This window comes from Mustela putorius, unplaced genomic scaffold (genome assembly GCF_011764305.1).
Source record: "Mustela putorius furo isolate JIRA1106 unplaced genomic scaffold, ASM1176430v1.1 tig00003870_pilon_pilon_pilon, whole genome shotgun sequence".
NCBI lineage: Eukaryota > Metazoa > Chordata > Mammalia > Carnivora > Mustelidae > Mustela > Mustela putorius.
Genome location: NW_025422022.1, coordinates 5,474,213 through 5,618,391, shown reverse-complemented (window position 1 = coordinate 5,618,391; position 144,179 = coordinate 5,474,213). Strand labels below are relative to the sequence as shown.

The window sequence follows — 144,179 nt, the reverse complement described above, 5'->3', positions numbered from 1 at the left end:
GATTTGGACCTTAGGTTCCTAGCACTACTTCCTTCAGTCTGGCCTGGAATGGCTCCCAGGCCATTCCTTACACCAGTCCCTGCTTTTCCCCAAGGAAAAGCAGGGACTGGTGTAAGGAAAAGAGAAGGGAAAGAAATGCCTTCTTCTGTCTCTAGGTACAACGAGGCAGGCACAGCTAGACCCGGGGCTCCTTAATCATGAAGCAGGCATTTCTGGAAATGACCCCAGCTCTTTCTGACACGGGAGTAACCCTTCATGAGTGATTGCTTCTCAGTGCTAACATTGCTCTGAAAAAGGGCAGCTTCCAAAAAGCCCTTGCCTAACCAGGAGTTCATATGTGAATCATGGCCCAGCTCAAGTTACCTGAAGATACACATAGGGCCAGTCTTGGGTTTTGTGTGGCAGCCACTCACGTGAGAGGACCTCAGCAGTTCTAGTCAAGCAAGCACAAACTCCCCAAACTTCCCTGTATCCCACCAGAGGCTTCAAGTTAGGCTTCATTGGTTCGATATGAGGCTTTGTCTGTTCCGCTCAGGCTTAAATGCCATATTCGAGGGTAACTTTGTTAGCCTAACATTTTGGCCCAAAATTAGCCTAATGTTTAGCCTGTCTTCCCCACCTAGAATCGTGGAGCTGGAAGTGTTCTAGAAATATCCCTCGCCTCGTTCAACCCTTCCATCGTACAAATGAGGACCCTGGAGCCCAAAGAGGAGACACGATTCACCTCACATCTACCCCAGGACAAACTGGTAATGAAGCCAGCATCAGCCCCGTGGCCCCTTATTCCCTCTCCAAGGCTGTGGAAGTCTTGGCTTCGGTGTAAATAAATTTAATGAGGTATTTCCTAAGAGCAGAGTGAGAGAAATGGCAAGAAGGTGGGTATTGGATTCTTGAAGTAGGTGGAGGCGCAGAGAGAAAATGAGTAGACCCAATTCACAAATTTTGCCTCGGGCTACACCTTTATACATTTAATATATGATAATAATAATAATAGATCCACTCATTCCTTCTTTTCTTCCGAGGGACTAAATTCGCCGGTTCTTTTTGATGGTCAGATAGGAACGATATTTGAGGGCAATGACATTCCATATACATTATGCCCTTGACGTCCCAGGGTGCATCTTCCTTGAGGGTTCTAATTCTTTAGCCGGCTTCTCGTCTACTCCTGGTTCTCACACCAATGACTTACACCCAAGAGTGTATATCTATTATAATTGCTACCTAAAGAGAATAAGAATTACAGATAAGTAATTTTCTTTTTCTAATCTAACCCCCTGGAGGCATTTCAGCAGCTAATACGGGTGATGACAGGCATTTCTGCTATAATTTATACAATTTCATTTTTCTTAATCATGAATTTTAGTTCTCTTACGTCACCTGCTTGAAATGGAAGCAGGCCTTTTTTTTTTTTTTTTTTTTTTTTAGTCACTGCTCATGCATTTGTAGTCTCTCTTGCAAAGTGCTTAAAATGTCCACACAATTATGAGAAATGCGGATTAGCCTCTTCTCCGAAAGAGCTTGCCTCCAATTGCCTATAAATCCTTTCAAAAAACCAGAAAACATGGATTTAGGTGCTTCAGTGGGACACCACCATTTGAGTATTTAAGAAAGCATGTGAAAAGTTACTAAGTGGATCTCACAGTCCATTTATAAATAGTTATTTGCCTTGGCAGAGAAATTGGTGATGAAGAATGTATATTTAAAATAATCTGTATAGTACAAAATGGAAGAGAATTTAGGCCATACCTGGGGTGGGTTTGCCTCGTTCATTTTTGTGGTTTTCATATCTAACACAATGCTTGATTCATGGAAAGATGTAGGTAAATATTCACCCATTGCGTTTAATATAACTAAGGGGTTATTAAATAGTGTAGTATCCTGGTCACACCCCTAACCTCCCTGCCATTCCTTCAAAGCCAATTCAGTTCAGCCAGATCTGAGGAATCCAAAACAAACTAGTGTTCTCCAACCAAGAGAGTCTAGACATTCTGATATAGTCCAGGATCATCTGGAATTTAGAATTGTTGGTGGCAACACCATTAACAGGTCATGTGACCGGTTTAGTAGATCAGCAAACAGGATTTCACTGGTGTAGCATGCAATGGTATAGAATGGAATGGAACACAGTACACCTCACATGCTAAGAGGAAATACTGATCCTGTAAAACTTTTTCAATTCCATGAGGTGCCTGGGTGACTCCATCAGCTGAGCAGCCAACTCCTAGTTTTGGCTCAGGTCATGGTCTCAGGGTCCTGGGATGGAGCCCCACATCAAGCTCCACACTCAACGAGTCCACTGGAGATTCTCTCCCTCTGTCCCTCTCCACCCCCTACTCATGTGGACACACATACTCTGTCTCTCTCTGTCTCTCTCTCTCTCTAAAAATAAATAAATAAATAAATAGATAAATCTTCAAAATAAAATAAATAAATAAAAATTTTATTTTCCTGTATACAAGGAAGTTAGGTTATGTTGTAAGATGTATTTCTTCCTGTGGTTCAAAAGCAGTTTGAAGGCTACTATAGGGGGTGTGTAATTGGTTCAGTCTGTTAAGTGTCTGCCTTCAGCTCAGCTCATGATCCCAGGGACCTGGAATTGATCCCCACATCAGGCTCCCTGCTTAGCAGAGAGCCTGCTTTTCCCTCTCCTCTCCGTTCATGCTCTCTCACTATCTCTGTGTCTCTCTCTCAAATAAATAAATAAGATTTTTAAAAAGATAAAAAAAAAAGAAGTAAGGAAGCTACTGTAGTAGGTTAACTAGAGACTTCCAAAAAGATATGTCCACATCCTCACCCCTAGAACCTGTAAATATTATTTGAGAAAATGGTCTTTGCAAATGTAATTAAGGCAAGGACCTCAAGATGAGGAGATCATTCTAGATTATGCAAGTGGGCCCCCAAATCTAATGGCCAATGTCCTTATGAGAGAAAGGATAAGGGAAATTTGAGACAGAATGAAGAGGAAGCAATGTGGCTGTGCAGGCAGAGATTGCAGGATGAGTCCACAAGTCCAAAGACACCAGGAGCCACTGGCAGAGGAAGGAATAGACCTTTCTTAGAGCCTCAGGAAGGAACACAGCCTTGCCTGCACATTGTTCCAGACTCCTGGCCTCTGGAACTGTGATAGAATAGATTTCCATTGTTCTAAGTTCCCCAGTTAGTGGCGGTTTGTTACAGCAGCCACAGGAGACTAATACAGTCCTAAAGACAATCTTCAGCCTATTCCTTTCTGAAAAAGAAATTTTATTGAGCTTAACTTTCAGTAGGCATTTTTTAAATTTTCCTAATATAAATTTATAATAATAGCTATGCTTCTTCAAACAGAAATAATGGATTAGAAAAATCACTATTTTAAACTTCTCCCTAGTTACTAGAGCCAGCCAAAAAGGGGAACTTGGCAAGAATGAGGAAAGATGGCTCATTCAATAACAATAAAATTTTCAATTCTTCCTATATTTTTTCCAAGATTGGCCAAAAGAAATGTTGTTTCTAGAAATGTCCCCATATCAGTCACCATAGGGCATGTTGACCCATTGCTGGTCTTACCCATAGGCCTTTGCAATTGTAAGATATCTAAGCTGTATATCATATACTTTAATTAGAACATGATAAAATGGAATCATAAGTGTTTATAACTAACCCATTTTCCTATTTGCATGAGCAGTAATTAGTGTTATGAATTACCAAGTACCTGTCATAGTTTTAAGTTCCTGGCTTTCTTTGGCTCTTCTCCAGCTTTACATGAGGACTTCAATGTGCATCATTTCAAGACCAGCACCTATGTGAAAAAAGATGCAACACAGTCCAGATCTCATTCATTCACTTAGTAATCATCATCTTCCCCATTTTCATGTAGCGACTCATTGCACTAGTTTTAAAAAAACCTAGCATAATGCTTCACACATAGTAGTCATTCAATAAATATATCTACCCTAATTGAATTATCTATTCTGAGAACATAGTGAAAACTAGATGGTAGGGGTCATTGCCCAGTGGTGTGTGATGGCGGTGGGAAATAGATGAAGACATAAAATGAATTATGGCAAAAACTATCAACTAGCCCATTGCATTTCTGACCAGCATGACTTTTTACCTTATATCGGAAAAAAAAAAAAAAATCAAGACCCACAACATTTTCAAACTGCCATAGGCCTCCTTTAATAATATGCCAGTTAAAGTTCAAACCTCTCACCAACCATAACCCCACCATTGCCCAGAAAACCACATCAAATAGAATTCACAAGAGACTCTTGAGCCTGGCAAAGACAAACCACCCTTCATCAAGAACATGTTGGTATTCATGAATTGCTTTCTCCATACTCATGTCTCTGTCTGTAAAGGTGATTTGTGCCTGTTGGGATGGTTGTAAGAAATGAAATGAGAAAACCTTAGGAGTGGACTGAGACAAAGAGAAGAGATGCCTGGGAACATTCAAGGAACTGCCAGAGTTGGTGCAGTCAGGATGTTCAAGAGAAGCCTACCTCCCCAGATGGCAGAATTGAGTGGAGACATTTTTTTTTATTAATATTCTTTCAGTTTTTAGGCAAATAGCAAGAGATAGAACAGTACAACATTGTAGAAATAGAGAGTCCTGGATTTGAAGATCATCTCCCTGTTTAATTCTGACCTTGAACAGATGAATTAATAAAATCTTTAAGCCTCAGTTTTCCTTTCTGCGAATTTAAGATAACACCAGATTCAGGTGGTTATAATTACTCATTGAACCAATGTCTATAATGCGCTTAGCATGGTAATTGAGACACCTAATTAAGCTTTACATGTTTTAGATGCAACCCTATTCTTAGCTTCCCTGGGTTCACTTAACCAGTAGAATCTAGGGAAAGGTATATTATTAACTTTTCTTTAGACACAAAGTAGCATATTTCTTCATTGAGTATAAAACTAATAAACTGTACTTTCTCCAGCCCAGCCTACACACCCCCCACAAGCTTTCTAAGCAAAGAGCTCTAATGCTGCCTCTCTTCTTCTCAAAACATCCCCAGAAACTCCCCACCTGCTGTTTCATTAGAATTTCGTTCAAGACAGCATGGACACATAGGACAAATGTATGCTTAGGAGTCCATCAGAACTGGGCTTACATGCTAGTCCTGCCACTTAGGGAGAGGTGACCTCTAGCAAATTCCTTAATTTCTCTATGCCTCAGATTCCCCATCTGTAGAAAAGGAACAATAATACTTTACAAAAGGAAAAATAACACTTATCAGGGGACAGTTGGTCTAGAGACTAAAAATTATGACATCCTCAAAATGATATATCAGTACCTAGTACAAAGTAAGCACTAATTTTAATAATTACTGGAAAATAAACTATTTTCCAGCTTTGTTCCACATATCCCATCCTTCCATCCCATATTCCATTCAAAATGGAGGTTCCCCTTTAATGCCTGTATTCCCTCTCTTTGGCTTTGCCTACACACAGCATTCTGCCTGGAGTGCTGTGGTCCCAAGCCCTCAGTATTTAAATCTTGCCTATTCTTCAAAACTCAAGTTAGGGACACCTGGGTGGCTCAGTCAGTTTAGTGTCTGACTTGGTTTTGGTCCAGGTCCTGATCTCAGGGTCCTGAGATCAATCCCCACTTCTGATGACTCAGCACCCAGCACAGAGTCTGCTTGTCCCTCTCCCTCTGCTCCTTCCCCCCACCACACACAAATACACTCTCTCAATCTCATAAATAAAAAAGACTTTAAAAAAAAAAAAACAAACCCTCAAGTTAAACACTATCCCTCCCACAAACCCTTATTTTTGCCCAGAAGAGATAACTGCCTCTCTGAGTTTCCTGGACCATTGTCTTTGGCCTTTTTGCAACCCTTCCATTGCGTTTATAGTTATTGCTCTAAGTTTTATCCCCTCCAAAAAAGTACTCTCCCTAAGGGCACAGTCGTCTTCTGCATCTTTTTCCTTACAGACCTGACATAGCTTAATTGCTCAAAGAATATTTGTTGAATGAGTGAATCAATAACAAATTATGTTCATTCAAAGAAAAATTATATGAAACATAGGTATCTAAGTTCAATTAACAAATAAGAAATTTATTTTTTATTATGTTATGTTAGCCACCATACCATACATCATTAGTTTTTGATGTAGTGTTCCATGATTCATAAATAAGAAATTTAAATGAACTATCTGCACTAAATTGAAGATTCTGTCTTTCGTTTTACACTGTATGTGCACATAAAAGAAACTACATATGTTTACAAGCAAGCTTAAGAAGATTCCCAATGCCTGCCTTAAATAGTTCATTTTTATGGTTTCCCATTTCTTGTAAAAAGCAAATGGGGAATGATGTCACCAAGATGGCAACATAGATTGTTTCTGACTTCACCCCTTCTCACGAGAAAAACAACTACCAACTATTCAGTAACAAGATACCAGTGAGAAAATTCTAGAACAAAGCGAAGCACCCTTGCACCATAAAGACCAAGAAAGACTGCATCAGAAGAGTAAGAGAAGCAGTGGGCCACATTGCTCCTCCCCCAGGCCAGTACAGCACCACAGAGGGAGGTCTCTCCTGAGCCTCCAGTTCTTCTGGTAGGAAAAGACAACCTAGGGGAGACAACTAGACCCCCAGAATTGTGGGTCACTTTGTGGGAGCTTCCCTCCGCTCTGATCTCACACCATAGGGACTGCAGGGGAATCTGTGTGGCTCAACCACTGGGAATCTGAGTATGATGGAGAACGGAGGAGGGGCTTGCAACAACCAGCACAGGGATCTTAGCAGAGCTAGTTCATACCTGCAGTGCCCAAGTAGTAATCCCAACCAGCAGTTTTGTTCATCTGCAGAACCAAGTCAAGAAGGCACTCTGGCCAGGGAACACAGTGGGGTGCAGATCTGCCTGATCTGGAGTTTGTTGGCCCTAGACCCTAGTTTGCCTATGCCCAGGCAAGGAGCTATGTCACAATCCCTCTGCAGAGAGTGCCTTCTGCCACATTTGACCAGAAAGTCTGGAGAAAACTCCTGGAAGATGTCAAAACATACTGATACCAAAAGACATCAAAACACGAAAAACACAACAGGATAAGAAATAAGGAACAAGAATCTACAAAACAAATAAAACAATTAACAAAATGGCAATAGTACATACTTATATGTCAATAATTACTTTAAAAGTAAACAGATTTAACTATTCAATCAAAAGACATAAAATGGCTAAATGGATTAAAAAACAAAACAAAAAGAAAAACCATGATCCAACAATATGCATACAAAAGATTTGGTTGCCTACGAAAGATTCACCTTAGCCTTGAAGACACATAAAAACTAACAGTGAAGGGATAGAAAAAGACACTCCAAGCAAAGGGTAACCAAAAAAAGCAGGAGTAGGTAGCTACCTTAGTTATATCAAACTTTAAAACTAAAAATGGTAAAAAGAAGCAAAGTCACTATGTAATGATAAAAAAGTCAATATATCAAGATTTCAAAATTGATAATATTTATGCACCCAGCAACAGATCATCTAGATGTATAAAGCAAAATCTAACAGAGCCAAAAGGAGAAATAAATAGTAACACAATAATATTTGGGGACTTTAATACTCCACTCAACAATAGATAGGTAATCCAGACAGAGAATCAATAAGGAAACAGTGGATCTGAGCAACAATATAGATCAAATGAACCTAACAGACATATACAGGGCATTTATCTAACAAAAGCAGAATACACATTCTTCTCAAGTACACATGGAACATTTTCTCTGATAAACCATATGTTTAGGCCACAAAACAAGTTTTAGCTAACTCAAGAAGATTGAAATCATACCAAGTATGTTCTCTGACAACATGGCATGAAACTACATATCAATAACAAGAGGAAAACTGAATAATTCATGAACACATGAAAATTATACAACACTCTCCAAACAACCAATGGATCAAAGAAGAAATTAAAGGGGAAATTAAAAAGTTTCTTAACACTACCGAAAACCAGGGTTTGTAGGATACAACAGAAGTAGCTCCAAGATGAAAGTTCATAGCACTAAACACCTACATGCAGAAACAAGAAAGGTCCCAAATAAACAACCTAACTCTATGCCTTAAGGAACTGAGAAAAGAGGAAATTGAGCCCAAAATAATCAGAAGAGGGGCGCCTGGGTGGCTCAGTGGGTTGGGCCTCTGCCTTCAGCTCAGGTCATGATCTCGGAGTCCCGGGATCAAGTCCCGCATCGGGCTCTCTCTGCTCGGCAGGGAGCCTGCTTCCTCCACTCTCTCTCTCTGCCCACTTGATTTCTCTCTGTCAAATAAATAAATAAAATCTTTAAAAAAAATAATCAGAAGAAAGAAAATAATAAAGATTAGAACAGAAATAAGTGAAGTAGAGAAAAGAAAAACAATAGAAAGCTTAGCCAAACTAAGAGCTGTTTCTTGGAAAAGACAAACAAAACTGGCAAACCCTTAGCTAGACTAAATAGAGAAAACAGGAAAAAGACCAAATCAACAAAATTATAAGTGAAGAATGAGACATTACAACTGATACCACCAATATCCAAATGATTATAGAAGGCTACTATGAACAACTATATGTCGATAAACTAGACAACCTAGAAGAAATGGAAAAAAAATTGGAAACATACACCTTACCAAGACTAAATCAGGAAGAAATTTTAAAAATGCATACACCAGTTATTGGTAAAGAGATTGGATCATGAACCAAAAATCTCCCAAAGTAAAAAGGCCCAGAACCAGAGGTCTTTACTGATGAATTTATAAAACATTTAAAGAATTAATGCTAATCCTCAAACTCTCCAAAACCTGAAGAGGAAAAAACAACCCCAAACCCATTCGATAAGGCCAGCATTACCCTGATACCAAAATCAAAGAAAAACACGACTAGAAAAACAAAACAAAGCAAAAACTACTGCAGGCTAAACTTTGCAATGATATAGATACAAATTTTCCCAATAAAATACTAACAAACTGTACTCAGAAGCATGATAAAATGATCAGTCACCATGATCAAGTGGAATTTATCCCTGGCGTGCAAGAGTGATTCAATATACACAAATCAATCAATGTGCTACATCAAATTAATACAATAAAAGAACCATATGATCATCTCAATAGAGGCAGATTAAGCACTTGACAAAATTCACTATTCATTCATGATAAAAAATATTTTAAATCAAAAATAGAAGGAATATATCTTAACATAATAAAGGCCATTTATGACATGCCCATAGTTACATCATACTCAGTGGTGAAAGGTCAAAAGCATTTTTTCTAAGATCAAGAATAAGACAAGAATGTCCACTCTCACTACTCCTATTCAACATAGTATTAGAAATCCTGGATAGAACAATCAGGAAAGGAAGAAATAAAAGATATCAGAATCAGAAATAAAAAAGTAAACATCTCTATTTTTGGATGACATGCTTTTATATATAGAAAATCCTTAAGACTCGATCAAAAAATCTGTTGGATCCAATCAGTCAATACAGGAAGTAGAGTAAAGCAGCAGGATTCAAAATTGGCATACAAAAACCAGCATTTCTATACATTTACAACAAATTTTCTGAAAAAAAAAAAAAAGAAATCAGTCCCATTTATAATGGCATTAAAAACCATAAAATACTTAGTAATAAATGTAACTAGGAAGGTGAAAGATCTCTATTCCAAAAACTACAAGACATTGATGAAAGAAACTGTAGAAGATACAAATAAATGGAAAGGTATCTGGTGTTCCTGGATTAGAAGAATTAATAGTGTTAAAATGTCAACACTACCAAATGTCAGCACTTCCAAAAGCCATCTATAGATCCAGTGTAATTTCTATCTAGTTCTATTAGCATTTTTTGCAAAAGTAGAGAAAAAAAAAACACTCCTAAAACTTATATGGAACCACAAAAGACCCCAAATAGGAAAAAAAAAAAAAGTCCTGAGAAAGAAGAACAAGGCAGGAGCCATCACAATTCCTGATTTCAAGCTACACTATAAAACTATAGTCATCAGAACAAATGGTATTGGCCTAAAGATGAACAGATCAATGGAACATAACTGAAGCCCAGAAATAAACCCATACATATATAGTCAACAAATATTTGACAAGGGATCCAGGAATATTCAATGGAGTAAAGGCAGTCTCTACAATAAATAGTTGGGATAATGATTCACATGTAAAAGAATGAAACTATACCCCTATCTTGTGTCACCCTCAAAAGTTAACTCAAAATGGGGCACCTGGGTGGCTCAGTGGGTTAAGCCTCTGCCTTCGTTCGGTTCAGGTCGTGATCTCAGGGTCCTGGGATCGAGCCCCGCGTCGGGCTCTCTGCTCAGCAGGGAGCCTGCTTCCCCCTTCTCTCTCTCTGCCTGCCTCTCTGCCTACTTATGATCTCTGTCAAACAAATAAATATAATATTTTAAAAAAAAAAGTTAACTCAAAATGCAATAAAGATTTAAATGGTGGAGGGATGAGAAATTAGGGGAAGTTGGCCAAAAGATATGACCTTCCAGTTATAGATAAATAATTACCAGAAATGTACAAGATGAGAGCTAACACTGATATATGATATACACGGAAGTTAAGAGAGTAAATTCTAAGAGTTCTCATCACAAGGAGAAATTTCTTCTTTTCCTTTCTTCTTTCTTCTTTCTTTTTTTTTTTTCTCTATCTGTATGGGAAGATAGATGTTAGCTGAACTTACTGCAGCAATCACTTCACAATATATGCAAATCAAACAAATGTGCTGTATCCCTTATACTTATGTAGTGATGTATATCAATTATTTCTCGATAAAACTAGGGAAGAAGTAAATGAATTTAATTATGTTACTTTATAGCATTTGACAGCTTTGGGGCTTTGTGTAAGAGAAATCAAAGCAGTCAGTTATTTCATTAGTTCAATGGTGGAAATGTCAAAATTCCACCTGTCTTGTATACATTAGTGTATTTAACTCGATTTTTCTCTTTTAATTTGCTTAGGGGCCACATAAATGACACCTCAAACACAATTGAAATATTCAGTTTCCTGAAAATTCATCTCTATAGATTCTTTAAGTTTTGTTTTACTTAAATTTTTAAAAAATCTTTAACAGTAAAAAAAAAATACTAATAAATGTGAATTTTTTAAGTTGTAAACAGAAAATAATACTTTTCCTTTAGGACAACCAAAGGTCAAGAAACTCAGCCCCTGAGCAAATTTAACACTATAAACAGTAGAAATGCAAGTCCTACCATTGTGTAATTGGAACAAACTTTTTCCACCCCGTTGTATTGTCCTGAGTATGAAAGGTAAACTCTCTACTCAGAACAAAGCAAAGAATCAGTCTTTATTTGCAAGGTCAACACCATCTTACACTTTCACCCCACCTTGTATATTTTATCTCTGACAAGAGGCCTTAGGAGCCCACAGGTCCCAGTCCTAGTGCATTATTACTTGGCTATCACTTTGCTCAAGATTTAGAGATGACTGGGGCGCCTGGGTGGCTCAGTGGGTTAAGCCGCTGCCTTCAGCTCAGGTCATGATCTCAGGGTCCTGGGATCAAGCCCCACATTGGGCTCTTTGCTCAGCAGGGAGCCTGCTTCCTCCTCTCTCTCTCTCTCTCTCTGCCTGCCTCTCTGTCTACTTGTGATCTCTCTCTGTCAAATAAATAAATAAAATCTTTAAAAAAAAAAGATTTAGAGATGACTCATTGATACAGAATCACAAAAGTGTGAGATTTTGATATAAATATGATATTTTTTCATCTATTTTGATTCATTTGTCCTGCTGATAGGAAGGCTGTCACTGTGTAATGATACAAACACCACCAGCGTGAAATCTAATCCTGTCGTATTCCACAGCCTCTAACAAATCCTTCTTCATGACGGTGCCTCTCTTTTCAAATGCAAAGCACAATATTTCTGCCACCTTCTAAGAACATTTTGAAAGCTGATTTTTAAAAAATGTACAGCATTTAGGAAAAAAGTGCTTTGTTTTACTGGCAAACCTCTGAGTTAATGGTCCATATCATTATATTAATACTGTTCTCCCAAATGTTAGAATGCATCCAAATCTCTCTTTGTGATCAAAGTGTTTTCTGCTGAACCCATTTAATGACAATGTAGAAGATGATCTGACATGATAGAATACAGGATGAGACTGTATCAAGTCTGACCTTGTCACTGGACCTTATCATTCACTGCCATTAAATTGTGAAAGAAGAGAGTGACACCAGCAAGATGGCAAACAAGGAAACTCCAGGCCCTTGCTCACCCATGGAAAAGAAAAACAAAAAATAAAGACAGACTCAAATAACTTAAGAGAAAAACTAGTTAAAGTTATATCCACTAAGTAAATATTCAGTCTATATTCAAAATAATAGGATATCTGATAATGTTTTATTCTCCCCTGACCCACATTATGCCCAGAGCTGCACAATCAGAAAGAAGGAGCAGAATAGAATAGAACTTACTGGCAACATGTCTGTTGGCTACCAGGGGATAGGTTTCTCTCTTGCTAGAATTACATTTTTCTGATTCTGTATTAATAGGTTGCCTCTCAATCCTCAAAGAAAAGCCCAGAAATGAATGGCTTCACTAATGAAGTCTACCAAACACTTAAAGAATTAACACCAATCCTTCTCAAAATCTTTTTTAAAAAATCAAAGAGAAAAAATATACTTAAAAAACTCATTCTCTGAGGCCAACATTACTCTGATACCAAATCCAGACAAAGACACTAAAAGAAAAGAAAACAGGCTAATACCCCTAATGAATTTTGATATAGAAATCCTAGCAAACAGAATACTAGCAAATAGAATTGAAGAGCACATTAGAAGAACTATACATCATGAACAAACTGGATATGGTCCTGCAATGCAAGGATGGTTCAACATATGAAAATCAATTAATGGAACATGCAACATTTGCAAAATGAAGGAAAAAACCCACATGATCATATCACTTCATGCAGGAAAAACATTTGACAAAATTCAACACTCTTTCATGATAAAAACACTCAACAAACTAGGAACAAAGGGAAACTATGTCAACACAATAAAGGACATATATAAAAAAATCTGTAGTTAATATCATACTCAGTGGTGAAACACTGAAGGCTTTTCCTCTAATATCAGGAACAAGACAAAGATGCTCATTTTTGTCACATCTATTCAACATAGTACTCAAAGTCCTACCCAGAGCAATTAGGCAAGAACAAGATATAAAAGGCACCCAAACTGGAAAAGAAGTAAAAACATTTTTTCTAATACATAGAAAATCATAAACCCCACCCAAAAAATCCATAAAATATTAAAATAAATGAATTCAGCAAAATTGCAAGGCACAAAAAGTTGTCTTTATACACTACCAGTGAAGAATCCAAAAAGGAAATTAAGAAAACAATTCCATTCACAATAGCACTGAAAAGAATAAAATATTTAAGAATAAACTTAACCCGGGTGCCTGGGTGGCTCAGCGGGTTAGGCCTCTGCCTTCGGCTCAGGTCATGATCTCAGGGTCCTGGAATCAACCCCCACAGCAGACTCTCTGCTCAGCATGGAGCCTGCTTCTCCCCTCTCTCTCTGCCTGCCTCTCTGCCTACTTGTGATCTCTGTCTGTCAAATAAATAAATAAGATCTTTTTTAAAAAGAGAGAGAGAATGAACTTAACCTAGGAGGCCAAAGACTTATACCCTGGATACCACAAAACATTGCTAAAAGAAATGAAATAGAAACAAATAAATAGAAAAACAATTTGTGTTCAAGAACTGAAAGTCTAAATATTGTGAAGATGTCTCTACTACCCAAAGTGATCTATAAATTCAATACAATTTTCATCAAAATCCTAATGATTTTTGTTTTGCAGAAATAGAAAATGTCATTCTAAATTTCATATGGAATTTCTTGGGACCCCTCCAAATGGACCAAATAATATTGAAAAAGAAGAACAAAGTTGGAAGTATCACATTTCTTGATTTCAAACGTTATTACAAAATTTTACTAGTCAAGAGGCACCAGGGTGGTACAGTCAATTAAGTGTCTGAGTCTTGATTTTGCTCAGGTTGTGATCTCAGGGTCATGAGATCCAGGCGTATATCAAGCTCTGTGAATAGAGAGTCTGCTTCTCTCCCTCTCACTTTGCCCCTGCTTCTCTCTCTCAAATAGATAAATAAAACTTTCAAAAAGAAAATTACACTAGTCAAAAACAGTGTGTGGTACCAATATAAGACATATATAGGCCAATGGAATAAAAAGCCCATTCATAAATCCTTACATATACGGTCAAATGATTTTTGACAAGGGAGTCAAGACCTTGCAATGGAAAAATGACTTTTTTTTTCAACAAATGATGCTGGGAAAACTGGATATCCACAGCAAAAGAATCAAGTTGGACTCTTACATCATACACAAAAATTAACTCAAAATCAACCAAAGGCCTAAACTAACAGCCAAAACTATAAAACACTTAGAAGAAAACAGATGAATGCCTTCATAATGTTGGATATCGCAATGATTTCTTGGATATGACACTGGAAGTGCAGAAACAAAGGTAAAAGTAGGTTAACTGAGCTTCATCAGAATTTTAAAACTTTTGTATATCAAAGGACATAATCAACAGAGTGAAAAGGCAACCTATGGATTAGGAGAAAATATTTACAAACTGTATATCTAATAAGGGATTAATATCTAGAATATGTAAAGATCTTCTACAACTCAATAATAATAATAAAAAAAAAAAAAACTCAACTGAAAAATGGGAAAGGGCTTGAATGGACATTTCTCCAAGGAAGATATACAAATGGCCAATGAGCACATAAAAAATGTTCAACTTCACAAGCACTAGAGAAATGCAAATCAAAATTGCAATGAGATACCTCTTAATATTCATTTGGATGTTTATTATGTATTGTTTTTAAAATCTTAAAATAACAACTGTTCATTAGCCCTTGGGGAGATTCAAATCAAAACCACATTGAAATATCACCTTACACCAGTTAGAATGGCCCAAATCAACAAGACAGTAAACAACAAGTGTTGGAGAGGATGTGGAGAAAGGGGAACCCTCTTACACTGTTGGTGGGAATGCAAGTTGGTGCAGCCACTTTGGAAAACAGTGCAGAGATTCCTTAAGAAATTAAAAATAGAGCTTCCCTGTGATCCTGAAATTGTACTACTGGGTATTTACCCCACAGATACAGATGTAGTGAAAAGAAGGGCCATCTGTACCCCCAGTGTTCATAGCAACAATGACTACAGTCGCCAAACTGGAAAGAACCAAGATGCCCTTCAACAGACAAATGGATGAAGAAGATATGCTCCATATAAACAATGGAGTATTATGTTTCCATCAGAAAGGATGAATATCCAACTTTTGTAGCAACATGGGTGGGACCGGAAGAGATTATGCTGAGTGAAATAAGTCAAGCAGAGAGACTCAATTATCATATGGTTTCACTTATTTGTGGAGCATAAGGAATAACACAGAAGAAAATGCAAGATGGAGAGGAGAAGTGAGTGGGGGAAATAGGAGGGGGAGACAAACCATGAGAGACTGTGGACTCTGAGAAACCAACTGAGGGTTTTGGAGGGGAAAGGGAGTGGGGAGTTGGGTATTAAGGAGGGTATATATTGCATGGGGCACTGGGTATGGTGCATAAACAATGAATTCTGGAACACTGAAAATAAATTTAATTTAATTTAATTTAATTTAATTTAATTTAATTTAAAAAATAACAAATGTTGGTGAGGATGTAGAAAAAATGGAAATTTGTGCATTGCTGATGGAAATGTAAAATGGCACAATTGGTGTGGAAAATGGTGTGGTGTTTCCTCAAAAAATCAAATGTAGAATTAGCATATAATCCAGCAATTTCACTTCTGAGTATACACCCAAAAGAAATGAAAGCGGGTATGTATACACCTATGTTCATAGTATCATTACTCATAGTGGCCAAAAGTTTGACACAACCCAAGTGCCTCTCAACAGTTGAGTGGATAAACAAAACATACATACAATGGAATATGATGCAGCCCTAAAAAGGACATTCTGACACAGGCTACAACATGGATGAACCTTGAAGACATTATGCTCAGTGAAACAAGCTAGACACAAAGGGACAAATACTGTATGATTCCCTGATTTGAGAATCCTAAAGTAGTCAAATCATAGAGACAGAGTAGAAGGGGGTTGGCTGGAGGGTATGGGGGCAAACAGTATGGGCAGTTACAGTTTAATGGGTGCAGAGTTTCAGTTTGGGAAGATGAAAACATTCCATGAATGAATGGTGGTAATGGTTCCACAAGGTGAATGTCACATGACATCCCCAAACTATATGCTTGGAAATGGTTAAAGTAAAAAAAATAAATAAATAAAAAATAAATAATAATTTAAAAACTGCATCCTTTGCACATTATCAAAAATACTAAATGTGTGATATTAACTGACGAAAGAAAGTTTGTGTTCTAAATATGAAAAACTCCTCAAAAGATGAATGGATATAGCTTATCCTACACACAATGGTGTGTACCATTCCTGGCTGACAGTATCTTGCCAAGTTCAAGCAATGGTCAGACCTCCATGTTTCGTATCTCCTTCCTTCTTTTCTCCTGTTTTCAAACATCATTTACTAATATTGCCCTGGAGCAAAAAAAAAAAAAAAAAAAAAAAAAAAAAAAACCTCTACCCTTAAGAGCTAGTTAGCATTGAATTATTAAGATCAGAGTGAATTTGCAGAAAGTGTAATTCTGTAATCAATTGGGATCATGGGAATTCAGCCCATAAACAGTCAAAATTGGCAGACCATTCTGCAAAGAAAAGATAGATCCAAGTTTTAAAGAATGTGATGGTAAAGGAGCAGCATGTGGGAGTTTGGAAGGTTATAGAAATGGTTTTCATGTGCTTATGGTTGCACAAATCTCAGCCTTTGTTAAAATTTATACAACAGAAAGGAGTCAATATAAATGTTTTCTGACAGCATAAATTCCTGCGTTTAGTTTAATCCTTTCTGTGTTTTGCAATTTCTCCCAGTCATAGAATCCGCATCCTAGGCCTCTCCACTGGCCACGAGAGCATTCTTTTACTTCTAGAGGATAAGCGAGAATAGTTAATAAGCACCCTCAATACTACACAAACACTCCACGATCTCTTGAAGAAATCGAAAGAAAGTTAATCTGAATTAAGCATACAGTATGACATTCTACTCCTGGTCTCTCCTAGTTCCTGATCTCTCTGAAGCATCAGTGTGTACCCCATAAATATCAGCCAACATCTCCCTGTTCCAGAATATGCCTCTTGTCAGCTCTCCTTAGGATGTAATCAGACCTACATTTAATATACTTGTAACAATAGCAAAGTGCCTCCGGGATATGATGTGAAAAGTATAAGTCAGAAATCATTTTTGCTTTATTTATTACGCTGTCATTTACTGTCATGTGGTAAAGGCCAAAGAATCTAATTCCCTTCGCTACTAGGATTCCAGCAGCTGTCTCTATGCAGATTTCATATTGGACCGGTGTTTAACCGGGCTTGCATTGTTACCTGATGCCGCTGATCTTGTCTTCCCACTGCCTGGTTCTTACACTGGGAAAAGTGAATTCAGCCGGAGTCATCTCGCTATACCTCGTCATCTCTTCTGGAGTCTGCCTGAGACAAAACTGAAATATAGTATTTTTATGTGAGTATATTTTTAGCCATGCCCTTCATTATATGCATTTTTAAACTTTGCCATATCATTCAGATGTTGGCAGGAGTGCCATGCCAGACCACACTGAGGGAAAGGGAAAAATTGCTAATACTGACTCTGTGTTTAAAATTTTGATATTTTGGGGCGCCTGGGTGGTTTAGTCAGTGAAGCATCTGCCTTCAGCTCAGGTCATGATCCCAAGGTCGTGGGATCCAGCCCCTCATTGGGGCTCCCTGCTCTCCCTCTGTGCTTTTTCTCAAATAAAAATATAAAATCTTTAAAAAAATAAATAAATAAAATAAAATTCTGAGATTTTGTTCATCATGGCTTTCTTACATTAGTTTTAATTTTTTTAAAAAATATTGCCTCGGAATGCTCCTTACCTTCCTTGTTCAGTTGTTGGCAGCCAAGGAGAATGCCTTGCTCCCCTCCTGGTCCCAGATGGCAGTACAAAAACTTTAAGTGGAAAGTCATAGAATTTTCTTTTTTTTTTTTAAGGGTTTATTTATTTATTTGTCAGACGGAGATCACAAGTTGGCAGAGAAGCAGGCAGAGAGAGAGGGAGAAGCAGGCTCCCAGCTGAGCAGAGAGCCCGATGCAGGCCTTGATCCCAGGACCCTGGGATCATGACCTGAGCCGAAGCAGAGGCTTTAACCCACTGAGCCACCCAGGTGCCCTAGTCACAGAATTTTCTTAAGAAAAAATGCAAAAGACTGAGAAACATAGCTTCTTGATCGGCCATTCAGAATTCTGTTTTACCAACTGTATTCATTTCCTAGGGCTGCCATTAAAAGAACTACAAACCAAGTGGCTTAAAACACCATAAATTTATTTTCTTATGACTATGGAGGCCAGAAGTTTGAAATTAAGATGTCTTCGGGGCCCATTCCTCTAAAAACTTTCTAGAGAGACTCCCTCCTTGTCTCTTGACAGCTTCAAGTGGTGGCGGGAACCCTTTGTCTTTCCCTGGCTTGCAACTACATCACTCCGTGTGTCGCCTCTCCCACCACAGGGCCATCTCTCTATGTGTCTTCATGTCATCTTACAAGGACACCAGAGGTATTGGACTAAGGTGCCATCGTCCTCCAGTCTGACCTCATCTTAACTAATTACATCTGCAATGACCTTATTTCCGAATGAGGTCTGCTTCTGAGGTACTGGATGTTAGGACTTCCACATGTCTTCTTGGAAGACACAACTCAGCCCATAACTCCCACCAACACAGCTGATAATTCTTATGTAACTGTTGTTCAACCCACTAGCACATGAAGTTGCTTGGTGGGATTTGTGTGGGGTGTGGCAGTGTGTTAGTGGCCAGAGAAGGTCTCCTCAGCTGCCTGATGGTCCCACTCTGTTTCCTCAATCACCAAATACACTCCCTTCACACCCCCTCCTGCTCCCCTTTTTCTCCTCTCCCCCTCTGCTCCTACCTGCTGCCTGTTACCACCCAGCCTCATTCACTCTGTTCTGACCCGCAGCCCAACTCCCTAATGTCTTCTCTCTTCCCAGGGCCGCACAGGTGCAGAGCCTATAGCCTAAATAGTCCATGATTCTCTGCCCAGCTGCTTCCTGCTCTCATTCAATTGACCTGAGTCTCCTACTCAACTCAGGTACCTAAACTTTGCTCGAGCTGGGTTGGACAGACCTCATGTGAGGTCATTCTCGTGCATGCTATCTACTTTCTAATGACTTCTTTTCCTCACTGCAGGGGGAGAGTCTCCCCAACTCCTCATATGAGCCCCCATCAGACTCAAGATTCCGTGAGGGTTAGGGGGAGCAGGAAAAGAGAGAGAGCTAAGCTTTAGAAATGCAACATTTGTCTATCAGCCCCTCGCACTGGTTTTTCTATTCTTGGACGGCCACCACCTAAAAGCAGTAAACCATTTGTTTAATCACTTTGCTTTTCCTCGACTGCTAGTAATGAAATGCTGCCCTCTCTAAAATAATTTCCTGACTATTTGCTAAGATTCATCTCTGACATTTCATTAAATATGATCATTTAACTGTACAAGTACAAATGCATTTTTAATTTAGCTTACTGCAGATATTACAGATGTGGGGAAATGAATTCGTATTGCTCTAGGACAAATATATCATTCACATATGCATGCGACAAAAGAACAAATTATTAAAAATTACTGAAACTTCCATGAAGATTTATATTTAACTTTTCCATTTTCAATCTCCATGTCATTGTGAAAACATATAGCATGTCACTTTGTCAGCCATGATTCTATGAAGAATGTGGGAGGGATTCCATATGGATCTTGATCAATAGCCTGCATCTCTCTCCTTGACACAGTGTGGCTTTAAAAGAGATGGGGACCAGTTTCAAGGGTGAAGTGATGAGGTTAGCACTAAAGCAGTGGGTTGGTTGCCTTCCCTGAAAAAGAAAACAGCAAGAGGAAGTGTGTCTCCTGTCCCATGGACTGTAAATCCAACCTCATACATGCTAAAGGAAAGTACTCAAAATGTAAACTGACATGCTTGGGGTGCATGGCTGGCTCAATCCGTAGTCTCACGCAACTCTTGATCTCAGAGTTGTGGGTTCAAGTTCCAAATCCGACTTAAAAAAAAAAAAAAAGTGAACTGACATTCTTTTTTTTTTTTTAAGATTTTATTTATTTGACAGACAGAGATCACAAGTAGGCAGAGAGGAAGGCAGAGAGAGAGAGGAAGCTGGCTCCCTGCTGAGCAGAGAGCCCGATGCGGGACTCGATCCCAGGACCCTGAGATCATGACCTGAACCAGAGGCAGAGGCTTTAAACCACTGAGCCACCCAGGCACCCCTGAACTGACATTCTTGAATGTCTTCTTGGTGTCTCTTGTCACTGGGCTCAAAACTGACCAATGGAAAGCGCAGGTTGGGTTTTTTAGCTTTGAGCTACAAAATCTAGCACTTACTAGTCATGAGCTAACAATTATCCTACAGGGTGTCAAGTTCCCACAGTACTTTTGTTACTGTGGAAAGAAAGAAGCTTATTTTCAAAAATCATTATGGCATATTTTAGACAGAGGATGAAAGCAAAATAATAGAGGTTTGAGGCAGAAGAAAATTCTTTCCAAGGTGGGAGTTAGAAGCTTATCATTTCCAGATATCAAAAAGCTAAAGGGACTTAAATAATCCTTCACACTTAAGACACCAACAAATGAGAAATAGCTTCCAAGTCATCTACAAATTTCAAGATTTGAGGTTGGGAAGGGACCTTTGAGATCATGTAAATTGTGCCTGACTTGGTTGTTTTATAAATAACAACAATGAGGCTCAAATCATTTGCATGGACACACGAGAAGGGGTTGGTCAAACCCACATGAAAAGCCGGGGCTCTCAATTCCTAGTCAGCACATGATTTTCAAGGAATTCCCAAAGTCCATACAGGCAGGGAATGGAAGCCCCACTTTGTTTATGAGGACAGAAAACTCTAAAATCAAAGGACCAGTATTCAGCTGAGTGATCAGCCCTCAACTAAGTGACCTGTGGCTCACCCACCCACATTGGCAGGGGTAAGAAGAGTTGTGTGATAACAGGGAGTTAGAAGAATTTGCCTCCTCAGCCTAGTGAAAAAAACCTAATCTCATAGACCTCCCAATGCCCAGTTTAGTACTTTGTTAGTTGTTGCCTGTGATTGTTAAGTTTATGTGTCAGTTTGACTTTGTGTATCAACCACGCCATTCTGGGTATGTCTATAAGTGTTTTTCTGGATAGGATTAACATTTGCATAAGTAGACTAAGTAAAGCAATTTCCTTTCCCTAATGTGGGTGGGCCTTATCCAATCAGTTGAAGGTCTGACAAGACCCAAAGGGCTGACCTTCCCTGGAGTGATAGAGAATTCCTCCCATCTGACTGTCTTTGAACCAGGACATTGTTTATTCCCTGCCTTCAGACTAAAACTGAAACAGCAGCCCTTCTGTCAGGTTCTGTAACATTAGCTCTCCTGAGTCTCCAGCTTGCCAACTGTAGACCTTGGGGTTTATCAGCCTCTATAATCACATGAGCCAATTTCATACAATAAATCTCTTTCTCCATATGTATGCATCCTATTGATTTTGTTTCTTTGGAGAACCCTGCTATAATATCCCTGGCATCTTTCTTTTTTAGAGAGAGAAAGAGAGAGACAATGCAAGTGAGGTCGGTGGGGGGGTGGGCCGAGGGAGAGGGATTTTTAAGCAGGCTCTATGCTCAGGGCTCAATGCGGAGCCCCATGGGGGTCAATCTCATGACCCTGAGATCATGACATGAGCCAAAAATCAAGAGTCAGCTGCTTAACCGCCTGAGCCATCCAGGCATCCTTCCCTGGCACCTTTCAATCTCACACGATCTATTTATAATTTTTTTGTTTTAATTTCCAATACTCCATTCAGAAGAAACTTCAACTCAGGCAAACACTGTAGCAACCCAATACCCCAAAGAGTTTGCAGAAATACAAAAACTTGCATACCAGGGCTCTTAGATTATAGTTCTAAAATGGCTGCCATGTAAATATCACATGTAAAAATTCTGTGTGACTATGAGAAGACTGTCATTCTCCTGCCTCTGTTGAGGGTGAAAGTGATCAACCCAATCATCTTCTTTTGCCAACGGAGGGGGTTTTGCAATATCACAATGAGTGATCACACTACCTGTAAGATTACTGGTACTGTTTCAATCACTCACATTCGATTTTGTTTTTCCTCTCTTCTAATGAACAAAGTATCTTTCTCCCTCACCAAGCTGTGAAGAAGGATGTTTCCAGGCACAGTGTGTTAAAACACAAGTTCTCTGACTTTTAGTGGTACCATAGGATCCCCTTGTTATGTGATAAAGCACTTAGACCCGCCAGTAAGACCCTTAATTCACACGCTCCAGACTTGTACAATACCACCATTCACAAGTGTTATTTTTCTGCTTCTGTTACAAGTGATGGCATTGAATGAGACTGTGTGCCTGTGAGGGCTTTTCTCATCACCAACGAGGAGGAACGAGGGGCGTAGAAGCAACCCAAAGTGATAAAGTTGAAGTGAGATAATCCTTGACAAAGATTTTTCTTAACACAGGAACAACTGTGTCAGTTTTCCAAAGCTGAACCGCAATCTGCTAATTCAAACAGATTTTTGCCTGTGATGTGTCCAAACATGAAAAGAAGAAGTCTGTCTCTTTGAGACTGAGCAAACAGCTGGACCCAAGATAGAAGTGAACAACTCTCTTGCCATAAGTATTTGTTTTCAGATACTCACAGCATGTAAGGTGCCTGCTGAGTGTCGCATGCATAATAGTAAGGACTTGTATGTGTATGTAATGTAAGAAGCCTGGTGGCAGTCTCTTTTGTCTTTGGTGAGAACAATAGCATTGTTTCCATTACTTATAATATGCACAACGAAACTGAATTCTCTGCTTGCACAAACAGAAATTTTCCTTTTTATGATGAGCGGTAAGGAAGGAGCTGCGGTATTCTCATGGAGGTGGGAATAAGAGAAATGATCCGCTCACCTGAAAAGAGACACAGCTGGAGCCCCCTACAGAGGTAACCAAAGGGGAAGTACCAGTAGGCTTATCTTGACTGCATTTCCATCTTCTTTCCCTAAGAATTTGGAGTGCCAAGCAAAGCCGTAAATGGGACGGACAGCTTAACCCCATCACCAACCCCATTCAGCAGCTCAGCATCCCAACCCTGATGCAGTTTGGTCCAGAATGGCCACATCTCTTCCATTTGATCCCATACCTATCTTGACTGTTACAGATTTCTACTCATTTGCCAGTCACGCCTCTGGTGCCCTCTCTCTGTTCCAAGTTTGATGTTCAAATTTGCTACCCACAACCCCAGCACTTTGAATCTGACCTCTTCTGTCCCCGTATCATGAACTGATAAGACTGATGATGACCCCACTGTTGAGAATCCACTCTCCCACCTGAGTACTGCGCTTGCTGGTAGCTCCTTTTAGAAATGAGTCACCCTTTGGACGCATGTGGGTGGTCACACAGTAGAGGGCGGTGGGCTCTTAGAAGATAGAAATTGAGCTTCCTATTCAAACATAAATCCACACTAGGTTCCCCACCCATTTAAGCAGGTCATCCCAACCTGGAAAATATACAACTTCAGCAAAGTTCATCTCCATAGGCCCAGCCTCCCTCTTGCGTGCTCCGATTCATCCTCCAAAACCCTTCCTCTCCCCATCCTCTTGCAGGCATCAAGACCCATTGCCTTTCTGCAGATCCCACAACTTTCTATCAGCTTCCACTTTCAAGAAAGGATGCACTATCAATTCCTCGCACCCCAGTGTGAAATCAAGTTGTGTTGCCCCTAAAGGTCAATTATTGGGCACCCAGGAAGTGCACTGTTCTGCCAAGTAAGGGAAGCAGTGGGTGGAGAAGAGACTACACCTGCTCGGAATCCAGAAACCTGAACAGAAGCTCAGCCACACTAATCAGTTCTGCAGCTTTGCCTTCGAGAACTCAGTGTCCTCACATTTTGAACAAGAGCACTGGCCCAGCACAATATCCAAGAGATCTGTCCTTTTGTGTCCCTATGGACTTACCTCTGCACAGTCCTTTATACTTTTCAACATATTTTCACTTACTTATTCAACATATATTATCTTATCCTTAGCTTCAAAACAGTCTGTGGGTTAGATTGGGAAGGTATTAGCAGTATCTCCCATTTTATAGGTGGGAACTTTAAGACTCATTATTAAATGGCTTCTACTAGGTAATGTCTCCAAAGGGATTCATTGTGTCATTAGAATTCATGCATAAAAAGAATAAATAATAATAATAAGTAACATCTGTTTTGTAAGGCAGTGAAATACTGTGGGAATTCAGAATAACCACCCTACACTTCCAAATGCCAAATATCACGAGGAACAGCTTTAGTTGAAAAAAATGCTTCCCAAGGGAGGGACAGTCTGGGCGACACCAGATTGGGAAAGCAGGTTTCAGTAAATGATAGTGATCCAAAAAGGTATTTGTGGCAAGGAAAACAACATGAGCAACTTCTAACGAGTAATTATCATTTTCCTAGATCTATACTTGGCAGAGGATCTTCCTTTCAATTCTACCGGGAAACATGTTGATTTTAGAAAGGATAGAAGTAATTAAAAGTCTATTTCTGGACCATAAATAAGAGAAGTTCCCACTGAGTTCTAGAGTAAGGTGGCACTTAAAAGAAATAGAAATCAGGAGGAGAGAACATTTTCACTGACCCAGATCAGATCAAGTCAAAACCTTGCCACGTATCAAGGGCCACTTTTGATCACCAAAGAAATGATCACCAAAGAAATCCCCAAATTGCTATGACGCTGTCCAGCATCAGACAAAGGAAATAATTTCACTTTCATAAAAATTCCCCAAATAATTTTAATAAAGCTATCAGTGTGGCCATCAAGAGAGACATCTGTTCTCTTTTTCCAAAGCAGTCCCTAAACTAATGCCTCCCACCTCTTCCCTAAGTCTCTCTCTCCAACAAATTAGAGGAGGGGGTAAAAGCATTCTCCTGGCCACCCCCAACCTCCCCCTCACCCCGCACCTCACTCTGGGTGAAGCACACAGCAGTTGCAGTTTTCCTTCACTCCTTATCCGTAAAAAAAAAAAAAAAGTCTTACATGTAAAGACAATGTTTCAATTATTTCTGCAATCTAAGCTCTTGCTTACTCTTTATTCAAAATAAATTTTATTAGCCTATGTATGAATCAGTTGCCTTGAATTGCATGACAGAGAGGCAGGACTGTGCATTTAATTAGATGTTTATGGCATTCCTAGTGCTACTGCACATACATGCAAGTACCTAGCGGCCGTGCAGACACGGACAACGCTGGTGGAGATGATGTTAGGGAGGAGGAGGAGGACAAAGGGGCTCACAATGATTAATGATAAGTCTTCCTCTTCGCCAGCTTCTGCATCCAATACAAACCATTTTTCCATGGCTTTCGAATTTCTTTCATCCTTGGTGACACCAGGTTTCACTAAAAGGCTTTCACCTGCCCTTCAGGATGATTTGGGGGGATGAAAGAAAATGAGAAGGTGTTCATAACTCAGAAGAACTCTTGCTTCATCACCTGGGAACGCCACAATAAAACATGTCAAGTGGGACGAAGGAGAAATTGCAGAAGAGAAATAAATCAGAAGAAGCCTCAGAGGACCTTCTCTTGAGTAGGAGGACTATTAAGATAGAACAGCAAATAGATGCGAGGAAGTTAAGTTTTGCCAATAAATGTTTGAAACTTGAGCCCTTCTAAGGAGATGCTGGAGGCAAAGATGCCATCGGCCAACAGCGCTTGGTCTGAGCAGGCAGGACGAGGCCACCTCTTCCCATCAGGCGGGGCCAGAGCTGATTAGCTGTGACAGGTAGCTTGGAATAATTGCTCTAATCACATCAGTGGGCTCTCTACCTTGTCCTAGCAGGGGAGTGACGCCTTAGCCAGCTTCAGAGGCCAGACGATCCCAAACCTGACATCTCTAACAAAGATGCATTTATTTTAGTGCAACCATGACTTGATGCTGTTCATCAGAAGAGGAGACAGGAAAGAGTTCTCTGGAGACCTCAGTGTTGGCTGGAGACACAAAGGCCTCATTAAATGACTCGGGAGTTTTTATCTGCAAGTTGACTTGATGCGATGACTGGTCAGCGGAGACTGATAATAGCAAGAAGGGCAAGAAGATGTCACCCAAAATTGGGTTGTGGATTCAGCTCTTCCAGAGAGTAGGGATAATTAGGGTGGTGTGTCATCAAAACTTTTCATGTCAACTAAGGAACGCATTCTCTCTCAACAAGAAACTGTCAGATCTGCTTAAAGCTATGAGCGACATGGACTTCTTCCCAGCCTGTACCTTCTCTCTGGAAATGCCAACTTCCTTTAGAAGGCAAGTGGTGAGATGCTTCACTTGCGTCTTGGTCTCCTGTGCATCTGTCTGTTTTGCTACCAAATAAAACATAAATGATAAAACTTCTTCACCCTCAAGGAAATCGAGTGTCTATGGCTTTCCTTAACGCTCCAGCATTTTTGCCTCACTACCCAGATAATTTTTATAGAAGCCAAAATAACTGATTCTGAATATTACCCCAACCATCCATCCAATGGTGAGGAATTTTCGTGGGGGAAGGGCATGGCAATGAAATCTCTGTAATGGACCAGCGACTGTTGGAGCTCAGGAAGCTTCATCTGAATAATCCTTGTACTGCAATATTACCCATCTGCTCACCAATGTGCAGACTCTTTTTTATTACAGAATTTAACATATCTTATTAGAGATTATTATTTTTGTATTTATTTCCCCACATGAACTTGATGTTTGAAATGTTCCTAGAGGGCTCGCACTAGTCTGCTCACCATGTAATCAATCCCTGGAGCCAATCAGCACCTGGCAATTAGTAGGTGCTAAATAAATGTGGCACAACCAATTTTTCTTTAAAGCCTGAATCAATTTGCTTTTGTTAAATGATACCAAGTGATCATTTTAGCTAAACTTGTGCTTCTGAACTAATTTTTATGTTATGTTGACATAATTCCTTTATTCTTGTTTCCTTCTCTTTTTCCCTCTCTCTTTCCCTTCCTTTTTCCAGTGCTTCATTCATTCTAATTCATTATAAGGCTAACAGATTTTCCTTAAGCGAAGAGTATGTCAGAGAGTAAAGTGAAAAGGAATGGATATTTATTGAGTGACTATTTTGTTTGATGGAATGCTAATTTTTTTACATACTATCTCATTCAATATTCACAAAAAGAGGGCTGGCTAATACTATTTCTTTTTTTTTTTTTAAGATTTTATTTATTTATTTGACAGAGAGATCACAAGTAGGCAGAGAGTCAGGCAGAGAGAGAGGAGAAGCAGACTCCCCACTGAGCAGAGAGCCCGATGCGGGGCTTGATCCCAGGACCCTGAGACCATGACCTGAGCTAAAGGCAGAGGCTTCAACCCACTGAGCCACCCAGGCGCCCTTAATACTATTTCAACTGAGAAACCGAGTCTCCAAAAAGAGAATTTGCCCTGTGTCTATTCTAACTCCAAATGGCGTAAGCTTCTTCCTGTGCCAAACTGCAAGAAAATAAAACAAGGAGGTTGCTAACCGAAGTAAGAGAAAACATGTTCTTCAAAAAGGCTCAAAGTTCCAGTGGATTCCTTTATTATCCAGCCGAATTTTCTATACCTCTATTCTAAGGAAACTAAATTTTGGACCAACAAAAGCTCTTCACATCTGCCTGAAGCCTTACTGACTATATAAATGTGGAAGCTCACAGGGTCTGCGACATAAAAGAATGTTTTAGAAAATACACACTCACAAAGCGCCTCTGCCCTTCTTTCCAGGAAACCTATAAAAATTCTATTTCCTTTTATAGAGGGGAGAAGGTGCAATCCATCTGTAGATTAGTTAACATCGCACTTTTAATTGGAGAAACAACTACCGGTAGAGCACACCCCTAAAATTTGGTAACAGCTGCTTTTCTAAGTGCAACACATGATAAAAGGAAAAATGGACTCTACTTCAGTAGTGGAAGAAAAATAAGTCATTTTCACTAGGAGACATGCTGTTACATTTAGAACCTTAGCCAAGAATTGGAAGACTTCTGATGCATGTGAGTTGACACAGACTGTGCGCTCCCCAGGACCCGCACCACAGGTTGGCTTCCCAGTTGAACGCAGCCAGGCTGCAGATCCACTAGAGTGTTTGGCTCATAATGTGACAGTCATCTGAAAAACAGGACACTAACCTTGAGTGAGGTAACTTTCAGAACCAAAAAAACTACCTGAAGGACCCCTAAATCTGGAGACACAAAAGTCAAACCACTTTGGGCTTCTATGCAAATAAAAACATTTTTAGGGCGCCTGGGTGACTCAGTGGGTTAAGCCTCTGCCTTTAGCTCTGGTCATGATCCCAGGGTCTTGGGATCGAGGCCCGCATTGGGCTCTCTGCTCAGCAGGGAGCCTGCTTCCTCCTCATTCTCTCTCTCTGCCTACTTGTGATCTCTCTCCCTCCCTCTCAAATAAATAAATAAAATATTTCAATTTTTTTAAAACTTTTAAAAAATATTTTATTTATTTGAGTGACAGAGCACGCATGCGCGCTCGCAAGAGGGAAGGGGACGCGAGGAGGGGAGGGGAGGGGCAGAGGGAGAGAACGAAGGAGACTCCTCGCTGAACATGGAGACCAGTGCAGGCCTCCATCCCAGGCCCGGACCTGAGCCAAAGGCAGACCCTTAACTGACTGAGCCATCAACGGTTTTAATTTTTTTAAGATTTTATTTTTTAAGTAATCTCTACACCCAACATGGGGCTTGAACCGACAGCCCTGAGAGCGAGAGTTGCATGCTCTACTGACCGAGCCAGCCAGATGCCCCTAAATAAGAACGTTTTTATGGGGATTTTACTCTAGTCAGGGCCCAGTTCTTCAACTTCGATCCTGTGCCTCAAGAGAAGGCATAACTTGTGAGCGACTCTGGAATTCTGATGAGCTGACCATGTAGGTTTGGGTTTGGTTTGGGGGGGGGGGGTTGTTTGTTTGTTTGTTTGTTTGTTTAATCTATAGGCCAAATATTCAAGAACTGCTTCAGATAGTTTGGGGATGATAAGTACATAAAATATCCAACGATTTGGAAATGGAAAGCAAGATCCCTAGGAGAAAACATGCCTTTCCGTGACCTGGGAAAGACCATTCCTCACATGCCGTGTTTCCATTCCATAAAATCCGCCGTAGGCTTCCCTCTAAAGAGCATAAGGAAACCATCCAATCTCCCTTATACATCCATGTAATTCTACATAACATGCAGCCGTAAACTTCTCCCTCTAATTTTCTCTTACTTACAGCGACTAGTGACATTTGCCGAAAAGACAAGTCTTCGACTTCAAGATTCATGATCCCAAATCTTCTTTTCGGATTCTCTCAGCAACAAATGTCCGGGCCTCTTTCCTGCCTGCCTTCACGACTTCTTGGGTCACAGTGCCGACTGCACAGACCTTGCTTTATAAACTCACTATGGCTGCTATCCCCGGAATGAGACCCATGCCACAGGATCAGAGCCTGTGATCTTTTAGCTGATCCTTCCTTCAACTATTCCATTAGCATTCCAGACATAAAACAACACAGCACGTGGATGCACGGGAAGACATAAAAGGCCACAGAATAAGAACAAGCATTTTATAATCACCACCAAGAACCATCTCATATAAGATAGCCATAACTGCCATGCAGGGAACTTTAACAAACAAGAAACCAAACCTACCGATACAATCAAATACCAGAATTTAAATGTTACAACTCCTCAAACAGGGTGCAAATATTGACACAGGATGATCGCCCCCCTCCTCAAAAGGGATGCATGTTATTTGCTTGAATTTTGCAGACTTTCCCTAAACTGTCTGTTCACAATTGTGTCATTCGAGGACCTGTAAACTGGATACAGATATTCCCCTTGCATATGGTACAGAATCTGTAAAAAGATCAGCTCGAGCAGATAGGCATCTCAAAGCAAAATGCCTGGGTGCTGACTTCCTGTCAGTCAATTTATCGAAAGCAACAAATTCATGCATCTTCATCGGGAATGCTTCCGACAGTCTCCCTCTGAGCTTAACGAGGATTGAGCTAGGAAGCTGGAGAGAGAAGAGAGATGGACATGTCACCTAAACATGGGGAGATTATAATCCCACCAGATTTTAAATGTATGTGTTTTCATCTTTAAATTCCCCCCATTGAGGGATTTTGGTATCATAATTATTTGGGGTTTTTTAAGATTTATTTATTTATTTATGAGAGAGTGAGAGAGAGAGAGAGAGAGCTTGGGGGGGGCAGAGGGGCAGAAGGAGAAGCGACTCTCCACTGAGCAGGGAGCCCAATATTGGGCTCCATCCCAGGACCCTGGAATCATGATCTGAGCAGAAGGCAGATGCTTAACCAACTGAGCCCCCCATAATTAATCTTTCAGTGGAGCATGGGTTGGAAAGAAACCATGGAATATATAGAATTTCCAGTAAGTTAGAATTTTCTGATAAAATTGTAGTGTATGTTAGTGATTTCTATCTCCAGGGGAAAAAAAAAATTGTGTTTAATGATGTTGGATGCCAAACCATGACCTAAAAAGGGTATTTTACTGAACTAGTTATATATTTCTCCAAACAAATACCTCCACCGATGCAATAGACCCTTTGATCTGGCCTTGCAGTATACAGCCCGCAGAGACCATGTGACCTGTAACTCGTCTGCTTACAGACCTTTGGTGGCTTCCCAGAGCAAGATCTTAGACCACGTTCCTGTGGTTGCTGTAGCCCATCTCACGTGGACCTAGCTCCCTTCTCCAGCTTCACCTTTTGCTGCTCCAAGCTCCACCTAAACACACCTTACTTTTACCTTTCTTCCCTCCTCCTCTGATTTACATAACCCCAATATGAAGTACTTCATCTACCACAGCACTTACGAGGATTTATGCAAATTGTTTCTTTAACTGTTTGCATCCTTCAATAGAAACTTAAGTGAGGGGTGCCTGGGTGGCTCATTGGGCTAAAGCCTCTGCCTTCGGCTCGGGTCATGATCCCAGGGTCCTGGGATGGAGCCCCACACTGGGCTCTCTGCTTCGTGGGGAGCCTGCTTCCTCCTCTCTCTCTCCCTGCCTCTCGGCCTACTTGTGATCTCTGTCAAAGAAATAAATAAAATATTTAAAAAGAAAAAAAAGAAAGAAACTTAAGTGAAAGTACTAAGAGAACCAGTAGCCCATGGAGGTCTGGGGTCAGTTCGAAGGGATTTCAGAGTTCAGGGGCTGCCGAATTCCCCAGCAGGCACGAGGAGGATGCCCAAGGCCCATGCAGAACCTGCCATCTTCCCCCAGATCCCTGCCAAGGCACAAAGTGGCCAGGAAGCAGGGGACATCAGCCCCCAGGAGGATTCATGGGCTTCTTCCTTCATTCAGATGTTATCTGGAGAAGAGTGAGTAAGGGAATTTGAAGTTTTTGGATTGAATCAATTTATCTGAAAAGGACACATTTTAAAGAGAAAGAGACCATTATGTTTAGTTGTCAAATGTAAGTATCTTCCGGGACATTTGTGGCTCAGTGGGTTAAGCATTTCTTTTTTTATTTTGGCTCACCTTGTGATGTCAGAGTCATGAGATGGAGACCCGCATCAGGCTCCGCAGTCAGCACGGAGTCTGCTTGAGATTCCCTCTCTTCCTCTCCCTCTGCTCCACCTCTTGCTAACTCTCTCTCTCTAAAATAAATAAATTAATAAAATCATTTTTAACTGTTGCCCCTATAGTATGGTATTTTTTTTTACTGTGTTATGTAGGTCACCATACAGTACATCATTAATTTTTGAGATAGTGTTCCATGAATCACTGCTTGTGTATAACACCCAGTGCTCCATGCAATCCGTGCCCTCCTTAATACCCATCACCGGGCTCACCCATCCCCCTGCCAAAACTCTCAGTTTGTTTCCCGGAGTCCATAGTCTCTCATGGTTCGTCTTTCCCACTGATTCCCCTCCTTCATTTTCCCCTTCCTTCTTCTAATGTCCTCCATGTTATTCCTTATGTTCCACAAATAAGTGAAACCATATGATAATTGTGTTTCTCTCTTTGACTTATTTCACTCAGCATAATCTCCTCCAGTCCCATCCATGTTGATGCAAATATGGTGTATTCATCCTTTCCGATGGCTGAGTAATATTCCATTGTATATGGACTACGCCTTCTTTATCTTTTCATCTATTGAAGGGCATCTAGGCCAAAGAAGGGCATCTTTGGCCATTGTGGACACTGTAACTATAGAAAGAGAAATTAGGGAATCTATTCCATTTACAATAGCACCAAAAACCTTAAGATACCTTCAGATAAGCCTAACCAAAGAGATAAAGGATCTATACTCTAGAAACTACAGAACACTTAGGAAGGAAATTGAAGAAAACACAAAAAGTTGGAAAAACATTCCATGCTCATGGATCAGAAGAATAAACATTGTTAAAATGTCTATCCTTCCCAGGGCAATCTATACTTTCAACGCCATCCCAATCAAAATACCAATGCATTTTTCAAAGTGCTGGAACAAACAATCTTAGAATTTGAATGGAACCAAAAAAGACCATGAATCACCAAAGAAATGTTGAAAATGAAAAAAATGAAGCTGGGTGCATCACATTGCCTGATTTCAAGCTCAATTACACAGCTGTGATCACTAAGACAGCATGGTACTGGCACAAAAACAGACACCTAGACCAGTGGAACAGAATAGAGATCCCAGAAATGGACCCTCACCTCTATGGTCTACTAATCTTTGATAAAGCAGGAAAAAATATGCAATGGAACAAAGACAGTCTCCTCAAATTAATAAAATCTTTTAAAAAAAAATGCATCTTCTAGTTTTAATGAGAATAGGGCTCAGGAGTAATACATGTTTAAGTTAACAATAAGGACAAATACATTTTTTTTAGACATCTACAGTATAGTGTATTCAATTTGAAACTGCTTTATCAACAGGTAAGTTATCAACTAAACACCTCTGACCAAATTATTATATTTGAACAGTACAGTCATGTGAAGAGTAATCGAATTCACCCTTTCAAGAAACATTCATCATCCTTAAGGAGGACACTTGTTAGGAGGAGCACTGGGTGTTGTATGTTAGTGATGAATCACTGAATTCTACTCCAGAAGCCAATACTGTACTCTATGTTAACTATCTAAAATTTAAATTAGCCACCTGGGTGGCTCAGTCAGTTAAGCTTCTGCCTTCAGCTCAGGTCATGATCCCAGGGTCCTGGGACTGAGCCCCACATTGGGCTTCTTGCTTGGTGGGAAGTCAGCTTCTCCCTCTGCCTGCCACTCCCTCTGCTTGTGCACTTGTTCATTCTCTCTCTCCAACAAATAAATAAAATCTTTAAAAATAAATAAATAAATAAAATTTAAATTAAAAAAATAAAAGCTATCAGCCTCAAAAAAAAGAAAAAGAGAAAGAAATACTCCTCATCCTTAACAGAAACTTCCTTATTGTTATCAATTCATGTGATTTATTTAGAATTCTACAAAAGAAAACATTTACCTGGCACTTAGTATTTCTAAGGGCAAGCATTTTCAGGTTGTAAATGAAGAACCTGAGGTGGGGGGAGTGTAAACATACCCCCAGCACAAGAACCCACAGTAGCACGTGGACTTTAAGCCCTGTTGAGTTCAATAACAAAGCCTACACATGTTCTTTTTTTATTTTGTAATTTTATTTTATTTTATTTTAATTTTTCATTGTTCCAAGATTCATTGTTTATGCACCACACCTAATGCTCCATGCAATACTTGCCCTCCTTAATACCCATCACCAGGCTCACCCAACCACCCATCTCCCTCCCCTCCAAAACCCTCAGTTTGTTTTTCACAGTCCATACTCTCTCGTGGTTCATCTCCCCCTCCGACTTTCCTCAACTCACTTCCCCTCTCCACACATGTTCTACTTTTTCCAAAAGTTTGTAACAGGAGCTTCTTTCTTTAAGGCATGTAGTTGGAAACATTTTTTCTACAAAGTTCTTTAAGTATGGAGTAGCATCTATGTAAGTAAACAACATGATTTTCTAAAAAATGTATATATATAAGTTTCTATTTTAGTCCTCAAAAACTTGACTCTTCTATTGATATCTACATGACACCTTGGACAAGTGATTTAACCATTTTGAGCCCAATGTTGCTTCCTCAGTGGTAAGATGAAAGGAATGATAGTGACATCAAAGGCAGTGCTTGAGGTAGAGTAAACATGAAATGAATCTGCGCTTGAACTCCTCCTTTCCCTGGGGGAGTCAAGAGGAAAATGAACGTTCTTTGAAGAGAATGGCGGTGGATCATGCTCTGTCAGTGGCTTGCTCCATCCGACTGCCCAGCATTGCTCAGGTTGTTGACCTGGTTGGTGTTTCCATGGGAAGGGTGGTCCTTGGTGCCCTTCTCCCCTCTCATGTCTCTCTTTAGCAGTAGGAGCACCAAAGATGGACTAGTTCTCTCCACTCTTGGTCTTGAAGCTTATAGAGCAAGAGCAGAGCTTGGCTCCATGTCCCTAGAATCCGAACTACAAAAGAAGACCTTGCACACGTGCCTCCACGTCTTCCAGAGCAAGGATGCACTGTTCACAGTAGACTCCCTTTCCATGAGTGACAGAATGCAGGATGAGAGAGAGAGGACAACCTCACTAGGACACAGAAGAGTGCAGCACATTTAATGCTGCTATCTTGATTGATGAAACCTGCTAACAACATAGTGATTTTTATGTGGTCGTTCACTGTTGAGAACATACTTTCCCAAAATTTCACATAATATTGGGCTTCCCTGGTGATAAAAACATGTTTCCCCTGATGATATTAACCAAGCTTGGGCTATAACAAATACAGATGACCCTTGAAGAACATGGGTGTGAACTGTGTGGTCATGTTGGGTGGTTTTTTTTTTTTTCCACAATAAATATAGTATAGTACTATAAATGCATTTTCTCTTCCTTATGATTTTCTTAGTAACATTTACTTTTCCCTAGCTTGCTTTATTGCAAGAGCACAGTATTTAATAGTTATAAAACTTACAAAATATGTGTTAACCGACTGTTAATGTGATTGGTAAGCTTTCTGGCCAACAGCAGGCTATTCGTAAAGTTTTAGGGGAAGTCAAAAGTTATAAGCAGAGTTTTGACTGCACGGTGGGGAGGGGTTGGTTCCCCTAATCTCAGTGTTCTTCAAGGATCAATTGTATACATTCTTCAGGATAGCAGGCACTGTCTATTGTCTATAATTCTACTAACTGGTATTAATAGAAAAGAAAGAAAAAGTCTTCTAAGCTTAAAAAGAAAAGCCACTCATGTTTAAATCAATAAATCACAATTTTTTTAAAAAATAAAATGAATAATCAGATGTAAGTATAAGGAGGAGTATAAATGAAATATATTTTTATATCTATTATTTTCAGTGTTTTTAAAAAATGAAAGTCATTGTCCAACCCTACATATCACCTTACTACCTAATTCATGTTTTAAAATAAAAATTAGAAGCTGTTCAAGGAAATGAAGTGTAAAATATAACTCTCTAGAGTTAGAATCAGGGCTTTGTTGTTAAGAATTAAGGAACAGGTTTTCCCTAAACGTACATTTGAGTTTGAGGAAGTCCGATAAATAATACATTATTTGTAATAGGAAATAAGTAAAATAACAACAATGACAAGAAAGTTTCCTCCTAAGTAGAACCAAAGTTTCCAGAAAGAAAATTAAGTGGTTGCAACCCTGATGATTTAAATTTTCCTACATGACCTCTAGGTGGCGGGGCAGAGACCACGTTTTTAATTTAATGATTATGACCTAAAATCTACTGTTAAAAAAAAAATTACTTTTTGGGGCGCCTGGGTGGCTCAGTGGGTTAAAGCCTCTGCCTTCGGCTCGGGTCGTAATCCCAGGGTCCTGGGATCGAGCCCCACATCGGGCTCTCTGCTCAGCGGGGGGCCTGCTTCCCTCTCTCTCTCTCTCTGCCTGCCTCTCTGCCTACTTGTGATCTCTGTCTGTCAAATAAATAAATAAAATCTTTAAAAAAAAATTACTTTTTTACCTCAAAGCACTGATTCCACTTAAAATAAAAAGCATTTAGATTTAGAGTGGGGTACACTTTAAGCTTTTCTCAATCATTTACTCCTTAGTATAAGTTATCTCCCAAATTCAAGTGTTGACAGCAAGAATGTGTAGGGGAAATAGGGCGTTTAGAAAGACAGAGTGCGGTCTTAAAGGGCCCCAGGTCCTGAAAGCCAGCGTCTCCTAATTTAACATTTTTTCCAAGGCCCAATGCAAATACTGAAAGAACTAAATAAACCCTAAGTAACTTCAGTGAGAGGCAACTCAAATTCATTTATTTCCTTTTTGAATATGGCTCAAAGGACGACAACTGTTCCCACCCTTTTTGGCATATTGCACATTACTTTTCATCAGTTGGCCAGAGGAAGGAGAAGGAACTGGGAAAGGAAAAGGAACTGGGAAAAAGTCTCCCTGGATAGATGCGGGAAAGCTGACCAAGTACTCCATCAAGTGTTGCCCTCTCAAGGAGGATACCATCTTTGCTGTCTTCAATCCCATCATCCTAACACCAAGCACAGACCTGGGGCATGGTCCTCAGTGAAGATTATATGAATAAACACCAGGTGGCCATCAATAAACCCCTACAAAATATGGAGGGCAGGTACAATTTGGTCAATGAGGATACTGAGACTGAAAGAAGGTAAGAGATTTCCCCAGAGTCACTCCCAAAATACTAGTGCTCCTGTTTCCTCCTGCAAGCCAGTTCTATCTAACTGGGTGCCTCTCTTATTGAACTGAATGTTTTCTTCCTCCCAAAGTTTGTATGTTGAAGCTCTAAGCCCCATTGTGTTGATATTTACAGATGGGATTTTGGAAGATAATCAGGTTTAGATGAGGTCATAAGAGTGAAGTTTCCATGCTGGAATTCATGATCAGAACACTTTCTCTCTCTCTCTCTCTCTCTCACTCTTTCCAGATACAGCAAGTAGGGACCTTTTGCAAGCCAGAAAGAGGACCCTCCTGATCATGAACCAAGTACAAATCTTCAGGTTTCTTGATCTAGACTTCCAGCCTTCAGGACTGTGAGAAAAAATATCTATTGTTATAGTCTGTGGTATTTTGTTATCATAGCCTGAGCTAACTAATACAGCCTCCAAACTTATCTTGAACTTATACAAGTGACTTATTATTACCTGATACAACACCATATTTCATAGAACATAGAACACTATTGAGACATACACTAGGATCTTATGTGTACTGCCAAGAGAAAAACTATCTCCATTTCTCCTAGGAAACAATGCTTCCTTTCCTCACAGAAAATCATTCTATGTTCATTAAGAGAGCTTTTTAAAACCAGATTAAGTATAGATTTTCTCAGCTATCTCTTTTGTACCTAACGTGTAGAAAGTGAAATAAATTGCTTAAGATATCACTAAGACTTTTTCATTGAGTGCAACTTTTTGAATCTTTCTTTTTTTACCCAGATTCATCCTTTTATTTTTTAAGGTTTCATTGAAAACCCAGACCCATCTTATGTTTATGTTCTACCATTCAATGTCATCTTTGGTGTCTTAAATATCTCTGGCCATGCAACACTTTTTTTTTTTTTTTGTAACTTTTCTTAAAATAAATCCACAGGTGACCTTAAACTCTTTGGACCTGGGCTCCCGCTCAGCCTCATATCATGCAGTGTGGGCCTTTTGGGATCCCATCTTCCTGGAGGCCGCTTTATATCACTCAGACTCATCCCTGTTCCAACTCTCACCCCAAGACCACCCAATTTCAGAGGTTAAAAGACTGAGGATACCCACTGTCTCTAGAATTTTCTTCCAAGCTCTTGACACTCATTGCGAAGTCTTTGATGTCACAAGTTTCAGGCCTTGACCAATACAGACCAATGATGACTGTAAGATGCAACCCGGTATCAAACATATTTTAATAATCGTATGCATTTGGAATCAATAAAATGCACTTTTATGTATTTTATATTTGCTCTGTGTCTCCTCGCTGGAATGTGAGATCAGAGATTTTGCCTATTTGTTTACAACAATGTCTCTAGCCCCCCCACAGCCTTGGTGTGGTCTGTGCTCAATAAACAGTTAATGAAGATGTGATTGAATTAATTTATTCATACATTCTATTAAGTTACCAATTTAGGAGATGATTCCTTTTTTTTTTTTCAGTTAAGATTTGTTCTTTGCTGGAAAGCAGTATTTATAGTATGATCTCTTCAGAGAGAAATAAAGAAAAGATAAATAATCCCTATGTTAAGAGTTGTTGCTAACTGATTTTTCTTCCTTCTATTTATCTACATTTCCTAAATTTTTTAACATAGTATTATCATGCTACTAATTTTATAATAAACATAACATCAGCACATGATTTTTAACTTGTGTTGCTTTACTTTTATTTAGTAAAAGGCTAAAGCCATCTCTACTACAAAGCAAAAGCACAATCTCAATTCAATTATTTTTGCATTAAGTCTGTTTTCAATAATTTAAGTTTTAGAGCATCTTGGTATAGGGTTCCTAAAAAATGCATATCTATAGCCTGAGGGTCAATGGAAGGAGTCCAAGTTAAGGTACTTTGGGATCAATCAAAATCTCATTATGAATCCCAGGCTTGAGCCTTGGCTCCTGCTGGTGAGCAGATTCCTGTTCTCCCAGGTTCCGTGGTCTTCAGGGGATCCCTGGTCATGCAGAAGTTCCCTGAGATCTCATGGTTCTAAAGAGAATGTTGGCAAGTCTATTCTATGCCACTCAAAAAGACATAAAGAAGGGGTGCCTGGGTGGCTCAGTGGGTTAAGCCTCTGTCCATGATCTCAGGGTCCTGGGATCGAGCCCTGTATCGGGCTCTCTGCTCAGCGGGGAGCCTGCTTTCCCTCCTTCTCTCTGTCTGCCTCTCTGCCTACTTGTGATCTCTCTCTGTCAAATAAATAAATAAAATCTTTAAAAAAAAAAAAAAAAGACATAAAGAAGGTAAGGAAATTGGGAAACATGTTTCTGTCCAATAATCTGTATCCCAGATGCTGATCCATCTATCCACCTAAATCAGGAAAGGGGATTGGAAGGAGTATTATGGGCTGAACTGTTTTCCTTCCTCAAATTCATATTCTGAAGCCCTAATAGCCAGTACCTCTGAATGTGACTGCACTTGGAGACGGACTTTGGAAGAGGTGATTACATTAAAATGAGGCCCTTAGGGTGGGTCCTGATCCAATCTGGAAATTAGCACATACAAGAGAGGCACCAAGGGTGCTCCCCTGTGCAGAGGAGTGGCCTCTGGAGGACACAAGCTGAGGAGAGGAGCCTCAGAAGGAACCAATCCCGCCCACACCTTGATCTTGGACTTCTAGAACTGTGAGAAAATTTCTGTTGCTCAAGGCATCCAGTCTGTGATACTTTGTTGCACAGACTCTAGCAAAGGAATGCTGGAGATAGGCATTTGGTGATTGTTGAGTTAGTAGGACTCTTCTTTTAATACCACTTTAATCTTAAATTTAAAGTGATCCCCTGTGGGGGCGCCTGGGTGGCTCAGTGGGTTAAAGCCTCTCTGCCTTCGGCTCAGGTCATGATCCCAGGGTCCTGGAATCGAGCCCCGCATCGGACTCTGCTCAGCAGGGAACCTTCTTCCTCCTCTCTTTCTGCCTACTTGTGGTCTCTCTCTGTCAAATAAATAAAATCTTTTAAACATAAATAAATAAATAAATAAATAAATAAATAAAATGGATCCCCTGCGGGGGCGCCTGCGTGGCTCAGTTGATTAAATGTCTGACTCTTCATTTGGCTCTGTTCATGTTCTCAGGGTTGCATGGTCAAGCCCCGTGCCCAGCTCCATGCCGTGTGTAGAGCCTGCTTGAGATTCTCTCTCTCCTTCTTCCTCTGACCACACCCCTCTCTTTCCTTCCCTAAATAAAATAAAATAAATTTAAAAAAAAAAAAGTAAATAAAGAGACTCTTGTGACCTCTGGGAACCTGTTCATGATTTGTCACGCTGATAGAAAGTGTTAGCATAAATGTCTTCTGCCTCTAGGTAATCCCAAAACTCTTATTAGCTCTTCCTCTCAACCTTCCCCCATGCAGGATCCCCTCGGTTTCTAAAACTTTGTGACCAAGAGATTGATTGGAAGTCTCAGGTCCAGCAGGGACTCGGTGATAGCCCAGATAGATCAAGGGCAGACACAGAACATAAGTGTAGAAAATACACCACCCAGTTAATCAGCCCCTTTATAGATAGTCCTAAGTTAGTCGTACCTAATGATGGAAATGAAAGCTTATAGCGTAGGAAAAAGAAACTGACAGATTATTAGCCTGACACTCTCCATTTGCTAAACAGAGATAATAGATTCATTATCTTGGCCCCCTCTCCTTAACAGTATGGGTTTGATTGCCCTCTTGCCTACAGGTAATTCTCCATCAAAATTAAATCCGTCAGCTAGTTCTCAATTTTATAAACTATGCAGGCAGGGGGAGAGAGGAGGTCGGGGCGGAGGCTGACGCCGGGTGGGAGGGAGGTTATCTTTCCTGGGGCTGCTGGAACGCCAATCCAAAGTTTCTCTGAACCACGGGCCTTGAAATAGGCCTGCATTCATGGTCCCATAGTGACATCAGCTGGTCAGATTCGAAACAACAGCCTAGCTAGAGAGGAAATGGTTCAGGAAAATGTTTAAAACTCAACTACAGCCAGGAATCCCTGAGTAAACTAGTAGTACCGGCACATAAATTAGATTTTCATATTTATTCCAAATATATACAGGCAGACATCATTTTATTGCACTTAGCTTTACTGTGCTTTGCAGATACTGTGTTTTCTACAAATCAAACATTATAACATTAAATGGCATATAACATTAAATATAACAGGCGACCCTGGGTCCAGGAAAGTCTATCAGCATCATTTTTCGAATAGTATTTGCCCATATCATGTCTCTGTGTCACATGTTAGCAATTCTCACAATAGTTTAAGTTTTTCATTATTATTATTATTATTGTATCAGTTATGATCATCTGTGATCTAAGTAGTGACTTAGGACTCACTGAAAGCTCAGATGATAGCATTTTTATAAGTGAAGTATTTTTTTTTTAAGATTTTATTTATTTATTTAACAGAGAGAGATGACAAGCAGGCAGAGAGAGAGGAGGATGCAGGCTCCCTGCCGAGCAAAGAGCCCGATGTGGGGCTCGATCCCAGGACTCTGGGATCATGACCCGTGCTGAAGGCAGAGGCTTTAACCCACTGAGCAACCCAGGCACTCCAGTAATGAAGTATTTTTAAATTTAGATATGTACATTGTTCTTCCAGACATAATGCCATTGCATACTTAACAGACTACAGTGGAGTGTACACAGAGCAATTACGTGCATTGGGAAACTTGTCTCACTTTATTGCGACACTCACTCTATTGCGGTGGTCTGGAACCAAACCTGCAGTACCTCCTGGGTGTGCCTATAATGTTAATAGCTGGTGGTAAATAGAAATTTAGAAGCCAACTCCTAGAAATGGCACTTTCGAACCTTCCAGTGATAACAACATAATAAGAAGTCCAAATTAGCTATGTGACTTTTATGGATCAGGAATGATTTTTAATGTTATGATATTGAGTGACAAGCTGAGCACAAGTGAACTGGGGTCTCTGACAGTGCTAACACATAAAATGACCCCTTTTGGAGTGCTGCACAGCTCAGTTAGCCCAGGCCCAGCTTAAAATACAAGAAAATGAATGATTTAGGGGTTTGATCATAAGAAAATATAACACAGCCTATCTAAGACCTCTTTGATTGGTTTACCAGAGAAAAGCCTTTGGTAGGAATTTTGGCACAGTGCTGAAAATTTCTTCATCCTGTGGATTCCTTTTTTTTTTTTTTTTTTAACAGTACAGGAGATGCTGTGGTTGAAGCAGAACCAGAAGGCAAGGATGGAAGAAGAATCTAGAGCACTATGCCTATAATTCACAGTGGGAAGCAGAGGCGAGATTAAGAAATATTCTTGAGATTGACAGAGCAATTGACAGAGTTTGAAAACAACTGTCTGAAACCTAGCAGTGTGTGGAGGAAAGGTATTAAGTGAAAGAAGTTAGGCAGTCAGGAAATGATTTATTTCTTAATTCAAAAACTCATTTTAAGAGTAAAGGAAATATATTGTTAAAAAAAGAATAAGGAGACTGATTAACACTGGTAGAAAGCCTTCAAATTTAGATATTGGAAAGCGTTACCATATAAACACAACCAATAACTCAATCATTTGAGGTGATTTTCTTATGCAGAAGGTAGCTAAGTTCTTATCCATAACTACTGCTACAATAACAAAAATTCCTTGCTCACAACCCATCTCAGCCACACATCTGCTCTTCTTCTGTTCTGTGTGCCTTCTTCATTCAGATACCAGGCTGAAGATGTGTCTGGTGTCTAGGACACAGTAATCTTGCGGCAGAGAAAGGAGCTAAGACCAAATCACTGGATGGCTAGTCAGTTTCTCCAAAATAAGTCAAACACTCCCCAACATCAGGGGGATGAGGAAGTATAATCCTCCCCCAGGGAGACATTCCAAGCCACATGGTTACAAACAAGGATATATAATGCTTTTATAGAGAAGGCAAAAAACAATTAGAAACAATACTGCAATCCACCATTCTCTAAAATGCCCAGAGTCTTGTGCAAATTAGATGCTCAATAAATGCTTTGAATTAGTCTGTGAATGACAACATTGACAGTGAGTGACCTCACACTAAATGTAGATAGATTTATCTTCTCTGGTACAGAGTTGTATCCCACGGAGTGTTACAAAATTATTTCCCCTCTTCTCCCACAAATGTCCTACTAGGAATGAATCTCACAAACATAATGTTGAGTGAAAGAAGCCAGATGCCAAAGAGTACTTACTAACAGATGCATGGATAAAGAAACTTTGGTATATCCATGAAGGAATACTACTCAACTGTTACAAGGAATGATCTTTAGATACACACAACAGCACAGATGAGTCTCAAAATAATTAAGGGGAGTGAGAAACAAAAAAAAGGAGAACACATTCGGTAAGACTACATTTATATAAAGTTCTAGAAAATGCAAACTAATCTATGGTGACAGAATGTGGTGGCCTGGGGAGAGGAGAGATAGGGCTGGAAAAGAGTGATAAGGAAACTCTAGTGTTGATGGTTATGTTCATTATCCTAATTGTGGAGATGGTTTCATAAGTGCATTCACATGTCAAAACCCATCAAATTGCACACTCCAAATATATGCAATTTATTTATGCCAATTCTGCCTTGATAAAGCTTTTAAAAGAGAACGTGCCATATGATTATATTTACGTAACATTTGACAACAGGCAAAGCTAATCTATGGTGGTTCCCCTTGGGATAGGTCATGACTAGAAGGGGTGTGGGAGATTTTGCTTCCTGATCTGGACACACATTTGAGTTACACATATGTGTTCTACTGGTGAAATTTCATTGATCCACATGTTCATGACTGGGACACTTTTCTGTAGGCAAGTTGTGCTGTTATCCTTTTAACAAATAGTAACAAATACCAACCATATTTTTAAAAAGATTTATTTTAGAGAGAGCAAGTGAGAGCATGGGGGTGGGGGAGGGAGAGGAGACTCCTGGCCGAGTGTGGAGCCCTGACATGGGGCTTGAACGTAAGATCCTAATATCATGACCTGATCTGAAATCAAGGGTCAAACACTCAACAAACTGAGCCACCTAGGTGCCCCCCAATAGCAACCATCTTAAAAAAAATATGAAAGAAATCCACCCTCATCAATAATTTATTTTTCACAGAAAAATAATAGTTATGGTAATTGCATTCAGTTATCACCTACCTTTGAAATTCAATTCAAGGTTGGTGAGTGGATTTTTTTCCTGCAAGCCTCCATGACTGAAGACAGACGACTGGGATTTGGAGTCTGTAGACAAAGGGATCAGTGGAGGAATGCATCAGCATGTTGATTTTGGGGGTAGTATCTGTCCCCCAAAATGTGTAAATGCTAATGTTTCTGCTCTCTTTTGTGTCCCTAATTTTAATTACTGTCCCTTGCACTTTTCGTTTTATGCAGACATGGGGAAACCACCATATATACACAAATGGTGCACAGGCACCTGAAACAACTCAAAAAGCAAGTGAGTTATGCCACATACCCATAGATGGGATCATACTATTGCAGAAGGTGGAGCTAAGATGAAAAATGAAAGTTCCCAGACATTTTAATAAACTCATCATTTTCACCATTTAATATATCTTTAAAAGAAAACCTCACTCCCACTGATTTATTACTTTAATGAATAAATATAATGTAGAGTCAATGGTTTGAAGGTTGAAGTGGATTAAATTTCACTTCCTGACAAGAATGAGCCTAAATAAAAATGTATTGAAAGTTTATCATTTTCAGCAACCACCAACTCCGCAAACAAAGATAGAAAATCAGTCTGAATATCAAATGACTTTGATCTTTGTCTTTATTTTATAAATGATTACCTGGTTACTGTGAATGCTCCTATGGAGTAAAAACATAGTGTCTCAAATTGCTCAAGTAATTTTAATTCACTTAATAGTTAATAATAAGTAATTAGTAATAAGTAATTTTAGAAGAAAATTTTTCAAAATGCCATTGATCTGTTGTAAAAACTACTACTCTCTTCTCATGCATAAAGCTTTAAGATAGGCTCCCTCTAATAAAAAAAATGAAAATAACATAACTACTATGATTATCACTAAAAATGTGAAAGACAAAAATAAAGAGCTCACAATTCCATTCTGCATCAGATGTCCACTACCCACCCAGTGCTGTGCTGTGGATGACACAGACAAATTACAACCTGATTTGGGGACCTGGAAGTGGGGTGCTGCCCTGACAAAATCCTAGAATACATGCAAGTTTTCAGGACAGAATTGTTGGTGGTAATCCTGAAGGCCTAGGGGAGGTCCTTGAGCAGAATCTTATCAATGGACCCAAGGAGGCAGTTGCAGAGAGCTCAAAGGAAAATCAAGAAACATTCTGAGACGCTAGGGGAAAAGGGATCATCATTATATAGTATCAGAAAATTTAGCAATACTGTTGTTATGCAAAGATAGAAATGTGTGTCTGAAATGGATAATCTAGCTAAGGAGATAGGAGATATGCCACCTGCCTCTATTTGCTGTATAGCGTGAAATGTGAGTACAGAAATAAAGTAAATTAAATAAGCTAAAGAACTAATAAGTAAAAAGGATCCATGACTTGCTAGGTTCAAAGTAACACTCTTGGGGCATCTGGGTGGCTCAGTAGGTTAAGCCTCCAACTCTTGATTTCAGCTCAGGTCATGATCTCAGGGTCATGATGTCTCCAACCTTGCATCTCTTTCTTCTTCTCTTTAAATAATAAATAAATATAAATAAAACTCTTTTTCACTCCCAGCCTTTACAGATGGCAAATGGTGATAAAACTAAGAAATACGTGTTGGAAAAAAATTGAATCCAAGGCATGATCAAGAGAACATAGCCTAAAGATGAAGCCAAGGTTGTGACTGAAAAGTCTTTTTTTAAGACCTCAGAAGACTTCCAAATAGGGAAACATCTCTATGGGGGGTCTTAAAAGTCATTGTCCCTCAGCTTCCTTTCAGGGAATCTAAGCTGCAGAGGGGTTCATTCAAGAGATTTGGGGTATTGTTTTTGTCTAATGGGATAGATTATAAACCAATTCCCCCCCCAAAAAAATCTATGAATTTTTTAAAGAAGTAATATTAGCTTGAATTGAAAGGATAGACAGTACAAAATGAATGCTAAAACTTGCACAGTTAGGAAGTGGACTGAAGAATTATTCAGCTTCAAACAAGATCCACATCCAATGGAAGAGGAAAGCTATTTCAGAAGATGGAGCCAAGAACCACAGTGAACCATCCCCAAGCATTAATTTTGGAGCTGGTCTTAATCATGGAACTGGCAACACTCACCCAGCTGGATTTCAGGATTCTTATAAACCTGTAAAGGAGGGATGTTGCATCATCTTTTCTGAACATGGATGTCTACAATGATTATCCCATTTCTATTCCATCATTGCATGTTGTGTTAAGTGGGATCCAGGTAATGTATCATTGTATTTACAGGTGTTTTAGTTTAAAAAAAAAAAAAAAAGTTGTCAAGGAGTAGTTTCAGAGGTAATGCTGAAAAGCCTCATCCTCCCCTGGATAAGACCTAAATGATGGGATACTGGACATTGAGTTGGAGCCCGTGTTTCAGGTGAGGATTTGGAGCAAGTATAGTTTCCATACAGGGGAGACTTGAATTATTGTGGGAGAAGAGAGAAGGGAGACTCTAGAAGATGGCATTTTCCAAAAAATGGTTGCAAAAATAGTTTTAGTCCCACATGCTCTTCCAGAAGTTTGAAGCTGCTCTTCCAGAGGTAAGGTCTATTTCCCTGTACCCTGAGTCAGAGCACCCTTCATTAATAGACTGGGATAAAACTGATATTGAGACTCCCAAGCCTTGGTAATTTTAGAAGTAAATTTTTCAAAATGTCATTGATCTGTATGAAAGCTGCAACTCCTCTTCTCATGCGTAAAGCTCTAAGATTCCCCATGGATCCTCACCAGAAAAGAGGAAAAAAATTAAAACAACCAGAATGACTCATGACCATCACTTGAAATGTGAAAAAGACCAAAAGAAAGTACTAAAAGTGTAATTTAGAACTGGATATCCCCCACTGATCTGGTGCTGTGATAAGACTGGGTAGGCTCAGGAAGCTAAGATGGCAACCTAGTAGGAGAACTCTAGGCTGGCCTTATCCATGAAGCATAAGATAGCTCAAATCATCCCAAATACCTGAGAAATCAACCTGAAGACTGATGGAACAAAGTCCACAGCTAAAGGAAGAGAAGAAGCCTCATAAAAGAAGTGAATACGTCCCTTTAGAAAATCAAAAAAAGTGTGAGAGTGCTGGGGGGAAGGTGATGGAAGAGAAGGGAACTCTCATTTCACCTGGTCCCTTGAATTCAGTTAGCTACCTATCAAATCATTCTGAACACCTGTGAATTCAACCTGAGATCTAAGAAAAGAATTGGTACAAGTCTACAAATAGAAAAGAACCACTTCTTTCAAGTAGCATGGAAAGTTTTCAGGCAATAAAGCCACATAGAGAAACCCAAAGCCACTTACACTGAGCTTCACCCCCTGGCAAAGCGTGGTGCAACTCCAGCCAGGCAAAGACACCTGAGAATCAGTACAATAGACTCTACACCCAGAAGACCAGCAGAAACATCAGGCTAATGCCAAGTTAATGGATCACACAGAACTGAAAAACCTCTGTGCTAGGGGAAAATAGTATACAGAATTCAAGGGTTTTTGTCACATGAGTATTTTCTTTTCTTTATTTTTTTAGTATTTCTTTCTTCTTTTTTTCCTTTTCAACTAGTTTCTTATTTTATCAACTCTTTGTTTTTAAGTCTTTTTAAAATACTCCTTTTTACCTTTACATTTTATAGGTATATTTTTTACTTTTGGCTTCCTTTCATTGTGTTTAATTTTATTTTTGTATATATATATATATTTTTTTCTTCTTTCTTACAATACTGGAATTTAGTGTCTTCTAACAGACAGAATATACCAAAATACACCCAGGACCAAGTGGATCACCCTGTTCTGTCCACCTGTGAGATTATATGCTCTCTTTTCTCCCTTTTTTTTTCTTTTCTTTTTTTGGTTTCAGATGTCTGCAGATGTGTCTAGTGTATATTCTGCTGGGGTCATGGTTGATATATTTTATTTTTCTCTTGTTCATCTATTCTTCTCTAGACAAAATGACTAGAAGGAAGAAAGAAAGAAAGAAAGAACTAACCAGAGGAAATACTCCCTGCCATAGATTTAATCCATATGAATATAAGTAAAATGTCATAATTTAGAAAAAATGATTATAAAAATACTAACTGGATTTGATAAAAAGCATAAGAGACACTAGAGAATCTCTTAGTGCAGAAATAAAAGAACTAAAATCTAATCAGGCTGAAATTAAAAATACTTGAACTGAGATGCAATCTAAAATGGACATTCTAACGACTAGGGAAAATGAAGCAGAAGAGAGAGTCAGTAACATAGAAGACAAAATTATGGAAAGTAAGGAAGCTGAGGAAAAGAAAGAAAAACAACTGATGGATCATGAGGGGGGACTTTGAGGAATCAGAGATGCCATAATGCAAAACAATATTAAAATTATTGTGGTCCAGAGGAAGAAGAGAGGAAGGGGCAGAGATATATTTGAGCAGATCATAGTTAAGAACTCACCCAATCTGGAGAAGGAAACAGACATTCAAGTCCAGGAGCCACAGAGAATCCCCCTCAAAAATCAATAAAAAGTAGGTCAACACCTGACATAATAGTGAAGCTTGCAAATCTGAGATAAAAAGAAAATCCTGAAAGCAGCTCAATAGAAGAGGTCCTTAAACTACAAGAAACATTAGACTGGCAGAAGACCTATTCAAAGAGAACTTGCAGGTCAGAAAGGGGTGGCAAGATATATATATTCAGGGTACTAAATGAGAAAAACATGCAACCAAGAGTACTTTATCCAGAAAGGCAGTCATTCAGAATGGAATGAGAGATAGTTTCCAAGACAAACAGAAACTAAAAGAATTTGTGATCACTAAACCACCTGCAAGAAATATTAAAGGGGATCCTGTAAACGAAGAGAGAGCTCAAAAGTAACATAGACCAGAAAGGAACAGAGACAATACACAGGATCAGTGACTTTACAGTTAATAAAATGACACTATATTCATATCTTTCAATAGTTACTCTGTAAATGGGCTAATGCTCCAATCAAAAGATCTAAGGTATCAGATTGGATAAAAAAGCAAGATCTATCCATATGCTGTCTACATGAGACTCATTTTACATATTCATCACATGTAGCCAACTAGCATCTCTGAACAACTGCCTACATTCTCGTAATTTCCTTCTACCTTCTCAAGGTAGAAGCCAGAAAGTCTCAATCCCAGACTCCCTTGGAGCTGATATATGGAATTCAAGTCCCAACCGTTTGTGAAATTATATCAGTCCTATGGATGGGAGAAATGCAATTAGGATCTGGGAAGATCTATGAGGGTGTCCTGGGTATGTTTCTCAGGAAAGGTATAACTTCCGGGATAGGCACCAGATCTTGAACTAACAGCCTAGTCAGATTTGGATTCAGTTTTAGCCTTCTTCCTTTTGTTATAATTCCCTATAGCTGCGTTGGTCATTCAGTAAAATTAGATGGTATGAAAGAAAACAAAGGAAAAGACCAGAAACAGTTGTAAAGTGTGCCTAACTTCACCCCTCCTCAGGCATGCAGATTGGAAGCAAAATTTACAAAAAAAAATTGTATCCAGCAGAGAAATGAGTAGATGAGATGTCCATGGGAAATATGAGAGCAGAGATGAAGAGGACTGGTGGCCAAAAGAACAGCTCAGGAGGAACACAAATCAACATCTTCTCGTTCAATTTATACCAAGAACCTTCAAAACAGGAAAGCTTAAGTAGCCTATAAAACTGAATGATGGGAACTTGAGACATCACCCAATCCAGCAGTTTCTAAATTCATGTTCAGTGGCAGCACCTCTCTTCAAAAGAAATATTGTCATTGTAAAACTGAGGAATTGGTATAGGGATTCTTTATATTATTCTACTTGGTGTATGTTGGAAATTTTCTACAAAAAAATATTTTAAAGAAATGTTGCATTGAAACCCAATCTACAAAACAAACTAAATGCATACAGTTTAAATACTGTCAAATCATGCTTCCAAGATTCAGCATACTTGCTAAGAATCATTTCCAAGGTGGTCTACCATTGCTTACATACTCAGAATGACAAAGAGCACACTGATTTTGAGGCAGTTAGAGTTGGATAGTTCTGCTTTGTCAGAAAATGCTGATACTGATCCAAAGTATGAGCTCTTATAACTTCAAATGAGAACCAGATAGTTCCCCCATCAAGAAATCATATTTATCCTTTTTGTAGCATTCAGTGCATTTTTCAAATAATTCCAAATAATAGGCAAAGTTTGTTATTCTGTATCACACTAATATATGGTACAAAGTCTGCTAAGAGAAAGGTTGAAGGCCATCTTTCCATCCTCTGGGTTAAAGAGATATGAGCAAAATATTTAAGTTAAATTAAGATACCTACAGGCAAAACCTGACAAAGTGTTTTACGTCTTGCTACATAACAGATGGAGATTTTTTTTTTTTTTTAATATCATGGTACTCTCCATCCTCACCTACCTGTCAGCTCTACATCATTTGTTATTAATTTAACACCAGAGAAACTGGAAGGAGCTGGAAGCTAGTGAAGGCACACAAATCAGGAGCAAAGACACCAACCTCCCTGGCAATTCCTGTTCACAAACTTTAAGGGAATTTGAAAATGCATCTCAATTTGGAAAATGCTTGATAGGAAATCAAAGGAAGTCCAGCAACACAAGTTTCAGTTGCTTAATCTAAATGCAGCAAATGAGAATAAGGTACAAGCAGCCAGGTCATCTGTGGAATTTCAAGACCACTATGGGAACACATATCTGTCCTCTCGATTTTCTGTGGCAGGTCCTTCCTTAATTGCATGGACCTGTTTCCAGCACCAGCTGATTCTAAACCAAGGACATCTATATGCACATCTATATACACCTCAGCAGGACAAGTTGGAGGAAAAGGTGTATCTAGTTTGTAGACTGATCTTCACAGCAGTGCTCCCTTACTAAGAATCACAGTTGGCCTTACACTGAAAAATTACATGAAACATGCTTGTGTTAGCTGGAATCCAGGCTCAGGTGAGTGGTGTTCATTCTAATACAAGTGTAAATCCCATCTTTTTCTCAAAAATGTTTTAGAGCAAAATGACACTATAATGTCAAGTACATGGAAAAGATGCTCCTCTTTTCAACTTCCTAATTGAATCCCATTTACTTAGGTTGGCATGGCCATATATGCTGAAAGTCAAAGATAAAATCTAAAGGTTGGCACTGACCATCATGTAACAGCAAATGACTAAATGTTCCACAAATCTGTTTCCTCTTCCACTATCAATCAGAATTCTTGCCGAAAACAGAATCCAACCCTGATGCCTCAAGAAACTTTAATGAAGGAACTATTTACAGAGGTGTGGAAATGATTAAGAAAATCAATAAGGGATGCTGAGGCACCCAGAGATGAAGAAGAAGAGAAAGCCATTACCACTGCTAGGTTGCCAGCTGCTCTCAGAAAGCATAGCCTGTGTTCTGGTCATCCCATACATACAGGAGGGACTCTTCCTGAAGGCTGGCCATCTTGACTAATGACACTTCTTCATCCACCAAGAGAGTTGGAAGGAAACGAATTACTCACACCCAGGGGACTTTAGGTGCAAGGCTGTCTAGAATAGCAAAAGCAAAGAGCAAAGAGTTGCTTTGACCTTCATCATGCTTAAGGCATCAGAATGAAGAAGGGTTCCCATGCCCAGACTAGAAATATGAGGTTCAAACTTCCCACTGATGTCAAGAGCTCAAGGAGGTGTGTGGAATTTCCTTACATAAAGTCCCAGGTATGTGCTGGTGGGGAAGGGTTAGCCAGAAGTCTAAAAGCTGTCAGCCATCAAACATCAAAAATTGAGTCAGACTCTATCAGACAGCCCAATAAATGGAAGAAGGGAGTAAGGCATATAAACTCTAAACCCCAGCCCTGCAATCCCCTGTCTGTGCCTCCCACAATGACACTTTCTAGAAGCCAGAGGTTGAGAAATCTTGGGTAACGTCATCCATAGGGTGATGTCAGATTTCTGGAGCCCAGAGCAGAGCTAAAGAGAATGGAAAATGGAACCTGGGGGTAAAAGTCAAAGAACCAGCAGATACATGGAAACCATTATTCAGCCTCTCCTCAGTTTGGTGAAACTTCACAACAGAGTTCTACCCAATAGCATGTGGAAAGAAGTGACGTGTGACCATTTCAATCCCAGCCCATAGCACTTGACATGGCCCTCAATGTTCTTCCAGTGTTTCCATCCATAGTTCAGATCGAAAGACCACTTCAAGGTCTTCAGTGATCACAGAGTCACTACTAGACTAGCTGAGCCTGAGTTTTTAAATGACTATTGATCAGACACCCACACTCAACAGTGACATGAGCAAGAAATCAATTTGTAAGCGCTAAGCTTCTGAGTCTGTGGAACTGTTATTTAGACAACTGTAACCAATATATACATGAATATCGTTGGGAAAGAAAAAGTCTAAACTGAGCTGAAGTTTGCAAAAGAGACTAAAAATAACTTCTAAAAATCCATCCTAAAAATTATTAGCAATAAAAGACCATGAAAAAATAGGTTACCTACTTTGGACCAAAATGATCAAACCTTTGGTTCATTAGTTTTGCCTCTGTACTTTCTGCCAGTATTATTGAAGGCATGCTCTATTGTATAGAAGAAAAGGAAGGAAAATAGCTTTTGGGTAGGAATTCAACCATATCTTCCATAAATGGGGACAAGTGGGGCCTTTCAACACCAGCATGGGGACTGCTAGTCCTTGAGTTTGTATATAGTTTGGACCACTGTAAAGCCCATCCTCTTTCTTCAATGTTATTCTGTCTTCCTAAGATTTCATCCCTATGATTACTATTTATTTAATCTTCATTCACTCATTCTAGAAACATTTATTGAATGATAACTCTGTGCCAGCCACCTTCCCAGTGATTTACTGCTTACTTGGAAGAGTCCTAGATATGAAGTATAGCAAGTGCTTTGTTGGAAGTACCTGTAGAGTTCAGGGGGACCCAAAAGGAGGAATGCCCAGCTTCTGCTCTGCCGTGGTCAGGAGCAGGTCAGGTATGGATGGATTAGGAAAGTCTTCAGAGAAAAGGTGACTCGGAGCAGCTGCAAAGAAGTAGCTCTACAGACACAGAAGCATCCAACAGCCTGTACTGCTCTTATGAGAAAGAATTAGCCTGCCCCAAGAGATGGGTCGGTGTATGCTGGTCACAGGCTAACCCTTCACTTTAAGGGTAGCACAGAGGACACGTTTCACCTTTGGACCTTCCTCCAGACACACTGGGCAGATACTCTGCTGCTACAAATACTGTGATTATCTGCCATCATCACCTCCGGGGCTGAGGTTGAAGCTGGGCCAACAGCTCTTCCCTAACACATTCTCAGTTCAGCAACAATGTTGGCACCAGGAGCAGCAGCTGGCAGGTGGGCAAGCCACCACAGCAAGGCAGTGACCCCCAGGTGGTTCTCAGGCCATGCTATAGCTGAGTTTTAATGGAGTGCTGTCCCCAAGAAGAGTCTAGAGCTTCCTTGAGATCCACTGAGTCTGAGAGGTATGAGGCTGCAAGGAACCTGTCCAGCAGGGGGGGGGGGCTCAAAACCTGGGGGAAGTTGGATTCTTTCATTCTTCTAAGGTACTTCTCTCTCTCTGAATCCTCTGAAAATGCGTTTTCTTACCCTCGTTGTGAGGATCCGCAAGTTAATACAAGTAAAGAGCTTAGCGTGGTGTCTGGGGCACAACAGTGAGTGACAAATGTCATAGTCCAATGACAAGTATGACAGTGAGAGGGTGTTGATGAGATGATAAATGGCCACTTCCTGGGCTCAAGGAAGGTGGTTCAGGTGATCACTAAATGACTGATTGGGGGCCACTGAGGGAAATTATTTTTCCTTAAGGAAACTGCTTGCCAACTCAAAATTTGTGTTTTCTGAATCATTTCATTTGCACTGGCCTACAGCTCACATATGGATTTCTTGCTTTTGGGTTTTTAACACTTACTTAAAGGCGGAACTCTACCATATCTTCACAATTTGCCTGTTAATCATTTTGACCCATTGCACTAGCTTTCTACATCATTCTGTGTCTTTGCACCTCCCTTTCTTATTCAACAAATGAATTTATCCTCATTTCTGTCCTGAGCCTTGTGTCAGGTATTGATGATTCAGAAATAAACAGGACCGAGTCTATGCCCTTGGAAGGTTTGCTGGCGGCAGGCAGAGAGACAAGAAAGCAGTTTCAATGCAGTGGGGTACTTCCTGTGGAGAGAGCATTCCCAAGGCTACTATGAGAGCTCAGAGCCCCAGCCCTAGGTGAGGGTAAGGGTAGGAGTGTGCGGGCATTTCTGGTGGGGACAACCACAGATGCAAAGGCTCAAAGGCAAGAGGGCACAGGGAGCTTTCAGAACTGTGAGGAGACAGGCAGGGCTGGAGAAGACAACGTAAGGGAAGAAATGTCAAAAGACGAGTCTGAAGAAGTCAGTGGTGGTCAGGACCTTAGTTGCTGGGCCAAGGAGTCTGGACTAAATTCTCAGTCCTTAGCAGGACACTGCCAAAATAGACTGACAGTTTAGGGCATGAGTAATGAGGATGGAGAACAGCAGAGCAGCATGCATGGGGTCACAGTGACCAGAAGGAAATCTGGGCCCAAACACAGGTCCAGTATAGACCCCCTTAGCCAGTCTGCCCATGCTGGGGAGGCAGGAGAAGGAAAATTGTCTTGGGTCTTGAATCACCCTCTGTTGGCCACACTGGAACATGAAGGAGAGGTAAGAGTCAGGGATGGCACCTGGACTTCTGACTTGGGCAAATGTTTGCATGTCATTCAGTGAAACAGAGAGGAGATAAGGGGTAGCCCTGGGGAGAGGGCATGAGACAGCACAGTGAGCTCACTTCAGACATGCTGAATTTGACGCACCTAAGAGACTTTGAACTAAAGACTTCTGAATGCACTTCTCAACCAGCACCTCTTACCTGTCCAGCGTCCCCTCTCAGTACTCACCCTGGGCAGATCCTGTAAAGAATCATGTTCTCTTCGCAAATACAGTCTTTGCACATGCAATTCCCACCACCCAGAATTCTCCCCCAACACCACGCCACCCTATCTCTGTCCCAACCAACCAATCTTCTCATCCTTCAAGTCTTGGCTTGGGTACCAGGACCTCCTGGAAATGTCCCTGACCCTCCTCCTCCCCCAAGTTCCACCTTAAGTGTCCCTCTGTTTCTTCTTGCCTTTAACTCTGCTTCCCAATCATTATCTACGACAGGGTTGCAATTATCTGTCTTTTAGTCTCTTCCCTCAAGATGCCCTAAGATTGATGGGGAGGAGGGGTGCTCATCAATGTGTCCCTAGTGCTTGGTTCAGTGCCTGGCACATAATAATGGCTTAACAGAAGGTCTCTGTGACAAAGAGAAGCCAGCACACATGGTACATACAGCACTATTCACCTCACAGTTGATGTCACTTAACATCTTAACATCACTTGAACATGGGTTCAAAACTCCAACATGTTTTGAAATAGAAAGCTAAGCTCTCTCCTAAATCTGAAAATTTTCTGATAGGCACTGCTAAGAGCAATATGATACAATAACAATTTCTGGCATATGCAGCTCATTTTAACAGATGCCAATATGACATACAGAAAGCTGTCAGGCCTGCTCTGAAAAGGAAAGTCAGCCAGTTCATGTTCCACTTGCCAAATTAATTTCATTTGACATTCAATTTGTATCCTAAGGTACTGTGGATTTAAAACCACAGATTAGAGAAGTGTTCCATCTGACAAAATCAGATCCTCAAGTTATTTTTATTATGAGTCGGGCTACCTTGACAGGGATATCTCCAATCCATCTAAGAAATATATTCATTGATTACTTTTTTCATTTTTTTACTGTTATGTGAGTCACCATACAATACATCATTAGTTTTTGTTGTAGTGTTCAATGATTCATTCATTATAAGACCCAGTGTTCATTATAACACATGATTTTAATTTTAAATAAAATTCACTTTCTCCTCTTTCTTATGCCTCTTGAGTGAAGAGTATGCATCAGGGGTGCCTGGGTGGCTCAGTCATTAAGCGTCTGCCTTCAGCTCAGGTCATGATCTCAGGGTCCTGGGATTGAGTCCCTCTTTGAGCTTCCTGCTCAGGGAGCCCGCTTCTCCCTCTCCCTCTGTCTGATGCTCCCCATGCTGTGTTCTCCCTCTGTCAAATAAATAAATAAAAAGCTTTTTTTTTTAAGAGTTTATTTATTTATTTGACACAGAGAGAGAGATATCACAAGCAGGCACAGAGGCAGACAGAGAGAGAGGGGGAAGCAGGTTCTCTGAGCAGAGAGCCCAACGCGGGGCTCAATCCCAGGACTCCGAGATCATGACCCAAGCCGAAGGCAGAGGCTTAACCCACTGAGAAAAAGAAAAGAGCATGCATCAGTCCACCATACTCACAGAAAAAGGAAATAGCAGGAAGTTAGAACTCTATGGGCTTGAGAACAGAAAGGTGACTTGAAGGCACTTGGGTGGCTCAGTCAGTTGAATGTCTGTCCTTGGCTCGGGTCATGATCCCGGGATCTTGGGATGGAGCCCCACATCAGTCTTTCCTGCTCATGCAGAGTCCGCTTCTCCCTCTCCCTTGACCTCTCCACCGCATAGTTCTCTCTCTCTCTCTCTCTCTCATATAAATAAATACATTCTTTTAAAAAAAAGGACCAGATGTCTTCCCGGGTGAATTCTCCCAGACATTTAAAGACTTAGTACCTTTTCTTCTCAAACTGTTCCAAAAAGTGGAAATGGAAGGGAAAGTTCCAAACTCATTCTACAAGGCCAGCATGACCTTGATTCCAAAACAAAGACGCCACTAGAAAGGAGAATTACAAGTCAATATCCCTGATGAACATAGATGCAAAAATTCTCAACAAGATACCACCAAAATCAAATCCAACAGTACTTTAAAAAAATTCTTCACCCCAGTCAAGTGGGATTTATTCCCAGGCTGCAGGGGTGGTTCAATATTTGCAAATCAATCACTGTGATTCACCACATTAATAAAAGAAAAATTGGCAATTTATCGATTAATATGGCATGTCTGTCCATTTGTTCAACTGTACTTTTTCAGCTTTGTGTTTTTATATTGTTATTCACGTGACTAACACTTATGTTTTTATGTCTCCATTTTTTATTTATTTTTAAGATTTATTTATTTATTTATTTGACAGACAGAGATCACAAGTAGGCAGAATGGCTCACGGGGCAGGGGGGAAGCAGGCCTCTCACTGAGCAGAGAGCCCGATGTGGGGCTAGATCCCAGGACCCTGAGACCATGACCCAAGCTGAAGGCAGAGGCTTTAACCCACTGAGCCACCCAGGCACCCCTGTATCTCCATTTTTTTAAATTTAATACAAATGGGATCTTTGCTTTAATTACAACTTCTAACTATTGTTTTTTTATGTTGCTATTATAATCTGCTGCTTTGATAAATTCTCTTATTTGTAGTTTCTCCATTGGTTATCTTGAGTTTTCAAAATATAAAATCAAATTCTCTACAAATAGATTTTGACCTCTCATTTCCATTTGAATGCCTCCAGTTACTTTTTCTTATCTAAAAGCATTGGCTAGGGCGCCTGGGTGGCTCAGTGGGTTAAGCCGCTGCCTTCGGCTCAGGTCATGATCTCAGGGTCCTGGGATCGAGGCCCGCATCGGGCTCTCTGCTCAGCAGGGAGCCTGCTTCCCTCTCTCTCTCTCTGCCTGCCTCTCCATCTACTTGTGATTTCTCTCTGTCAAATAAATAAATAAAATCTTTAAAAAAAAAATAAAAATAAAAAAAAAATAAAAGCATTGGCTAAAACTCTCTCACACAGTGTTATGAAATAGTGGAAATGGTGAGTTCTTCTGCTTTTTTCCTGAGTTTAACAAGAAAGCTTCTAATGTTCTCCTATTAAATAAAAAGCAAACTCTACCTTTGGGATTTTGGCACACAAGTGCACTCACACACACACTCATTCACACACACACACACACACACATAAATTCCTATTTTATTGAGTGTTCTTAATATGAATGAGTATTAAATAATGTCAAATGACTTTTCTGAGCCTGCAATGATGATTATATGATCTTTCTCCTTAGCCATTTTAACATGATGCATTATATTAACAGATTTCCTAATGTTGAACCACCCTAGAATTCTTGGAATGAATTCCGCGTATTCATTATGTATTTTTAATGTGTAATTGGGTTCTATTTGCTAATATTTTGTTTATTATTTTTAACGCATATATTTATAACCGAGATTGTTCTGTTGTTTTCCGGTTTAGAGAGATACCATTGACAGGTTTAGAGATCAATGTTTTAGTCTCTTTGTAAATCAAATTTCCAAGTTTTTCTTTTTTGCTCTGGAGTAGTTTAACCAGCATGAAGATAATGTGATCTTTAACTTTGGTAGAATTCCATGATCTACATTTCTGGAACTAGTGCTTTTTTGCCAGGCAGCTCTTTCACTAGTTCCTCTACTTCTTCCATAGTAATTACTATGGAATCTTTAGGGTATCTTTCTCACTGGTGTCAATTTGATTACATTGCATTTTTCTAGAAATAAGTTCAAACAATTTTTGTAGGAAACTTCATCTAAGTTTACACTTATTTACAGAGGCTTCTACAAAGTAAATCTCGTGTTTTTTAAAATTCTCTCTGTTAGGATGGCTATTGCCCTTGTCACTTTAATTCTGTGTATTTATGCTTTCTTCTTTTTATGTTTTCCACTACATACTAGCTAGTGGTTTGTTAATTTTGTGACTTTTTCAACTTTTGCAATTTGAATTTATTCATAGATTCTACTCTTTTGTTATTGTTTTCTTTTTTTTTTTAAGATTTTATTTATTTATTTGACAGACAGAGATCACAAGTAGGCAGAGAGGCAGGCAGAGAGAGAGGAGGAAGCTGGCTCACCGCTGAGCAGAGAGCCCGATGCGGGGCTCGAACCCATGACCCCGGGATCATGACCTGAGCTGAAGGCAGAGGCTTAACCCACTGAGCCACCCAGGCGCCCCTGTTATTGTTGTTTTCTTACACAATTCTTCTACATTTATCACTTCTTCCCTTGTGCTTTCCCCTGGCTTATTTTTTAAATTATTTACACTACAATTTTATTTTGATTTATTTTTCACTTTTATTCATATAAATATTTCACAATATAAATTTTCCTATCATAACTGTGTTCATAGATCCACAAGATTCTGCTTTTTTACCCTGTGTTTCCTCGTTGATCCAAGAGTTGCTTATTCCAATGTTTTTATGTTTCTAAAAGAAGTCTTTTTAAATTTTTATTTTTATTAGTCTCTTATTCTACTGCCTTGTGGTCAAAAATTATTTTTATTCTTTAGGATTTATGACTTTTCAAGTTTATTTTTTTCTTCATGATCTAAGATGCAATCAGTTTTCATGAATGCTCCTATGCACTCGAAAGGAAGGTATGGAGGCTAACAGGGACCTCAAACATATCAGGTCCTATCCCGAGAACCTGGAAATATATTACTCTATAAAGGAATATAAAAAACGGTCTTTGCAGATATAATTAAGTTAAGGATCTGTAGATGGGGAAATTATCCTGGATTACCCAATTGGGACTTCGATGCCACTATAATCGTCTTTATGAGAGCGGGACTGAGGGAGACTTGACACACACAAAGGAGAAGGGTATGAGAAGATGGGACAGAAAGAAATCTGAAGATGCTGGCCTTGATTGGAAGGATGCAGCCTGCCGACACCTTCATTTTGGTACAGTGAAACGGATTTTGGACTTCTAATTTCCAGAATGCGACAAATGAATTCCTGTTGTTTTAATCCACCAGAACGGTAGGAATTTGTCACAGCAGCCATAAGCTAATACAGAGGTGTTTCCTCTATCAGGTTTCAGAGATTTGTCCATATGTTTATGTTCTAAATTACTCCTTATCTTTCTGGATTTTTTATATTGTTCCTAATTTTTTTTTTTTTTTTCTGCTTGCTCTGTCTCAGATTGAGGGAGATATAGTAAAGGCTCCTATTATTCCTGAGTTTCTACTTCCCCTGCCATCTCCTATTGTATCTCCTGGTAAAAATTTTCTCATATTTCTGGGTATGGAACAATAATCACTATTTTTTTTAAAGATTTTATTTATTTATTTGACAGGCAGAGAGCCAGGCGCGGGGGGGTTGGGGGGAAAGCAGGCTCCCTGCTGAGCAGAGAGCCCGATGTGGGGCTCCATCCCAGGACCCCGATCATGACCTGAGCTGAAGGCAGAGGCTTTAACCCACTGAGCCACCCAGGCGCCCCCATTAATCACTATTTTATCTTTATCCTGTATTGTAGCCTTTAGCATTATAAAGTCCCCTTTGTTCTTTTGGATGTGGGATGTGCTTTGTCAACAGCATCATGTGAATTCTGCTTTGTTAGACAGTTCTAAAATCCTTTTTGGGGCACCTGGGTTGCTCAGTCAGTTATGCATCTGCCTTCGGCTCTGGTCATGATCTCAGGGTTCTGGGATGGAGCCCTGTGTCAGGTTTCTCTGTTCACCGGGGAATCTGCTTCTCCCTCCCCACCTGCCACTCCTCCTTGCTCATGCTCCTCTCTCTCTCTCTCTAGTAAATACAAAAAAAAAAAATCCTTTTCTTTTATAGGTGAATTAAACTTACATATTTATTAATATAATCATATACTTGGCCTCAGTTCTGTTAAATGGGTACAGGCAGACATACAGCCATCCACTTACATGGTCTGCTTTATTTGCTTGCATTTTCTCTTTCTTTTGGTGCTTAAGACAGCTTATGTATTTGCTCTATGGTTACTTTTAGAATAATACCTTTATATAGTAACTGAATCCCCTCCCTTCTTGGGGATACTGCCTATCACTTACCTATTATGAACAATATTGGAATTTGCTAGAAATCTTTTCTTTCTCCTTCCCTCCTGCTCCTTCAGAACCTAATGTGAAATAATAGCTTTTTTCTTCTAACCAACACCAATCAGCAAGCTAGTCTCCGTTCCATATGTTCTTCATCTTATCTCCCCACTTTTGATAATTATACAAATAGCTATAGTTTTTTATAGTTATATTGTTCCTACCGTGCAGAGAAGATAAGCATTGTATAATGACTACCTCCATTATGTCCATCATTTAGTCATGGTACTAGAGATAATCAGGGACACCTGGGTAGCTCAATGGGCTAAGCCTCTGCCTTCAGCTCAGGTCATGATCTCAGGGTCCTGGTTCTCTTCTTAACAGGGAGTCTGCTCCCTCTCTCTCTCTCTCCCTCCAGCCCTGCCTACTTGTGATCTCTCTCTCTCTCTTTTCTCTATCAAATAATTAAATAAAATCTTTATTTAAAAAAGATAAAATCAATTCCCCTTGAATATAGAAGTCAAAACTCAATTTCCTAGATTAACTTACAGCCTTGGACACAAACAAGTGACTAAGTTCTGCAATCAGAACTTTGATCCAGAGGTGTGGAATGTTAGGAAGCCACTGTGCATGGACCTGCCATTTCTGCTGAAAAAGCTAGTGGCCTGGGCATCCAGCTTCCACACGTAATGATGAAAGAGAAGTTTCCCAATGATTTGAAGGTCATGTTCCTGAGGCAGAAGCGGCATTGATGCTGTTAGCAGTGGTAACTGCAGTAACATCTAATTTTTGGTGTTTGTACTTTGTAGCCATGACCCATATGGTAGAAGTTCCTCAACAGGCCAATTCTCCAACTTGGTTTTGGAATCCTAGGTTTGAGATTATTTCTCTAGCCTCCAGCCTAACATTATTGTGAACTTCCTAAAATCCTCTTCTGTACTTCCTGCCTCGAGTAGATACTGTTGATTGTATCCAAACGTCCTGACTTGAATCATACCTGGAGGGTCACACATCTTCTACTATTTTTGTAGAGATTGAATGATATACATTATGCTAGCACACTGAGCAGACACTCAACAGTGCTCAGCAAGGATTCGTTTCCCTCTGGGTTCCTGAGCAGGTAAATAAGGAGGTACACAGGCAGCCAGTTGAAGTTTCTGAAATAGATCTGCATTTTTAAAAGACATATTCAAGCACTGGACATGGAATGTCCAAACTTCAAATGTTTCCTGGAATCTCCCTGGTCTATTAAACTCAGGAGCAAAGGTAATAAGGTTTATATACATGACTGGCTATATAAGTCATGGGGCCCACGGCAATATGAAAATGCAGGGTCCTTAAAAAAAAAAAAACTATAATGGGGGAGTGGTGGGGGCTCCTGGGTGGCTCAGTCGGTTAAGTGACTGACTCTGGATTTCAGCTCAGGTCATGACCTTAGAATCGTAAGACTGAGTCCTGCATGGGACTCCATAGTGGGCAAGGAGCCTGTTCAGGACTCCCTCACTCCCTCTGCCCACAACTCCCCTCCCCCCAGCTTACACAGGCATGCACACATGCATGCACACATGCTCTCAGTCTCTCTCAAAAAAAAATACTATATATATAATTAATTCAAGATGGCAACAGCAGAGCATTAAACCAACCACAGGGCAATTCTAAGCTTGCATGCCCATGAAGCTTGCCATGTCCATATGAAGCACTTCTGATCTCTTTCTCATCTGTTATTATTAAGAATAGAGAATATGACAGGGACATCCATATCCCTCCATTGCCACCCTTAACCTCTGTTTAAAACAAGCAAGCTGTGATATTTATATGTCACAGTTGGCCACAACAAAAGACTTTCCAGCCAACCATACAAAATTACTTTAGTGTGCAGTTACATATCAAAATTATAATTACAAAATTACATTAGTGGTACAAAAACACGTATTCACTTTAAGGGAAAAGTATACAAAATTGCATGTTCACTTTAAGGCAAAAAGTGAAATATGTGTGCTTACCTTAAACATTGAAAGACATAATGTCAACACGAAAAGGAACCAGATAGAATTCAAGCCCACTGGGGTTATAGTTGGGGAAACTGCCTGCCTAGAGAGACCCAACCAGTTAGTGCTGAATGGAGTATGGAACCTCTGGCTCCTGGAATCCAGTTTAAATCTGCCTCTTTTATCTGGCACCATCTCCCTTCCCGTTCATCTCAGAAGCACTGCATGGGTTCACCAGTTTCCCCCCATCCCATACATGAACATCCACAAAAAAAGTAAGGATACCAGAAAACAAAAAGAAATTCAATATTAAAAAACTTCAGAGCTTAAACGGAAGAAGTTTCTATCCACATTAAAACAAATTTTCTTTTTAATTACAAAATCTATCTGTAATCATTTGAACTGGATAAATTTAAAGATGATATCCTACTTATTTATCAAATCTTACTCCCTCAAATTATCATTTTCTATCATTTCTATCCATTCAGTTATTTTTTTATCCTGGAGCTCAAATCATAGTTCGGGTCATTTAGGTCAAAACTTACATACCGTCTACTGGAATTATATAACTATGGAATTTTTAAAAATGTTTTATTATAAGCAGAACCCGAACCTAAATACTGAAAACAGGTGAAATTTCTCAGAGAACTGGCCTTTTTAGAAGTAAGGAAATAGTCATTCAATTCTCTGTATATGGAAAATAGAAAATCAATGTGCAATAATCCACTTCCACTGGAATTTCCTTTGTATTTTGTTTATGTTGATTTGACCAACTTTCCTTTTCCTTATATTTATTTACTTCTGCTGTCAGTGTTAACTCATTAAGTATTTGGGGGTAGGGAAGGTATCATACATGGACAGCATTTCCCTATGAAATGGCCATATTTCTGAATTAGTGATGAGCTACCTTGTAGTACTTCATTTCTCTCAGACTAATACACATTTTGTTTATTCACTTTTCAATGTGGAGAAAAAAATTCCAGAAATCTTTTGGAAGTAGTCCAGGCTTCAACATACACTACCCATTTTCTACTTAAAGACATAAGCATATAACAGCTCAAGGGGAAGATGTTATGTGCATTTCTCATGCACTTGATAAAAGCTACATAAATTACATCAATCCTTTTCTTTGTAGTACTACAAATAAGATCATTAAAACTATTGATGGCTGATTTTCCTGGGCCACAGGAATTGCTTAGTGATATCTAATATACCCAGTGCTCTGTAAATAATCTTTAAATTTTAATGCTCTGCTACTATTGAGCTGTATATTGAAAGAAGAAAAATTTGTTTTTCCAATACAATTAAAATCCCCATGAATAACACCCTGTTAGAAATTCCTAATAGACCATGAACTCTTGGCTATTTAATTTGATTGTCCAAATTCAGAGATTCCCAAGCCAAGCTATGGTAAATGTCGATTCCAATTATGCATAAAAAGTCTCTTAGCATGCCAAATTAGCTAACCAGTTAACTCTGCCAACCAGGACAACAGCCTTCTGTCTAGTAATGGGCAGAGTCCGTCTACTGCAACACCAAAGCCCGTTATGCCAAAACTTCCTCAAGACCTCCAAGAACTCACAGAACTCTTTGTCACCACCTCTCCACCTGTCATACACCCATCATTCCGCCCCGCCCCTTACCTTGGCCCCGCCTCCTCGCTCGGGCACGTTTTCCACGCCCCCCCCTGCGTTCAGCCAATAGCTGGTGCCGTTTGTGGGAGCGGGCCTTCCCTCCCAGCCAATGCAGGAAGTCCTTGCTGTCCTGGTCCCGCCCCTGCCAGGAGGTCCTGCCGGAAGATGGCGGCGGCCGCGGAGTTGACGCTGCTGGAGAAATCCCTGGGGCTGAGTAAAGGGAACAAATACAGCGCTCAGGGCGAGCGCCAGGTGAGAAGCGGGGCGGCGTGGAGGGGAAGAGGTGGGATAAGAGCGGGCCCTTTGAACCCAGGTAAGATGGGCAGGCCGGCAGAGGCGGAGGAAGCGGCTCTGCTCCCCACGTGTCTGCGCCGCAGGGCGGGCTGGCTGGCGTCTCTCGGTCTCCTGCGGCCCTGGCTCCTGAGGGTTTCAGGGGTATCTGCCTTGTTCCGCGTTGCCTGAACTTTTCCTCCTGGGAAATTGTCGTCTGTTTTAGGAAAGCGAGGAGGGCCCTCAGAGAGCCCTTAGGCCGATGTGAGGACCCCGTATTTGGGTTCAGTGACAGCACGTACCGTAACCTTAGTTTTCATTCAGTGTCCAGCGGCTACTCCGGAGAACTAACCGGTGTCAGGTAGCACTGTGCTGGGACTGGGGAATGCAGCAGTGATTGAGAAGACGGACGCACTCCTTCCTCCCAGGAACCTTGGCTTTCACCTGGGTAGACAAAGATTGCTGCTGTTTTAATTACAGTAAGTGATAAATGCTACATTGAAGCCGAGATGGCCGAGAGAGCACATACTTGGTCTGGGTCCAGTGTGGGAGATTCAAGGAAGGTTTTTCAGAGTACAGGTTCTGTGTGACACGTGCAGAGAATGAAGGGGAAGGTTAATAGAGTATGAAGCTGGTAAGATATAAGGACTCAGATTTCTCAGGACAGTGAAGAACATTTGTGTTTCATTCATAAACGTTGTTTAACGTGGTTGGAAAGCATTAGAAAATGAGAATGATTGTAAGGAGACTACTTTGGATAGGTAACATTTTTGCCTCCTCCTTGAGATTTTTTCCATGTGATGTTTATTTTTTGTTTTTAGTTTTTCTGTTCTTCATTTGGTTTATTTATTTATTTATTTATTTTTCAAAGATTTTATGTATTTATTTGACACAGAGAGGTCACAATTTGGCAGAGAGGCAGGCAGAGGGGGGGGGGTAGCAGGCTCCCTGCTGAGCAGAGAGCCCGTTGTGGGGCTGGATCCCAGGACCCTGAGATTGTGACCTGAGCTGAAGGCAGAAGCTTTAACCCACTGAACCACCCAGGAGCCCCTCGTTTGGTTTATGTTAAAAGCAGTCCTAGTGTAGTTTTTACACGTAAGTTCAACTGAAGCCTAGGAAGGTCTTGGGGCTCGCCTAAGATGAACCCACTGATTGGAGGCCAGGCCACCTGCTTTTGCTTTTTCCCCTGGCCTCATGCTGATTCCTTTCTTTCACCCACTGCTCCCTAGTTTGGTTTCTGTTTTTTAGAGAACATTGCCAAGACATGAGTCTTGCCTTCAGGAAGCTTACCTAGTATGAGAAATAGTCATTGGCAATTAACTTAAGGCAGGACAGAACATCTACTTGTTATGCCCAAGTTTCGTGTCCAAGAGACCACCAGGAGCCAACACCAATGCAAGCACACGAGGGTTTATTTGACAAGCTTAAGCTTGGGCCCAAGTATACCCAACACAGCGGAGTAGGGACTTGGACCCCGAACCAGATTACGGTCAAGAGTTTTTAAAGACAGAGTAGGGGTAGACTTGGTAGTAGGTGATTGGGCCACGATCGCCATCCCTGTGTTCTTGTGATTTATTATAGTGTTAAGCTATCCTATTTCTGACATGATTTATTACAACATCAAGCCATCCTACTCCTGACTTGACTTATTACCTCGTTAAGCTATCCTATTCCTAATTGGTTTTTGGTATGCTGTGTTGTTTTCAAAACCTTTGGTCAGTCTTCCTGGAGCCAGGGGTCATTTACCAGTCACAGAGCCCTAAGATGGCTGCCAGGGCCAAGATGGCTGTACTTATGTCAAGGCTAAACTTGAGGTGGGTACAGCCTTGTTTTTCTTGGCCTCCACATACTAAACAGAGGAGACGTTGCTGAGGAATGTGGAGGAGAAAGTTAATTTTGACTGTGAGAGTGAATTCATAGTAAACTTCACAGAAAAGCTGGTGTTTAAAGCGTGTGAGACCAAAATTATGAAACATTGGGAAGTTTGGGACAAGGAGTAGACCAATATGAAAAATACTACAATGTGAAATAAGCCCAAAATTATAGTTTGAGGGTAGTTGTGAGGGCTTTGTGGAGTTCAGAGTGTGGTTTCTTATTTTAATTGAAACTTTTTTGGTGAGGGGGGATCTTAGCAGAGGGCAGCTATTAAAAGTTTCTATTTCTATTTATATGTTTGGTGAAAGGGATGGGAATAAATAAAAATATTCGGTCTGTTTTTGGTGGGGAAGAGACAACTGACAGCAGTAAGCCAGCAATGGTGTGAAAATGTTGGGGTTTGGGAGCAAATTGTCTAGAAAGAATTCTTGAACCATCTTTCGTGCAAAGGGGGTGGTTTTATTTAAGCATAGGGACAGCACCCATGGGCAAAAAGAGCTGCACAGGAGTTGTGAGGAGTGACTGATTATATACTTTCAAGTTGGGAGAGGTCTAAGGATAGCATTAGTCTCGAATCTGGAAGCAAGGTTTCCAGGATCTTGCAGTGCTAGCTCTTGTTAGGAAAAGATCTTTTATTACTGTCTAGTAAAACCTTAGTCATGAGACCTTTCAGACATATATCAGTGGGCCATATGCTTGGAGGTTGAGTACTAACATATATCCTGGGGGGTAGAGATAAAGAAGTTTTGAAAGGGATTTTTATTTGTTAAAGAAGACTTACAGGATTCTGGAGGTCAGGCTTCTCTTAAGCTAAGGTTGCCTTTTGCCTTTAGCAAAATATTAACATCGATGGAGGCAGTTGAGTTCCTAGAGGAATGTCACTCTGCCTGTCTCGAGGACTTGTCATTGGGCTGTAAGTTCTAAGGAAATTTAGTTTTTTTCTTTAGCCTTTGTTCTCCACATCAAGTAATAAAGCATTCTTTGCAACATTACCAGTTATACAGTAGTCACCCATCTGTGTATCTCCTCCCCATCCATGGTTTCGATATCTGTGGTTTTGGTTACCCGTGGTAGCCATGTCTAGAAAAAGATGATTGTCCTTCTAACGTAGTATCAGAAGGTCAGGAGTAGCCTAGCACTGTGTCAAAATGCCTACGTGATTCACCTCGCTTCATCTGATTATATAGGCATTTTGAAATCTTGCATCATCACAAGAAGAGTGAGCACAGTAGAGTAGAATATATGGAGAGAGACCAACCTCATTCACATAACTTTTATTAGAGTATATTGATATAATTGTTCTACTTTATTATCAGTTATTGCTGTTAATCTCATACTACAGTGCCTAATTTATTACTTCAACTTTATCATAGGTATTTATTTATAGAAAAAATATAGTATATGTAGAGTTTAGTATGGTACATCAGCACATTATAATATTACTTACTAGCCATCGACGATGATTACTTAGAAGACCATGGCATCCTAAAATGAATGTAGAAAAAGTACATATCCCACAATTGCAACTACATAAGATTTGTGTACTTTAGGCTATAGGAAGGAAAGAGAAGGGACTTTCAAGTCAATCTTACCTTATCCAGACCCTGATTTTGCTGTGACAAAGAAGGTGACCTTGGTTCTTTGTCTGTAAGATGATAATGAAATTACTCACCAACTTAGAAGATGTCATGAGGAGGTTAATTGGGAAGGGTTTTTTTGTTTGTTTGTTTGTTTGTTTGTTTTTAAGATTTTATTTATTTATTTGACAGACAGAGATCACAAGTAGCAGAGAGGCCAGCAGAGAGAGAGAGAGGAAGGGAAGCAGGCTCCCTGCTGGGCAGAGAGCCCGATGCAGGGCTCAATCCCAGGACCCTGGGACCATGACCTGAACATGACCTGAACATCATGGCAGAGGCTTTAACCCACTGAGCCACCCAGGGAAGTTTTTGAGTCAGAAATGTAGGATGGTGGATCATTTATTTTTACAAATAATGCTCTTTAGAATTAAATGTCATTTCTCCTACACGCTCATTGATTGCAAATTCTTTCTGTTTGTTTTTCTTTTTTGTTTTTAAAGTATCGCATACCTTCAGAAAAGCAAATAAATTTCAATGAGTTAACACAAAGTGAACACAGGTAGGTAACCACACAAGGAACCAAACAACAAGAAATAGAATAGAACCAGCATCCCCAGAGGGTTTTTTTGTTTTCTTGTTTTCTTTCAGTGCATTTTTTAAAAGGATATTATTCGTGATCTTAGAGGTGGAGGCTTCATTTGAATGTGAAGGCAAAAGTGAAAATTCTAGGAGCTAAGTAGTAAATGGAAAGTAGGTTTGAAGTGGAAAATCAGAGAGTGGCTTTCATTACTTCCTTGGACTTGTAGGAGGTAACCTTTGAATCTGTATCTGTAAAAGGTTAATATCTTTGTATACTTTGCAGAGTCCTGTTGACCTATAGGTGAGCATGAAAGGGCCCTGCAAAGTGTAAATCACTTTACAAATACAAGGTACTATTTAGTGACTGCAGAAATCAGCCAGTCTTCCCAAGAAAATAGGCTTTTTTGGTTTGTTGGGTCGTTTAGGTTGTATATTGTATATTGTTACTTGGTCAGTCTCCCCATCAGATGATACCTTCCGTTTTTTAAAAATTTCTCATTGTGCTTTAAATTTCTTGGTTGTGCATCAAGAACATTTAAATTAATTGTCAATTTCTTATAATCTGAGTCTTTGTATTGCTGTTCTAATAAGGGAAACAAAAACTGGACTATTTTTCAGATGATTACCTGAAGCCCAGACTATTATCAATGGCCCCAATTATATTTTGCAATGTTTTTTAGATATAAAATACTGGCCAACAGTGACTTCACTCCAAATGATTCGAAAATTGGTAGATACGCGATTCATGGCAACCAAGTCATTGTCACAGTCCATACCTGTGTTAACAAGATATAATTATATTAGATCGCTTATCACTAAAACCAGCCCAGATCTCATTTGGTAGTTCTAACTATATTGACATTAAGTCAGCATTACTGTAATCATATCCCTTTGTTATTATAGAAGTCAGGTTTATTTAAGTATGTTCATCTTGCTAAAAGAGGATATTGGTAATCTTGATCAGAATTAATACAATATTATTGGGATTTCTGTTTTTTCCTCTTGTGTATGCATGATTATGAATTAATGTAGAAACATTGATTTTTGCAATGTTACTACTGGTTTCACTTGAAGCATCTGTTATCAAATTGTAAATAACATCTTAACTACAATTTTCCTGATTTTCATTTGAATATCTTAGTATCTTAGAGTAGAATCCTAGGGCATTTGAAAAACCAGTGAGGGATTTAGCAAGTCCTTAGAACTTGAGGTCCTGTTGAGATCTGTATTTTAAATTTATCAAAAGAATTTTTTTTCTTTTTAAGATTCCAGTTCTTCAGACAAACAATGGTCCAAGTCTAACAGGACTCACTACTATAGCAGCTCATCTTGTCAAGCAGGCCAACAAAGAATATTTGCTGGGGAGCACTGCAGAAGAAAAAGCAATCGTTCAGCAGTGGTTGGAATACAGGGTAACTCGGGTAGATGGACACTCCAATAAAGACGATATTCGCACTCTTTTGAAGGTATTGTGACTTCTCTTTAGAGGTTAAAACGCATGAACTGTTTGTAGCAGGAAGCTCTCTCCCCTGGGATTCACTAGCCGAAGCCATTGGCCTTCTTGTTTCCTTCTACCTCAGGGTAATTTGTACCTGTTGTTACCTGTGCTGGAAACAGACTCTGCCTGCCCTCCCCCTTCAGATCTCAGCTCAGATGTTCCTTCCCCAGAAATGTTTTTGACCACCTCTCTCTAACATATGTGGGTCCTGGTTCTATATGCTTTTTCTTTCTAACACTCATCACAGTCAACCATTATTTGTATGATTCTTTTTTTTAATGTCTTAATACTTAGTTTCTCCACTCAGCAGTAAAGTACTTTCTCGAAGGCAAGAAGTAAATCAGAATCATTGGAGCTACTGAAAAAACCTGTTAGATTGATCTGGAAAAAAAAAAAAAAACAACACATTTTTTTCCTTCAGACTTACTGCTTTAAGATTTGTACTTTCTTTCCAAAGAAGCAAAATCAGAACAAAAGAATCTATTGATATAAGGTATAAGCTGAATATGGCTCCAGAGTCACCAGCAGTGAGAAACAATCTAAATGATATTTTTTTATTAATTATTTACATTAAAATAAAGCATATCAAAAGAAAATTTTTTTAATAGAAGCTTAGAATTTGAAGGAACCTTAGAGATATCCAGGTAACCACATATCACTGCAGGAATCCCTTCTGTTTTGTAATTTTGTTCCCATTATAATATAAACTGGTAATATAAGTTGTGAAAGAAGGTCTCATAGAACTGAAAGCTTTTCATTGATCGCTCTGGGGGAAATGGTTTAAGCTATATTTTTGAAAGATATCATCAAGAGAACTGATAAAAAATGAATTTCCAACCTTGTTCCTTTATAGGTCTATCCTGACCAACTATACGTGCTTAATTAATATCCATACTGATCCCTCCCACTGTCCTCTGCCATGCTCAGCAGCCTTTCCAGAGCAAAGCAAGCGTGTCTTCCCTTTAAGTGAATGTGGGATTTCAGGCAAATAAAATATAACTATCTCTTAAAATTTTCCAGAAACAAGGATAGTAATGAAGTACTTCATTCTGAAAGATGTGAACAGGATTTCTCCAAATTAGGTTTATAAGTTCAAAGTTGTATTCAGAGATTGGGTATTAAGAACATGGAAGTACTTCCACCAAAATGTTGTATCTGGGATATGTAAATATTATTTGAAATTTCAGTGAAGAGAATCTGACTAGAGATATTGCCACTTTTGAAGTGTGTAAGGAACAGGTTATTTGGTTGTCATCTTTGCTCTGCCAGTTTCCTTACTTGTACCTGTGCTGCTAGGCCTGTTGCAGTTCTAAAGGCAGTGGTACAGTGACCCAGTAGACACAGTCTTTGCCTCTACAGGGCTTAGACCAGTGGGGGAGACAAATGTATGTATAATGGACTGCAGTGTGATTTTTGGCCATATGAGCATAGATGAGAAAATGTTGTTTTCTGTTTTTCTTTTGCTTTTTGCTGTTTTTATCTTAAAGGCAGTATATACTTGTTAATAGAAATTTTTTTAAATATAAGGAAAAAAACTCTCAAGCATTAGTAGTCCCACCAAGAGAGAAGTGCTAATAACACTTAAACTTGGTCGTCAGATATTTATTGAAATCCCTTCATGTTCTTTCCATGCTTTTCTTTTCCATATAGATATGTGTGTGTGTGTTTTAAAAGTGAGCCGCTATTGGCTGCTGTAACTTGCATTTTTTTTGTTCACTGACAGTTGCGAACGTCATTTCATGTCCGCAAAATATTCATTGATGCTGTCTTTTTGATAACCTGTTTGTATTGCCTCATGTAGGTATACCAGGATTTAAATAATTTTTAAAAATTTCCTTGTATGCATTCTTTGCCCATTTTTAATATCACGCTATTTATCTTTGTATTACTTAGTTTCTTACTCTCTAAAGTTCCATTTCAGGCTAAAACCGCTATTCTAAGTTTTAAAATGGCTCATAATTAAGGTAATATATAATTTCAAAATGACAGGCATTACAAAACACTAACAGTTTTTGCATCTAGATGGGGAATATATATATAGCTATTTATTACTTGCTTTTTCAATGTTATTAATAAGTTTAATACTAATTAGGAAACAAAACCTCAGGTAGAATGCTGTAGGGGCAAATGTTTGTTAAACTTTGGTAGTGGCATGTGAAAGATTTGTTTAAAACAAATGAATATTGAATGTTCTGTGAATATTCTGAATATATGAAATTCTGTGATATGGCAGAGAAGATTTGAATTATATCACTAATCAGAAAAATTTTAATTTTATTTAATTTTATTTATTTATTTTTTCTTAAAGATTTTATTTGACAGAGAGAGGTCACAAGTAGGCAGAGAGGCAGGCAGAGAGAGGAAGGGAAGCAGGCTTCCAGCTGAGCAGAGAGCCTGATGCAGGGCTCGATCCCAGAGTCCTGGGATCATGACCTGAGCTGAGGGCAGAGGCTTAGCCCACTGAGCCACCCAGGTTCCCCAGGAAAATTTTAATTTTAAAGACATTTTAAAGACGACAACCTTGAGAGTCTCTATAACAAAAACTTACGCATGGATTTTGTTTTAAGAAAATATGCACTGTACAGAGCAGTGTTCAGTTACTAGTTTAGACGTTTTTTAAAAATGCTTCTTAAAATTAAATTGAAGATATGTTTATTTTATTCTTAACTTTATCCAGGTTGTTTCATTTGAAAACACTTGGAGAGAAATCATCTCCATTCACAGATCACTCTAGAATTTAAGTGGTAGCTCCTTATATGCCAGTCTATTTCACCCTCCGTACCCAAATTTTATTTTGATTTTTCTGCATTTGTCTATTTTTATCCAATTCCTTTATGCCCTCATCTGTACCAACCCTAGCAACTCCATGTTTATATAGCGTTTTGAAAATTACTGTCTTTAGATGAAGACATGGGCATACTCAAAGAGATTAAATTCAATTCAGCAAATACATGGAACTACCATGTGCCAGGTATTTGGGATGTGATTTGAGAAAACAAAATGTTCTCTACAGTTTAAGGCGTTTTTCTGGAATAAATGCTATTGACCACGGAGCAGTGTTCTGTAACTAGTCCTTAGAGGAGGAGCCTGTGAGAAGACCTGATAATAAACCATGTAACTGATTTATAAACCTTTGTCTAAAGGTTATAGGAATCTTTTGTTTCATTTGATTTGAATGCAACTTAATCAATGCATCCTGAATTCCTGTGCTGTTAAATTATTTGTTAATTTTGAGAGGAACCCAAAGTATTCATGTGATTTTTTTTTTTTTAATCTACATTTTTTATTTTCTCTGGGAGGTAATTGATTAATTCATGTTATTCTGTCAGACTTTACTTCTGATTTGGATTAGGATTTCTTAAGCTTTTTATTTCATTTTTTAACATGTACTTTAATTCTTTTTTTTCTTCAAAACTGTTTATTCACCATTGAGGGAGCTCAGTGCTTAGAGGTATTTTGTTGTTGTTGTTGTTGTTAAAGATTTTAAATGAATTCTTTTGTGTATATAACTTAACATTGCCTTTTGGTGATTGTGGTCTGGAGAACAAATGGCAAAGGACTTTCTGTAGGTTTAAGTGGTGTTTAAAACTGGAGTCTTTTGAGGTGCCTGGCTGGCTCAGTGGGTTAAGCCTCTACCTTTGGCTCAGGTCATGATCTCAGGATCCTGTGATCAAGCCCCATATTCAGGCTCTCTGCTCAGCGGGGAGGATGCTTCCCTCTGCCCCCCTGCCTGCCTCTCTGCTGACTTGTGATCTCTGTCTCTCTGTCAAATAAATAAATAAAATCTCTAAAAACCAAAAACACCTGGAATCATTTAGGGTAGCTCAGTTGGTTAAGTGTCAGACTCTTGGTTTGGCAGGTCATGATCTCACATGTTGTGAGATGGAGCCCTGCATGGGGCTGCACAATCTGCATGGCATCTGCTGGAAAATTCCCTCCCCCTGCCCCTCCCCCACACCCATGCCTGCATTCTTTCTCGCTCTCTCAAATAAATTAATAAATATTTTTTAAAAAAACTGTGGAGTCTTACAGGTATTGGAAAAACTAGATCTCCAGTTATAAAACAATGAAGTTGAAGTTGGAATGTTACCTTACATGATATATAGAAATTAACTCAAAATGGATTGAAGTCCTGAATGTAAAATGTAACACTATAAAACTCTTAGAAGAAAACTTAGGGAAAAAAAAATCATGTTATTTGATTTGGCAGTGATGTCTTGGATATGACACCTAAAGCATAGGCAACTAAAGTAAAAATGGATAAATTGGACTACATCAAAATTTTAAACATCTCTGCATCACTGGACATAATCAACAGGGTGAAAAGTCAGCCCATGGAATGGGAGAAAATATTTGCAAATCATGTGACTGGTGAAGAATTAATATCTAAAATATATAAAAAACTCCTATGGCCAAGCAACAAAAAAACAAAGAACCTAGTTAAAAATGTAAAATGGTGCAGTTGCTATGAAAAACAATATGCTGATTCCTCGAAAGATCAAAGAAGAATTAGTGTGTGTGTGTGTGTATGTGTGTGTAATAATATTACTTACGGATATATACCCAAAATAATTCAACGTGGGCTTTAAAGAGATGTATGTACACCCACATCCATAGCAATGTTATTGATGATAGCCTAGAAGGGCCCATTGGCAGATGACTAGATAAACAAAATGTGGTATATATATAAACAATGAAATTCTATTTAGCCCCAAAAGGGAAGAAAATTTTAACTCAGGTTAACAACATGACTGAACCTTGATGGTGTTATGCTAAGTATAAGCTAGTCACAGAAAGACAAATGCCCTATGGTTCCGTTTACCTGCGGCATCTGAAGTTGCCAATTCATAGAAACGGAAAGAGTGGTAGTGGGTCTGGGGTGAGGGGGGAAATGGGGAGTTGTTTAATAGAATAGAGTTTTAGTTTTGCAAGGTGAAAAAATTCTGAAGACTGGTTATACAACAGTGTGAAGACCCCTGATATTGTACTGAATTATACACTTAAAAGTGGCTAAGATGGAAACATGATTGTATTACAATTAAAAATTTTTTAATATACATATGTAAAAATACAGCAAACCAATAAATTATAATCCTCTTAAGAGAAATTGTTGAAGAGCTTTTATGTTTTAATGGAAAAAGTAAATGTAACAACATAATTTACAAAATTATTTCTGCCCCCCCCCCAAAATTGGTATCTTTGAAATGCTCATAGATGGCATTTTGAATAGTATTTCTTAATGTTTTCTTATTTCTTTAAAATAAAATTAGACTAATAACATTTACCCTATTTTTAAAAATGAGGTGACTGGTATATGATCCATTCCTTTGAATGAATCTGAATCTATTAATGTCGGATTAAATTTATCAAATTAAAAATGAGTGTTTTGTTTTCTCATAGTCTTCTAAATGTTTGAAGTCCAGTGATATGGTAGTTAACTTTATAATTACTGTCTTCTTTTTTTTTTGGAAGATTTTATTTATTTGATAGAGCGTATACACATGTGCATGAGTAGGGGGAGGGACAGAGGAAGAAGGAGAATCTCAGACTCCGTGCTGAGTGTGGAGCCTGTTGTGGGGCTCAGTCTCACAGCCCTGAGATCATGACTTGAGCTGAAATCAAGAGTTGGATGCTTACCTGGCTGAGCCACCCAATTATTACTTATTTTTCAATTAAAATTTTGTTTCTTATTTGTTTCTTTTAGGATCTTAATTCATATCTTGAAGATAAAGTCTACCTTACAGGATATAACTTTACCTTAGCAGATATCCTGTTGTACTATGGACTTCATCGCTTTATAGTGAGTATTGTTAGCTTTTTTTCTCTGTAATGTTCAGAATGCTTTTTATTTGTCTTAAATCAAATTTGCATTTTCACCTTCTCAAATAAAAATGAATTATTTTTATACAAGGTATGTTATGCCATATTCCTTCTACAGTTCCATCAAATACAGTAGCTTCCTGTTCTTTAAAGTGTTTACTTCCTATCGTTGTTTCCACTCTTGTTCACACCTACTTTTCTTGCCACCCTTTGAGTCTGACCATCATCATCGCCTGGCCCCCATCATCACCATCCCACTCTCCTTCTAACATCTTAATTGCAGTGCCCCATATTCTGTGTAACCTCTAATCCTTAGTTCTTAATCGCTTATGCACTAACCCCATCATTATCTGAGGCAATTGGATTCCTTTGCATTTTCCAGACCCATATACTTTTTCCCCATCCAACTTAGATCCCCTTTTATGTAACTTCTGTAAGTATCTGCAGCTTCTTTGCTCCATGGTGCATTCACCACCCTATGCCTGTAAGTCCCCACCTCTTGTTCAGTTCTAATAAGTGCCTTCAGTCCCATGGCTAGGCTGAGCTCTGTTAGAGTCATCCCAAAGTAGAGATTGGTACCGCTATACATTTATACTATCCAGTTTCCGCCAGGCTCTCCTATAAATCAGCTCTTTCGTTGCTCCCGGGCGTATTCCCAGACCTTTAGTACTTTCCTTAACCCCATCCTTTCACTCCCCCTTTATCTTCAGTCATTATCCCAGAGCCGGCCTCCCTCTTCCACCTAGAAACTGGAGACTGTTGATGCGAATGCCTACATCCAGCCCACTGCGGGCTCGTCCTCTTCTGCCTTGTCCCCTTTCACTGCCCTCTTACTGGACTCACCCTCCTGCCCCGTTTCTGGATCTTGTCCCAAATTTTATATCCTTTCTTTCCCGTATGTGCAATTTTCCCCCTTATCTGGTCAGTCTCTTTATTGTTTTAGTTTATTTACATCTTTGAGAGTGAAGTGCGAGTGAGGGAAGGGCAGAGGCAGAGGGAGAGAGAGATCCTCAGGCAGACTCCCCACTGAATGTAGAGCCCAACTTGGGGCTTGATCCCAGGACACTGAGGTCAAGACCTGAGGTGAAATCAGGAGTCAGACGCCCAACCAATCAAGCCACCCAGATGCCCCCAGTCAGTTTTTTTAAATTGTATCCCATCTTAAATTTATTTACAAACATTATATGGCACTCCCTATGTTCTCCATGCTTTATAAATGTTAACCCATTTAATCCTTACAGCAGCCCCACAAGGTAGGTGCTATTATTATCATCCCCATTTTACAAATGATGTGAGGGAGGCACGGAGAGGTCAGATATCTTCTGTGAGATCACCCAGTTAGTGGCACAGCCTGGTCTGGAAACCAGGCAGTTTGACTCCAGAGTTTGTGCTTCCTTAAGTCTGTCCGCACCTAAACATCTTCCCAACACCCAGCTTCTCCTCGTGGGAAAAAAATAACCCGTACATTTTTCTGTATTCCGCACCTCATGCATCTAATTAATCAGATTCTTTTATTTCCGCCTCCTGGATGCCTCTCTCTTTTCTTCCTGTGATCCTGGGTGACATTGCCCTAGTTCCAGAATTCATTATCTTCTGTCAGAGCTATTGAAATGGCCTCCTGCCACCATTTTCATCCCACAGTCCATCTGCATTGCCACTGGACTGATTTTTCTCACAATTGTGTCTTTCTCAAAAGACTTAAGTAGCTCCTCACTGCCTGGGATGAGTTGACCCTGCCTCCCCGCCAGCCTCATTGCCCTTGTTCTGCCCACACACCCCTCTCTCGGCCGTAACATACTCCCTGGTCTCTCACCTGTGCTCCCTCTCCTCAGGGTCCTCGCGCTGCTTTTCTCTTTGGCTCCCAAATTCGTGCACATTTCAGCAGGTGTCACGCAGCTGCAGCACTGACTTCTGGCGAAGCTCTCTCGGGCTCCTGAAGCATACTGAAGTGCCCTAACCTCTTTCTCTCTCTGTGCCTCACAGACTCCCTCAGCTCTGGTTTGTTTCAGTTTCTGCTGTCATTCTTGGAAAATGTCTGTCTCTTAAATCGTAAACTGCTTGAGCCACACTCCACAGCACCTCATATCTGTAACGCTACCGTCTGACAGAATTCCTCCCGCATGCATAGCGTCTGCACTCTTCTCCGTAAACTGAATAACATAACGCATTCCTCTAGATCTTTCAGTTTACCTCATAACTCGAAAAGAGATGGGGCTAGTAATATATCCTTCTGTGATAGAGAAGGAAACTCGGGCTCGGAACATCAAGTGCCTTGTGCGAAGACACAGCCTGGGTTTTGGAGGAGCCAAAACGAGCTTCATCTGCTGCTGTTGTCACAGTGTCCGGGGATGCCCGTCAGACACCATCAAATACCATAATGTATGATAATATTTCCTCATCCCCCCTCAAGCTCTAATTCCTCAGTGGATTTACTCAACTTACTAAACATCGTTTCTCTAAAATCCCTAAATGATCGTGCTCAGTTCTTAAATGATCGTGCTCAGTTCTATAACATTTTCTCAGTAACCACCTAATAGGATCTTTCACTCCCTGCTAGTCTCTATTATTACAACTATATTTACTGAGTTCATTATATGTGTCCATAATACTGTTCTTGACAGACATAAATACAAAACCCTATTTTTAAGCAACTGTTGATCTCTTCACAGAGGTAAGACTGTTTCACATGAAAAGAGCTGAATAAAGCAAAGTGCTAATTTCTGGTCAGAATATTATGGAAAACTTAAAGAGGCAAATAGAATAAAGTAAAATGGAGAATCATGAAATTGTCAGAAAAATATCTGCAGGATTTGGATGCCTTTGGCTATTTAAGGGAATTTGTGTTGTTTTAGAAGGCTTATGATAAGTTTGAATATAAATCTTGCCTATAAGTAGAATGACCATCTGATTTCTCAAAACAGTAGTTTTGACAGTGAAAGGAGAGTTACTAATAATTATTGGTACAACCGGAAAAAAGTAGAACAAATGTTCCTTGTACTTCAAAGAGATAAGACTCTATTTTAAGCAAAATAAGGGGACCTAGGAGGATCATGTCTTATTTCTCTTTGTATCCCTTCCAGCTCTGCGCACAATGCGTCTCACAACTAGATGCTTATTGAGATCAGCAATACTCAGCAGTCTCTTCCTCTTTGTACTTCCTGTTTTGGGTTGTATATCTTTATAGTGCAGTCTTTAGTTTATGCTTCAGTATGATTAACTCTAAAACCTTATTCGAATGTGAAGACGGTTTAAGTAGAGCTGAAGTAAATTTGATCACAGCAGCCTTCTCTTATTTTCTAGATTCGAAATATTTTATTAACTTTTAATGTAGAATGGTGACGTGGCACCGTTTACATCATTTCAAAATACAAAAGCCTCTAGCTAAAGAGAATTTGCTGTTATGGTATCTACCTATCTTTATCCCGGCGGCAAATCTACGGTCTTTTAACTAGGAGGTATCCATTGCTTGACTTGAGGGCAAGCCCACTGTTAAGACCATGGCTACTTTCTAGAGGAGCAAAAGAACAACTTCTATCTAACAACAGCACCCTTGTAGGCATTTTTAAAACATTTAAACATGGCACTGCTTAATTTTAAAAGCTTAATATTAGGAGAAATGTCATCTCTAATCCGTTGTGTGATGCTGTCAGCAGGCTAGTGAAGGCCCGGCTTCTTGTAGCATAGAGCTCTTGTTAAGGACAGCATTTCTCCCATGTAATAAAGTGTAACTCTTGCAAACCAAGTGTGTATTTACGCTTTTCTCTGTTCTGGCTTATGCAGGTCATGCAGTAGGGAAAGGAAATATTCAGGAGGAGGGAGCTTTCTGGAACTTCTTGGCCAGCAGTATGAACAAGGTCATAATTCTATAAAGCAAAATAGTAATAGCACAGGCTACAGATTTATTTAATTAGAAGTTCAGGTACCCTGGAGAGCATTTGATTTTCAAGCAGGTTAGAAGTGTTTTTTTCCATGCAGCATGTTAAAACTCGGGTTACATTAACAATATTTAATGATAATGTGCCCAGTTATGTTTCCTGTTTTGGGATGTATATCCCCTTTATATGTAGTGACTAGGATATTGTGAAGGGTATTCCGCTTTTCTTTTTCAAAATAACAGTGAATAGAGTGGTATGTAAACCATTCAGCTCACCGTCCCTGTGCATTCATGAAATGAGTCCATAACCAAAACATCTCTCTCAGCCTGGTCTGTGTGCAGGTAAAGTACAGCTGAGAAATAAACACCTTCTCAAGGAACTCCTCACAGACTCAAAGCTCTGCTGTGATAGACTTGCACAGTGGTGTTAAATGACATCCCTCTAGACTTAGGTGTAAATATATCCAGATGAGAAAAAGGTGATTGTTCAGTATTAAGTTCAGGCAGAGTCATGTGTAGCTCAGGTTGGCTACCTGTTCACATTCACGAGACAGTTTCTTGTATTTTGTTTGCTTTGGCAGCATATTTATTTTTGCCCTCATGCATTCCTTCATTTATTTGTTCCCATTATTAAATACTTAATGTGTAATCAGCACAGTGTACAAAACAGCAGTCAGGGAACCTTCAAGTCATCAGATAATCCCACAGTATTTTGTTTCATTGTGAGCCCAATTTTAGTTGTGGCTAAGTTACTCTAATTATAAGATCTGGTCTCTCTTAATTCCCTTTGAGGAATATTACGTTGTTCTTCCTTTGTGAAACTGCCAGTTAGCGTGGCTGTTTATTATCCTACCAGTGACTCATTGCTTTCTTAAAGTGATTTCACTCATAGATAGCCGTCCCTGTGAACAGACTGTTACTCAAGATTATTGAAATCCTTTGTAGCGTTATGTGCTGCTTGACTATGAGATTGTTATCAACGAAAATACATTTGTTTTGAAGTTAGGAACACCAGTGGAGGTACGTTGTTCTTTTAGAAAGAAAGGAAAAGTACAAGAAACAGCTGCAGTGCAGGCCAGGAGCACCAACTATAAAGAATGTCCTGAAGATAGCAAACCGGCCTCTTGCCCCGATCTGGAATGGGTCACTTAACATGGTGCTCACATGTCTCCGTGGGAAATTGGTGACTAAGAATATCATCTCTTTGGCTTTGAAGGTTCAGACTAGATATAGGGAGACAATATAAGTAAAAAGGGATGATTAGGTAGAAGGAGCCAAGCATCATCGCTATAGACACACTGGCATGGGGGCCAGTAAGAAACAGGAAGTGGTGACTGAAAAGTCACATTGTGTTTCCTGCTGTAAGAAAGGAAAAGAAACTAGCCAACTAGAGAGAGATGCTGGAAGACCAGTGTTGTACGTGAGAGGGCCCAGGGGGGGATTCCATCTAAAAAGTTCTAAAAAATTGTAAGGTTTTTCTTTGCAGGGGAGGGATCTGTTTTGTGTTTGTTTACAGTAAATTCAGAAATAAAATGTCTACCAGAAATGTGGCAGAGATAACAAATTGAGATCAGTTAGAAGCTTCCCAGATTCATGGGACAGGCTCCAGAGTTTAAACTAAGAAGAGGGTAAGTGGTAACCTGAACCTTTTGGGAAAGTTCTTGTGTATTTTTGGCTAACTTTTCTGAGGGAAAATGAACAGATTTACATTCTCTGAAGTAGATCATCTAGTTAAAAATTATTGGAATAAATTGGAAATGTTAGCAGAAGCTTTAGAACCTCTTGGAATAAAACTTACTTTGTACCGTGGCTCCTGGGTGGCTCAGTCAGTTAAGAGTCCAACTCTTGCTTTCAGCTCAGGCCATGATCTGAAGGGATCATGAAGGGATTGTGGAAGGGCGCTCTGCATTTGACTCCATGCTCAGTGGGGAGCCTGCTGGAGAGTCTCTTCCTCTCCCCCCACTCACTTGCTCTCTCTCTCTAAAATAAAAAAACTCAACATTTATTTTGTACCCCCCAAAACCAAAAAGTGACAAGTTCTTTTGTGCCATGAGTCTACTCGTAATTCTTACACTAGAGACTTAGTGTGAAATTTTTAAGTTGGAGAATATTGATTTTGTTGTGTATAGTATCTTGTTTTCGCGAAAGAGGTTTGCTGAAGTTGATTTCAAATATATGTATGTACATATGTGTGTATGTTTGAATGAAGAAAACTCTCCCCCCGTTTCCTGTTAGATTTGTCACTGTGTTTACTAGTGGTTGAGATTTTTTAAAAATCCTGTGTCTTTTGAAGTCAGTGATGAGGTTCTCATATGGGAAAGATTTTGGAAAAAGAATGAAGTGTCAGCTCTTTTACAAAAGGTGTTTTACCTTTCGAAATATAAACTGATAATTAGTTTATTCTGTAGTGGTTGCTTATTTGCCTCCTGTGTACAGACCAGGAATAAGATAATTCTTAGGAGTAAGATAAATCTTAGGAGTAAGATAATTCTTAGGGATAAGATAATTCTTCATATATGAAGCAATGAATTCTCTTTTAATAAAAAGTATGTTTTATATTAAGAAAAGACATTCTTGGCCAGTTTTTTTGAGTAATGTGTTAATTTTGTACCTCCAGGCCATAGATGAACTATATTATAGGCGAAACAGTTATAGTAACATATTTCTGATAACTAGATGTAACCGTATACCGCCTTAAACAAGATGAGTATATTTTTATAATTTGTTTAGCAGCTTATAAGTAAGGACCTACATCTGAAACTTAACTTTTTTTTATGTAGCAAAAGCAGGAGACTCACTACTAATAATTTAGGTAAACTGAGCCAACAGAGTTGGACATCAGAGGCCACCAAAGACAATGTTCAGATAGCAGATATTGATACAATAATATCCTCATATCTAAGGTAAAAAGGAAAGCAGGATGATTTGTATCAATTTTCTTTTTAAATTGCCTCATAGTAAATACGGAATGGGAGTATGAGTTCAAGTAAACATTTATTGAGAGAATACTGTGTGTCTGCTTTTAATTTTATTAATACTGTTTTGTATTCTGCAATACACTTTGCCTACTAGAGTGATTTGCCCTTCAATATTGTTGACTCAGTAACATAGCAGAGTATTTGCCTATAGACATGAATATATGCTAAATTCTGAACAGCCACAAGACATCTGTCTCACTAGGCGTACCTTCCAACAAGCAGCCTGCTAACTCCTGTTTGAACCACAGGAGGGTTTTTTTTTGTTTTTTTTTTTTCTCTTGTGTGAATATGCCAGTCTGTTTTACAGACACTTGTAATAGTAGTTGAGTAAATGTTAATTTAACAACATGAAAAGGAGCCAGCTGCCCTATTCTTAAACATGGGTTATAGCTGTAGTTACTGCCATATTGGCTCTCTCTTTATCTGACAACTCTATGATTCCAGTCCAAGATTTGTCTCAGAGAAAAGTTTCAGAGTCACCTACTCTGGAATTGGAGCCCAGTGAAATGACCGGCACCAACTGTTCTTTTTTTCATCTTTCTCTAACCAAATCTCTGGGCATTCTTGTAGCTTGACAGGAAATTGTGTGACCTACGACATTCACTGGAGATAGAGTTCAGTTTTGTAGCAGACCAAATTGAGAAGGTCTGTTGTTCATCTGAGGCATATGCCACTGGAAATAGCCCTTCCTTCTTGTGTTTGGCAATAATCACTTGAAATTAAGTGGGTCATTGTCTTCTTGAGTACAGTTTTTCCCCTGAGTTTAATAGAAAGGAAGTGTATATTTTTTTCAAGTTTACATGGTATTCCCTTGTTAAGCATGTTAAATCCTAATAAAACTTCCTTTTGGATTTGCTAAAAAATATTGTAGAAAGAACCAATGTCTTAGCCTTTTGAAAGCTATTGTCTTTTCTCCATCTTCCTTTCCGAAAAGTAAAAAACAAAACTCATTCTGTTAGTTTGATGATCAGAGCCAGCGTCCCCAACAAGAAAATATGGAGTCAGAACAGCTAAGATAAAACAGCACTAACATCCTATTTTGCAGCTTAGACAGGATCATACCAACATTCTGCTTTGCAGCCTTTGCAGAAATGACTTCTGCAAAACGTTCTAAAATAAGACAGTTAATCACAGAAGTATTTGTCAATATCACAGGCAAGAGGTAGTTAAGACCTAGGCCCCCAGATGTCAGCAAAAAAAAAAAGACCATCAGCACATGGACATTAACCTAATAGACATATGTACTTGACCAAAGCCCTGATTGGCACGACTCAACACACCCTGATTGCTTAAGAAAGTTCTGCAAAAGAGTTCATAAAACCCCCTAAACTTAGAAACTCTGAGGGCAGCTCACTCAGGCCCCCCTCCCTCTCCAGGAACTTCATACTCTTCCTCAATATTTGCTTTGCTGTCCACCAGTCTTCATCTGGACCTCTTCATTCTTCGAAGCCACGCAGCCTTGGGCACGGAGGGAACCCAAGTTCTCTAACACTTGGACCTCCAGATGCTGGGTTAATGTAATTCTTGGCGTTGGTTGAAAATTTGACATTTCCTTAAAAGGCATGCCCAGTGTTGAACTGAACGTAAAAGCACCAAACAATGACCCTTCTAAGTGGCTGAAACTCTTACTCCTTTCTAAATATATTGGCTTTTGAGAACTGGAGTTTTTCTCCCTGAGTTTTCTATCTTCTACGCAAATGATTTTGAAAATTGTTCTTATGCAATGTCTGTGTTGTGTGTGTTTTTAATCTCTGTTTAGGTTGACCTGACAGTTCAAGAAAAGGAGAAATATCTTAATGTGTCTCGCTGGTTTTGTCACATTCAGCATTATCCAGGGATCAGGCAGCATCTGTCCATTGTTGTCTTCATCAAGAACAGACTATATACCAATGCCCACTAGAAGCTGTCCATGACACACAGAAGCGTGATCACAAATATTTTAAATGGAAAGTGTATCATTCTGGACCAGAGAAATAACGTAAATGGATACGCAGTGATTCTTTATTTGCTGAAGTTGGAATAAACTTACCTCTGAATGTTTTATTTGTTTTTTAGTTGAAATTTTGCAGCTTTTATGTAAAAATTCAACTGTCAAAACTTGAGTTGAGATCAAGTTATAAATTAACCTTTTTTTTAATAGATGAAACTTATTTTAGTAAAACGTGCAAATCAGTGGCTTTTCTCTTAAGGGAAAAAATAGTCCTTTCAAGTGGCTGACAAACTTGGCTATTTATCAGCCTCCCTCTCGTATTTTACAATTCATTTTCCCCTTATGGATATTTACAGTAATTTGTGTAATAAGAACTGTAATAAATTGTGCCAAGGACACAGAAAGGGAAAACAGATGGATTCGTTTTCAAATATTTATGTGAGCCAGTAAATGTGGTTGAAAAAATCTTCTTTGTTTCTTTCTTTCTTTCCTGTAGTCAGTATTCATTGAGGTGAAACTAACTACTGAAGTGCCCTGGAGGGAGCTGGAGTAAGACTCGTTCAGTGGAGTTAATGGTTCTTTTGTAGTTGTTGGGCTCAGTGGAATATGCAGGGAATAAAAACAGGAGGGGAAATTACTGCTTTCTAACATCAGACTTGACAACGGTCTAGATTTTTCTAAACTAAAAGCCAACTCAAAGCTGCTGCTGAAGCACTGTAAAAAACGATGACGTGTTATTAACAAATCTATACATTTTAACACTTGCTGGCTGATTAAGTAATCAGATATTGAAAGCTAAATATTGGATGTTTCCAAATAATAAGGAAAATAAAGCCTTTGAGCGGCCCCTGGGTGGCTCAGTCAGTTAAGCATCTGCTTTTGGCTCAGGTCATGATCCCTGCATCCTGGGCTGGAGCCCCACTTCAGGCTCCCTGCTCCGCAGAGTCCTTTTCTCCCTCTCCCTCCACCCTTCATCCCAGTTCATGCTCTTTCGGTATTCTCTCACTCTCTCTGCTACTTGCACACAGTCTCTCTCAAATAAATAAAATCTTCTTAAAAAATAGAGCCTTTAGCGCTTTACTGTTTCATACTATTTTGGTGCTGATGCTGAATCTGAGTAGTATACAATTCAAAGGTCAAGTGAAAACAGATTTGGGAAATAGACAGCTTTGTGGTTGAGTTCTGCTTTTATCACTTACTAGCTATATGACCTTGAGCAAATCAGTTAGCCATATTTCGTTAATCTATAAAAATAAAGCTAACTCTAAGTTACGAGGATTAAATGAGGTAATACATCAGAAAAAGCCTAACAAAGCCCACGTCTATCAGTACAGTTTCCTAAGACCGCCCCCCATTTTTGTCCTTCATGTTACTAAGTCAGATTTAAGAGGCCAACTGTGAGTGATTCTTCTGTAATAGATGGGACAGTTTTTATCAGATTAGATCTCACATTTCATTGCCCTTGGGAGCATTTTTAATTTTATAATACAGCCTTTAAATTAGAAATGGTAAACTTTTATTTGCACACCGAGACTTGGGGAGTCTAGTCTTGGAAGCTAGTATGTATGCCATAGAGGCAGACCCAGTCTCTGACTTTTCATGCAAACCACTGCCTCAGCAGGGTCTGCTACAAGCATTCCATGTCATGTTTCACTGCTGCAAATTCCTCCTCTCTCTAACACTTCTCTCTCTGCCCCCAGGACTGCACGGTTGGGGTGGGGGAAGCAGGACAGGATAGACGAGAGATGAGCTACCCAGCTTTTCCTTTCCAGCCATTTCCTCCAGTCAGCTCTAAGGAAAGGATAAGATAAAACCTGTCTACCTCTGCCAAATGCGCTCTCTTCCCATGTCTATCTTGTGAGTATAGGTATCTTTCCATCTGCTAGTCAGTTCTTTATGCAAGGGCCCAGCAGTGCTTCCACAGATATTACCCACTGCTATTATATGGAAGGACTGCCTGTCCCTAACTTGTATTCTTAGAGGATGACAGTATGACAGAAATGTAAAGACTTGGCTCCCATAAGCAAAATTTAGATCATGTTCTCGGCACCTAAAACAGAAACAGTTCATTTCCTTGTAGAAGTGTTGCAGTGTATCTTGGGCCATTTCCGTCAGATACTTTTGTGCCAGAAATGCCCTTCCCTTCTCACTTGATATTCTTCACTATTCAACTATGTCATGGCCTCCTGAAAGTCAGGTCTATCATGACCAACCCATCTCCTACCCCTGATTCTGGCACTTGAGATCATTGTACTATTATAATTATTTATCTCTTCTAGGAGGCCGTTAATTCCTTGAGCGCAGAGACTCTTCCCTTATTATATTCGGCCCCCAAACAATGCCTGGCATGCCACAACAAACGCTCAGCATATGTTTGTTGAAGGACTGTAGTATTCTAAGTCCATTTTGCAGCGACCGAAGAAAGTACAAGGGTGAATTGCGATTAGTACAGCTGTAAGTGGCAGAAAAACCAAGTAACATTAAAGTGGTTTGTTTTTCTCTTATGTGAAAGAAGACAGTGCACAACTGGTATTAGGCATCCAGCACCCATCCTTCTGCTTCTCCGTACTGAACAAGTCGTTTCTTTTCTCAAGTTCAATTTAAAGTCCCAAGATGGCAACCAGGGCCCCAGACATTAGGTCTGTGATCAAAACCCAGAGAAGGAGAAAGAGAGGAAAGGCAAAATGACTTTCCCCAGCTGAGTCAACTGAAGGGCCTTTCCTGGAAGTCCTATTCAGTCAGCACCATCTGTTTATATCTCTGGCCATCCCAGCTGGGATGAAGGCCAGAAACACAGAAACAGTTCTTTGGCCCACACATTGTCATCCAGAATAAAATTAGTGCTCTGTCAATGATGAAGGAAAAATGGGATACTAGATAGGCATTCGAAATCTTTGTCACAAAAAGTAGTATTTAGATGGGAAAATACCTTCTGAATACCAAATAATCTGTAAAAGAATTTTTATTAGTAAACTGTTGACACTCCATGGATCATCAGTTTGCAAAGAATTAAAATAAATACTTTTCACTGGCCACAATTTCCATGATTCAGAAGCTATTTTAGAATTCTGCAGTACTCATGAATTATCAGGAAAATCTATTGTGCTTTTAATAACAATAATAGCTAACATTTATTGAGCATTTAGTATGTATCAGGTAGCATTCTAAGTACTGTGAGTAAATTCACTCCTTTAATTGTTACCCTTTTTTTGCAATTAATGAAACCGAGGCACAGATTGGTTAAGGAACTGGGCAGGATCACACAATCAGTATCAAGGAGCTGGGATTCAGACATGAGTTTGGCTCAGACTTAACCTGTAAACTACCCATGTGCCAGTAAGGTTCTCCTTAAATCATTTAGAGAAATTAGTTACCAACCTTAGGAGAAAAGCTGCCCTAAGCATTGGATAAAACAAATGAGTACATAACTTCAGGAATAAATGAGATACTTACACCCTCTGAATACACTAAATTAAGGAATGGAATCTTACATTAGCCTCGCTATGTATCAGGAGACCTTGAGGAAGTAAGTGCACATGAAATCCCTCTTACGAAATAGAGATAAAAATTTATGGTCTTACGATTTAATTTGCAATAAATTATATAAGTATAAAAATTACTTAGTATGATGCCTAGCACACAGAAAGTGATCAGAGAACTGCAATGGAAGATCGTAAAATTAAAACACACAATTCTATAAACTCAAATCCTTCAACATTCTTAAGTCCCCTTCTGCTGTCCCTGAGGCACCGTGAGCCCATCTGCGATACAACGGTTGAGCAGAGCATCTCGTGATCTTGGTTAAACATGAATTTGTCTTATGACTTACCAAATTAAAAATCTCTGGTCCTCACATCTTTCAAGCTGTTCAAAACAGGCAGCATTCTATTCATTGTTTTTTTGTTTTGTTTTGTTTTGTTTTATAAAAGAACGGTAAGATGACTCTAAAAGAAAGTGGGGCAATCTTTGTGCATTTGTGAATGCCCCTTTATAACCATTTTCTTTCTGATGCTCAGAAGTCTGCATCACTGATCATTCAATAATCCCTCAAATATTTATTTAGAACCTACTATGTGTCAGAAACTGTCCTGAGGATGACAATGACATTATAGCTCACATTTACAATCCATTGGTCTGTGACCAATTTCTGAACCGGCACATAAAGTTTGCGTGGGAGGCTGCTGCCACTCAGTGTTGCTTGAAAGTAAATAAAAGCAATCAGATACTATTTACTGAATGCCTACAATGTTGCAGGCTCTGTACAAGGCACTACACATTCAGGTTATCTCATGTTAATTGAGGAATTAGGTTGGGGGCATAGACAACCCACATGCGAACCAACACCTCAGTTAAACCATGGCTGAAGTGAATGGGAAGTGTACAGTTTCAGAGGCTGAGGACATAATCTGTCACCGTATTACACACCAGGGTTGATTTGACTGCCCTGAGCAGATACATGGCCCTGTCTCCTCATTCCACGTGCAACTTTCAAGAACAGGTAAAACATTTCAAATAGAGAGGGAAGGAACATTTTTCAGTCAAGAATCCAGGAATTTTTCATTCATTGCCATGAACACTGGCTTTTTTTTTTTTTTTAAAAGATTTTGTTTATTCATTTGACGGACAGAGATCACAAGTAGGCAGAGAGGGAGGTAGAGAGAGAGAGAAGCAGGCTCCCTGCTGAGTAGAGAGCCTGATGTGGGGCTCGATCCCAGAACCCTGAGATCATGACCTGAGCCGAAGGCAGAGGCTCAACCCACTGAGCCACCCAAGTGCCGCTGAACACTGGTTTTAAAACAGAAATAATAGGGCTGGAGGTAATATGAAAGGGTCATTTGCCTTTAGGCACAATTCTATCCAAAGCATCCAAGATGTCATGAAGTATTTTATGAAGTTGTGTGTAAATCTCAAGTAGCTGCTGTTGCAGTATGGTAGGAGAAGTAACATAGCTTCAGGGAGGACACAATCACCCATCTGTGACCTGGTTTTCTGGTCAAAACTCCACTCCCTCTCCATCCAGATTCGGCAATAAGATTATTGGACTGAGGTTTTTAACAGATACGTGGACATTCTCAACTTTAATCCCTGTTAAACATGGGTCCTTCATTGGCTCTGCCCAGTGAAATCTGAAGCCATAGTGAAGCACAGTGATCGGCACATAAGGTCTCCTGCGGGATGAAAGCGGGAAGGTAGGAGCAGAATGAATGGCAAGACCACCTACTGCCAGGGCAGCACAAGAGAGCCCTGCTAAAAGTCCTTCCAGAAAAGCCTCAGGATGTGTTGATAAAAATTTAAGCAGATCGATTGTTGGGAAAAAATAGGACTCTCTTATAATCAGGTACAGGTACATCACACTGAAAGATCAAATACGCAACTTGTTGACAAGGAGTCAAATTAGAATATTGTGAAGTATAGCTTTTTCATTTATGTATTTTTTTCATTTGACTTCATTCCTTTAAAAAAAAAAAAGTCAGACATTACATGAACTTTAATATTAATCCAGCTTTGGCAGAGATGTGTGGTTTAATGGATTAGAGCATTTAGCTTTTTACCCCAGAGAGCAATATTTCTTCTTTCTCTCCATAATTAGATAATCTGCTCCTACCCATTACCAGGGCACTAAATTTGAAATTCTCTGTACACCTGAACAGGCTGCTACATATCTGGCCATCTTAATTTTAGTCTTGATTTATTGAAGCTGAATTACATTCCTAACTTCCTGGAGCTCTGGGTGAATTTTATTGCAAAAGCAATGGGAAGAAAGTTGCCATCATATATCTCTCTTGCTGGGCAGAGCTTTTAGATACACAAGGGGCTCTATATCCCACTGCTCCATGTCTTGTATGCTGAATTTATAACACTTTGAAGCCCAGCTCTAGGGTTACATACAGGCATATCAGAGATGAGATGGGGAATTTGATTTTGCAATAATGATTACTTGTTGCTGGAGCCCACATTCCTGCAGGCTCTGCCTTTATTCCCAATACTGCTGGTGAATAAAACTAATTCCAACTGCTACCTAATCTAGCAAAACTCATCTTTCACTTATGAGAGAGGCCCAAAGAAGGTAGACAGGAAGTCAGGAGAATTTGAGATCTTGGCTATTTTTGCTATTATGTCTCAAGGATTTCTGCTTCCATTATCGTGATTCCTTTATATTTTAATCTTTTAAACTTTCATTTCTTTGTGGGGAGGATGAAAGCTTTGCATCTGTTCCAGCCTGGTGACTTAATGTGATGGCTCGTGCGTGCTGTCTCTTCCACTTCAAAGAGACTGGGCCCCTAGGGCTGGCCAATTGTATTATGGATCCTGCAGATTTGGCTTGCCGTTCCTGCTGAGTGTCATCTGTCCTAACAGTCTCACGGTGGATAATTTTTGTTCCCCCTAACATCATCTGCTTGAGAAATTTGTGCCTGGCAGGCCTGTCTGTCCAAGTTAAACTTGAAATACAGTAGCCACACAACTAATTTGACAAGGCATAGCTCTGAACAAGAAGGCCAGAGGCTTGCTTTGACCAAGACCACAAACTTCCAGCCATTGGATTACCAATTCCAAAGTTTCTTTGGTGCAGTCCATGAACCAGTCTGTTCATGGAATGTAGGCTATCCTTCCTCTACTGTCTCACAGACCCTGACCTTCTGCAGCACACACACACCCTTATCTTCAAATCACTTAGAGATTTTTAACCCTCTGGTTGGCCTCATCAGCTTCGTAGTTTCTGACTGCTTATAAAATTTAACTTGAGCCCTGTTCACTTGGATAAAAGAACTCTGGAGTTGACTATCTTTGTCAGAAGTTTGGGGAATGCATAACAGACATCACACTAAAGCAGGGGTTCGAACTTTAGCATGTGTGGTAGATCACCTAGCACTTCTCAAATCACATGTTGCTTGGCCCCAATCTGAGTTTGTATGATTCAAGAGGTCCAATGTGGTGACTGCTCCATGAGGACCATTGTACTACCCATGTCCCAAGCTGTGATGACAGTCCGTCATAGACTAGCTGTATCACTCAACAGCTGGTACTTTTGTCACATCTTCTGAAGGTGTGACCATTTGGGGGGGTTGGAGCTCTCTATGTTTTGACTAGTCAACCCCATCACAGGAGCACAGATGCTGTTCGTGGAGACTCTCCAGTTAGATGCCTCATGTTCTCTAAGTGGTGTACCTACAACAGAAGCATTTGTAGGGGCAACAAGCAGGATTGAGAACAGTACTGTCTAGTAGCTACCACCTGGAAGACTGCTGATCTCAAAGCACAGCATGCTACTTCTACCTAAGTCTCAAGTCTGGTGTGCCCGATGCATTCCCGCAATTTCTTGAGATTAATATGCAGTGATACTTACCATCTTACCCCAAAAAGACCCTCCAATTTTTTCCTCTCCTTTGCTTTCATTAGTTTCTTCCATTTTTAATTTTTTTCATCTGCTTCAAAAATAGGTGAAACAAAAGGGAATAAACAGTAATGTCAACAGAAAATGTGCTAGAGGAAATCTCAGGAAGCGGATATGATAAAAAGCAAAATAAATTTAGGAAGTCCCCTCCTTCAGTTATGTTTATCCTTGATGGGCTTATACCAAGGAATGAATTTCAGTTTTGTTCTCAGTATGTTTATAATTAAGTACTCATTTTATTTCTATTTTTTAATTTTCATAAGCTTCTATATGGATGTAGCAACTATTACCTTGAAGTCAGAACTTTACTTCTGTTAAATTGACATTACTTCCATGACTTAGATGTCTTAACTCTCAAAAAGCACAAGAACTAGAAAAATCCCTTACAATTCCATGGTTGAAAAGTGTCTGATATTGAGTCTCTAGAAAATGATTTTATATGATGTAATATGATGGTGAGAACAGCTATTCTTAAAAACACAGAAGTAGTTAGTGTATGATTCCATGAATGTAATATTTTTTGAAAAGACAGAATTTTAGAAATGGAGGACATATTATAGGGTTGGGATGGGGATAGAGAAGAAAATATGTATGATTACAAAAAGGCCCCATGGGGATCTTTATGGCTTTGAAACTGTTCAACATGTTTACTGAGATGATAGACAAACCTATACATGTGATAAAATTGCACAGAGCCAGGGGCATCAAGGCCATTGAGCATCTAACTCTTGGTTTCAGCTTAGGTCATGGTCTCAGGGTAGAGATTGAGTCCCACATGGGGCTCTGTGCTCAGCAGAGAGTCTGCTTGGAATTCTCTTGCTCTCCCTCTGCCCCCACAATCAATCAATCTTTAAAAAAATAGTATAGAGTCAAATACACACATGCACACACACACACACCATGAATACAAATAAAATGGGAAAGGTGGATAAGATTCCTGGATTGAATCAATGTCAGTATCCTGGTTGTGAGGTTACCATTTGCAAAATGTTACCCTTGGAGGCAAGCAAGGTGAGGTGTGTGAGGAATCTATTTTTTCTTGCAACCGTGTGATAATCTATCATTATTTCAAAGTTTCATTTAAGAATACAGAAAATCTCATCGACAGACAACAAGAGAGAACGCAAGACTTTTGGCAGGATGACATAGAGTCCAAGGACATGCTCTCAACAGCCCTCATCCTTGCTGAAGTGGACAGTGCAATGGGGCTATTCTCTGACTCCTTGCTATGGACCTAACCGTCCCAGAGAACAACATAACTCAGTGATGTGCAGAACAGATAAAACAGCTAGAACATGAATCTGCAGACTGTAAGCAACAGAATTGTAGAAGAGTAATCATATAGTGATAAATAGAATGGCTTCTCTCATCTCTCCTTCCCCATCTCCCTTCCCCACTCTCTCCTCACCCGCCATCTACACAAAAACACACGCACAGGGACCAAGACTGTTTCTGCCACATGAAAGTTGGGCAGTCATTTAACTTCTCTGTGCCTCAGCCTCCTCATCTGTAAGATGAGGATAATAATAATAATACCTACTTCAAAGGACTGACATGAGGGTTAAATGAATTAGTATGTATAGAGCTTTTACAACATTATCTGGCCTATCATGGGTGCCGTGTAGGTGTTTGTTCAATTGAAACCCAATTCTGACATTGATTACAGGAATTAGCTTAGACCCCACAGGGAATGGACACCATTTCCTATAAGACTGGCCTCCCTTTAGACACCAGGCACAAACTCCAGGTTCCCAAGCCACCCATGTTTCTGATCAGTGGTCTACAGATTTTGGAGGTTCCCACTCTACCCTCTTGGGTTCAGTAATTCATTAGAATGGTTCATAGAACTCTGGAAAGTACTGTACTTATGATTATAGTTTTATTCCAAGGGATACAAATCAGGACCAAATGAGTACATGCATGGGGTGAGATGTGAGAAGGTCCCAAACACAAAGTTTCTGTATCCTCAATATACCCCACCTTCTAGATACATCAGAGGGAGATTATCAAACTCACTGGAGCTTCTGTGTCCAGGAGTTGTTTTCGGGGGTTTCATTACTTATGCGTGGATACTTGAATTATTGACCGTGTAATTGAACTTGGTCCCCAGTCCCCCTCCACTCCCCAGAGGTCAGACTGTTACTATATGGCTCAAAGCCCCAACCCTCCAATCACCCATTGGTCTTCAAGCATGGCCAACACCCATCCCCAAGCCATCTAAGGGCCCTCGAGAGAGACCTGGTTAGCATAAACTCAGACCACCATGAATAACAAAGACACTGCTGTCACTTGAGATATTCCAAAGATTTAGAGGTTATCTCCAAGCAACCAGGAACAAAGATCGGCCCAAGTCTTTATCATACAACATAATAAACCTTACTGAATTGAATAGGCAGAAGGGGCAAAGAAAGCATTCCAGGAAGGGAGTGTCTAAAGAGAAGCAGCAGCAATATGCCTGGCATCGTCATGGCACAATGGAAAGACCCCCTAGCTGACTGGGCTTTGCTACATCGCTAAAGACCAGAGCTACTGTTCTGCTATTTGATAGCTATGATGCCGTCTTATGGGAGCATGTGGATTACTGGAACCCATCGTAAATTCTATCTAGGAGAGGTGGACATAATTGAAACACACACCATTTAGTGAATTTATTTATTTATCATTTCTCAAAAATTTTACTATTTCTTACCTATGCATTATTTCCCCCACAAAATTCATTCTTTCTCACAATACCGTGGTCAGATGAGGTAGTTTTCTGACTTCGTGTGGTGTTGATCAGGCCTACTGCAGGTCGTGGGACTGCATTCAAAAAGGCTGATGGCTGGGACAAAAAGAGCCAAGAAGGGCCCCCTCACACATCTGGGGCCTTGTGCTGACTGCTTGCTGTCTCAGCTCTCCCCCACAGAGCCTGTCTCTACACGTGATGTCTTATCTTCCAGTGCTTCTCCACGTGATGGCCTTCCTACAGGACAGCCTGGACTTCCCGACAAGAGAGCAAAAGTAACAATTACCAGGTGTTTCAAGGCCCAGCACTACCACATTTTTGCCACCATGTTCTATCTTTCCAAGCTATAGCAAAGCCAGTCCAGTTTCAAGGTGGGGTGGGGAGGGGACAAACTCCATCTCTTGATGGAAAAAGCAGCATGTTGCATGTGTACATAGGGAAGGAATCACCGTGGTCATCTCTGGATCCTCTACCATGTCCTCTGACCCTCAGTTTACTAATCAAGGTGGGTATTTTAATAGCTACCTCAACTAGAGGTTGAGGTTCGTGAGAAGATTCACGAAAATCTTCCTGAGAAGATTAGAGACATGGCATATGATATATGCTAGCATTTTATAGATAGTAGAGTGCTAAAGAAAAAAAAAAAAAGTACAAGATTTGGGGCACCTGGGTGGCTCAGTGGGTTTAAAAGCCTCTGCCTTCCCCTCAGGTCATGATCTCAGGGTCCTGGGATCGAGCCCCACATCGGGCTCTCTGCTCAGCAGGGAGCCTGTTTCCTCTCTCTCTGCCTGCCTCTCTGCCTACTTGTGAGCTTTGTCTGTCAAATAAATAAATAAAAATCTTTTTAAAAATACTACAAGATTTTTTAGTGGTGGGTGGTAAATGTGGATTGGAAGAATGAGAACAGTTTATACAGGGCTTTAAAAGGAAATAGTGGAAATTATAGCAGTCATAATAACATGTATTGAGCATTTGCTATGTACCAAGCATTGTACTAAGGGCTTTATGGGTATTATCTTCTTTAATCATCACAACCTTACAAATGGATATTTTATTGCTATTTTACAGTGAAGGAACTGCAGGCAAGTGGCAGAGCCAGAACTTCAATCCAGTTCTGTCTAGTTTTAAAGTCTTAACTACTACTGCACCTAGAATTCTTCTATCACTTATAAGCAATCAGCAGTTGGGTAAGGGGAGGTAGCTGCTACCCCAGGACTACCGAAACAGAATTTTTGAATGTGGAACCTATAATCTGCATATTTAACAGCCACACTAATGTGGAAGAAGCATTAACCTCTCTGTACTATAGTGAGACTTTTCAGGTTTTTCAGTATTTCGAAGACACTAAGAAGACAAGCTAAAAGGAAATTTAGGCTTGCAGGTGCAGAAGAAAGCTTGAGTAAGAAAAGTACTTAGAAGTGGGGAGAAAAATGAAGGGCTTTAAAAATAATTACATTTTCTAGAGGTGGATGCTAAAACTAAGGAAATGAAATTGGGACTAGAAAGGTTACAAACCAGACTCAACAACTTGAAATTAACCAAGTGTACATTTTGTGCCTTAATTCGTCTGTTTTCTGCATCTTTGCCTTTGGGCTTATTTCCTCTGCTAGAAAACCCTAATTTCTTCTCCTCACTCAACCTGACTAATACTTCTTCATTCCGGTTCTGAGGACAAATATGTGCCTCTTCTGGAAGTCTTTCCTGGCCACCTCCCACTTCCAGGTGTCCCACATGTGTACTGTACCTTCCTGCATGCTATCATTTACAGACTTCATATTCTAAACGTTGGGTTATGTTCCTTTTTCAGCACTAGGCTGCAAGACCCTGGAGGGTAAGAGGTGTACAGAAAGAGAGGGACAAGGGGAGACTGGATGATTCTTAGAAAGAACCACAGGATGAACACAAGAATTGAAGGAGCCACTGCAAAGCTGCACATTGTCCTTAGAACAAACATGAAGATTTGTTGAGATTACAAGATGAACTTTATGAAGTTTAACAAACCACAGCCATTAGATACCTAGAGCTCCAAAGCTGACACTTCATGGCCACAATTCAAAGCTGCCTAGCAAACCGGTCCCTTCCATAATTACATGTATTTTATCTTAGACCATATAACAACCGGTTGAAACTTTGTACATACAAATACCAAGAACACATTCTTTTTTTTCCACATGGGCACGAATGAGCCTAAGTGATTCGGGCAAGTTACTTAGCCTTTAACCCTGTTTCTTCATTTGTTAGAAATGATAAAACTGGTTTCCCGAGCTGCTATGATGACCAAACGTGGCAATGCACGTCGAAATGCTTTATAAAATACTGGTGGCAGGTACTAATAGAGATAATATACTTCTACCGCTCTTAATAACCTGCGACTGTAACCCCTCTCTCCCAACCTCTCTAAACTAGAACAAATTCCAGCGAGTTCAAGGAGAAATTAACAGAAGTTCACGTTAACGTCCCAATACCGGCAGCATCTGCCCTAACCCAGCATGGCGGCACCTGCTTCTTAAAGCCCCCATCTCTAGCTACACGAACGCACCTGCGCGATAATGAGACTCAGCCTTCCCTACGCCCTTTGATGACGCCCAAAACCCGCGCCCGGAAGGCGGGCAGCGCAGATCTACGCAGGCGCAACGCGGAGGCGGGTGGGCGGAGCAGATCGCGATGAGTGGCGGAGGGACGGAGACTCCTGTGGGTAGTGAGGCCACCCCGGGCGGCGGCGACAAGAAGAAGGATTCGCTGGGAACCGCGGGCTCGCCAGCGCATCTCATTATCAAGGGTACGGAGTGGTAGGGCTATCGCTGTGGTGGAGCCCGGCGCCACTCCACCTCCCAAGCTGCACCCTCTGACCCGGGGCCGCTCCCCAGGACGACCCCCAGTTTCCGGGCGGCCTTGGGCTCGTGGGAGGTTGGGGGAGTGGTGGCCAGAGCCTGCCTGGATTCCTACGCCAGGTGCATCCCAGTAACAACCAACCAACCCAATCCCTCCTACTTTTTCGAAAAAGCCGCGGACCTGAGGCTTGGGCCCCGCCCCTTCGCCCCTTTCCTTTGCCGGGGACTTTTGAGCACCGAGCTTCTTTGGACGCTGCCTCACGACGGTCCTGTAAAGCTTAGGGAGGCGTGGAGCTGGGGAGTCGGGAAGGGCCTGCGCCCCGCTGCAGGTCGCTGAGGAGTTGGGTGACTTCGGGTGGTCCACTTTACTTACTCCGCCCCTTTCTGCTCCTGGATCTTGAGAGGAGTAAACATCCATGAGATAACTTACATGAAAACATCTTAAAACATTAAAGCGCCCTACGTATACAGATGTCCGTTTGTCTTGTCTGCTTTGCTCTGGGAGAAGGTTACATCCTGGATTCTCACGAACCTGAGTATTTGATTCTCAAAGCTCAGAACAACCCTGTGTTCTGGTAGCAGGATCTTTGGCAGATTCTGTACTTTCTCATACTCATCCTTTTCTTCTTCTTCTTTTTTTTTTTTTTTAAGTTTTTTATCCTTATCCTTTCTTAACCTTATGCTGATCCCGCCTGTCCCAACATCTTGCAGCAGTTGAAGCCCTCATAGTATGCTAGAGTCCTTCACTATCAGGGGAATGACATCCTTCAGTTGCTGACCATTTCATTTTAACTTCATCTGTCAGGATGGTAGACCGCTCCAGCACAGCTGGCTGTGCCTATTTTTCTAGACTTCAGGTTGTCTCTTAAATCTGATGAGGAATGTGGGAGTAGTGCATGAGTATTAGGGCTAAATTATAAATGTTTCCCTATGTTATCTTAAGTGACCTGCTACTTAAAAGTGTTCTTAATTGCAGTGAAATACATGTAGCATAAAGTTTATCTTAACCCTTTCTGAAGTGTACAGTTCAGTGGTATTAGGACATCCACATTGTTGGGCAGCCCTCACCATCAACCATCTCAAACTGAAACTCATGGTACCAGTGATTCATTAACTCCGCATCCCCTCCTTTCCTCGAGTCCCTGGCAACCACTGTTCTACTTTCTGACTCTGTATGTGTCTACTCTAGATAATTCATGTAAATGAAATCATGCAATATTTGCCCTTTTGTGACTGGCTTATTTCACTGTGTATAATGTCCCCACTGTGTATCCATGTCGTAGCGTGTGTCAGAATTTCCTTCTTTAAAAAGCTAAATATTATTTCACCATATGTATAGACCATATTTTATGTATCCATTCATCTCTGGGTGGACCTTTGGGTCGCTTCCGCCTTTTGTTGCTGTGAATAATGCTGCTTTGACCATCGATATGCAGATACCTGTGTGAGCCCTTGCTTTCCGTTCTTTTGAGTGTAGACCCAGAACTGGAATCACTGGATCAAGTGATAATTCTGTTTTTCATTTTTTGAGCAATCACCATACTGTCTTGCATAGTGGCTGCGCTATTTTACAGTCTCACTCAAAAGGTTCTCCACCTCCTCACCAACATGCTATTCTGTGTCTTTGGCAGTGGCCCTTCTAATGGGTATGAAGTCCTGTCTTATCGTTTTAGTTTGCATTTTCCTAATGATTAGTGATGTTGAGCATCTTTTTATGTGCTCATTGGCCATTTGTATATCTTTGGAAAAATGTCTATTCAAGTCCTTTGGCGATTTTTCAATCAGGTAATTCTTTGTTGTTGTTGGGTGTTTTCTGTATAGTCTGGATATTAACCCCCTTGATCATGGATGATTTGCTTCTGTTTTCCCCCATCCCATGGGTTGCCTTTTCACTCTTTTGATTGTATCCCTTGATGCATAGTTTTTCAAAAATTTTCATAGATTTTTTTAAAGGTAATTCAAAGAAAATTTTTCAAGTTAATTGAAAATTGAGTTTTAATTACAAATACATGTAGAATTTCCTTGGCCTTTTTTATGGGACCATTTTCTCTTTGCATTCTGAAAATCTGTTTTTAGTTCATCCTCGTGTGAAGACCGTTGGTTGAAAACATATCATTGTTGAATTTTATTGCCAGAGTCTAGTGAAAGGGAAACATAAATAAATGATTTCTGACCTTGTACCCTAGGTCTTTAAGGGTTTCTGACCCATGGTTTGGGTGTTAAGAGGTAAGGATTGGGAAACAGGAAGGGCTTCCTGTACACTGGAGTGTCTGAGATGAGTCTTAAAGAGTCAAGTGTTAACAGTTAAGAAAATAGGGCAAGGCTCCTTTGGATTGAGTTTAGAATAGCATGTTTAAAGGTGTGGAGGCTTCAAACAGCATGGCATGTTTGGGAAACTACATTGCTACAGTGTGACTGAGAGGTGGAGTTTGGTGGAAATCAGATCATAGAAGACTTCTTGCCTTTTTTTTAAGGGGGTTGGACTTTTTTTTTTTTGGAATGGTAGGAAGCCATCCAACAGTAAGTGTGGGAATTGTGTGGTTTGATTTTTATTTTACTTTATTTACTTATTTTTTTTTAAGATTTTATTTATTTATTTATTTGACAGAGAGAGAGGTCACAAGTAGGCAGAGAGGCAGGCAGAGAGCTAGAGGAAGGGAGCAGGCTCCCTGCTGAGCAGAGAGCTTGATGCAGGACTCAATTCCAGGACCCTGAGATCATGACCTGGAGCTGAAGGCAGAGGCTTAACCCACTGAGCCACCCAGGTGCCCTGATTTGTATTTCAAATAAAGCAGGTAGGCAGATGACCATGGATCCTTATCTTGTGGATTAGGTGTTTGTGAATTTGCCTAATTGCTAAAATGAATTTGTAACTCCAGATTCAATACTGATGGTGCGTTCATGGTTATTCCCAGGTGCATAGAATAGAGGCAAATTTGAATCTCCTTACATGCACATTTATAGTTGAGACCAAGCAAGGCAATGCCCTGCTTTTTGTGTTATCTTTTATACTACACACAAGTGTCCTTTTTACTTTTTATTTAGTGCCATATTTTTCACATTTTTGTGCTTTTTGATGGTGATTTTGCTTTTTAGAATGATCTCCAAGGCGTATAGTGCTGACTTTTCCTACAGTACAAGAAAGCTGTGTGCCTTACAGAGAAAGAGAACTGTATTAGAGAAGTTTCTTTCAGGTATCCGTTAGAGTGCTGTTTGGTGCTAGTAAATGTTAATCAGTCAACAATCTGGAAAAAGGAAGGACATCCACCAATTTGTGTGTTAGGCCACTCTGGAGAGTGACAAAGTATCATTTATAGTGTGTGATGCACTATATAGGATAGCAGCTGTATCTGTGGATTCCTGAGGTGATTGAGAGAGCGTAGTGGACAGCATTGTTGTGAAGTTGAAAGCCAAAGAAATTCACGGTCAGTTGGGTAAAGTAAGGAAATTGTTAAATGGCCGCACTTTCAGACATGGTACAGTGTGAAAAACGTTCGACTTGCAGGTAAAGGAAGTTATACGGATTAAAAATAACTGGTAAGTGTTATACAGGAAAAATTATTCTATTGGAAGGGCCATTTTTGGAATGCCAAGACTGGCATGTTTTACAAGGATGTTGGTAAACAAACCCATGTGATACAAATGACATTTTGGTTTGACAGAAATGTGACCAGAGACCTGCAGGAACCTAAGCCTGTATTTCCTCTAGGAGCCGTAGTTCTGTACGTGCTAGTTCAGTGTTTGGGCAGCTTTGTAAACATCACTACTGCAAATGACAAGAACTCTGTGGAATGGGTTACAGAGAGGTGTGACTGTTCAAATAGTCCCAGCAAGACAAGCAGGGATGAAAACAAGGGAATGGATCTGAGAAGTAATGAGGAAGAGTAACATCTGTTTGGTAATGCTGGGGATGTTATCAGAAAAAAATTGCAGTAAATTGTTTCATATGATATTACACTAAAGGCCTGGAAATTCAGGGCCAGAGGAGAAACTTCTTTTATTAGCTAATGAGAGATCTATACAGTACACTGTTTCTTCTCGTTCCATAGCCACAGAGTGTACTGATCTTCTGTTAAAGTGCTTATCTCTGTCTTTTGTGTGAAAACGGTATCTTTCCAGAGTGTGAACTCTTGGAAGACAAAAGAATGTATCAGACAACAAAAGAATGCTTTGCATGTGGTTAGGTTAGGGTTGAATTTATGTGAATTTATGTGAAAATCTGTAGCTTATATTTACACTATCAGACTTGGAGAATTTCTAATCCTTGGGACTCCTGTATTGTAATGTGCTTGCTTTGTTGTTACGATGTTATAACAAAACTAGTTAGTGGCTTCATTTCTGTGGTCATGTGTATTTTCTCCCCAGATCTTTACTCTCTTATATTTTGGGAGATTGTCTGGTTTAAGAGGTGATCATTATCTACTTCTAAAGAAAACTGAATTCTCTCTCCAAAGGCCAAGTAAGTTCTCATTCTATCAGGCTCCCCAATTCAAATCAGCAAAGCTTAGTGCCTTTTCTGTCCTATAGAAAGATACATGTTAGCCCATACATCTTCTGTGGATGATATAAATAATTCGGTCTCTGAGATACTCACTGGAGGAGAGGTACAGTTTCAGGACAATACAGTAAGTAGTATGACAGAAGTAATTGCCCCAGGTGCTTTGGGAGCATTAAGTGGGGACACTCCTTGAAACCTAGGAGGGAGCTGAATAGAACAAATGAAAATTTCAAGGAAGTGTGGTATCTGAGCAGTTTTGAAGGAAGAGCAGGGATTGGGGAAGGGTTTCAGAGCATGGACGATGGCAAGGACATAGGAGGAGCTTGATATGTTTGGAAAACTGCAACTAGTTCAGAATTGCCAATGTGTGGGGAGAAGAGGCTGGCACCAGACATGGAGGACCGTGTGTGGCTCTTAGGAGGATTGAACTTCAGCCTGTTAGCCAGTTGCATTTCAGAGATGCTGGTATTGATTGAAATGTGAACAGATCCTCTTTGCCACATAGGTTCTCTTACCAAATAAGGTCCACACATTTCTGCATACTGTAGCCCTCACTTGGGCTTTAACAGTTTGTATAAGTAAACTATAGGCTCCCAGAAGATCTGAGGTGAAGGAACGTGTCTAACTTGATTTTATCAAATGTTTCCCAAACTTAACTCAGCATAGAACTTTTTTTTTTTTTTTAAATGAACTCCTATATTTTCTTACAGAAGTGTTCTGGGGAATGAGCCATTGAAGGACTTAAGCAGAAATAATAGTTCTCTTTATATTTTTGTACTTAGCATACTTCCCCATATGTATTCTATGCCAGTAAATGAAAATGAAAGTTACATGTTTTTATTTGGAGATCTAATTTCCTCCAGGAAGTTTGAGGTTTACCTCTTAAATTTTATAGTTGTTACAAAGTAGGATGAGTAGAATGACTTAACCAAAAACAGTTTAAAATTCACAACTTTTTCAGACTTACCAAAAAAGTACAAAAACCTATAATGCATACTCACCACCCATCTTAATAAATAAACGTTCAAAACTCACTGGGAACCTTGCTCTAGTTGCATCGTTCTCCCTCCTCTCTACAGGGAACCACTGTCTTGGTTTTGCTCTATCTTTCTCTTTTTTTTTTTTTTTAGATTTTATTTATTTATTTGACAGAGATCACAAGTAGGCAGAGAGTCAGGCAGAGAGAGAGGAAGGGAAGCAAGCTCCCTGCTAAGCAGAGAGCCTGATGCCGGGCTCAATCCCAGGACCCTGAGATCATAACCTGAGCCGAAGGCAGAGGCTTTAACCCACTGAGCCACTGAGGAGCCCTGCTCTTTATCATTTTCATGCATTTGTTTCTAGTATTATTGCTTCTGTATATGTCCCAACAGGAAGTGTCGTCTGCATATATACAATGGCTTTATCTTTTTGAACTTGCTTTTTTGTTGAGCGTTATAGTTGTGGGATTTATCCGTGTTAATAAATGTAACTGTAGTGTATTCATTTTTACCAGCTGATTTTTAGTATTCCATTGTCTAAGTATGTTTCCATTATTAACTTTTTTTCTTCTTTTGACCTTACACTCATGCTGTAATAAACATTTGTAAATGTCTTTCATCTGTGTAGGAGTTTCTCTGGGATGTGCACACAGGCATGAAATTGCTGGGTATACATGTCCTGAGCTTTATCAGGTATTGCCAAATTGCTCTCAGAAGTACTTATGCCAATTTACTGGCAGTGGATGAGATTTCCTCTCACTCCAAGTCTAAACTAGATTTTAACCTATTTATTCATGGGAATTGGGAAGAGCAAAACAAACTAGAGGTCCTAGAGATTGCACCACCCAGCGTGGATTAACTCTGAATTTCATTTTGTCTTTACAGACCTTGGAGAAATTCATTCAAGGCTTTTAGATCACAGACCAGTTATTCAAGGCGAAACCCGTTATTTTGTGAAAGAATTTGAAGTGAGTATTTAAAACTTACTTTGTAAAAATACTGCCCTAGTTATTAGTGTGTTCATATACAGAAGGGGATTTCTCTGATTTTAAAATCTCTGATTTCCATTCGCGTGGTCTTAAAACAAGCAAAGGAAAACTCATTCAGAGGCATTACCATTCATGGAAGGAACGTAAGACTAAGCAGCAGGAGACTTGGGTTCAAGTGCTGGTGCCTACTCTGGATCTATTGAATATCTATTGATCTCAGTTTTCTTCATCTTTAAATGAGATATAGTGAAAAAAATATTTTAAAGACTGATGGGTGTCAGTCTAGATTCATTCTATATTTTTTTTCTCAGTTTTAGAATCAACACCCACCCAGAGTACTCAGAATAAAACATGAGCCTCATCCTTGGCTGTTCTTAACCAGTTAAGGCCCACTTTCAGTGACCATTTCTTTTGGATATTACTCACAGTATCTCCATTCCTTCTGATTTGTGTTCCTGCTTCATCATCCCAGTCAAATCCAGTCTTTACCATGCTGCCAGAGTGCTCTGATGTTACTTCGATTTTTAAAACCCTTTAATAATATTTGCTGTCTACAGGATGTCCAGGCATCCTTCTCTTGGCCCCTACCTTGTTGGCTTTACCGTCTGCCACCCAACATTTCATGCTGTGCTCCAGCAATACTGAAGCACCAGCCTGCCATCCTGTTCATATTCCTGGTGTTTGGCACATGTATAATTGGTTCATTGTGCATTAGACAGTAATGCCCCGAGCTGCTGTCAGATAGATGGTAAATGGTGTTGCACACAGATTTCATGATGCTGTGTGAGTTGGGGTGCTGTTTTTAAATAAGACCCCAACCAGACAGGAAGTCTAAACCTGCCAAAAGGAAAGAACCTTTTCATAAATCCTTTAAAACTACAGAAAGCCTGTGGCACAGAGCACGCCACATGAGGGACACAGCTGCAGCTCAGATACCATTTCTGGGTTCAACAAGCTTACTTGAAATCTGCATAATACTTGATTCACAGGGTGGGCATAAAGATCAAAGGTATGCACATGCACCCAATGCATGTGTCTGTGTGTGTGTGTGTTTGAGAATATTACTTAGTATCTAGCAATAAATAACTGCTAGCTCTCTTTATCATCATTACTGTGTGGTGGGATTTGGATAATCTGAGACACACACAATATTATCCAGAAATGATTCCCATATCATGCTATATGAAGATTATTACCAGTTCCATGGTGAGAAAGAAGTTTGGGCATGGTATGGCTGGATTTTATGTTTAAGAGTCTTCCAAGGCCAAAATCAAGGTATTGGTCAGCATTGTTGTTATTTGAAGCTCAGAGTCCAGCTCTTTTCCCTGGAACAGTGAAGTTCCCATTTCCTTATTTGGTCTCAGCTAGGGGCCACTCACATTCTTTGACAGGTGGCCCCTTCCATGTTCAAAGCCATAAATTGGGGACACCTGATTCTGGGCTCAGTTGGTAGAGCGTGTGACTCCCCACATTGGGTGTACATATTACTTAAGCCAGAAAAACAAAAACAAAACCATAAATTAGTCTTGCTCACATGGAGTCCCTCCCTCTCGTGCTTGCCAGGAAGAGCCTCGACTCTGTAAAGGACTCACTGATGAAGTCAGGGCCACTGAAGAGAATCTCCCCTTTTTAAAGTCAACTGATTTGGGACCTTAATAAATCTATAGAATATATATATACAGTTTCACCTCGATTAGGGCTTGATTGAATAACTGGGAGTAGGGGTGTGTCCACTGTGCGGTGAGGGTCTTAAGGGCCATCTTAGAATTTTGCCTACCATAAGCTCTTGTAACTACCTGATATTTTTCTTGTTACTTATTAATTACCTGTCTTCCTTCATTAGAATAGAGGTACCATAAGAGTCAGGACTCTTCATTGTATAGAAATGCCTTATTCTTTGTTGTATTAAAAAATGCCTAAACCAGGGTCCTGGGTGGCTCAGTCAGTTAAATGTCTGACTCTTGATTTTGGCCCAGGTCATGATCTCAGGGTTGTGAGACCAGGCCCTGTGTCAGGAAGGAGGCTATATTGAGGAGGGGAAAAAGAACATGGGCCTTGAAGCCTGACATCTTTGGGCTCAAATCCTGCCCTTCCTCCTTACCAGCTAAGATCACCTGCTTTACTGAGGCTTAAGGTGGCTACTTAATAATGGGAGCAATAATATATACTGTACAGTTCTTGCAAGGATTAAATGGTATGTTATCTTTAAAAAATCCGTGACATAGAGATGTTTGGTGAATGTTGTTAACTGTTAGTATTAAGAGAAAGATGGTAGCAAATACAGTCAAATAAAAATGTTCTAATTCAGAATTTGCAATAATTTGAACAAGAATAAGTTCCATTTTAGGGAATATAGAGATTTGCTAAGCAAATGACATGAGCTTATATTAGAAAAATGTTTACTAGAGAAGGAAATGATCACACCGGGTGTGATAGAAACAAGCTTATTCTTTAAGTGTCTCGAGCACTTGTTTTGTGTGAGACAGAATGTCAGGAACCAGTGCTGTCCTGGTAAAGAAGACAGACCCACCCGTTATGAAGCATTCTCATATTGTTATTAAAGACTGACCTCTGAAGGACTCAAAAATATCTTGTCAGCTAAGTTTAAGTGGTTATCTTCAACCAAGTGTAACATAACTCCTTTAAATGGTTTTCTTTAATTTTTTTAAAATTTGAGAGAGGGAGCAGCAGAGGGAGGGGCACAAGCAGACCCTTCAGTGAACCTAGTGCTCTATGTGGAGCCTGATAGGGTGGGGGGAGGCTGATCTCAGGACCCTGAGATCATGACCTGAGCTGAAACCAAGAGTGGGATGCACAACCGTCTAAGCCATCCAGCTGCCCCAAATCCTTTTCTTGATGCATACCTGATCCAGGCTTTTTACATGATAACCTTCCTAGTTGGTCTTCCTGAGGGTTTAGAGTAGTGTGGAAACTTTCCTGTGAATCAGGTTCAACTAACTTTTGTGTATCGTGTTCTGACTTTTCCCTTCAAGTTAGAAGGAAAAAGTTGAAAGCATTTTAGAGGCTTTTGATTTGAATTTATACCTGCATAATTTACAACTCTTTTGTATCTTGCTGCAGACAATAACATCCTCTTATTTGTCCCTAGATGGCATGGTTGGGCAGAGAGGAATGGTGAAGTAGAATTATCAGGACTTCTAGAACTTTCATCTCTCTCTCGCATTTAAATGTAGTTCATCTTAAGAAAACCCGGCTAGTATTTCAAACTAAAGTTGTTTCTAGTTTTTGTGTTTCAGAAAGTTAATGCGCAGGGGAACAATCATCTTTTTCTTTACAAAATTTTATTTCTAGAAGAGGGGAACAAGTGCCACATGGTGGCAGCATTACGTAAATTATTGAAGTTCTATCATATTTAAGCTCTCTTTTTGTGCTTGTTAGTATTTCTGGACAGTTGACTATCTTTTCCTGACTTTATGCAGATCTTTTCTGCATGATTCCATGTCGTTGATTCTGGTGCACAGAGATCTCAGTAGAGCCCTTTCAGTGAGCATTAGTTCAGTAGGGTCTGCGGGTGCAGCATTGTCTGCTGGACCATAATCTTTCTAGCTGCAGGGGAGAGGTCATGGCCTCTCCCTGTGGAACTGCTAGTGAGCTTTGCTGGAGTGCTTTTGGGGTATATGGTCCTATACAAATTTCTTTCTTTCTTTCTTTTCTTTCTTCTTTTTTTTTTTTTTTTTTTTTTTTTTTAGCTTCATAAGTCTCTTTTTTAATGGAAAAGCTTTTGTTATTGAATCATAGTTGACACACAATTTCAGGTGTACAGCATAGTGATTCAACAAGTCTATACATTATGCTGTACTCCCCACAAGTGTAGCTTCCCTCTGTCATCATACAATGCTTTCACAGTACCATTAATTATATTCCCTGGGCTGTACCTTTTATCCCCATGACCTGTTTATTCAGTTTGTTAACTGAAGCATGTGTCTCCCACTCCCCTTCACCCATTTTGCCCATCCCCCCACCTCTTCCCCTCTGGTTGCTTATTTCATTTTTAGAAAATTTTATTCTTTGAATGCTTTATTGAACAGTTACTGATTACCTAGGTATATCAGTAAGGAATGTGTTTAGTTACTAGTAACTAAGTTAGTAACCTGAAAAATGGTGGCTTTTTAATAAGTATTTATTTTTCTCTCAATACCCAGGGCTGGAGTCAACTTTTTCTTCTAACTTTGCCTTCTACGTCCTGGAGTATTGCTCCTATCCTTACGCTTTCAAGGTGGCTTTGGGAGCTCTAACCATGACATCTGCATTTTATGTAACAAAAAAGAAAGCAGATGGGAAATAGCAAGCAGTCTTCACAGGCACATTTACCACTCCCAATAGTATTTGGGGACTGATAGGAAGAGAGGAGAATGAATCCAGAAATAATGCTAAGGAGAAGCCTGTACTTGTTACCCCCTTCACTCATTTTGCCCATCCCCCCCTCATCCTCCCCTCGGGCAACCATCTCCTGTTTTCTGTATTTATAGATTTATTTCTGCTCTTTGTATTATTTTTTTAGATTCTACATATAAGTGAAATCATATGTTTTTTATCCTTTTTTTTTTTTTGATTGATTAATTTGGGGGGGAAGGTGTAGTGGAAGAAGGAGAGAATCTTCAAGCAGTCTCCCCAGTGAGCACAGAACCCCATGCAGTGCTCAGTCTCACCACCCTGAAATCATGACCTGAGCTGAAATCAAAAGTCAGATGCTTAACCAACCGAGCCACCCAGGTGCCCCTGTCCTTTCTTTATTTCACTGAGCATAGTATCTGCTAAGTTCATCCATGTTGTTGCAGATGGCAAGATCTCATCTTTTTTTATGGCTGAGTAATAGTCCAGAGTGTGTGTGTGTATACGCACACACGTGCACATTTCACATCTTCTGTATCTATTCATCTATTAATGGACACTTCTGTTGCTTCCATATCTTGGCTATTGTAAATGATGCTACAGTAAACATAGAGGTACCTGTGTCTTCAAAAATGGTGTTTTCATTTTCTTTTGGTAAATGCCCAGTAGTAGATTCTATTTTAATTTTTTTTTAAAGATTTTATTTATTTATTTGGCAGAGAGAGACACAGCAAGAGAGGGAACAGAAGCAGGGGGAGCGGGAGAGGGAGAAGCAGGCTGCCCGCCAAGCAGGGAGCCCGATGCGGGGCTCGGTCCCAGAACTCTGAGATCGTGACCTGAGCCTAAGGCAGACGCCCAACGACTGAGCCACCCAGGCACCCCTCTATTTTTAATTTTTGATGAACCTCCATACTGTTTTCCACAGTACCAGTTTGCATTCCTACCAACACTACACAAGGATTCCTTTTTCCATATCCTTGACAACACTTGGTGTTTCTTGTCTTCTTGATTCTAGCTATTCTGACAGGTGTGAAGTGATATCTCATTATTGTTTTAATTTGCATCTCCCTGATGGTGAGTGATGTTGAGCATCTTTTCATGTGTCTATTGACTGTCTGTATGTCTTCTTTAAAAAAAAAAAAGAAAAAAAAGGCTATTCGGGTCCTCTGCCCATGTTTTATTTGGATTATTTGGTTTTGGTGTTGAATTATATAAGTTCTTTATGTATTTTGGATAGTAATCCCTTATCAGATATATCATTTGCAAATGTCTTCTCCCATTCAGTAGCTTGTCTTTTCAGTTTATTGGTAAGTTTCCTTTGCTGTGCAGAAGCTTTTTACTTTGGTGTAATCCTATAGCTTCTATTTGCTTTTGTTGCTTTTGCCTAAGGCCAATATTAAAGAGATCATTGCCTGTGTTTTCTGATAGGATTTTTATGGTTTCAGACCTCACATTTAGGTCTTCAATCCATTTTGAGTTTATTTTTGTGTACAGTGTCAGAAAGTGGTCCAGTTTTATTCTTTTGCATGTGGCTGTAGTTTTCCCAGCACCACTCATTGAAGAGACCATCTTTCTGTCATTGTATTTTCTTGCCTCGTTTGTCATAGCTTAATTGAGCATATAGACATGGGTTTATTTCTGGGCTCTCTGTTCTGTTCCATTGACCTGTGTGTGATTTTTGTACCAGTTCTGTGTACTGTTTTGATTACTACAACTTTGTAATATATCTTGAAACCTGGGATTATGATACCTCTAGCTTTGTTTTTCTTTCTCAAGACTGTGTTGGCTATTTGGGTTCTTTTGTGGGTCCTTGAAAATTTCAGTATTATTTGTTCTATTTCTGAAATAACGCTACTGGTGTTTTGATAGGGATTCTTAATTTTATATTTTATTTTAACTTTGATAGTGTTTCTTAACTTTAGTACATCATGGTTTTCTTGGAGAATTTTTTTCTTCCAGAAGAATATGTAGAGGACATATTTATTCAATTTGAGTACAATTTCAAGGACATTCTGGAATCCCAGAGCCCATCCATTGACCCTAGAGTAAGACCTATAATTTGAATAGAACTACAGAACTCCCGTTTCTGTTTTTCATTGTCTTTGTATTTGAATTGAGAACCACTTTTTTGTATCTTGGTAAAGAAAAAATGTACCGTAAGGAGTGCAAAAATCTCTATAGTCTTGATTCATTCAGATTCCAGTGCCATCGGGAGCAAGGTGGCAGCAGCTTTGACATAATTGGTCTGATTTTTCGCTTCAGTCTGTTTATAGAGATAGAGCAGCTAGGATAGCAAAACCAAGCAACATCTGTAATAAAACCAGGGGACGAGATATTCCCCAAATACCAGAAGACAAATCACCAACAGCTAAAAGGTTTCTGTGGAATCAGAAACAGAAGGAAGACATGGAAGAACTCCTGAGGGTCTTGTGAAGCGTTGAATGCTAGAAAACCTCAAAATTACTAAGAGGAATGCTTGAAGGGCCATTCTGAGGAAAAAGTAGAACCTTCGGAGGGAACTTCACAGGCTCTAATTTCTGAGTGAGTGGTAACAGACCGCAGGAAAGTCTTTAGGCTGAAGCTACCTATGAGTTTGAAACTCACAAACCAAAACACCCTTCTAGAACAAGGCCTTGCACCCAGAGAAACTAAAGGAGATTGAATATTTTGTGAAACAGCAGGAAAAGGGATTCTAGAACTTCCAAATTTGAAAGGCTGTCCTGACCACCCTTCCCTTCTAAAAACAGAGGATAACTAATTTCACTTAAAAGTAAGCAGGAGTCAAATCCCATAACGGTAATGTCCTTTAAGGCAATGAAGTATGACCACAAAAAAAGATGCCCTAATACTTAAAATGAGCTTGGGAAGCATAAGAAAATTATTAGAAGTGAGGAAATGATGGTATAAATCAGAATCAGAAAAACTAAAAATTGATTGGCTAAAACAATAATGGAAAAAAAAGCTAAGGTGAAAAATTCAGGAAAAAGAAATTTTAAAAATTATTTCAGGAATGAAAACTAAACTAGAAGGAACTTAGGAGTGAATAAACACAATGGATAGTCCTTGTTTGAAATTTAAGACATAGTGAAAGAGATAAGAAGAATTCAAGAGAAAGGAGTAGTTTCTGATAGTAAATACAGCAGATGCAATACAGTGTATGTCTGATAATCAGCCCCTACAGAAGAAAGCCAAGCCAAAGTGATATAATAGAACAAATGTGAAAACTAAAATTCAAGAACGCTTTCTTGAAATAAAATACTAGTGAAATTTTACGGAAGGGCACACTGCTGTCAGGGAAAATTAACCCAGAAGGGCCTATAGTGAGAAATTTTATTAATCTGTTGGATTTCATAGAAAAAATTTTTTCTTTGGACGTATAGACAAAATGGGGAAAAAGACCTGATTGTTAACAGACTTATCTGCCTTACGCTAGAATACAATGGATTTGAACAGCCAGGGATTTTATGTCTAGCCTAACTGACCCTGAGCTATAGGGACCACAGATCCACTGTTGCTGGGTCATGCTGGACTCTGCAAATATTGTTCAAATGAGCCATTCTTGAGGAACCTATTATCTAATTTACACAGTGAGTTTCAGATGACCTAAGTAGTTGGTAAGACTTCTACCTAACAATAGCTGGTAAGCATTAAATACATATTTACTTACAAAACTGAGACTGAATGGTAGTTGTAAGGGAGAGAGCATAACACGCAGTGGCTGCTTTCTGATGGTGCAGATGCGGTCTGGCAGAAAGTAGAGGCCGAGGGAGTGTATATGAAAAGTAGGATATCGTCTCTTGTTGCCTTATAAATATTAACTGGGAGTAAAAGGACATTGTTTCACGTTGGATCCTGAAGGACTGTGAAAGCTAGAGAAGGAGGTGATCCTAATATTAATACTGCTTATAGTGGGGAACTAGTAGACAGTAGGGTATTATATAAAGTATTAATATAAATACAACCATGAGAACAAAAACGCCGAGTTCTTCTCAATAGTGAAAGAGATGCCAAAAGAGAGAGAGAGAACAAATAGATCACATGACCACACAGAAAAAGATTATGTATGTTGTGTATGTGCGTTTATGAGTTTCCCTCAGAGTGACATAAGAATAGTCCATTCCATTTAAGAAGGAAGGAATTGGAAATATCTATATACTTGCACATACATATGAATAAATATGATGGGGAGAATAAAGGCAAAAGAAAGAAAATTAAATTTACTTACAACTTACAGCCCACTGACAAATCTTTGAGATAGACAGAGTGACCTTCTCAGAGTTCAACTGCCTCTGTGTTTATGCTTTGCTAAGGGCAAAATGCAGCCTTAGCGTAATACCAGCCCGACCTCCAGGATCCTTTCAGTCTTCTTAAACATACAAAAATTGCTTTTGAAACTTCCTTTTCTCTTCCCCCATATCTCTTTATATTTTAGCAATAGTCCTCCAAGCATGTGGCCCCCTGGTAAACGTCTGAAGAGTCTCATGACTAAGGGTTTACGGAACAGTAGCAAATGACCTTTACCTCATAACAGCAAGTCCCTCAAGGTCCTGGAAACCTTGCTTCCAAATTCCTTAAAGGAAGATGCCTGTGGCCATACCCCCCTGAACATGCCTGATCTCAAATTCCTTAGAGGCTTATACTGTCCCTAATCAATCATCCTCACAACCCCAAGTGCAGCCGTTTCTGCCCACGGGTCCTGTCCCCAGGCTTTAAGAAAACCACCTTTTTGCCCTGAAGACACCTCAAGAATTCTTTCTTGACCATTCACTCCAAACTCCAGCATTTTCACATCAAATACATCCACATCCACATACATGCCTGTGTGTGTATATGGGTATATACACATATGTATGTGGATGTATATCCACATACTTAAGACAGTGGTGAGGATAAAGTTTTTAAAATAGTTACCTATGGAGAGAATTAGGAAGGAATATAGTGCAAAGGGCATGGATAGAAGCTAGACTTTTTTGAATGTATATATATATATTTTTATAGATGTAATTTTGGAGACATGTAAGTATTTTACATAAAAAATTAAGTTTTAAGGAACAGATCCTAAAAATCAAGCAAAGCGTCAAAAAACAAACCAGTGTTTCTGGATGGTTGCCTTGGCATGCAGAGAGCAATTCTGTTGCAAGTAACTTTGAAACACGGCAGTTTGATGGTACGTTCTTAATGCAAGATCCCTTCAGAACCCCAGCAGCAACAGCATACCAACCCTTAAGCTGCTTGCAGTAATCATTTTGTTGAAGCTAGTGTCGTCATTGTCATTTGAGTGAAGTGGTGATAAAGCCAGTGCTTCGTTCTGTTTGTATTTTTAAGAACTGCAAAGAAACGGGTAACAACAGTAATTAAAAACCTTATTCTTAATTCGTGAGTATAAACTTAAAATGTATCTTTTAAAAGCACATAACCTATTTTGTAGCCTTGTCCACTGAAAGCCCTAGAAATAATGGCAGACCCAGTAGCAGTGACCGCCCCTAGTGTTCCTTCTCAAATACTATTCCTAAATATTAGTGGTGTTTAGAGACCTGCTGATTCCAAGTCTGAGTCCAGAAATCTACAAGGTGAGCCTGGAGCACCCAGTTGTATCAGAAAGCAAAGCAGCTACTGAAGAACATACAATTTTTTTTAAGATCTTATTTATTTATTAGGCAGAGATCACAAGTAGGCAGAGAGGCAGGCAGAGAGAGAGGGGGAAGCAGGCTCCCGCCCAGCGGAGAGCCCAATGCGGGGCTCCATCCCAGGACTCTGGGACCACGACCCGTGCCGAAGTTAGAGACCTTAACCCACTGAGCCAGCCAGGCGCCCCCAAAACATACAATTTTGTCTAAAGCATTGCAGACCCCACGGGACAAAGATAGGACAGTTTGAACACCAGTAAGGAAAAATACTGTAATGGCTTGAAAACTTCAAATATGTTAATTCTGTGAGTCATAGGAATGTGTAGAAACAAACAGAAACCTTTAGAGAATACTAGGGAACCAAATCATTATTTTTAACTGTTAAATAAGAGGAAATAATCAAGTGCTTTATTTTGCCGTTCACATGTAAGCATTCCTAAGAGTAACTAAATAGTTGAGAGGAAATTTTTTTTTCCCAGAAGTATTCCTGCTGATAAACGAAGACGGAATGCTACCAACATCCTGCTGAAAGTACACAGCTCACCTCTGAAATACTCTTGCAAACAAAAAAACAAAACCCTGAATCTGATCAAGCCTCTAGTTCTAACTACTAATTTACAGGAAAGAGAACAGACAAAGGGATATGTTAAATTACACCACAGGGGTTCATTCAGCCAAATAACAGACTGTGGGAAACTGCAGAACAGATGACTCACTTTTTTTTTTTTTTTTTCCAACAAATTGCAAAGAAAAAAGTGATGGAGGGGAAATCTGTAGATTAAAAGAAGATTTAAGAAACATATTAATCAGTTGCAATATATAAGTTTTACTTTGATTTTGGTTTAAATGGGGATAAAAAAGAACATTAGTGAGACACTTGAGGAAATGGGAATACCACTTTGATATTTAATAGTATTAAGGAATTATTATTGAGCACGTGTGTGTGTGTGTGTGTGTGTGTGTGAGTGTGAGGAGAGAAAGGGACAGAGAGGTGGTCTTTACTCTATTTTCTTAACATTTTTTTAAAAAGATTTTATATATTGATTTAAGAGAGAGAAAATGAGAAAGAGAGAGCATGAGAAGAGGGAGGGTCAGAGGGAGAAGCAGAATCCCTGACAAGCAGGGAGCCCAGTGCAGAACTCGATCCCAGAACTCCAGGATCATGACCTGAGCCAAAGGCAGTCCCTTAATCAACTGAGCCACCCAGGCGCCCGTGTACTTTTTTTTTCTTTTTTCTTTTTCCTTTTTTCTTTTCTTTTTTTCTTTTTTCTTTTTTTTTTTTTTTACAAAGGAGTCTTTGTCTTTTAAAGATGTTGAAATGATGTGCTGTTTGGGATTTGTTTCAAAAGAATCTAGAATTGTGGGCAGGAGAAGGTATGCATTGTTACAGAGGGAACCAAAAAAAAAGCCAGGAGTTGAGAACTGTTGATTGGTGATAAGTACAGGATTCACTTTTGATTCTTTCTCAACCTTTGTATAACTTTTTCATTTTTACTGTGGAAAAATTAGTAAAAATCTGGCCATAGCTGCTCCGTAGCGGCTCAAAACAAAATGAAGAAGAAGAGCTAAGAGTGGCTCAGAACAAAATAAAAACCTCAGCAATACAATTAACTTATTATTTCCCTACAATCAAGTTTACTACCCTTCTTTTTTTAAATGAACTTTTTATTTTGTATTAATTTTAAACTGACAGTGAAGTTACGAAGGTAGTATAAATAGTTCTCATATATCCCTCACTCAATTTCTCTCCCTACTAATATCTTATATAATGGGTAAAAAACTAAGAAACTAAAATTGATACATTACTATTGATGAAACACTAGGCTTTATTTGGGTTTCATCAGTTTTTCCATTACGGTCCTCTTTTTCTTCTGGAACCTAATCCAGGGTACCACATTGCATTTACTCGACTGTCTTTTTCATCTTCTTCGGCCTGTGACGGTTATCTTTCTTTGTTTTTCATGACTTTTACAGTCTTGAATACTGGCCAGTAGCCTGTAGAATGTCTTCCAATCTGGGTTTGTCTGGTGTTTTTCTTAAGATTAGGCTGGGTTATGGGTTTTGGGGAAGTGCCCTTGTCACATTACGTCAGAGGGTACATGTTATCACCATGACATCACTGATGATGTCAGCCTTCATTGTCTTTACTGTGAAGTCAGTATTTTTTGCTTTCCCTACTGTGTTCTTTGGAAGCAAGTCATTAAGTCTGGCCTACCCTCAAGTGATGGTGATGGGGGGTGGTGTTAAAGTCGCTTTCTGAAGAGGGGGTGTGTCTGGGGTCCTCAAGGCCACATCCAGGTTCAGTAATTGACAATAAGCCTTAGCATATGGTCATACTGGTGGGTAGGCTTTAATATGGCAGAAGGATACAGAGCAGAATCAGCAAAGGGAACAGGTGCATGACATAGATTTTGGAGGAAACCAGGCAGAAGCTTCCAAGAGTCTTCAGTGGAGTCATACTGGATGTGTGGCATTTCCGCAGCAACGAGCTGTGACAACACAGGTGAAATGCCTACTGGAGAAACTCACCAGAGTCTAGGAGTCCAGGGGTTTTATTGGCAATTGGTCAGGTGGGCAGTCTGTGCCTGGCATGTGTCAGAATTCCAGAGTCCCAGAAGAAAAGATGTGTCTTATCATTTATTGAAAGTTTTATACTAGTGCAGGGAACTATTTACTGGGCCAGTTCCCAGACCCTGGCCAAAGGCCAACCTTGTAAGCAGGCCTTTCTAAAGAGAATGGTCAATGTTAACTCTTTTCTGTATAGAGAAGTATCTACATGTTGTTACCTTTACTGCACATTTTTGAGAAAAATGGAATGAGATTTAAAAACAGCATAGTAATGGGAGCTATTATTATGTGTTTGATGTAAGAACAGCAAAATTAAAATTAGATCAAGGGTGTCTAATTTCTTTTCTGTACGGAATGAAGTATGTGGCAGTCTAGGCCTCTTTCTGTTCATTTAGTGTTTCTCCTGCCCAGTTTTAATTGTTGCTATAAAAATATTACTCATATTGCAACTTTTGAGCATTTCAAATAAAAAAAAAATGCCTCCAGGTTGTGACCTCATTTATTGCCAAATAATTGGAAGAAAGTTGTGTAGATTTCATTAATAAGTAATGGCATAATAACCAAAACCTGGCTGGAAATCCCAGAAAGTAATTACTGAGATTTAAGACACAGTATGTATTAGTAATTTACTTTCTTTTAATAGGAAAAACGTGGTCTTCGAGAAATGCGAGTTCTTGAAAATTTGAAGAATATGATCCATGAAACAAATGAACATACTCTTCCCAAATGTAGAGAAATCATGCAGGACAACTTAAACCACGTTCTCCAGAGATGTAAGCCAGCGTTGTTGTTGTTCTGTTTTGTTTTTAATATATATATTGTTTTATTTCAAATGAATGCTGTGCCAAAATGTATTTCCTTCAATATTTTGATAGTAGGTGGAGAGAGAATTCTTAACCAAAACGTACAGATTGGAAGCCCTGCCACAGAGAACATTGACTATCTCGTGATTCATGTATGTTGCTGTTGACATTGAGAACCTCAATCTCCAAAGTGAGATGTGTGCATCTGGGGTGCACAAGACAATCAGTCCTTTTAGGATGGGAGACTATTGGAACACATTTTACCTTTTTTGTTTTTTTTTTAATTATCCTTAAGAAGAAGTTTGATAATTAGGAGCTGGGCTGTGAAATGAAGCTTCTTTTTCAAACAGGATGCTAGAGTTTTTAACTTTAAAAAAAAGACTTAAAAAAAATCTTTTTTTAACTTTAAAAAAAAATCCTGTCATAAATGTTTGTATCTTATAACATTTTTCATTGAGCAAAATGTTATAGTTTGGAGAGATAATCAAAAAGAATCCTTATTGGGGCGCCTGGGTGGCTCAGTGGGTTAAAGCCTCTGCCTTCCACTCAGGTCATGATCCCAGGGTCCTGGGTCTCTGCTCAGCAGGGAGCCTCCTTCCCTTCCTCTCTCTGCCTGCTTGTGATCTCTGTCTGTCAAATAAATAAAATCTTTAAAAAAGAAAAAAAGGATCCTTATTAAATATACCAAGTAATGACATAAAATAAAAGTTTTATTAATAACTACTTTTACTCAAGGCTTCTCCAGGGATAGATAATAGTGGTAACTGAAAAAATACCTTTCTGGGGAATAAGAAAGAAAAAAAAAAAAAACTAGCCAGTAATATAATGATCTATGAAGGAAAGCTGCAGGGAGATTTGGTTGATAACTGAAAGCAAGTCTTTGTATTCAAATCCAGGTTAGTCTTATGTAGTCTGATGCCTTTAGGAGCTTGGAGACAGTGAATACCCCGAGATTATGTTTGGTTTCTTTGAGTGGAGTAGTAGAACATCTAAAATTGACTGTAGGCTTTTGCATTTTACTACAGATGTCCCGTGTTTGTTTGTACTGTCATTTCCTTAACCCTGACAGTCATTCTAGATGTTCTACTAACAGTAAAACTTGAATTATTATTAATGAGAATACTTATGAATGCCTTTGAGATGTGCTTGTAACTTGCCTTTTCTACACTTTTAGTATATAAAAATAAATTGGGTTATACTTGGTAAAAATCTATGAGTTTTATAAAACCATGCGAACAAGTTTATATGGAATATACTGGAATATATTCCAACCTAAGTAGCACTTTACAAGCCAAGGGATGAGTTAGGTTTTGTTTTGTGCCTCTTAACACAACTGCCACATTTATCTCTTCCTGTGCACGGTGGAGAGCTGTGCGCTCAGAATTCTGCAAGTGTGGCCTTAAGCTGGTGGTCCCACGTGTTGCACAGAACTAAGGAACTGTGGAGCAGCAAGGTGTGGACGTCTTGAATTACTGGAATGTAGAACTATGACGGAATCGTCAGCTTGGAAGTATTTCTGCTTTGGGCCGCGTAGCCACCCACCTTGCAGAGTGTCTCCAGATTTGGTGACCAGAAGCTTTAGAACAAAAACTGACCCATGGCTCCTTAAAAATCACAAAAAGTAATTGAGAGCTCTAGGAGGTAGGGAAAAAGCAGACCCTCAAGTCATCAAGATGCAGCCTTTATGTTATTTTAAGTGTCTCTTTACTATAAAAGAGAGTAGTTACTAAAGAGCAAAGAAAAAAATTAGAAAAACAAAAAAATTATTTAAAAAACACTCAGAAATTAAAGTCACGTTGTTATTATTTCTGCATTAATTAATGCCTTGAGAGTTGGAGGCCACTTTCCCCTCCTGCCTCTCTTCCCCAAGCCATCACTTGAAAATTTTAACTTTATCAAGGTTTGCAGTATTTGATTTCTGTCCTACACTTGCAGCGCTACCAATTGTTTATTTAGTCGTAGACTGTTCAGTTCCTTCTAATTTATTGATTAGATCTGTAATTATATTGTGATAGTTCTCACTTTGTTTCCTTAGCACTGTGATTTCATTTTTCATTTCATGCAGTGTGTTTGCTCTCTTTTAATGAGTTCATATTGTTATTTTGTATAACAAAGTACCTGTGGAAAGTTGTGTTAGGTTTTCTTTTCCGAATAGGTGCTTCGTCTGTCTTATCTGTCTCTCACAGGTTATGTGGTTTCTCCCCCCGCCCCAATCTGTTTCTGTACAAATGTAAGCATACTAGAGTTCTAAGAATTTTGTCAACTCATTTTCTTTTTCTAACTTTTGGGGGATGAAGTAATTAAAGTGGGATTAGGAAGTCTCCGTTCTTGGCTGCCATATTTCAGAGTTTACAAAATACAACTACAATTCGCCCTTGTTCAGTAAATGATGGAATTTTTTACCTTTCGTTTTTCTTAACTTTTTATTTATCTTGTGAGTTAGGTGGGGGACTAAGTTTGCCTCATTTTGCTTCAGTCTGTCTCTATCTAGAAATCTTTAGGAATTCAGCAGTTTAAAATACTAACCAATTATTTATAGCACTTTGCCACTTAGAATTTTCACCGGTCTTTTCTTCTTAACTGACTGCCTCTGCTCCCCATCTCCTTCCTCTTCTCCCTTCTCCATGCTCCCTCCCATTCATCCCTCACATGTATCTTACTAACATGTTTTCTTGGCTTCACTTTGAGACCGTGACCAGAACCTGAGCGCCCTCATCATGTCCCTAACTGCCACCACCCTGGTCTAAGCCACAATGACGACCTCTCACCTACATTGTTCGAGGAGTCACATAACTCGTGTCTTTCTTCCCTGTTATCTGTTCTCCACATAAAGCGCGAGTGATCTTTTTAAAATGTGACTTGGCTCCTGTCATTACTGTATCAGGATCTCCTCACCTTGCTTAGAGAAAAGCCAAAATCCTTAGAGTGGCCTGGACATTTCTACATGATTGGACCCACCCTGACTTTTGTTTTCTTCCATTTTCTTTTCCCACACTTCATTGTAGCTACTCTGGCCTCCTTATTCTTCTCCTAGTATGAGCAAATGTGCTCCCACTTCAGTGTTCCCTCTGGAATACTCTTGTCAGGTTTTTGTACATTTTCGTTTCCTATAGATCTCTGCTCAAGTGTCCACAGTGAGACTCTCCTAGCTCCTCTGTAATAACGTCGTCCGTCACTCTGGCATTCTCTGTCCTCTTTACCGGGCTTTGTTTTTCTCCGGAATATCCACCACGACCTAACGTGCTCAGTATTTATCTATATGTTGTCTGTCTCCCCAACTAACACATAAGTTCCGTGAGCTCAGAGACTGTTCTCTGCAGTACCCCGACACCTAAAACAGTGACACATTGTAGTCATGAAGTAATTTTGTTCATTGAAATGAATGAATAAGAATTCAGCCAACATCTTCTGCTACCAAACCAAAATTATTTGCTTATGTATGTATTTGAAGTTTACATACACACACTGTGATAGAAGGTATTTGCTTCTCTTGTGTGAGGATAGTCGGGATGTTGTTAACTGTTGTCTGTGGCACAATTACTGTATGTGGTGCTAATTTCAAAAAATCTTTTGGTTGAAAGAAAATTATCTTACAAATTCTCGATGCTTTAAAAACACTGAGACAACAGGGGAAACAGCTTCCTACTGAATTAGGTATAACCAGTAAGTGATATGGAGGTGATGGGAAGGTTTGCATAATGGGCCTTTTCCCCTTGGGACCTCTAATCATGAAGAAGGAATGTTTGGTATAGTCACGTGGTTTTTCTTGTATTTTAGAAAAGCATATTTCATGAAATTAGAAAGTAAGCCTTTATTATTGTGTGGCTAAAGAATTAAAAAATCAGTTACTTCAAAGGGACTGAAATTTCTAAAAATGATCATTCTGTCTGAGACCAAAGACAGTCCCTATAAAGAACAAACGTTTGCCTCTGTCTGATGTGTTCTAGTTAAAATTTTAAAGAACATAACAAATGACAGAATAGTGTTACGGTGTTGTAACTCTTCTTTTACATTAAACCCAGAATGATTGGAAAATGAAGAAGCACCCAAAGACCACAAAATGGATTTTTTTAAAAAGTTGTGTTTGGAGTCGGGGGAAAAAACTCCAATCAGGAAATGATAGAACCACTGCTTGGGAAAAATGATGTAATATTAATATGCCATAGAAAGAAGGCAGATCTAATCAGCTCCCATTTTGTTTTGTTTTCATCTTTTCTTTTAGAACAAACAATGATTGGGAACATAATTTTCAGTCCTAAAATACTGTCTTTGATATAACTAAAATAAATGGTTACTGATAAAAACATTACTTTTGAAAAGCAGAGTCCTCCTCTTTTACCATATTCTCACAGGGAGGGACCTAACATTTTTCTGAAAGGGAAATCACAGTCCCTCCCTGTTATGGAACTTGTGAGCTATTTGGGGCTAGGTTTGAGTAGGATAGGAAGGCAGAATTGTAAAATACTAGGCAAACCTCTGTTTAAGCAATTGCAAAATAAAGTGGTGAGATACATACCTACCTGGTAAAGGGATTTCAAATAAGAGAAAATCCATATAGGGAAAGGATTAATCTGAAAGGTCCTTATTATGAAAGCTGTCAACCTTGAACTGTTCTTTAAAGACAAGTAAAATATTTTCACTAGAAGAAAAGAGTAAGGAAAGTATTTTCAGTAGGGATAGTACAGTAAGAAGAAAAATAGTGGTAACAACACTCCCTTAACTACTTAACACTGTGCGAAGAATTGTTCTCAGTGGCATTAATATGACAGTTATTATTTGTGAGTCTAGTAGCTACTACATTATCTCATTTAATGTCAATTCCAAAGTCCTCTTATTAGTTGTTAGGTTTAATTTACAGATGAGGAACTAAGGTGCTAAGGCATTAGGAACAGCAGCGGTCACAGCACCTGGCACGTAGTAAATGCTCATTCAGTGTTAGACAGGCAAATCAATGAGCAAGCAGGCATGCCAAGTTATGCGACTAAGTGCTCAACTCCAGTTTTGACTATGGCTTGCTGTTAATTAACCTAAATGCGAAACAGTGAAATAAGTGAAAATGTTTGTGGACAGAAACACAGTGGATCGAGTAAACGAAGAGGTCTGAAAAACTGTTGGATGAAGACAGTTTCCTTGATGAGATCATGAGAGGAGCAGAGTGTTGAGGGTATGAACCAAGTCCTTAGAGGCAGGGGTCTGATTTTATTTTATTTATTTATTTATTAAAGATGTGTTATTTATTTATTTGTCAGAGAGAGTGAGCACAGGCAGACAGAGAGGCAGGCAGAGGCAGAGGGAAAAGCAGGCTCCCTGCTGAGCAAGGAGCCCTATGTGGGACTCGATCCCAGGACGCTGGGATCATGACCTGAGCTGAAGGCAGCCACTTAACTAACTGAGCCACCCAGGCGTCCCAGGGGTCTGATTTTAAATCATGCTTTCTGTACTTACTAGTTGTATTACCCCTCTTTGTACCTCAGTATTTTTACAGATGCCAGAAATCTGTAAAATGGGACAGTGATCCTCTCCTAATAGGAAAATGGGTTTAAGAGGAATAGTACATGAGAAGTACTTAGCATAGGTCTGGGCACATAGTAGTACTTAATAAATAAGTCTAATAATTACTACTAATCGTTGTGGTCCCTTAGAAAGGGAAATCACTCAGTGAAAACAAATTTGAATGTGGTGGTGGCAGTGAGGATGAATTAACAGATAAGAGAGGAGGAGCAAGAACAGAAAGTTGTGGAAGCATTGTAAGTATCAGGTACTGCCTGCAAGAGAGAAGTTCCTATGTATGAGTAAAGGGGGGAGAGAGGGTGAACAAATCAAAGAGACACTGTAGAGACAGACTATAATGATAAATTTATCAGGCATTTTATATCTTTTTAGAGAATTCTGTAGCTACTGTTGACAACTTGTCATTGGAATTAGTACTTAAAATGCTCTTGGCTTGTACCTCAAGGTTCAAGAATGATTGTGGTTCTAATGACGGCGTCCCTAATATACTAGCAAAACTTCCTTTTTCCCTTCTAGCCACCTCACCACCATCAAAATAGTATCAGTTCTTTTGTATAGCTTCATGAGATCTGAAACAATCCAAGTGTTTTGGTGTGTGTTGTTTTGTTTTTTTCAGGTAAGTCTTGAATAAGGACTGCTGACTGAAACCTATTCTATGTTTTATTTCAGTGCAAGCAGCTTCTGACTCAGTCTGTAGACTCCAACAGAGGGAGCAGGAACGAAAGAAGGTAAAAGTAGATCATTTGGCTAATGGGGTCTATAACTGTTACTGTCATCATACTGTTATCAGTTGCTTTTTTTTTTAATATTTTATTTATTTATTTGATGCACAGAGATCCCAAGTAGACAGAGAGTCAGGCAGAGAGGCGGGGGCCGGTGGGGGCCGGGGGAAGCAGGCACCCCTGCGGAGCAGAGAGCCTGATGCGGGGCTCGATTCCAGGACCCTGAGATCATGACCTGAGCAGAAGGCAGGGGCTTTAACCCACTGAGCCACCCAGGTGCCCCAGCAGTTGCTTTTGATTTAAAAAAAAAAAACCTTCAAATTTGTTTTCTTTATGCAGTGATTTAAAAAGATTTAAAAATGACTAATTCATTGAAAATACATTGAGGAGGTGTGAACACATGATTGCACCATCCATATTCTTCTAGTTCAAATTGTAGACCTCTTTTTATTCTTTTTCAACATTACCATCTTTTCCCTGAAAGTAGTATTTGTCTGATTGAGAACAGAGAATAAGACTTTGACACAGGACAAAAAATACCCACCAGATCGAAAATATAAATCTTTTTTTTAAGCATGAAACATTGATGAGTAGGTTATGTATATTTCTTCTAGAAAAGGAAGGATTCATGCCTGTGGGTGAGTTATTTAATGAATAGTCCTATGAGTATGTGAATTACTAGCTGAGTAGTGCTTTGCTTATTGAAAGTCTATCTTAAGTACATTCAGGTGTGGAAAAACAGCACAAGAATTTAAGTTCCTATGTTTTTTTTTTTGCTGTTTTCACTTATAATTTTTATATTTTTATAACTTAATTGTTGTTAACTAACAAAGATAGACTTTTTAAGAAATGTTGAAAATACTAAATCACTTTGAATATAATGCCTTTTATGTATCAACAAGTATAACTATCTCCATTTCTATGGAATGGGTTGTGTTCAGATCTGCACTGTATAAAAATTGAGTGAAAAAACCTTGCCAGAGTTTCAGTTTCCACAGCCTCTGTTTAACTCTAAATATCAATACAGAGTTTAAAAATTCAAAAATTTGGTGAGTTAGACCTTACTGAAATGAAAGGACTTGACATTCAGGCAGGTGAAGACTGCCCAGGAGGAGTAGGGGCCTGGCCCGCTGGGTCAGGAAGCAGGGCCCCTGAGCATGCTGACAGAATGGCAAGGCAAAGCCCGGACTGGGAAACCTGTCAGGTTGTAGTGTGTACAGTGTCCAGAGAGCACTGTAAAGGCAGGCAAGGAGCTCATGTGGACCATCCCAGGCTGGACAGCAGATATTTTTTGTTTCTCTACTCTGTGGGGTGCCACTGGGGATGAAAGATTTTAGTTTGTTAAGTTTAAGGCAGTTCATACACTCAGGAACTAACAATCCAGAAGAAGAGTCTCAAACCACTAACACTAATATGATGTAGGATAAAGTAGGAGCTGTGTTCAAGTTACAAAGAACTTTGTAGGATCTTGGCAGAAGGAGTAATGTAGTAGGAACATGGTGGCATTCGAGCCCAATCTTAATCAGTGAGTAGGAATTCAGTTGATGGAGGATGGGGAGAAAGCTATTGTAGGATGAGGGGATACAGTGTAAGCAAAGACAAAAGACGTGAGAAGTCCTTGGACTCACACAGCCACTATGTAGAGTATCTAAATGGTTATTTCCGGAGATGATTGTGGAGTATCTTGAATGCTATATTAAACAATTTGTGGTGGAGGGCACCAGCACCATTTCTGGTTTTGAGAAGCAGAAAAGCTATTTGATAGAACACTGGCTATACTGGCTGTTGCGTAAAGAAGCAATTCTTTTTATTTATTTATTTATTCAAAATAAAAATTTTTAAAAAGAGTGTTCTGTGTAGCATGTTATTATATGATTTAAGCAGATTCACGTGAATATGCACTCAGACATTATTGATCTTTCTTCCTAAGACATTGTCAGAACAGTTACGATTGTGATAAAATGTCAATTCTTGCCACTCTTGAGCAGAACTAACCTAAAATTAAATTTAATTGGAATAATTTCTCTTGTCACGTGGAATTTTTTCACATTTGGTGTATTAACAGTGTATAAGTAGGAAAATGACCAGCTTAGGTGAGAAAATACCTGGAGTCTTCTACTTCCGGTGTTCCCTTTGTTGGCTCGCCTCATCCCCTTACACAAATCCTTGAGCTTCAAGCTCCTCAGTTGCAAAATAAATACCAGTTACACTTACCTGACAGATTGATTTTTCTCCTTATACCAGGTAAGTTGTATTATATAATCTGCATGAAACAGCTTTGCCAATTGTACTGCATCAAGTGGAAGGCACCATTTTCCCCCTGCCAGCTCGATTATTGTTTAAGGTGCAGACAGTCACTCTGGGTAGGAGCCCCGCTGTGGTCTCTTAAGTTGGTGAAGCATTTGAGAATGCCACGCATTCACGATTTCTTAGATTAAAAGATACTAAGATACTGTACCTTGGTTTGAATAAAAATGGCTTTAAGAAATAATAAAGGCCTTAGATTATGTTAGTCTTACATTTATTTCTTACAGGTAATATGTCGGAGAATGTTACTGAACTGTTTTTTAATGTGGAATGCACATTAAAAGTTAGTATTTTAGAATGTACTGAAATGTGTTTCACTAACTGTGCCATGCTAATGGCATTTACGAAGCTACCTGTGTAAGAATCCACTCCAATTATTTTCTTTTCTCAAGATAATTTAATAAAATTGACCAGCTGAATGTTACACAAAGATGCATTTCTCAGACAACGCTCAAGAAAAGTAATAATTCTTCATATTCTGCAGATCAATAAACCTTTAGTCTCTGTTTCTTTTTTAGTGCTTGTCTAGTTAGCAGAACATTTGAAATATGAATCTTTAAGGACCCTTTTTCTATACTGCTGTATCTGATTTCTGCAGAAACTTTGACATGGCCGAGGTTTCGGATTACATATATATAAAAGATACAGACGAGTTTAAATTTTCATCTAGCAAATGTGTACAAAGCAAAACTGACCTCTGGCTGGGTCTTGCAGTCTCATGTTAATTGTTGTCCTTGGTTATACTGTTGGCTCCATTTTGTATATTTGAATGGCTCTCAGAACAAAGAAAGATGGGAGTAGTAATGGAATAAAATAGACTATTGCCATTAATCTTTAATTCTTTTATGTCAAGACAATATGTGGAATTCTGTGGGAAGTAAATTATGATAAACGTCATTCATCCAAATTACACTTCCCGCAATTGATACCTAAAAGTACATTCAGAAGAACAATAAATGCACATTCCCCAGTTGTTTAACATATGTCTTGAAAACTACCCTCTAGTACAAAGTTGCATTTTGGAAGCTAGCATTAAAAGTAGTGAAATGAAAATACAGCTAGTTTAGAAAATTCACGGACTTAAAAATACACCATCAAGGAAAACACACTGTGAATACCCTTCAGCAGTTTAAACTTAGGTTCATGCACACGTGACAACTTTTGAAGCCATATTCAACCAGACTAGAGATAATAATAAATACGAATCCTCTGATTTATCTTGCCTACATATACTCACTTGATTTTAGTTACACCCCTGCACGATTTTTTTCATGAGAGCAAGGAAATAACACATACGTTGTTCGTCACGGAGTTTGACAGTACAAAGGAATAGATCAGTATGCAGTAGTCTGTTTAAAATCCTTTCTGATGGCTATCACATTCCGACACTTCTAACTGCAGTAAATTCTTTTTCATTTTTTGGTATAAGGCCTAGCTTAAATTAGTGACAGTGTATTACTGACAGATGTTTGAAAGGGCCTTTTAGGCCTTAGTTGACTTATTCAGAGTTTCCCTGTAGGCCAGGGTGTCTCAACCTCTGCACTGTGACCTTTAGAATAGATAATAGAATAGATAATTCTTTGTTGTGGCAGCTTGGTAGGATGTTTACAAGCATCTTTGGCTTTTACCCACCACATGCCAGTAGCACTTCCTTCCCCCTAACCTGTGCTGTGATAACCAAAAATTTGAGGGACAAGAGAAAATTAAATGATGGTTAAAATCCACCCCTCCCCAGATAAGAATCACTGACTTAGACTATAATATGTACAAAATTTTGTTTTTATTTTGTTTTTTCAAAATTTTGTTTTTACGGTTCACTTATAGACCTGTTCTTAGACATAGGTTGGCTTCTTTTTAAATTTATCTCTAATGAGATATATGTAAGTCAGTGTTCTATTACTGTTTTTCCTTGTAGAGAAAAATATAAATCATTACAGCAAAATACTCTGTACACAGTTGTAGCTCATTTATAAACTTCTTTTCTCTTTTAAAGTTGGCATTTTCTAATTTTATTTTAAAAACACATTTATCCACTCATTTAAGAATGTAACTGATTCCATTTAGAAAGAACCCTCTGACACCTGATGTGAGAATTTTTTTGTTGTGGTAAAATAAGTATAACAAAAAATTTACCATTTTAACTGATTTTAAGTGTGTAGTTCTGTGACATTAAGTACATTCACATTGCTCTACAACCATCACTACCATCCATTTCCAGAACTTTCATCTACCCCAACTGAGACTCTACCTGTTAAACACTAACTCCCCTTTCCTACTCCTTTATTCCTGGCAACCAGCACTCCACTGTCTGTCCCTATAATTGGACTAGTCTAGGTACCTGTGCTAAATGGAATAGTACAGCATTTATCTTTTTGTCACTGGCTTATTTCTTTGTTCACCTATGTCATAGCCAGTATCAGAATTTCATTCCTTTTTAAGAATGACTAGGACTCCATTATATGTATATTCCATATTTTGTGTATCCTTTCATTTGCCTTTGGATACTTGTGTTGCTCCCACATTACCACTATTGTGAATAACACTGCTATTAACTTGAGTGTACACCTATTTGTTCAAACCCCTGCCTTCAGTTCTTTTAAGTATACACTCAAGAGTGGAACTACTGGGTGAAATGGTAATTCAATTTTTAATTTTCTGAGGAACGACCATCCTGTTTCCTGTAGTCATACTTCTCTATATTCCCATCCACAGTGCACAAGTGTTCCATTTTCTCTGCGTCCTCGTCAACACTTGTTATTTTCTGTTTCTTTGGTAGCAGCAGTCCTAATGGGTGTGAGATGGTATCTTACCGTGGTTTTGATTTGCATTTCTTTAATGATTATCATTATCATTACTTTAATGAGTATCTTTTCCTTTGTTTATTGGCTATTTTTATGTCTTTTTTGTAGAAATGTTTCTTGAAGCCCTTCACCCATCTTTTAATCAGGTTATTTGGTTTTGTTTTTGTTGTTATTGAGTTGTAGGAGTTGGTTAATATATGTTGGATATTAACCCCTTATCATACATATGATGTGTAAATACTTTCTCCTATTCTGTGGGTTGGCTTTCACTCTGTTGATAGTGCCCTTTGATACACAGAAGCTTTTAATTTTGATGAAGTTCATTTTTTTTTTTTACTTTCATTGCCTCTGCTTTTGGTGTGATAGCCAAGAAATCATTGCTAAATCTAATGTCATGAAGCTTTCTCCCTGTTGTCTTCTAAGAATTTTATATTTTTAGATCTTGACAGTTAGATCTTTGACCTATTTTGAGTTAATTTTTGTATATGATGCAAGGTAAAGGTCCATTTTCATTTTTAGTTGCATGTAGATACCCAGTTTTCCAGCACCACTTGTTGAAAGGATTACCTTTTCCCTATTGAATGATTTTTGACACTCTTATCAAAAATCACTTGACCATCTATCTAAGGGTTTATTTCTGAACACTTCTATTCTAGTCGTCTGTGTGTTTTTCATTATACTAGTACGACACTGTTTTGACCACAGGAGCTTTGTGGTAAGTTCTGAAATCAACAAATGTATATTGTAAAATGAAGGTTTTATTATTATTCAGATATGGTAAGACCAACTGATAAAGGGATGACTGCCAGGGAAAGACTGTTTATTATTCATAGTTCCCAAGTGGAGGTTGCATGCTGTACCACACAGGACCATATGAGGATACACCAAGGTTAGTCAGGAGGTGGGGTGGGGGGCGGGGAGACAGGTTATTATCATTCATATTATTGTGGTTTCAGCAGGAAGGAATATGTGAGACAGTGTTAGCAGACTTAGGATTGGATAATTTGAACAATTTCAGAAGGCTCTAGGGGATAGGGGCTGTCTGGCCTTGTGTGATTAGAGCAGGTAGATAGTGGCCCAGGGGCTGAGATCCCAGTAAAGGTGGTTGGGGTATGGACTCTCAGTTGGTTGGCTTGCATATAAAAGGTATACTCATAGGGGAGTCATGAGTCCTATCTCTAGGAATGAGCTAGCCCTGGGAAGGAGAGTCTCTTTCCAGAGTTAGCAAGACCCCAGTTATCAAAACTGTAGAACCACATGGTCAAGACAGTGTGAGGCCTCCAACTTCATTCTTTTTTCAGGATTGTTTTGGCTACTTGGTGTCACTTGAGATTTCATATGACTTTTAGGATGTATTCTATTTCTGTAAAAAAGTAATTGGGAATTTAATAGGGGATTCCACTCACCCTGCAGATTACTTTGGATAGTACTGACATCTTAACAATATTAAGTCTCCCAATCCATGAATATGAGGTGACTTTCCATTGATATGTCTTTAATTTCTTCTTTAGGAATGATTTCTAGTTATCAGTGTACAAGTCTTTTGTACAAGTCTCCTTGGTTAAATTCATTCCCAAATAGTCTTTTCAATGCTACTGTAAATAGAATTTTCTTAATACCCTTTTTGAATTGTTCATTGTTAGTATATAGAAATGCAATTGATTTTTGAGTTTTTATTTTGTAGCTGGCAAATTTGCTGAATTTGTTGATTCTAGTGAGGTTTTTTTTTTTTTTTCTTTTTTTTGTGGAACCTTAGGGTTTTCTGCATATGACTATGCTCTCTGTAAGCACAGATAATTTTACCTCTTTTCCAATATAGATGTCTTCTTTTTTTTCTCTCCTAATTGCCCTGGCTAGGACTTCTAATACTAAGTTCAGGAGAAGTGGCAAAAGCAAAATTTTGTTGTCTCCTTCCTGATATTAGAGGGAACGCTTTCAGTTTTTTGCCATTGGATATGATGCTACCTGTGAGTTTTTCACATATTGGCCTTTATTATGTTGAGATAGTTTCCTTTTATGACTAGTTGATGGAGTGTTTTTACCATGTGAGGGTCTTGAACTTTGACTAATACGTTTTCTGCGTTAGATTGAAATGGTTAACGTGGTTTTTTCTCTTCATTCTGTTGATGTAGTATATTTTTTCATTGATTTTTGTGTGGTGGTTTTGTTTTTTTGTTGTTGTTTTTTTTTTTTTTGACAGAGAGAGATCACAAGTAGGCAGAGAGGCAGGCAGAGAGAGAGGAGGAAGCAGGCTCCCTGCTGAGCAGAGAGCCCGATGCGGGGCTCGATCCCAGGACCCTGAGATCATGACCTGAGCCGAAGGCAGCAGCTTAACCCACTGAGCCACCCAGGCGCCCCTGATTTTTGTGTGTTTTAAACCATCCTTACATTCCAAGAGCAAAATAGTGTGTGACTATTTTAATATGCTTTTGAACTCAGTTTGCCACTAATTTATTGAGAATTTTATATCAGTATTCATCAGGAATATTGATCTGCACTTGTTTTTTTCTTATAGTGTCTTTTTTTTTTTTTTTAAAGATTGATTTATTTATTTGACAGAGAGAAACACACTGAAAGAGAGCATAAGCAGGGGGGAGTGGGAGAGGGAGAAGCAGGCTTCCTGCCGAGCAGAGAGCCTGATGGGCTCAATCCTAGGACCCTAGGATCATGACCTGAGCTGAGAGCAGATGACCAATGACTGAAACACCCAGGCACCCCATTTTTCTTTTAGTGTCTTTATCTGCATTTCGTCTCAGGACATTGGTGACCTCACAGAATGAGTTGGGAAGTCTTCCCTCCTCTTCAAATTTTTTAAGAGTTTGAGAAGGATTAGTATTAATTCTTCTTTAAGTATTCTGTAGAATTCACCAGTAAACTCATCTGGTTCTGAAATGACTTGATTTTTAATACCACATGCTCTCCTAAACTCTTGCTAGAAGAGGAAAAACTATTTTAAAGTTAGTTTCACTTTTGTTTTTTAAAAATTAGCAGGAGCCCCACATATAAATCCCCGAGTGGTTAACAGTGTATGCCTGTACTTTTTCTCTACCTATTCAGGTGTATTCGGTTTTTTGAAGCTCTTAATTACTTTTGAAATTGGAATGTGAAATACTTGTTAGTTTCTGTCATTTTTTAAAACATTGCCAATTCTGAGACTAATAATTTAATATATTACTTGGTTTAAACAATGTTATATAGCAAAAAGAGTAGAAAACTGGATTTTTACTATTGGTTCTACCTTATTCTAAGTGTGTGTCCATGGAAATATGTCTGTATAGGAGCAGCATTATATACCATATTTGACACCAAAAATAGACCTTCTTTTAACGCTTCTCCCAAAAAATTATGTTTAATAATAAGCCAGATGTTAAAGAATAATGAATGACAAGAACAAAAATGCAGATGGTATTGTTTTTAACTTCATGTATGTAGTCACACCAATAAAAAAATTAAAAACTTGAAAGAACTATAACACCAAAGGAAAAAAATAAGTAATAAATTTAAGTGCATTGATTATATTTTGGAAAAAAGAAAAAAGTCACCTGTATATTGTCTGTTATGGTAATTAATAATATTACCGCTTGCTTTTGATTCTTAGGCAGATTAGTTAATAACCTCATTGAATTTGATATTTGACTATTCAAATTAAATAGTATAGATGGATATATTAATCTCTTTGATTCACAGTTGATTTAAAATGCTTTTTAATTATAATTTTGAAATTTCTTTGACATTAATATAAATATGTTTATATTTATATTAATATAATTTAATATAAATTAATAATAAATAATAATAAATTAATATAATATAATATAAATATAAGATAAATAGTTCAGAAAAGTGTTAAGCATAAGAATAAGTCCGGAAGAGCTTCATAAAAATCACATCACAATGAATTCCAGAAATTGCAATACTGTCTTTATTCTTTGGCAGTTGTTCTGATGGCTCTCAGTGTCCCCATAGTATAAAAATTTTAGGTCTAAATAAAAACATACTCAAACTTAAGTACAAAAAAATGGTAGTATAGAATAATGGATTTGAACTGATTCAGATCTTACCTGCATTTGCCCTACTGTCATTGTTTAAGTGCAGTTATATTTAATTCCCCAGAGGTTGGAGGGTCTTAGTGTCTAAAGAAAGCTGAAATGATTCTGGACTACTTGGTATTTACTTTGGAAATAAACATGTATAGCCGACTTCATCTTTGTCCGTGACTGGTCATGTAACTGGAAGTCCTCTAAATTCACTTCAGTGTAAAAGACACAATTTATTAAAGGATAAATAAAAAAATGTGTTAATTTGAAACACATTATTAAAATTCAACAATAATCTCAGTAATTGAGTAGAGCTTTAGACGAAAGAAGGATTGTTGGTTTAGGAGTATTTTATCACCGACATTTTTCAGTATGGTCAGTGCCTGGTGATGATAAAAAACAGTCTTTCATTTGTTTGTGTCCTTGATGTAAATTCTCTACAGACAATACACCGTCTTATTATTTGCACCCAGGGCAGAGCTCTCTCACCCTCCTGCTGTTGCTGTGCCCGCTGCATATTATATCATTGCTGAAAAGAAAAGCTGCAAACTATCCTATGTGATGTGACTTCATTTTGTTGTTATTAAAGAAATACGTTTGTACAAACATCAGGAAATAATCTTTAGTACTCATTGAACTATTTATAATACCGGGGAAAAGGTTGCTAGAGAAAGGACTTGGTGTGTATGTAGGGAACTATCACTTCCTATCAGACTTGTATGAAGCTGTTTGACCATAACTAGAGTTAAATGGGATCATTGTTTTTCAAATGTGTTTTAATTAAAGGAACACTTATTTCAGACTAAATCTCACATAGAACCCCATTTCTTTTTCTTTTCTTTTCTTTTTTTTTTTTTTGGCTATTTATTTTTTTTTAATTTTTTATTTCTTTTCGGCATAACAGTATTCATTGTTTTACACCACACCCAGTGCTCCATGCAATCCGTGCCCTCTCCAATACCCACCACCTGGTTCCCCCAACCTCCCACCCCCGCCCCTTCAAACCCCTCAGATTGTTTTTCAGAGTCCATAGTCTTTCATGAGAACCCCGTTTCTTGAACATAAAAGCAGAATTGCTGTTTCTGAAAGTGATGTGCCCAGGAGATGATGGTCTGCAGTTAGCGTGGTTATTTATAAAAGATTTTTCCTGATTTCTGAGAGCTTTTTGTAGTTGTGACCAGATGCATTGGCATTTTGGGCTAAGTCCTTGGCTTCTGTAACCTCCTCATGTATGAGCTGGGGCGCACGTTGGCGTTAGAATGGCTTCAACGGAGTTGAAGTATTGTGACAGTCTGTTAGGGGGCTCATGTGTTGCTTTCAATTAAGCAGCTGCTCAGCTCCTTGTCCTATTCCAGGGAAGTTACAACTGGCCAGACTGCATTTCCGTACATTTTGAATAGCTAGACCCTAGGATAGCCTTTCCTCCTGTCGTAGAATACTTTTCAACTCTTTGCCTAGGTGATATGTAAGATACAGCTAATTGGGAATTTTTCTGCTATTGCATAAAATAAAACCTTATGGGAATCTTAGAAAATGGAACATTCCATCCAGCCAAGTTGACCTCACAGCTGAGGTTTTTATCTTCTTCAGGCACACCACTTTTATCACTTTATTTTGGGAGGAAATCTTTAAAAAATATATTTCATACTTTTCTGATTTTCATAAAAATTATTATTATAGGCTAAATTTCTTTAGGAAATTAGGAGTTATTGAAAATAGTTTTACATGATGGTGAATATGGGGGTGTCCTCAGAGAATTAGAGAGTTTTTCTCTTTGGGAAATACCCTCAAATACTATATGTGTTCTAAGTTTTTGTATCTGTGTTCTCCCTCCCCATAAGGCCAATGCCTGTCATTTCTTCCTATCTCATTTATCAGCATTTTTTTTCTAATTTGTGACTTTTAATATGGTGTACTTTTAAAAACCAGTTAACATGGTTAGAATTGTGTGTAAAGTAAGGTAAGTTAATTCAGAATCAAACAAGCTTTTCACGAATACTGCAGTATTTGTAATTGGACTTGACTTTTTTTTTTCTTTTGTTGGATTAAAAGACTTACTCTAGGGGCTCCTGGGTGGCTCAGTGGGTTAAGTCTCTGCCTTCGGCTCAGGTCATGATATCAGGGTCCTGGGACTGAGCCCCACATGGGGCTCTCTGCTCAGCAGGGAGCCTGCTTCTCCCTCTCTCTCTCTGCCTGCCTGTGATCTCTGTCAAATAAATAAATAAAATCTTTAAAAAAAAAAACAACAAAAATAGACTTACCATATAGTCATATAGTTCTCCCCTAAGTTTCAGTAGATGTTATTCCAGCTAGGCAGATGTTATTTATTTATGTAAAGAGTATGGTATTGGCAGTACGGGAATGTAGAAGCTGTCCTTTAATCTTCTTTACTGATTGGTAAGAAGAATGCAAGATTGTGTAGCACTTACTTTTCTTACTCATTTATTGATTCATTCATTCATTTCAGAGAGAGAGAGCACAAGCAGGGGGAGAGTTGAAGGGAGAGGGAGAAGCAGACTCCCCGCTGAGCTGGGTGGAGCTGGAGAGGACCCTGGGATCAGGACCTGAGCTGAAGGCAGATGCTTAACCCACTGAGCCACCCAGGCATCCCTCATAGTATTTTCTTTTATTAAAAGTGAGAGTCTGAGAGAAAACTAAAAGTGACTTCAAGCAGTTCTTGATGAAAAAAAAAAAAAAAAAAGAAGTTCTTGATGAGAAAGCAAGACTAAATTTTCAGCTAGATTAGAGCATAGGCCACATTCAACTTCTTTTTACCTGAACTGTGAGGCCAAGGAGTGATCTATCTTTTGCGAAGAAGCTAGTTGGAATATATATATTTTAGTCATGATATTCTGAAACTACGAAATAGACATACTGGTATTTAATGACATCGTAAAGCCCTTTCTTAGAACCAAATGATAAGGAGGATTGAAATTGAGTATAGGAATGGGAAGGGGAAACTCAGTTTTATTTGAGTTGCCTGTATTGTTCAATTTATTACAAGAATCCATTGCTGAAATTGGATTACTAAAACTAGAATGCCTGGGAGGTTCAGTTGGTTAAGCATCTGCCTTCAGCTCAGGTCATGACCCCAGGGTCCTGGGATGGAGCCCAGCATTGGGCTCCCTCTGCTCAGCCCGGACCTGCTTCTCCCTCTCCCTCTACCCCCTGCCCTGCATGGACCTATGCATGCACGCAGGATTTCTCCCTTTCTCTCTCTCAAATAAATAAAATCTTTAAAAATAAATATTGAATATTTTTTTGAATTTATTAAAATTAATAAAATAAAAAATAAATTATTAAAATGAAAGGACAGAAAATGAGGAGGATAAAAAGTGGTTTGATTTTCCTTCTAGATGTTTTGCTTATAATTTGTATAATAGTGATATTAATTTTTATTAAGTTCCATAGGCATTGAGCTAGGAACTGGACATATATTACCTCTGGACTTCATATTTATTTATGAATGTAAAGTATTTTCCTCATTTTAAAGTTAAACTTCAGCTCGCTTAGGGTCAAGCAGCTGGTAGCAAGTGAACCAGAATTTGAAGTTAGGTTTATATGCTTCCCAAATCATTTTTCCATTGAATTGGACTGGAAAAAGTGCTCTCTGGTGGGAAGTAGAATTAGGGCTGTTGCCTTGTGGTCTAAATCACAGGGTTGGCTGAGCCAATTATGACATACCTTAAAAGAATAAAAAGAAAAGAAAAATCTATTAAGCAATATCTGAGTGTGCATGTTTAGTATTTTCTGATTTATTAAAAAATAGTTTACAGCTAAAAGCGGGATCCCATCTTGAGAAAGTCTATGTGCATTTTCTTCTATCTTTAGCCTGACTGTGGCTTTTCTCCTAGAATATAATAATTTTTGCCAAAGTTCCATGAAAAGAGTTTAATGAACTCTTCATGTTTTATTCATCTTTTGGAGAATTACAATCCGTGAGGCTGAAAAGTTAAAAAATAAAGTTCTGAATTTTGTTTAGCCTGTTTCCTAACTTTTTGTTTAGCCTGTTTCCTAACCTGATTGCCACCAGCAAACCCCTCCCTAACCCTCTCCCCACCACTGTAGTGCCTGGTCTGAAGCACATGTTTTACGGGAATGTTTGACTTTAAGGCAAACTTCAGACTCACTCCAACCTGGTTTCACTTGAAAAGCCTCTGTGCAGAGAAACCGGATCAGATTGGCAAGAAAAAGCTCTTATAGTAGTTGTTTTTGTCCTGTAAAAGAGACTTTCTATCTGTGTAACCCTTCCTCTGGAAAGATCCAATTCACACTTTGGATAAAAAAGGCATAGGTTGGGTATCATGAAGACCTAAGTTTGAATCTACAACTTAATAGCTGAGTGACCGTGGAGAAATACCTTTAGTGTCCTTAATCTTCATGTGTAAAGTGAAAATAATGTCATTTTATAACAGTAGTTTTTAGGAATAGATAAGATAAGCAGGACAGGTAGCAAAAACATGCATTTCATAGATACTTAGAGAACAACAAATTATCCACCTTTTTATCTTGCTTATCATCATCTCAGATGAGAGAGAAAATGGAGCAGCTAGGATGTGATGACAGCATGAAAACACAGTTCCCATTTTTTTCCCTACCGGCTACCCTTTTGGCGTGACCAGGCATCTGGGCACCAGTATTTGAGTGTGCCAGGTGTCCTGTTTTCATTAGAGTGCTGGAATTTATAATGACTTTAGGTGCTTTATAACTTTATAACTTTTTATGGTTTGTATCTGTCCCTTTTTTTTTTTTTTTTTTCTCAATAGGACTTAGTCTGTATCCAGACTTCTAAAGACATGTATGTAGAACATTTAAGGCGGGGAGATAAAATTATTTTTCTGACTCTCTTTTGTATTTAGTTTCTCTTTGTTGCACGTATTCAGAGATGATTAAAATTGTACTAAACTTACACCTTTGCACTTATACATTGTTTTATCTTTATTGTTGTGATAGTCAAAAGAAAATTTTTTCATCTTCATGTAGAAATATTAAGGAACATCTCAAGAACTTATTTGCACAGATGCTTTTGGTGTTTATTTACTTTAAGGAATGGAACAAAACCAGAAGAAATGTCATGAGTTCTTTTCCAGTGATTAATAATAATCTTTGCATCTTAGGTCTTTTTTAGATTTAAAATCTTTTTAAAATTTTCTTTAAAAGATTTTTTTGTTAATTTATTTGACAAAGAGAGAGCACAAACAGGGGCAGTGGCAGAGGCAGAGGGAGAAGCAGGCTCCCCGCTGCGCAGGGAGCCCAACTCAGTCCCAGGATCCTGGAATCATGACCTGAGCCAAAGGTGGATGCTTAACTGACTGAGCCAGCTAGGTGCCCCCAAAGCTTTTTTAAATTTAAAATCTTTTTTAATGCACCAAAAAAATATTTTATGTAAGTCATGCACCTTGGTTTCTCATAATAATGATTTCTTTTGGCATATATTCTTTACATTTGATTTAAAAATTATATACACTTAAATGGAATTTGAAAAGAAATAGACATGAAAATTTACTTGGATTGTATTTGATTTTGTCATTTAAAGATACTAGACATTTTAGAAATTTCAGAAATACGGTTACCATCTGAGTTCACTCATAGTAAGAGAAGCCTTAGATGTTTCTGATTTGTCATGTTCTTGTTAGACATTAAAACTGCCGTGCCATTTTAGCATTGTGACTTTCAAACTGATTGCTGTAGTAGGCAAATACCAGAGTTAAAGTTATGTTTGTCTCTTGTGCATAGAAGGATAATTGTCTGGAAAATGTCATGTGACTTTCAATTTTTTTTTCTCAGATTCTTAATGACCATTTAATAGCTAGTGAAAAACAGCATATAACCCAGTGGGAAGATTTCATGAAAGAACAACACAGCAGACAGGCTGAAGTGGATGAAGAACACAGAAAAGCCATGGAGAGGCTTAAAGAACAGTATGCCGAGATGGAGAAGGACCTAGCGAAATTTTCAACCTTTTAAGAACTTTAACCACAACAGTGACAATTTAGTAAGAGAACATTGACTTCCCCCAAAAAACTGTGCCCACCAAACCATTTAGCCTCTGCTTCAAGCTTAGCAATATATTCAGTGGCACTCTTACATCAGAAGAAAGTTCCACTGGAGTCTTAATGAAGTGTCTAATAGAAGAAGAGTGCCACAACTTTCCAGTTTTAAGTGCCTACATATGACTATTTGAATGGGGAGGATAGGAGGGAAAAAATGGGATAAATTTGCTTTTTGTTAATCAGCATTGGGTGTCTTTTCAGTTGATTATCTCAGAGAACTGTAGGTATAGACTTAGAAAAATAATTTAATTCATTCCCATTTTGGGTTAGTTATTGTGGCTTAGACGGCAGATAGAATAGCTGCCTGTCATAACGTCCTTGGCTATTGGAAGAATGTATACAGTATTATTCCATGGGTAATGTGGACAAAGACAACTGTCTTTGGAGCAGCGATCCCATTTAAGAGAGGTGAGAGTCAAAATCTTTTCTCTACTGAGGCAAAGATGGCCACATTGGTCTTTGAGCCGCCCGTTGGGAAGGGTTGCAGGTTTTACAGGACAGCATGATGCCACGTGTTTCACTGAATGACAAAACACACTTGTGAAGTGGCCTTCCAGCACTTAATATTTTCAGCTTTTAAAACAGACTTAGAAGGAAAAGCTTACCAAAAATATATTTGACGTTTAGCCTTTCCAAAAACCATAATCTTATCCATAGTATTTACCTCATATTTGTGTCTGTTTTGCTGTGGGTAAGCTTTGTAAGATAAATAATGTCTATCCATGTTTCAACTGTGTAATGAGTAATCAGCAAAATCTGCCAAGGAGTCCCTCTGGAACCATATAAAGATTCTGGCTCTGAATAAACCAGAAGTGTTTGCCCACATGGCAAATGATCCATGTTAAATGTAAATCCTTTTTTAGTGTTTAACGTCTGTTCTCATAAGCAGGTGTATTATGATGAAACATGTACCAAGTCTGTCATCACTGTGATCTTTAAAAAAATCTGCATTTAACAGCCTAATTGAGAAACGAAGTTGATTTTTTATTTGCCATAAACCTAGCAAAATTAAATGCAATAATTTCTGAGATTTATAGCAAATGAATTCGAGGTATGGATAAATCTTTCAAATATTTTTTATTGCTCTCCTGTAAAGAAAGGCACAAGAAAGAAAATACCCAACTTTCTCGTGTTATCTCAGTGTTGCTACTGCAGAGAAGTGACAATGCTTGCTTGTGTAAATTTATGGCTTACTGTCAAAGCTTCATTCTTGGCTGCATGTTGAAAATGTGATTAAAGTTAATAGAGGAGATGAAATAAGTATTTGAGATTTCTTTCAATAACACTGAACTTCGGCCAACTTTCTCTGTCCGCTACTGTAGGCTTGACAGGTTCATCAATCATTCTCTGGTACCTGGACTAAAAAGAGCACTTGCTGACACTAAGGCATGTTGGAATTTTCTTAATTCTCTTTCAGTGGATGGAAAAAAATAAAACCATACTTCCAAAAATAGCCCACACATGAAAAGGGAGGGGAACCTTAAATGAAAATTCCCTTTGTACTGTAGGCAGTTTTTGGAATGCTATTAATTGCCAGCGCACCATCTGAACAGATGCCGTAACCAAGAAATCAGGACTGTGTGTGTGTGAGAGCAAACGTGCTCTTAATGTGGCTGCTCCAGTTGCACAGCAAAGGTTTCTGATAGTGTCTGCTCCTCTCATATGATAATAAATACTGTCTAAGTTTGTATATTTCATACAAGGATCTAAAGGACTTCTTAAACCCAAATGAGTTGGTAAGCTCTTTGAACTGTAAACATGAAGGTAGTAAATTCTTTCTTTGTAACTTTGTTAGCTAGTCAACATGGTGTGTGAAAAAGACAGTTGGTTTGCCTTCCCTCTTAATACTTTCACTTCTATTTCACAGTTTCCAAATCACTTTTGACAGATATTTTATTTACATTTAAAAATTAGTAATTACACAATTTACAACATTTCTATTTATGCTGTTGAGCAGAAATGAAATGAGTCCTGTGTAGCTCACAGGATTATTTTATAATGACCAAGTGAAGTAACGTTCTGCCCTTTTAAAGTATTATAAAAGTATTTGTTTTTAAGGTCTAAGTATTTTCTATTTTTCATTTATGATTTCTATTTTGACTTACGTATTTGTGGATGTTTTTTCATTTCTTAACCTGTAGATTTTTAAATTGTCCTTGTTGATTGATGCTTTAATTGGCTTGTGGTTAGAGACTTTGTTATATTGATATATTGAAATTTGTGATTTGCCTTATGACCTAAAATATTTTTAGTTTCTGTGTTTCATTAGCAGTTGAACATGCTGTTTTCTAGTTCTTGGGTATCCACTAGACCAAACTTACTGTGTTGTTCAGATGATCTCTGTTTTACTGTTGTTTTTCTTCTGTGTAATCCCTCAGATTCTGAGATACTTTGAAATTTCATACTCTGGTGAGTTTTCTGATTCTTCCTATAATTCTGTCAGTTTTTGTTTTCTATATTTTGAAGCTTTGTTGTTAGGTACATACAACTTTGGAATTTTTTGTCTTCCAAGCTTGGAATTGATTCTTGTAGTCATAGCCTCTATTTCTAGAAATGTTTTTATTTCATTTTTTATTACTTTTAATTATGTGGGGTTTTAAAAAAATTTATATAGGCTGCACACATCAGCTGGTTAGTATTTGTAATTTAAAAATTATAACTGGGTTTTTTTTCTATCTAATCCATTTAAATTTGGTGAAACTATTAATGTATTTGGATTCATTTATATCATCTTTAGTGCTTTTTGTCCTACCTTTTCTGTTTCCTCACTGCCCTTTTTTTTTTTTTGCTTTCTTATAGATTAATTTTTTTGTTTTCCTGTTTATTCTCCCTCTACTAGTTTAGAAGGTAAAAATTTAGTGCTTACCAAAAAATTTAATCTGCATAGTTAACAAATTCTAAAGTCAGTATCCTTACTGTCTTCCTAAACACCAGAAACTGTTGAACAAAGTTTGATTCCTCAATCAACTAAATTTAACTCAACTAAAATTAGAATTTTAAATCAAGTAAAATTAGAATTTTACTTTATCTCAGTTTAACTCCAAAAATAGCTATTTTACTGTATACAGTCAGTGTTTGTTTAGACTTACCCACAGTTTTTCATTTTACTATCCTTGAAAGATAGCTGACTCTATAATTCTAGATTGATGGGTCGATGGTTATTTTCTCTCGGTATTTAGTGATATTCTTTCCTTGTCTTCTTGCTTCCATTATTGCTTCTGAAATCATGTCATAGTCTGATCAGTATTCCTTTGAAGCTAATTTGTCTCTTCTCTCACATTGCTTACAGTTTTTATCTTTGGTGTTTTCTTTTTTTAATTTAATTTTATTTTTATTTTCAGTGTTCCAAAATTCATTGTGCACCACACCCAGTGCTCCATGCAATATGTGCCCTCCATAATACCCACCACCAGGCTCACCCAACCCAATTAAAGTCATTGTAATACAATGTGTCTAGCTGTGGATTTCTTTTTGTTTTGTTTTAATTCCAGTATTTTTTATTTTGGTAAATTTCTTTTTATTATCCTGTACACATTCATTGAGCTTCCTAAACCTGAAAATTAGTGCTTTTTGTAAATTCTGGAAAATTTTACATCATTATGTCTTTTAAATATTGCATATTGCTCATTCTCTCTGTTCTTTCCTTTGGGAAATCATCGCACTTTGTTCTTTGTATCACTTTGGTTCATATTTTCTGTCTCTTCTTCAGTGTGTTGAATTCTAGATGGTTTCTTTAAATCTGTTTTTCTGTTCCCTAATTCTTGTGTTCTCACCATCTCTAATCTATTTATAACCTAATCAGTTCTTTTTTTAAATAACCTGTTGAGTTTTTAATTACTATTTTTTTTTAATCCATTTCCATTTCCAAAGTATTGTATGTTTCTTTCTCAAACATTCCTGGTCATTTGTCATAGCTACATTGTTTCCTCTTTTTCTTATCTTAAAACATTAAATGTATTTACGTACTATATACATATGTAAATATATATATTTTTTCATACTATACTATATAAATGTATTTAATACTATATATATATATATAATTTTGTATTTTTCTCCTTTTTTGTGGCTCTAAATCTATAATTTGTTGTAGTGTTGTCTGAAACAATTACAGTGATTTTCTAGTAAGATCAGTGATTTTGGTTGACTTGGTATTCTTCTAAACTTTATTTTGGGGAATTTATTTAAAATATGTTCCCATAGAGAAGATACTGTTTTTGGGTTGTTTTTTTTTCTTGAATTATCAGTTTGTTCCTTGGGGCGACATCAAACTTGGATCACTTCCGTTTTCATCTTGGGTTTCCTTCCTCTGTCTCACCTGCCCTTCAGTGCGTGAACACACACATGCACATACAGTTACTCACAAGTAGTGGGACCTTTATCCTCAAACATATGTGAGCTTCGGCATTCCTAGAAGAGGCTTTTTTTCCCTTCACAGATCTACTTGTAGTAAAGGAGGCACATTGAGGTCCATTCTAGTTTACTCATTGAGAGTGCTACCTTGGGGGCTTCATCAGTCCTGCTGTTCATCCAGCTGAGTCCCTGTTATGAACTGAATTGTGTCCCACCAAATTAATATGTTGAAGCCCAAACCCCCAATGTGATTGTATTTGGAGATACCGCCTTTGAGAAGGTAATTAAGGTTAAATGAAGTGGGGCCCTAATCCCATAACACAGTATCCTTATATAAAGAGGAAGAGGCAACAGAGCACTCTGTCTCCACTTGCACACACAGAAAAGTTCATATGAGGACACAGCAAGAATTGGCCTTCGGCAAGCCTCACCAGAAATTGAATTTTCTGGAATTGTGATTGTGGACTCACTGCCTCCAGAACTATGAGCTACCAGATCTCCTTTAAGCTGCCCCATGTGTAGTATTTTGTTATGGCAGTCAGGGGAGACTAATGCACAAGTCTCAAACTGTGTAACTCCTGCCCCCTGTGTAGATGTGGCTCCTTAAAGCTGGGACCCTTCTAGGCTACAGGGATGGAGAAATGTCTTTAGGGCAGTTAACCAGTTCCCAGTCTAAATTTTGATATGGAATTTCACTCTTTCATATCTGCCTTCAGTTGTTGCCATTTATTTACATTGCAATGAAAAAAAAAAAGTTAAATTTTTTTCCCAGTGTTTTTCATATTCAGTAGCTAGTGAGATTTCTCTGTACAGAAATATCATGTTAACTTTTTTTTTAAAGATTTTATGTATTTATTTGACAGAGAGTGACACAGAGAGAGGGAGCACAAGCAGGGAGAGTGGGAGAGGGAGAA

The 144,179-nt window shown here is 39.0% G+C and overlaps 2 protein-coding genes across 5 annotated transcripts; both read left to right on the top strand.

Moving 5' to 3' along the window:
• The first annotated feature begins 64,419 nt into the window (after positions 1-64,419).
• On the top strand, positions 64,420-97,365 carry EEF1E1 (eukaryotic translation elongation factor 1 epsilon 1). 3 transcript variants are annotated; one of them, XM_045066972.1, is made up of 4 exons: positions 64,420-64,568; positions 69,883-70,083; positions 75,820-75,915; positions 97,242-97,365. In XM_045066972.1, the coding sequence occupies exons 1-4, from the start codon at positions 64,482-64,484 to the stop codon at positions 97,287-97,289; spliced, it is 432 nt and encodes a 143-aa protein (XP_044922907.1). In that variant the 5' UTR covers positions 64,420-64,481; the 3' UTR covers positions 97,290-97,365. The 3 variants fall into 3 exon arrangements, with proteins under 3 accessions (XP_044922907.1, XP_004753742.1, XP_012912273.1); XM_004753685.3 differs by lacking the exon at positions 97,242-97,365 and adding an exon at positions 84,547-84,830; XM_013056819.2 differs by lacking the exon at positions 97,242-97,365 and adding an exon at positions 78,175-84,540.
• Positions 97,366-97,426: 61 nt separating this feature from the next.
• BLOC1S5 (biogenesis of lysosomal organelles complex 1 subunit 5) lies at positions 97,427-140,169 on the top strand. Of its 2 annotated transcripts, XM_004753683.3 has the most exons (5): positions 97,427-97,614; positions 104,027-104,109; positions 117,322-117,451; positions 123,662-123,720; positions 138,647-140,169. In XM_004753683.3, the coding sequence occupies exons 1-5, from the start codon at positions 97,500-97,502 to the stop codon at positions 138,824-138,826; spliced, it is 567 nt and encodes a 188-aa protein (XP_004753740.1). In that variant the 5' UTR covers positions 97,427-97,499; the 3' UTR covers positions 138,827-140,169. The 2 variants fall into 2 exon arrangements, with proteins under 2 accessions (XP_004753740.1, XP_004753741.1); XM_004753684.3 differs by lacking the exon at positions 117,322-117,451 and having other exon boundaries at positions 97,485-97,614; positions 138,647-138,853.
• Positions 140,170-144,179: the final 4,010 nt, after the last annotated feature.

Coding starts and splice junctions, on each gene's coding strand:
- EEF1E1 (XM_013056819.2), top strand. CDS start 64,482: ATGGCGGCGGCCGCGGAGTTGACGCTGCTGGAGAAATCCCTGGGGCTG. Junction 64,569..69,882: donor GCGCTCAGGGCGAGCGCCAG/GTGAGAAGCGGG, acceptor TTTCTTTTTAAG/ATTCCAGTTCTTCAGACAAA. Junction 70,084..75,819: donor ATATTCGCACTCTTTTGAAG/GTATTGTGACTT, acceptor TGTTTCTTTTAG/GATCTTAATTCATATCTTGA.
- BLOC1S5 (XM_004753683.3), top strand. CDS start 97,500: ATGAGTGGCGGAGGGACGGAGACTCCTGTGGGTAGTGAGGCCACCCCG. Junction 97,615..104,026: donor AGCGCATCTCATTATCAAGG/GTACGGAGTGGT, acceptor TTGTCTTTACAG/ACCTTGGAGAAATTCATTCA. Junction 104,110..117,321: donor ATTTTGTGAAAGAATTTGAA/GTGAGTATTTAA, acceptor TTCTTTTAATAG/GAAAAACGTGGTCTTCGAGA.